Raw genomic sequence first — 144,179 nt, forward strand, 5'->3', positions numbered from 1 at the left:
ACAAAACAATCACTGAGAACACATTTTGTTAATGATAATAAGCATTATATTGGTTAAATGAATCTTCACAATAACCTATTATAGTAGGTACAACTATTATTAATAGACTAGGAAATTGCAGCATAGGTCAAGTAAAAAAACTTCATGGTTGCACAGAAAGTAAAGGAAGGGATCTGGAAAATTAAGTGAGATTTGGAGACTGGTTGATAGGGTTACTACTCTCATAGTTGCTCCTTTATCCACTTTGGCTTTTTCCTAGCCCTGCACAAACACAGTTCATTGTTTATGGTGTCACAAAGTAGGGCTTCGTAATGTTCCTTTGGTCCACCTTTTTACCCCCTTTGGTCTGCCTTTTTATTTTATTGCCAGCAATGCATTAATTCAGCAGCTGAATTCTTAGCTGCCTATTGTTGCTGTTCTAAAAGTGAATGTAAATGGTAACAAAGCTGCTGGTTGCACACTTGAGTTTGAGCTAGTGTTTTATAACTGAAACCTGTATGATAGTAGAATTAAATACCTAGGCACCTGGGAGGCTTAGTCAGTTGAGCACCTGACTGTGGCTCAGATCATGATCTCACAGTTTGTGAGTTTGAACCCCACATGGGACTCGCTACTGTCCGAACGGAGCCCACTTTGGATACTTTACCCCTTCTTTCTCTGCCCCTGTCCTGCTCACACACTCTCTCTCTCTCAAAAATGAACAAACATTGGGGTGCCTGGGTGGCTCAGTCGGTTAAGCGGCCGACTTCGGCTCAGGTCATGATCTCGCGGTCCGTGAGTTCGAGCCCCGCGTCGGGCTCTGTGCTGACAGCTCAGAGCCTGGAGCCTGTTTCAGATTCTGTGTCTCCCTCTCTCTCTGACACTCCCCCATTCATGCTCTGTCTCTCCCTGTCTCAAAAATAAATAAAATGTTAAAAAAAAAAAATAAACAAACATAAAAAATAAAAAGAATTAAGGGGCACCTGGGTGGCTCAGTCAGGTAATGTCCTACTCTTGGTTTTGGCTCAGGTCATGATCTCGCGGTTTGTGAGTTCGAGCCCCACATCCAGCTCTGTGCTGGCAGTGTAGAGCCTGCTTGGGATTCTCTCTCCCTCTCTCCCTGCCCTTTCCCCATTCATGCTTTCTCTTACTCAAAAATAAATAAGCATTAAAAAAAAAAAAAGAATTAAACACCACAAACAACACATTAAAAAAATCAATGTAGTGGCGTCTGAGTGGCTCAGTCGGTTGAGTGTCCAACTCTTGATGTCAGCGCAGGTCATGATCCCAGGGTTGGGACTGAGCCCTGCATTGGGCTCCTTGCTGAGCATGGAACTTGCTTGAGATTCTCTCTCTCTCTCTCTCTCTCTCTCTCTCTCTCTCTCTCTCTCTCTCTCTTCTTTCTGCCCTCCCTCCCCTCCTCACATGTCCTCCCCTCTCTAAAATAAAAAAAAGGGGCGCCTGGGTGGCTCAGCCGGTTAAGCGTCTGACTTTGGCTCAGGTCATGATCTCACAGTCCGTGAGTTTGAGCCCCACGTCGGGCTCTGTGCCGACAGCTCAGAGCCTGGAGCCTGTTTCGGATTCTGTGTCTCCCTCTCTCTCTGACCCTCCCCCTGTTCACGCTCTGTCTCTCTCTGTCTCAAAAATAAACATTAAAAAAAATTTTTTAAATTAAAAAACATCGGGGCACCTGGGTGGCTTAGTCGGTTGAGCGGCCGACTTCGGCTTAGGTCATGAGCTCGCGGTCCGTGAGTTCGAGCCCCGCGTCGGGCTCTGTGCTGACAGCTCAGAGCCTGGAGCCTGTTTCAGATTCTGTGTCTCCCTCTCTCTGACCCTCCCCCGTTCATGCTCTGTCTCTCTCTCTGTCTCAAACATAAATAAACGTTAAAAAAAAAAATTAAAAAAAAAAACAAAACAAAAAACATCAATGTAGGAGTTCCTGGCTGGCTCAGTCAGTGGAGCATGCAACTCTTGATTTCAGAGTTGTGAGTTTGAGCGCCACGTTGGGTGTGGAGGAGACTACTTAAATAATCTTTAAAAAATATGAATTGCTTCTCGGCCTTTTGGCTAAGATCGAATGTAGTATCTGTTTTCATCAGTTTAATATCTGGCATGTCCTATATCGGAGGACCATATATTAAATGGGGTTTTGGAGTGGGAGATGGAATAAGAGCTTGCTCCGTCCACTCCACCCATCGACTTGCTACTGCAGTACTTCCAGGAATGGTGCACCCCCTCAGGGACAACAGTAGGGGAAAAAAAAGAAAATCAATGTGAAATTCTTGGCTTGCTCTGCTTCTGGCCTCCCTTGTGATTCATCCTTCCCTACCTGGAGGTGTTTTTCATGGTTCCTTCCTCAGCTACCTTTTCCATCCATTCATTCTCTGAGCAAACTCATTTTCTTCCACACACACACACAGGTGTGCCACAGACTTCTATACTCAACACTATAATGGACATTTCCATTTGGACATCTCCCCTGGCAATTCAAATTCAACATGCTTAAAATAGAACTTATCTATGACCAAAAACCTGCTTGTACTCTTGCATTCTGGTTATACTCCTTATATTCTTTTTACTTCAGGAAGCCATGCATTGTACCACCAAATGTTAAAGTTAAGAAAGTCCTTCTTGGGGCGCCTGGGTGGCTCAGTCGGTTAAGCGGCCGACTTCGGCTCAGGTCATGATCTAGCAGTCCGTGAGTTCGAGCCCCGCGTTGGGCTCTGTGCTGACTGCTCAGAGCCTGGAGCCTGTTTCAGATTCTGTGTTTCCCTCTTCCTCTGACCCTCCCCCGTTCATGCTCTGTCTCCCTCTGTCTCAAAAATAAATAAACGTTTAAAAAAAAAAAAGTCATTCTTTAACTTCCTCTTTCACGTGTTTTTGCCTCAATACTGGAGTCCTTGCATCAAATTCTGCTTTCCTCTCTTGGCAGAATGTTTTTAAAAAAAAAAACCACCTTTTAAATTAACACAGATCTGGGGCACCTGCATGGCTCAGTTAAGTGTTCAGCTTCAGCTCAGGTCATGATCTCTCTTTGTGAGTTCGAGCCCCGCATCGGGCTCTGTGCTGACAGCTCAGAGCCTGGAGCCTGCTTCACATTCTGTGTGTCCCTCTATCTCTGCCCCTCCCCCTCTCATGCTCTATCTCTCAAAAATCAACATTAAAAATAAATAAACACAGATCTGATTACATGTTCCTTAGAAAAGCACTTATCGAGGTATGATTGAGATACAAGAGCTGTACATATTTAATGTACACAACTTGGATGAGTTTGGAATTAAGTACACACTCACAACTGATGTCACAAACATCTGTCGCCTCCAACAGGTTCCTCCTGGCATCTTTATTTTTTGTATGTGTGTGATAACACACAATGATTATATATTCCTAAAATCTTTAATAAATAATTTTTTAAGTTTATTTATTTATTTTAAGAGAGAGAGAGAGAGAGAGAGAGAGCATGAGCAGGGGAGCAGCAGAGACAGAGGGAAAGAGAGAAAATTCCAAGCAGGCTCCACACTGACAGTGTGGAGCCCAACACGGGGCTCGAACTCACAAACCATGAGACCATGACCTGAGCCAAAACCCAGAGTCTTTAACCAAGAAAAAACCAACCGAGCCATCCAGGTGCCCCGTTAAAATCTTTTGATTAAATGTTCCCATTTGCTATTGGAAAAAATCGACACATGTATGACTGCATGGTATTGCATGGGATGCCTCCTGCTACTTCTTGAGCCTTTTTTTTTTCAGGGCACTCTTCCCCTCGTGTGCTACATTTTGTTGTTTTTTCTAGCTTTTTGTGGGTTTTGTCTGAAATACCTTTTTCCCCCCTCTGTTATTCCTCTTTTCACTAACTGCTACTCAGAAATATTTTTCTCAGGGAGGTCTTTTCTGATTCACTGAGATCAACTGCCTAAATTGTAACTTGCATTGAGGCAGTGTGTATCTTCCCAGTGTATTGTTAGTGACTAGCCAGTTTTGAAATATGTACACAATAACTGTTGAATGAAAAAGTTTATGTTCATTCCTAAAGAGGAAAACTAATGTGATTCTTTTTAAAAAAAAAGTAATTCTATACAGTTTTAAGAATTTTTATAAATTGAAGTGTTGCTAAACAGCGGCACCTGGTGGCTCAGTCAGGTAAGCATCTGACTTCGGCTCAGGTCCCACAGTTTGTGGATTCGAGTACTGCGTCAGGCTCTCTGCTGTCGGCATGGAGCCTGCTTTGGATCCTCTGTCCCCCCTCTCTCTGCCCGTCCCCTGTTCACACACACACACACACACACACACTCTCTCTCTCTCTCTCTCTCTCTCTCTCTCAAAAATAAGTAAACATTAAAAAAAATAAAATGTTGCAAAACAGTAAAAATTGTTTTTCTTTAGCACCATTAAAAATGTTTAGATGTCAGTATTAATGCAGTTATTAATGGTTCGCTTTTTATTTTGAAGTACAAATTCAGAGAGTCACTTTGTACATTGTACACATCCAAAGTACACATTCAAAGTGAGTTTTGTTTAAAATTTACCTAAACATGACGTTTTCGGCTGCTTCTGCCATCTACTGGACATATAGTGCTACTGGATCTTCAGAGTCCTATTCTCAGCCAGAGTGTTTATTCAGGATTCCAATAGGATTTTAAAAATATATTTGTATTTAAATCATGTCATAATTGATTTCTTCACGGTACTTAAAAATATAGGGTCACCTCGGTGGCTCAGTTGGTTAAGCGTCCGACTTCGGCTCAGTTCATGATCTCACGGTTCTGGTGAGTTCAATGAGCCCCGCATCGCATCGGGCTCTGTGCTGACAGCTCAGAGCCTGGAGCCTACTTCGGATTCTATGTCTCCCTCTCTCTTTGCCCCTCCCCCACTCATGCTCTGTCTCTGTCTCTCTCACTCCAAAATAAGCAAACATTTAACAAATTAAAAAAATAAATAAATGTTTTGGCAATTTCTCTATTACACATGAATTGTTATGTTGCTAAGTCATAATTTTGTTGTTTTTTAAATTTTTTTTTTAAGTTTATTCATTTATTTTCAGAGAGACAGAGACAGTAAGAGTGGGGGAGGGGCAGAGAGAGAGGGAGAGAGAGAATCCCAAGCAGGCTCCGCACTGGTAGCGCAGAGCCCGATGCGGGGCTCGAACCCATGAATCCGGGAGACCATGACCCGAGCCGAAACCAAGAGTCGGCTGCTTAACTGACTGACCCACTCGGGTGCCCCAACTGAGTCATAATTTTGAAGAGAAACAGTTTCCCCCGCAAAATCATTGTGCTCTTTTCGATTTAAGATACGTATAATTTGGAAGTGTGATTAGTGCCCAGCAGAGCAGGTCTTGAGATGCCTGGTAAATCATCTGCACTGGCTGTTTGAGAAGTAGTTCAGTGGTAGCTCCAGGACTGGACTAGGCCCATCCAGGTCTGCCTGAGCCAGGATGGCAAAACAGCAGAGCAACTTTATGTGCTGGGACTTTAGAAATGACAGATTTTTTTTTTTTTTTTCTGAATTAGTTCAATTGAGGTACTCAGAGTCCACCTGCTATCTAACTGCCTTCCCTCTTTCTTATCCCTCTATCATAAGAAAGAATTTAATCTGTTAATTACACGTTCCCAGAGGCCTGAAAGCAGTCAATGCTAGATGGCTTCAAATGGGGCCGTCTCAATCCATGTAAATAGGGCTACTGGAATTAGTGGAAACAAACAAAACACCAAGTCAAACTGAATAAAAAAAAAATCAAATAATTAAATGGGAATTTCAAATAAATAGATAATTTTTATTAAATATGGCCCAAATAATACATGAGACATAGTTATACAAAGTGTTCTGAATTTTATCTGACGCCTTTAATATATAATTCAATTCAATTTCACAAATATTTAGAGAGCATACTATCTGAAAGAAAAGAGGAATGGATCTTGGTACAAAGTCAGCAAACTGTGTCTACTAAAACAGAAGTTTGCTGGGGAAATCTTCAGTAATAGACCACTAAATGCCAATAATGTTTTGCTTTATGAGTATTCTTTCATATGACCAATTTGGTTAAAAATCTCTTTCTAGAGGAGTTTTAACACTAGAAAAACCCTGAAGTTTAGAAAATGTCCTAAGATATCTAGTTAAAAAATATTTACTTACTTTGGAACACCTGGGAGGCTCAGTCAGTTAGGCAGCCAGCTGTTGGTTCCAGCTCAGGCCATGATCTCATGGTTTGTGAGTTTGAGCTCCACATAGGGTTCTGCACTGACAGTGCAATGCTTGCTTGGGATTCTCTCTCTCTCTGCCCCTCCCCTACTTATTCCCTCTCTCTCTCTCTCTCTCAAAATAAATAAAATTTTAAAAATATATATCTATTTATTTACTTATTTTATTTTCGGGAGAGCAAGAGTATGCACATGAGTGTGGGAGAGGGGCAGAGGGAAAGAGAGAATCCCAAGCAGGTTCTGTGGTCAGCACAGGGCCTGATGTAGGGCTCAACACAGGACTCGACACAGGGCTCAATCCCACAACCCTGAGATCATGAACTGTGCTGAAATTGAAAGTCGGATGCTGAACCTGAACCACCCAGGTGCCACAAAAAATATTTAAATGTAATATAGATTGTTTAATGAATCTCCCTTGGGAGGACTATAGCATTCACAGTTTGACTCTGTTGGTTTGCATGATTGTAGCCCTCCTGATCAGTGGAAGAGGAAGACAGCAAATCCTTACAATGAGTGACAAAAGAGAAAATGTATTCAGGAGGCATGGAAGCACAGCTTCAAACAATGAGGAATAAGTGAGGCCTCTGTGAGAAACAACTGAGGAGCAACTGAGAGTGTAACCCTGATTCCCTTTCCTTTTAAAAAAACTTTTTTTAATGTTTATTTTTGAGAGACAGAGAGAGAGAGAGAGAGAGAGAGAGAGAGAGAGAGAGAGAGAGAGAGAGAGACAGGGCACAAACAAGGGAGCAGCACAGAAAGAGGAAGACACAGAATCCGAAGCAGGCTCCAGGCTCTGAGCTGTCAGCACAGAGCCCGATGCGGGGCTGGAACTCATGAACTGCGAGATCATGACCTGAACCGAAGTCAGATGCTTAACCAACTGAGCCACACAGGCACCTCAACCCTGACTCCCTTTTAATGAAGAGGTACAGGGGGTAAAATTTCACACTAATCCAAAATCACAATCAGAACTAGTGAACAAAACAGCTTCAAATCAAGAGATAGTTCTCATGGATAGTGTAGAATACACAATTTATGTTGGTCTTCTAAGTCACACCCACAGCTAATACTTGCTATTATCAACAACTTTTAAGTCAATTCCCAAAATATTTGTCTACAAAGTGTTTTCAAAGAGTTGAAAGTATGGGGATCAAACATGACCAAAATACAAGCCAGAATATAACTGTGGTCAGGGTGCTACCTGTTTCAAAAATGAATTGATCCCATTTGGTTAAGAGGTCACAAAGGAGGTGGTGTTTGAGAATAATATAAACATGTTGTTAACCAATGTGCAGTTGAGACTTTATTATATAATAAAAACAAAATTCCATATCTTTAGGAGAGGAAAAGCTGAACTTACACAAGGATTTTCTATTTCTGTTCTGTTCCTAATAATAAGATGAACCATTTGACAGAAGAATGTTGATGAAATAGACTTTGCCTGTATCTGATTTCAAGTAGCTAAGTTCTTGGGGGCTTTTTTTTTTTTAAGTTCATTTATTTTGAAGAAGAGGGAGAGAGTGTGCTCATGAGCAGGGGAGGGGCAGAGAGACAGAGGAGGTGGCGGGGGTGGGGGGGAGACAGAGAGAGAGAGAGAGAGAGGGAGAGAGAATCCTAAGCAGGCTGATGCGGGGCTTGAACTTGAAGTGATCTTTGGACCATGCATCCATACCCATGCCCATTGCCATCTGGAAGCAGCTGGTATTAGAGAATAATGGATTGGCCTTCTGAAAACTCAGATATAATGCCTACTGCAAGGCAATATCTTGAGCAGTTTGGGTTCTGTCTTTTCAGATTATGTATATATTTTGAATACAAAATGGCCCATTTCTCTCAAAGCAAAATGAGAGATGGAGGGGAAATAGAATGCTCCATTCTCATTATCCTTATGTGGAGGTTTTAGGGTTCAAGGGAAGAACAATGTTTCTACTAGGAAACAAACACAATCATGATTCCGCTGGTTATCTATCTAAAGATTGAATAATGATCTTTGTTCTTTCATATTTTCATTTCATTTTAAGAAGCTGTTTTTCCTTTCTATCCACTACTGTTTAGAGCAGGCACATTTGTAATTAAGCCCATCAGTCACTTTGAGGTGATTATGAAGGAACTATAGGAAGAATGGTTATCATCACCTCAAGACTCTCAGAAAAACTGTTTTTCCATGAGATGGAACTCTTGCAATGAAGCTCATCTAATAAGGAGAGCGCTCTGGCATCTGCTGTCCATGGCATGGGCCCTGCCATAGCTTCAGGTTTTCAAGGACCATACATTTTGTTCTCTGTCCTTTGATCTGGGTCTTTTCTGGTCCACTGGCAACCTCCACCGCGTTTCTAACTCCTGGTCCAGTGTTGTTTAAGGGCAAGACTTATGTATAGGCAACCAAAGCCATAAAAAGAGTTCTTGGAACCGTTTTTGCACAGCACTGAAAAACGATAGCTTCTCTCCAAATATCCTAACTTGACAAAGGCGCTATTAGGCGAATCTTCATGCCTGCTATAAATGGGATGTTCATAATTACCCCATGACTTCAGTGAGTTCTTGTGCTTCTTTCTCTCGCTCTAAAATGAGCATTTTCTCATCTAAATCTACTTCTGGGTATTGTTGGGGGAAAGTTCCTGGCATTTGTTGGAGAATGCCAGCCGTAATACAAGCAAAGATATAAACAGCGTAACAAGTTAAAACTATGTTCGGCTGCTGTGGAATATCTGAATGTATCCGCTCCCCCCACTGACCATCGTATTACTGTTTCTTTAAATATTTTGAATTCTTAAATATCTTGAAACGCAAATGCATTTGTCCAACCAGTTTGGGGAGTTAAAAACCAAGTTCCAAGCACAAGCTTTCTTGTAATGAGCACGTGGCCTACTACACCGAAGCGCCATCCAGAGCGTTTTACCGCTGCCTGAAATCACCCGGCACGCAGGTACCGAGAGGAGTTCGGAGCCCTGGCTTCCAGATGGCCTCCAGTCCATCTCGGGGGCCTCAGCTTCCTCTCTGTAAAATGGGGCGCGGACGGGGTTCGGATCTGGAAGATGTGGCCGACGCTATTCTCCGACTGAGTCGGAAGACAAAAGCCTCGGCCAGCCCCCTGCGCTCCCACCTTTCGGAAGGGGCGGGCGAAGGGAGGGGCTTCGGCAAACGGCTGGAGCGGGCCCGGAGCGAGGGCTGTGGGCGGTGCCACCCGCGGCGACTCCCCTTCCTGCCCGCGCAGGCCCAGGCACGCCCGCAAAACGCTCCGGCTGCCCTTCGCTCCCGGCTCTCTGGTTCCCGGGCAGCCCGGGGGGACGCGGTTGGCGGCGACACCGGAGGGGGGCGGGTCAGGAAGTGGGGGCGCGGCGGCCGGGAGCTGTCCTGGGGCTGCCGAGGGGCTCGGCGACGCTGAGGACCGGCGACTCCGGGCCGCGCGGGAGCCTGAGAGGCGCCCGGACCTCCGCGGAGACGATGGCGGAGGAAGAAGGTGACGGCCCCGGGGTCCAGCGCGCCAACTGTCGCTCGTGGTCGCGGGAAAGAGGGGCGGGGGCGCGAGGGGCCCAGAGGCCTGGGCTGCGGGCGGTCAGTGGCCGCGGCCGCGCGGGGTGGGGGGCGGGAAGAAGCGGGGTGGCGGCGGCGCGGGGACATTTAGGAGCGAAGTGAGTGGCCTGAAGTTTTGTCCGCCTCAGTGGGAAGCAAAGGTGGAGCTTAAAGTTGGGAATCGGGCTGGTAGAGAAAAAGCTGGGGGTGGGAGGAGTGCTTGAGAGGGGAGGCCACTAGTAGATAATTAATGGGGTGGGGAGCATAGTTTGGTTTAGAAGATGGAGGCTTGGGCACTGAGTGCATATTTGAAAGTGAGAGTGTTTAACCAAATGCCCCTCATTCTGAGTGCCCTCTTCAGAGGTCTGTGGACGCTGATAAATATGAAGTCACAGGGCGAGAGGAGCCGCACGCCTAGGGTGTAGAAAGAGGCGGGGGTTGGGGGGGAGGGGAAACTGAAGAAGGCCTGGTCACTTACAGGTTAGGGGGAGGTGGTAAAGGCTGAAGGGTGTAAGTATTTTGGGAGGATTAGGAAGCCACGAGTGCTTTGAGGGTGAAAGTGGGTGGGCCGGAGAAAGCTTTCCATGCCCCCACAGGGCCAATGTTAAGAAAATTAAGCTCTTCAGTGATATTTTAAATGATAAGTATGAGAGATAATTGGGGAGTTGGAGGAATTGATCAGCTAGTGATAGATACCACAGGAAGCATTCATGGCATAACAACTTCATAATACCCGTGCTAGTGTCAGGAACAGATCTATTTGATGGTGTCGCTTGACTGAGCAGTTAGATTTTGCATCCTGGTGGGAAACATGACTTTTTACTTCCTTGAGTGCGGTTGTGAATGTGATCTCATTTAGATTTAAACCTTTATTGAACCAAGAGTGCAAGGAGGGAATTTCAAGAATTCGGTGGAAAGTGATATTTAAAAAATTGTTTATTGCTCTTTGGCTTTCTGCCTTGTCTCTGTCTATGCTCACACTGACTTCATTATCTGCCTCCTCTTTTTTGAGTTTTCAGAGTGTTAAAGCTGATCTAAATTTAAGACACTCTTCCTAATATACAACTTCAAAACCAGTGCTGTTTGTAGTTGATAAGGGATAAGTAATTCCATTTGTTACCTTGGTTTTATTTTTGGTTGCAGTAGTTTAAAACATTTCTTGATTTTTTTTTTCCTTTTCTGACTACTTGCAAATCTGTGGAGTAGGTTGATAAGCTAGCTTGTATGTTTCCATGAGCCTTTTCATGCTTAATCTAAAGCAGGAAAAAAGTACTGCAATACTAAAAGTCTTTAATTAGTTTGCATCATACAAAATGAGAAATTGCTTTAGGATATTATAGTTACACTTAATTAAATCAATACCACACTATTCTGTAAAATTTACTCATGGGATAAAAAAGGAAAAATGATTTTTCATTGTAGAATTACAGATAAGCAAATACATGTTAAATGGAACAATTAATGGATTGAAGTTTTCTTAAAATATAGTTTCATTCAACAAATTTTTCAATTCTGTAAACATTTGGGTGCCTACTATGTTAGGTGCTGGGATATAATAGTCAGCAATGAATAATTCTTATTTATTAAAATAATGCTAGTAATGATAATATTTATAGCAAACATGTCTGTGTGCTAGGCATTATTTTGTGTGCCTTACATTTATTTGGCCCTCTAAATTTTTTCAAAATACATATTATCTTAAAATTAGTCTACATGGTGTATTTTACTTGTATCCATATCTTCCCTAGATCCCTTTTTTGTTATCATTCACATTCACTTGGATCCTTTTCATTGTCCCACTGTTACTCCAAGTACATGATTTTGAGAATCTCATCTTATGAAAAATGTCTTTCTTGATGCAGTAGAGCCTCAGGTTGTTCATACTTAAGGCTTCCTGAAAGAAATGTTAGAACAAACAAGTGACAACTTTGAATACAGCAGTTCATGTGGAATAGTTTGGATGGACATTTGCTGGCCTATTTGTAGCTCTGCTCACTATCTCATGTGAAGGTCGCTGGACCAGAGACTGAAATACTGGGTTATTTTTGTGGCTATGTTGTCATTTTCGTTTTATTTTTTAAGTTTATTTATTTATTTTGAGAGAGAGAGTGTGTGCACGAACCATGGGGGAGGGGCCGAGAGAGAGGGAGCAAGAGAGAACCCCAGGCAGGCTCTGCATTGCACTGTCAGCACAACACTGGATGCAGGGCTCAAACTCCCTAACTGTGAGATTGTAATCTGAGCCTGAGTTGGGTACTTAACCAACTTAAGTGCCCCTTTATGTTATCATTTTCATTTAGTTTGACTTAAAAAAAATATGTATTTGTTTATTTTGAGAGAGAGTGCATGTAAGGGCAGAGAGAGAGAGGGAAAGAAAGAATCTTAAGCAGGCTCTGTGCCGTGACCGCAGAGCTCATGGTTCATGAGATCATGGCCTGAGCTGAGATCAAGAGTTCTATGCTTGGGGCACCTGGGTGGCTCACTCGGTTAAGCGCCTGACTTCGGCTCAGGTCATGATCTCACGATTTGTGGGTTTGAGCCCCACGTCGGGCTGTGTGCTGACAGCTCAGAGCCTGGAGCCTGCTTCGGATTCTGTGTCTCCCTCTGTCTCTGCCCCTCCCCTGCTCACACTGTGTCTCTGTCTCTCAAAAGTGAATAAATGTTTTAAGAATTTAAAAAGAAAAAAGTTTTATGCTTGACTGAGCCACCCAGGTGTTCCTAATGTTTTTGAGACAGAGACAGCACAAGTGGGGGAGAGCTTAACCGACTGAGCCACCCAGGTGCCCTTTGTTGGGTGCTTTTAACTTTTCTTTTATCACAGAGCAGGGGAAAACAAATTATTTTTTTAGTTTATTTAATTTATTTTGAGAGAGAGGGAGAGAGGGAGAATCCCAAGCAGGCTCCGTGCTGTCAGCATGAACCATGAACATCATGATCTGAGCAGAAACCAATAGGGGCACCTGGCTGACTCAGTTGGAAGAGCATGCAGCTCTGTTTCTCAGGGGCATGAGTTCAAGCACCATTTGGGTATAGACATTTAGAAAAAAAATAAATTAAGAAAATGTGTATTTGTTTTTTCATTTTCCACAGTAAAGCTAGAGGATTTTTTTAAAGGAATTTTTAAAAGTTTTATTTATTTATTTATTTTTTATTTAAGTAATATCTGCACCCCACATGGTGTTCAAACTCATGACCCCAAGATCAGGAGTCACGTGCTCCTCCGACTGAGCCAACCTGGTGCCCCTCCACTGTAAAGGTAGAACCCTTCATCTGATCAACAGTAGCTGATTCGTTTTCCTTTTGTGACTTGTCTTTTTAGGCTCACATTTCATAGCCTAAAGTCATTCCTAAGAGAAAAGAAAACTCTCCTCTGCTCCGTTAAGAAGGAAATAAATTCTTGAACCATCTTATAAGGTTGGGAGGACAGTCTGCACCTACACGACAGTCATAGTCGACTCTATAAGATAATTAATTCTAGGAAGGAAACGTAGTTAGGTTGAATATAGTAAATTCTTGTTTCATTCGGAATTTAGTTTACTAGTTTGGAGGTACTTTCTGCTTTACATTTTTTGTCAGACATAGAAGGGGTAGTCTAATGTTGGGAAATTTTCTGACAGCTTCCCACATACAGGGATATTTATAGGTTCAGCCTATTTCTAATACCTAAATCTATAAAACAATCTATTACAATGACAATACCACAGCACTGTGAAATTCTGCAGAGCTTGCAGGATTATTTTAAAAATGAAGTATAATTTTATGATCAATGTATTTTATTATACTCAAATTTTAAAAAATGGTTAATCCTTGAATGATGAATGTGATATTCTCAGGTAACTAGAATATTATGCTAATGTATTAAATAACACCTTGTTCCCCAGTCATTCTAGAAAGGAGTTTACTTATTTTGGGATATTTTGAAAATAACATTATCTCAGGAGAAGAGCTTGTTGATTTATCACTAGGACTCTGAAAGCACAGATGGCAGACAGAACCTAAATTTTTTTTTTTTTTTCGTATGAAAGATTGTTTTTCAAGAAGTGCTAAAATAATTGTGGAAAAAAGTTATCTTTGATACTAAAAGATCTCTATGTGACTCATTGCCCTATTATAATAAAAGTGAATTCGTTTGGATTACAGATTAGAACAGCTTGATACACATGTTGCAATAACTTCTTAAATATTTTAAGGACCAACTGTAGAACTGCGCCAGAGAAGAAAGCTGAAGTCTTCAGAAAATAAGGAATCTGCCAAAGAAGAGAAAATTCGTGATACTCCAATGCCTGAAAGAGCTCCAAAACGTAAGTTAGATAAATTTGTTTTCATGCTACTATAAAAATTTTTTTTATACATTAGGTAGTATATTTTATATTAATGTTTTAAATGTTTATGCCTATTTTGAGATTAATTGTATGGTGTTGGCAGTCAGCTTTCATAGGTTTTGTTGTAGAACAAGCCCTAAATCTCACTGGCTTACAAAAGACACTTATTTCTGACTAATGTTATGTGTTGTGGCTGCAGGTTGGCTGGTTTAGCTTCATGTATCTTGAAGGAACAGCCCCTATTTGGGATATGGTTTTCTTATGGCAGAGGAAAAGAACGGGAGAACAGGCAGAATCATTCGGTGTCTCTTAAAGTTTCTGTTGAACTGGCACACCGTTACTTGTAGTCACATTCTGTTGACGCAAGCAAGTCACATAAGTCACATAATTAATCCAGACAATGAGATGGAGGAGTATACTCTGACTACAGAGATGCATTGCAAGTCACATGGTAGTGGGCAGAGATGAATAATCTTTCTATAAGAAAGGACAAAATAAGTGGGAATGATAATAACAGTCTACCACATTCTGTCCTTTTAGTCATAAATATTTGCTTTTCTCCATCAGACAAAATACTCTCACTACCTCTCTGACCCAGGAAGACACTCAGTCTTGCCTGGTCATGGCATCAGTCTTGAGGCCCAAGGTCTTGTTCAGGGCCAGCTATGATTCATTCTAGTCCAGAGACCCATGAATTAAAAAGATAAATTTTGTGCTCTGTGTCAGGGGTCTCCAAGACCACCCCCGTTTGGTGATGAGCTAGAAGGACTTACAGCCTCAGAATATTTACAGCTGTGATTTATTACAGTGAACAGTACAAAACAAAATCAGCAAAGGGAAAAGGTCTGTGGGCTAAAATCTGTAAGATCTAGGCATAAGCTTCCCTGATTCCTTTCCTAAAGGAGTTACACAAGATGTGCTTAACTCCTTCAAGCATCAAATTGTGACATTTGTAAAGTTTTGTCTACCAGGGAAGCTCATTAATGGCTCTGCACAGAATTTGTGTGTGTGTGTGTGTGTGTGTGTGTGTGTTTTAATTTATTTTGAGATAGAGTGCGAGTAGGGGATGGGCATAGAGAGAGCGAGAGAGAGAATCCCAAGCAGGCTCTGCACTGTCAGAGCAGAGCCTGATGCAGGGCCTGAACTCACGGACTGTGAGATTGTGACCTGGGCTGAAGTTGGACACTTAACCGACTGAGCCACCCAGGCTCACCTGCACAGTTTTTACTGTTAGCTGGTCGCCATACCTTTTCCTACCACATACCCAAACTAGATTCCCAGAAGGAAAGCAATGAGCATGAACCACATTGTTTGTACAAACAGGTCAGGTACAGTAAACTAACATGAGAGAATGGTGATAACCCTCCTGAAATCCAAGTTCCCAGGTTCCAACAGAGTTTACCTTGCAAGCAGACCTTTCTTGGCAAAGTAATTGTAGAGCTGCTATGCTATGTTAACTTTTCTTTCCTCAGAAAGAGGAAGAGTGAGAGACGTACATCAGCCACTGGTTCATAGCAGTTTTGAAATCCTACAAGATAAATATGAGGTCTTCTTACTCTGGTGTAGAGATGTTTCTTGATTAGGCCCTAGTTGTTTACCTTGGGAGTAGCTTCATTATTCTGTGTGGTCCTTGAGTCCACCCTCTAGAGGTCCTTCCTTTTCTGTTATCCTGCTGAACCATATATGAAGATGGCTTTGGAGAACATGCCATCCTTAGGGACTGAAATGCCTTCTCAAATTGCTTCTTGCCCATAAAGAGTCGAAGGCACATTTATATATTTTTTCTCAAATAAGGTAAAGGCAGTGGGTCATCTACAGAACTAGTTTAGGGGCTAGCAGCAAGAAAATTTTTTGGAAGCTGGAAAAATAATAATCCATGTTATGCAGTGACAAAACATTTGTATCTGTTTTCCTGTGAAGAGTTACAATTTTAATACTAAATTTTTTTATTATTTTAGGTAACAAGATTATAAAACAGAATGTTACTAGAGTGCCTTGGTTATCAGCTGCATTTGATTACAAGAAAGATGAATTTAAAACAGATTTGGCCTATTTGCAAGCGGGAAGGAAGAGAAAAATAGAGAATCCAAAATTTCTGGGACTTGTAGTGTTGAGTTAGAACTGTCTATTTCAGCTAGTAAAATCGAGAAAATTGAGAAATACTTTGAGTAACAAAGGCTGATTAAGATGAATCCTCAGGGCAATGACTAAATCAGGGGCATGGCTGTCAGCACATAGTTTGTTAAAATATATGAATGCATTAAAGTATTTCCTAGTAAATCCTTTCAGTTGGATAAAGTAAGATAGAGTGTGGTTCTACAAAAGCTCAAATACATGTAGTTAAACCTTCCCAAGACTCATCTAGAAATAAAATTGTGTTTACAGTAGTCCCCCACCTTATCCAGTAGTTTCAGTTTCCATGGATTCAGTTATCTGGTCAATCAGAGTTTGGAAGCAGATGATCTGCTTTCTGACGTATTGTCAAAGTATGTACTGTTAGCAGTGTAATGCTATGTCACACTCACAATGCCTTGTCATTCTTCTCACTTCATCTCATCACATGGGAATTTTATCATCTCCTATCATCACAAGAAGTAAAGTGAGTACAGTACAGTAAGATATTTTGAGAGACCATGTTCACATAACTTTTATTACAGCATATTGTTATAGTTGTATTTTATTATTAGCTATTATTGTTAATCTCTTACTGTGTCTAATTAATAAATTGAACTTTATTCTAGGTGTGTATGTATAGGAAAAAACACAGCATATCTAGGGTTCACTACTAGAATTCAGTTTGAGGCATCTGCTAAGGATCTTGGAATATATCCCCCACAGACAGTGGGGAGGGGGACTACTGTGTAGTTGTTGGAACATGGAACTGAATAGAATCAAGTAGGTAAAAAGCTAACAAAATTGTTTTTTTCTTTGCAAAAATAAGTGATTTAACTGTTAAAAATTAAGGTACAGGCATACCGCCTTTAATTGTGCTTCATGTTGTACTTTGCAGATATCTTTTTTTTCTGTTTTGTTTTTTTGTTTTTAAATGTTTATTTATTTTTGAGAGACAGAGCGTGAGAGGAGCAGAGAGAGAGGGAGACACAGAATCTAAAGCAGGGTCCAGGCTCTGAGCTGTCAGCACAGAGCCCGATGCGGGGCTCGAACCCACAAACCTGAGATCATGACCTGAGCCGAAGTAGGAGGCTTAACCGACCGAACCACCCAGGCGCCCCTGTTTTTTTGTTTTTTTAATGAATTGAAGGTTAGTGGCAAGCAAGTCGATTGGCTCCATTTTTCCAACACCATTTGCTAACTTTATGTCTCTGTGTCACATTTTGGTAATTCTTGCAGTGTATTATCATTGTATTTCTTGTGGTGATCTGTGATCAGTGATTGTGACTCATTGACAGCGCAGGCGATGGTTAGCTTATTTTAGGGTTAATTAAGATAGGTATGTTGTTTTTATAGATGTAATGTTATCGCACACTTAATAGGCTACAGTATAGTGTAAACATAACTTTTATATATACTGGGAAACCAAAAAAATTAATTTGATTCACTTTATGACAGTATTCACTTTATTGTAGTGGTCTGGAACTGCACTGAGGTATAGCTGTATAGTTAACATATTAAAAAATGCCCAGAGGGGCGCCTGGGTGGCTCAGTCGGTTGGGCATCCGACTTCGGCTCAGGTCATGATCTCACTGTCCGTGAGTTCGAGCCCTGCATCGGGCTCTGTGCTGACAGCTTGGAGCCTGGAGCCTGTTTCAGATTCTGTGTCTCCCTCTCTCTCTGACCCTCCCCCATTCATGCTGTCTCTCCCTGTTTCAAAAATAAATAAACGTTAAAAAAAAAAAAAAAATGCCCAGAATCTTAGGTATTTTATTAAATGAGTTTTGACATCTTAGTCCAATTAACAAGATACAGAACATTTCCGTTATCCCAGAAAGCTTCTTTGTATCCCTTCCAGTAAATTTTTCCTGTACCCCCCCCCCCAAGACAACCACACTTCGGATACTTATCAATATTGATTAATTAGTTTTGTATGTTGTAGAATTTCATGTAAGTGGAATCATACAACATGTGTGCTTTTGTGTCTGGATTCTTTCACTTAGCATTTTATCTTTTAAAAATATAATAATTTTGGGGCGCCTGGGTGGCTCAGTCAGTTAAGCGTCCGACTTCGGCTCAGGTCATGATCTCGCGGTCCGTGGGTTCGAGCCCTGTGTCGGGCTCTGTGCTGACAGCTCAGAACCTGGAGCCTGTTTCAGATTCTGTGTCTCCCTCTTTCTCTGACCCTCCCCTGTTCATGCTCTCTCTCTGTCTCAAAAATAAATAAATGTTAAAAAAAATTAAAAAAATACATATATAATCATTTTGAGATTCATTCATGTTGCTGTAATTTTCTAACTATTTTTTTCTTGTTGGACATTTGAGTAGTTTTCAGTATTTAGCTATTATGAATAAGGCTTCTGTGAACATAGTTCTACAGATATTTTTGTGGACATTTCTTTTTTTTCTGTTAGGTAAATATCTAGGAGAATTGCTTGCTAAGCTTTTGAGAGATGTACTGTTTTGTTTTTTTGTTTGCTTTTTTTTTTTAACGTTTATCTGTTTTTTGAGAGAGAAAGAGAGAGACAGAATGTGAGTGGGGGAGGGGCAGAGAGAGAGAGAGGGAGACGGAATCCAAAGCAGGCTCCTCACTCTGAGCTGTCAGCACAGAGCCTGATGTGGGACTTGTACTCACAGACCATGAGACCATGACCTGAGCCAAAGTTGGACATTTAACTGAGCCACCCAGGCACCCCAAGAGAGATGTACTGTGAAAAGAACTGTCAGCCTAAATTTAAGAGGATGCAACTATTCAGATCCTAAAATGATGTATACATGCAGGAAACAAGCTGAATAAGCTGCTCTTAGGATGTTTTTCTTGAAAAGCAGTGAGAGTGTTTTGCCTTTGGGCAGGAAATGAGTGTTTGTGATGAGTGGGGCAGACCCTGGTGGACTCTTTTACTGTTCCCACATATTTCCTCCCTTCACTAAAGTGAATTATCCATTCCTTCCCATTGCCATGTGATTTGGAGCGCAGTCTCTGAAGCAGTGTTTACTTCACTACCTCATTGTCAGGCTTATCCACGTGACTCACGTGGACCAATGGGATGTGAGTGGAAGCAACACTGTACTAGTTTTGACCAGAAACTGTAAGAGGCATTGTATGCTCTGCCTGTTCTGCTCTTTTCCTCATGAGAATAGCGTGTCTCAAATAGGGATTGACCCCAATCTGGAACTCTGAAGAAGATCCAAGAAGAACCACAGCTAATCTGAAGTCTGGAATTGGGTGGAGAGTCACTGCAGACCCAATACCAACAAGTAGCCTAAGTGAGAACTAAACCTTTATTTTGTAAGCCACTAATAATTTGGGGTACCTTTTTTTTTTAATCACAGCAAAGCTTACTAATAGAGTGGTTATTTAAACCATTTTGGAAAATACAATATAAGAAAGATTAAATTAAACAATCTAGAGATAACTAGAGATAACTATAAAATAGTATTTCCCCTGACTACAAAAATATATTTTTAGGGCAGAAAATGTGGAAAATGGAGAAAAGTATAATAAAAATAAAATATATGAATAATGCCAGTAGATAGAACTACTCTTAAAAGTTTTGGCAAGTATTGCTTATATTTTTTTCAATGCAGTTATACTTTTCCTTTTCTTTCCTTTTTTTTTTTAACTTTTCGTGAAATTGAATCTTACATTTCTTTTCCTAACGTCATTAGATTTTTCGTTAGCTTTAAATATTACTTAACTATGACCTGTGTTACTGATACAGACATTTATGTAGTGCTCTTTTTTTTTTATTCCATCTTTGACTCTTCACAAAAAACTTTGAAAACAGCATATTTAGTATTAAGGTAAGACATTTATATGTAGGATTTGGTTTACATACTTTTTATAATAGCCCCAGATAATTAGGGTTAATTTGCCATTATCTAAGACTTAATGAAAAAAACAGGAAGAGATACATGTTCAGAAACTTGGAAGAACTTTTGTTAAACTGCCACCATTGATAAGTTTCCTTACCAGTTTTTTATAGTTCATATTATGTCAACATTGCTTTAAATGACTATCTTATATATTTTTGCACATATATTTCAACAATAATAGCTAGTATTTACTGAGCTCTTACTATGTGCCAGGCCAAATGCTTTACACATGCTGTTGAAAACAGTAATTTTATTTATTATTTTGAAATGTTTATTTATTTTGAGGGCCAGAGAGCAAGCAGGGGAGGGGCAGAGACAGAGGGAGAGAGAGAATCCCAAACAGCCTCCACACTGTCAGCATAGAGTCTGATATAGGGCTTGAACTCATGAATTGTGAGATCGTGACCTGAGCCAAAATCCAGAGTTGGACGCTTCACTGACTGATCCAGCCAGGTGCCTCTGAAAACAGTAATTTTAAAATGATTTTGTTATACTAATATTTGATTTATTGAGTAGTGTTTCTAAAGCATTTTGAATATAATTCTCATAGACTTACTGATTATCTTTTTTAAAAGTAATCTCTACACCTAACATGGGGCTTGAACTCACAGCCCTGAGATCTACAGTCCCATGCTCTACTGATTGAGCCAGCCAGGTGCCTTGACTTAGTGATATCTAACTATTTAGTTTGCTTAATGTCTTTAGTATTATATGAAAACTAGTATTTATTAAATAATATTTTGGGGGCGCCTGGGTGGCTCAGTCGGTTAAGCGGCCGACTTCGGCTCAGGTCATGATCTCACTGTCCATGAGTTCGAGCCCCGCATCGGGCTCTGTGCTGACAGCTCAGAGCCTGAAGCCTGTTTCAGATTCTGTATCTCCCTCTCTCTCTGACCCTCCCCTGTTCATGCTCTCTCTCTGTCTCAAAAATAAATAAATGTTAAAAAAAAAAAATTTTTTTTTAATAAATAAATAATATTTTGAAAATGGTTAAGATTTTAGTTTAGCTAAACGAACAAATCAACAAGTTGAGTTTTTTACAGACCTGTCAGTCATTCAGTAACAGAACACTGGACTTTGGGCCCTTATGCCTTATTATACCTAATAGCTATAGCAGGACCAAATCATCCTGTGTGTAGAAAATCCAAATGTGTTTTATGTTGTTTCATCAAGAAGTATATATATATATGTAATAGTTGTATATGATGTTTTAAATACATAATCATCAAAGATCATTGAATTATATATTTTAAATGGCTATAAAATATGTAAATTATTCCTCAATAAAAAAACTCCTTGATAAGGAAAAGCTATTAATAGTAATTCTGAATGAACCCCTATCTTTCCTTTAGATATTTCGTAGTACATTACTTTTATTCTTTCTTTTGATTAATAGATTTTAATTTTTGAAACCTTTTTTGATTTATAGAAGAATTGAACAGATAGTGTAGAGTTCCCTTGTTATACCCTCCCTCTGCCCACACAATTTTCCCTCTTATTAACATTTTATATTAGTATGGTATACTTGTTATAATTAACAAACCAATGTTGATACACTTATTTTTATTTTATTTTTATTTTTAAGTTTATTTATTTTGAGAGAGAGAAAGCAAGCTGGGGAGGGGCGGGGGGGTGGGGGGAAGAGAGAGAGAGAGAGAGAGAGAGAGAGAGAGAGAGAGAATATGAATGAGAATCCCAAACAGGCTCCACACTGTGGCACAGAGCCCAACGCAGGTCTCAAACTCATGACCCATGAGATCATGATGTGAGCCAAAGTCAGAGGTTTAACCAACTGAGCCACCCAGGTGCTCCGATACAGTATTTTTAACTAAAGTCCACACTTTATTCAGATTTGTTTAGTTATTACCTAATGTCCTTTTTCTGTTCCAGGATCCTACATTACGTTTAGTTGACATTACATTTAGACTCCTCTTGGCCGTGGCAATTTTTTTAGGCTTTCCTTGTTTTTAGTGACCTTGACAGTTTTGAAGAGTACTGGTCAGGTATATTTAGGATGCCCCTCTATTGGAATTTGCTGTTTTTCTCATTAGATTAAGGTTCTAGGTTTGGGGGAGGAAGAACAGAGTTAGAGTTGGTTACTTTTTAAAGATAGAAGTGCATAAATATAAATATCATCTACATCTGATTACTTTTAATATGCTTTTTCAGATGTATTATTTCAGCGCTTTGCAAAGATTTTCATTGGCTGTCTTGCAGCAGTTACTAGTGGTATGATGTATGCTCTGTATTTATCAGCATACCATGAACGGAAATTCTGGTTTTCCAACAGGCAGGTAAGAAGAAAGAATTTTGAGCATATGGAAGTTGTTTTAGTATTTAATTTTAACTTAAGTAATGTGTTTTACAGGGAGCCAAAATATATGTATGATAAGTATGAAAAGTGCTTTCTTATTTACAGCCATTAGAAACAAAATGGTGTAGAAGCTGTTTTAACATAGTCACAGGGTCAACCTTGAAAAATGTAATACAATATATTTCAAGGCCATAGAATAGAGACTATGGGTTTCTAAACTAAGGGTACTTTCCTTCATGTAACTAGCTTATCAGGAGTTTTTTGAAGACCGTGAAATGTTACAGTTTAGTCAGTCTTTTAGTTTATGGAGTTTACATTTCAGAAACAGTCTATAGAAGTTTCAGCAGTAAAATATTTTAATTTTTAGATGACATGATTAGAATGTTTTTGGGGGATTGGAAATGATTAACATGCATGACAGTATTTATTAAGATGTCTCTTACATATTAGTATGATTAATGTTTGGTTTTAAGTCATGTGCATTTCACAGACTCTTTAGGCCCTGTAGTTACTTAATTCATAATTTAGCCTTTGAATAAGTTTGTTCTCAGACTTAACTTCACAATTAGATACATCTTTAATATGCGTTGACAAAGTTCACAGTGTTATCACTTGACTCTGGAGACTTTTCTTTTTTGGTCCAAGCTGTTTTGTAGTAGTAGTAGTCGTCGCCTTCGTCAAACTGACTAAATGTTTTTAAGCCATTGATTGACCTAATCCCACCAAAACATTTAGCTGAATAATTATTTGTATCGTCTTGACAAAAGCTATTACTGTAGTATATCCTCTGTTTCCTTGAAAATGTTATGCAGATTAACCATTAGTAGTTCTCAATACTGGATGTACAATAAAGTCATCTGATGAGCTTTCAAAACATAACTTCCCTCACAGACTCTTAGGTGGGGTACTGGGGAGTGTCTGGGATCAGTATTTCAAAATATTTCCAAGCACTTGTGTTATTACAGGCAGAATTGAGAAAAACCAAAGGTTTGAAAATATAGAAGGCATACATCAGGAACCTTGTTTTTTAAAACATTGTATATAAGCCAGGAACATTGACAATACCTGGGAGCTTTTTCAGAATCACAGATTCTCAGGCCCTACTTTAGAATCAGAATCTAATCAGAGATCTTTTTAATAAGATCTCTAGGAGTTTCATATGCACATTAAATCTGAGAAGCATTGATCAAAAGTTTACATCTTTGAAATCTTAGAAACAAATTGTTTCCATTCATAAAGAATCATTTTAAGGAAATATATTTAATGAACTCCAAATGAGGGGGAAAAATTCACTGGTCAAATAGATATGGGAAAGGTTTTCTCTTTTGAGATTCACCATGCATAACATATACTGAAACTCTTAAAAGTCTTGCAGTAAAGAAACCCACTAATTTTCTTTCATGCGACCTTTTCACAACTCATTTAACCATAGAACTATTTTATTTATTTATTTTTTTAACTATAGAACTCTTACGTAACACTCATTTATATCTTAGCAAGTTCTGTTGATCAGATCTTGGGGAAGCTGGTCTGATATCTTTTGTATTAATTGATAAATATTCATGAAAATAAAGAAGTTGCATTTTCAAAGACTATAGATTTATGAAACCTTGATTTATCTTGAAATGCACAATTTTTCAGAGTTTTTGAATTACCTATATTCTTGGCTCTGTATAGCCCAATTTTAGGAAATTTAAGATTTACTTACATTTCCGGAAGTTCATTTGAAAAGCGCTGATTAGGTGTCTGCTGCTCTTGAAAATACTAGTTAAGAGTTTGCAATTCTGGATACATAAGGAAGTGGAATAGCAATAGAAAATACTGATTTCTTCTTAAACTTATCTTTTTCTTATGCACTTTAACACCTCAACCATCATTTTTTATTACCTGCCTTACTATTCTTGCTGTCCTTAGGGCATTTTTCTGCTTTTCCTTGTATGTAATAGGTAAATGACTTATGACCTACGATCCATTTTAAACCTTAGGTGTTTCATTAAAATGATTGCCAGATTATTGAAAAGTTTAACCTCCTTAATGTGACCACTAATGATTAAAGGACAATTCAAACATGTCTTTGAATAAAATGATAAATACATAGCATTAATTTAGAAGACAAGGAGAGAAGAAGAAGATTACATTTGAAATTTAGGATACTGGTATTTAAATAATCATTTCATTTTCTTTTAGGAACTCGAACGAGAAATCACATTTCAAGGTGACAGTGCCATTTATTATTCTTATTATAAAGATATGTTAAAAGCGCCCTCATTTGAAAGAGGTATGATAACCACATTTGTATCTTTTTAAATTACACTCTGCCTCCAACGTGGGGCTCAAACCCAGGAACCTGAGATCAAGAGTCATACGTTCTACCAACTGAGCCAGCCAGGCACCCCTCACATTTGTATTTTTAATAACAATGTTTTCTAGGGGCGCCCGGGTGGCTCAGCTGGTTAAGCGCCCGGCTTCGGCTCAGGTCGTGATCTCGCGGTCCATGAGTTCGAGCCCCACATCAGGCTCTGTGCTGACAGCTCAAAGCCTGGAGCCTGCCTCAGGTTCTGTGTCTCCCTCTCTCTCTGCCCCTCTCCTGCTCATGCTCTGTCTCCTTCTCTCAAAAATAAATAAACATTAAAAACAAATTTTTTTAATAACATTTTTCTAAAATAAAACATTGCTCTATGTGTGAGCACTTGAATGTGGAAAATTGTCTCAGAATAGAAGTATTACTCTTTAGGGGTGCCTGGGTGGCTCAGTCAGTTAAGTGTCCAACTTCAAGCTCAGGTCATGATCTCACAGTTTGTGAGTTCGAGCCCCACATCAGGCTCTGTGCTGACAGCTCAGAGCCTGGAGCCTGCTTTGGATTCTGTGTCTCCCTCTCTCTCTGCCCCTACCCTGCTTGCTCTCTGTTTGTCTCTCTTTCTCTCTCAAAACTAGATAAATATTAAAAAAAGTATTACTCTTTTTTATACTTAAGACATTGGAAAAATGAGGCACAGTGTATTGTATTTTGAGATTTTTCTTAATAACTTAAAATATTTAATGACCTCTGACATGTTTAATTATTTTAAAGCAGAATAAATAATCTGGAGAAAAATTTTTCTGTCTCTAGGTGTTTATGAATTGACACACAATAACAAAACTGTATCTCTGAAGACTATAAATGCAGTGCAGCAAATGTCTCTATATCCAGAACTTATCGCCAGTGTTTTGTATCAAGCAACTGGTAGCAATGTATGTTTTCTTTTGACTTTAATATTTATTTTCTTACATGTTTATGAATCATTAAAATTATTTAATGTTGCTCTATTATCTTTTCTTTTTTTTTGCCAATTAGGAGATTATTGAGCCAGTATACTTCTATATTGGCATTGTTTTTGGATTGCAAGGAATATACGTTACTGCTTTATTTGTTACAAGCTGGCTTATGAGTGGAACATGGCTAGCAGGAATGCTTACTGTTGCATGGTTCATTATTAACAGGTAAAAGATGTTTTCTTAATTAAGTTTTACAGTTTTTTATGGCTGTGGTATTTGGTTCTAAAAATGCCATCCCCCAAATATTCTACACCCTAATCCCAACCTGGGATGAGATATCATTCCTGGTTATGTTATGTTACATGGCACAGTTGACCTTAAGATACGAAGATTATGTGGTGGACCTGATACAATCATATGAGCCCTTAAAAGTGGAGATCTTTCTCCACTTGGTGCAGAAGGGGAGGTCAGAGATATTTGAAGCATGAGACAGGTTGCCGTGCTGTTGCTGGATTGAAGTGAGGAGGAAATGAATTTTGCCAGCAACCAGCGAACCTGTGAAAAGACCACAAGCCCTGCATGAGTATGGCAGCCCTGGCAGGTGCTTTGATTTTAGCTTAGGGAGTCCCTGAGCAAAGTATCCAGAGGAACTGGGGTAGGTTTTTTAGCTAATTTGTGTTGTTTTAAGCCTATACATTTGTGGTCATTTGTTATGCAACAATTGAAGACAGATAAACTCACCTTGTATCTCTGTATTTTCAGACTTAGTAACATTGGCATATATGGATGTGCCTTTTCTTTCCCTACTTATTTATTTATTTTAAGTTTTTATTTATTTTGAGAGAGAGAGAATGCAAGTAGTGGAGGGGCAGAGAGAGAGAGAGAGAGAGAGAGAGAGAGAGAGAGAGAGAATTCTAAGCAGGCTCCACACTGGCAGAGCTGAGCCCAGTGTGGGGCTCAAAGTCATGAGCCTTGAGTTCATGACCTTAGCGGAAGTCAGATGCTTAACTGACTGAGCTACCCAGGTGCCCCTTTCCTCTTTTATTTAAAATTGATGACACGATTTCATGAAAAGAAAGAAGAGGCATCAGATAGATCACTATTTTTTTTTTCAACATTTATTTATTTTGAGAGAGGGAGAGAGAGTGAGAGAGAGAGAGAATCCCAAGCAGGTTCCACACTGTCCTCGTGGGGCCCAACACGGAGCTTGATCTCACAAACTTCAAGATTGTGACCTGAGCCAAAATCAAGAGTCAGAGGCTTAACCGACTAAACCCCCTGGGTACCCAAGATATATCACTATTAAGTTAACCACCACAGATAAGGATTCTGTGTTAATCTGTCACAGAGTGCTTTGAATTAGTAAATCCATCCCTTTTGGTGATCAAAGCAGTCTCAGTTCTTTAATAGTAAGTAAAAAGAGAATAAGCAATGGGGTTTCTTTGAAATGGAGAGCTGATTTGAGACATAAAAATTCTCTTGGCATTGGTCAGTGTCAAAAATTTAATTCTGAATTATGGGTATTTTTTCTCTCCATAGCACTTTTCTCCCCTAACATTTATCATGACTAAATTTTTATTTTTTTATTATTAAAATTTTTTTTAACATTTATTTATTTTTGAGAGAGCACGAGCGGGGAAGGAGCAGAGAGAGATGGAGACACAGATTCTGAGGCAGGCTGTAGGCTCTGGGCTGTTAGCACAGAGCCTGACGTGGGGCTTGAACTCACAAACCATGAGATCATAACCTGAGCCAAAGTTGGATGCTTAACTGATAGAGCCACCCAGGCGCCCCATCATGACTAAATTTCTAAAAAATGAAATGTTTCTTCTGCTACAACATTTTCTTTTGGCAATTCCCAAATAAAAAATATGATACGTTTCAAGTTATTGAGACTCGGCATTAAGGGCTATATCTCTTACTGGGCTTTGTTTATATTTAGGGTCATATGCTGCCAATAATTTGATATAAAGCATATTTTAAAAATCTTCCTTAGAAGTTTTAAAGTATAGCTGTTCAGCTTTATGGCTTAAACCTATTTCTTCTTCTTTTTTTTATTTTTATTTTTTATTTTTTTAAAGTAAGTTCTATACCCGACATGGGGTTTCAATTCACAGCCCCAGGATTGAGTCATATGCTGTACTGACTGAGCCAGCCAGGTGCCCCTAAACATATTTCTTCTTAAAAACAGGAATGAGCCAAACTTTATTATTACAAAAACAGTATATGTATGTTATGGAAAATTAAAACCAGCAAAAACAAAATAACTTTACATTCCCACCACCTGGAGATCACTCGCCATTGTTTATACCTCGGTGTTTATACTTTTGGATCTTTTTCTATGTGAGTATGTATGTGTACGTGTATATAGTGTATGTATTTGTGTGTGTATTCTTTTTGTCAGAATGAAATATATTACACATACTGTTTTATATGCTGCTTTCTTTTTTTTTTTTTTTTTTTTTTTTTAATTTATTTTTGGGACAGAGAGAGACAGAGCATGAACGGGGAAGGGGCAGAGAGAGAGGGAGACACACAGAATTGGAAACAGGCTCCAGGCTCCGAGCCATCGGCCCAGAGCCTGACGCGGGGCTCGAACTCACGGACCGCGAGATCGTGACCTGGCTGAAGTCGGACGCTTAACCGACTGCGCCACCCAGGCGCCCCAATATATGCTGCTTTCTTTATTCAGCAGTCTACCTTTCCAAGAACTTTTTTTTTTTTTTTAAAGTAAACTCTATGCCCAACATGGGGCTTGAACTCACAACCCAGAGATCAAGAGTCACGTGCTCTACCGAATGAACCCCTCCACTTCAATAACTTTTTTTTTCAGTACGCTCCACACCCAATGTGGGGCTTGAACTCAGGACCTTGAGATCAAGAGTCAGATGCTGTACTGACTAACCCATCCAGGCAGGCACCCCTCAATAACTTTTTATCTTACCTCTTACCCGTGTTGACCTCAGAATACCCCAAAAAGCTGGTTTGTCCAAACCAGCATTTAATCCAGGACCATATATTGCATCTGGTTGTTATGTTCTTTAATTCTTTTTTTCAAGATTTAAGAAAAAAATGTTGATTTATTTTTGAGAAAAGAGAGAGCGGAGTGAGGGGGTGGCAGAGAGAGAGGGAGACAGAGGATCCCAAGTGGGCTCTGCACTGAGAGTGGAGAGACTGATGCAGGGCTCAAACTCACAAACCTGTTGAGATCATGACTTGAACCAGGGTCAGATGCTTAACCAACTGAGCCAGCCAGGTGCCCCTCCTTATTTCTCTTTAAATCTAACATAATCCCTTTTTTCTGTTGAAGAGACCAAGTCAGTTATCCTACAGAATATCCCACCTTATGGATTTCTCTTGTTGCTTCCTGTGGTGTCATCTAGCTTTTCCCTCTATTCCTTGTGTTTCTATAACCTGGAAGTTATATCCAAAGGTTTGATGAGTTCAAGGTAAACAGTTCTAGTTAGAATATATCATAGGTGGTATGTTTTTCGTGTTCCATGATATTAAAAATTACAAGGTATTTACTTGGCCTGCCCCTAGTGAGTCTGAGATTGCTGCTTTGGGGAATGACAGTCAGATTTCTTCATTGAATAGTGTGACTAGAAAATAATCTGTGCCCTTTTCAATGTTAACCATTTACCTAAGGGTTGTAACTCTAGTTGATAATCTGCTGAAATTAGTAATTGCATTAGGGTTTATTAAATTATATGTTTCTATTTTCATTAGCTAGATTCTTAATTCTTCAAAAGGTGAAATTTTTCTTTATTAATGAAGGTTCTTTGGTTACCTTTAAATACAGTTACTATTAGAAAGTCAGGGGGCACCTGGGTGGCTCAGTCAGTTAAGTGTCAGACTCTTGATTTCAGCTCAGATCATGATCTCAGCGGCCATAAGCCCTGGTTGGGCTCCACGCTGAGTGGCTCCATGCTTAAGATTCTCTTTCTCTTGGGGCGCCTGGGTGGCGCAGTCGGTTAAGCGTCCGACTTCAGCCAGGTCACGATCTCGCGGTCCGTGAGTTCGAGCCCCGCATCAGGCTCTGGGCCGATGGCTCGGAGCCTGGAGCCTGTTTCCGATTCTGTGTCTCCCTCTCTCTCTGCCCCTCCCCCGTTCATGCTCTGTCTCTCTCTGTCCCAAAAATAAATAAAAAATGTTGAAAAAAAAAAAATTTTAAAGATTCTCTTTCTCTTGGAGCGCCTGGACGGTTGGGCAGCCGACTTTGGCTCAGGTCATGATCTCATGGTTTGTGAGTTCAAGCCCCATGTCGGGCTCTGTGTTGACAGCTCAGAGCCTGGAGCCTGCTTCAGATTCTGTGTTTCCATCTCTCTCTGCCCCTCCCCTGCTTACACTCTGTGTCTGTCTCTCTCTCTCTCTCAAAAATAAAAATAAAATAAAATAAACCTATATAAAAAAAGATTCTCTCTATTAGAGTTCATTCTATTAGAATTCATTGTTAGAAATTTAATAGCCCAAAGTACTTCAGAACTCATAGACTAGGTCTAGAAAGTCTTGCTTTTTAGAATGAAATGTATTTAGTATAAAACTAGCATTATTTAAAATAATAAAAGGATTGTTTTCTTCAGTATGTGATGTATTAGTTATTGCTGCGTAAAAATCACCCTAAAACTTAACAGCTTAAAACAAACATTATGTCACAGTTTCTGGTGGTCAGGAATCCACAGTGGCTTAACTGGGTGGTTCTGGTTCAGAGCCTGTTATGAGGGTGCAGTCAAGAGTTGTTTAAGGGTATAAACATTTGAAGGTTTGATTGGCCTGGACCATCTACTTCCAAGCTCATTCATGTGACTTTTTACAAGAAACCTCGGTTCTTTAGCTGGTTGTTGGCCCGGGAGACTTTAATTTTTCAACACACAAGCCTCACCATAGGGCTGCTCACAGCTTGGCTGCTGGCTTTCTTTATAGTGAGTGATCCAAAAGAGTGTGGAGTGAATGTGCCGTAGTGGAAGCCAGATCTCTCTCTTTTTTTTTTAATGTTTATTTATTTTTGAGACAGAGAGAGATAGAACATTAACGGAGGAGGGTCAGAGAGAGAGGGAGACACAGAATGTGAAGCAGGCTCCAGGCTCTGAGCTGTCAGCGCAGAGCCCGACGTGGGGCTCAAACTCACAGACCATGAGATCATGACCTGAGCCGAAGTCAGAGGCTCAACCGACTGAGCCACCCAGGCGCCTCTCCAGATCTCTTTTAAAACTTAATTATCAGAAATGATAGGTCGTTACTCTGCCATATTCTGTTGATCATGCAGACTAACTCCGGTGCATTATGGGAAGTAACTACACAGGGTGTTAATACTAGGAGGCAGGGACCATTGCAGACCATCTTGGAGACTGGCTACTATAGGCAGGGAACTTTTTGTTTTTTAAGTAGGCTCCACGCCCAGCACAGGGCTCAAACTCATGACCCTGAGATCAAGAGTTGTACACTCTACGGACTGAGACAGCCAGGCACCCACCAGTGAACTTTTAATATTCATTTTGTTTAATTTCTAGATCTATCTTTATCTTCATCAGAAATTTGAAGAGGGGAAGCCCAGGCAATTTTTCCTTGTAAAAATAATGGCATTAAAGACTCCTTGCCACATGTTTAAAGTTCATTTGTTTATTTTGAGAGAGAGAGCGAGCAGGGGAGGGGCAGAGAGAGAGAATCCCAAGCAGGCTCTGTGCTCTCAGCGTGGACTGAACCACCCTGGTGCCCCCCAAATAAGAGTGTTTTAGAGCTCTTAGTGAGAATTGTAAGGAAATTGCCTTATTTAATGATACATTGTATCCTGGGTACCTAGAGCAGGAGTTAGGTAGAAAATTTGTGATATATTCTGCTAAAATGTATCTTTTGGCAATTAAAATATTCTTAACAAGTAGCTTTTATTTGTTTTGCATTTCGTTCATTTTTTATTGATATATATTTTATACTGGAAAATATATTTTAATGCTGTGAAAGATAACTTGCTTTTTTTTTATTCAGCAGCTTTAGAGTTTATATATGAATACCTAGAAAAGTATAAAAAGGTATTAGTCATTCCATTATATTATGATTATTCGTAGTGTTCTTAGTTGTATTTTGTGTTACTTGTTTCTTAACACCAGAAGGGAAAAGCAGTATTATAAAACTAAAAAATGTAGGCATACTAGAAAATTTGAGGAAATTTTAGGAAACAGCACTGTATAGACAGTAGTGAGGGAAAACTCAGTGGCAAATGACTCCCTCTTAACAGACGTGATCACCAAAATAGGGTAACCAAAACCAGGCTTTACACATAAACAATATGGAAGAGTCCTACTGATCTTCTCATCTACAAATATATACCTGGGTATCACTTTCAGTGAAAACATATTTGTATTTGAAGAACAAAGAAGAAATGTGTAGGATTAAGTGTACTACTGGGTGGTTCAGTCGGTTGAGTGTCCGACTTCGGCTCGGGTTATGATCTCGTGGTTTGTGGATTTGAGCCCCGCATTTGGCTCTGCACTGACAGTTTAGAGCTTGGAGCCTGCTTTGGATTCTGTCTCCTCCTCTCTCTACCCCTCCCAACTCACGTTCTGTCGCTCTCAAAAATAAATAAACCTTAAAAAAAAAATGTATGTTAAAGTTAGTCTTTGGCCCCCAAAAAAGTAATTGTACATTGGTAATAATAAAGAGGTTAGGTGCAAGGAAATATCCATGACATAGAGGTACAGCTAACGGAAAATAATGGTAACACATGATGCTGGTTCTGTTGTGATGGTATTGGTATACTCAGAATGCTCATGGAGGTACAAGCTTTTTAAATTTTAGGTGGTAGTCTTCCCCAAGAATTCCATTTCATCACAAGACAGTAATCCAGAAAAGGAGGGAAATAACATGAAAAATTAGAAAACCATCTAAATATAGGAGAATGGTTAGGTAAATTGTAATACATCAGTGCAAGGCAATATGCTGCCATTGGAAGTTATACTGATACTGTGTAAATGTTTTTCATCTTTCACACATTATACATTGACATACCAAACTGTTTTATATGTTATCCGACTCAGCATTTCTTGGACTTCAGTTCTGTATATTTAAAACTTAATTCTCATGGATTCCATGTACTGACATAAATAATTTGAATTCTGTAATGCTACTTACATATAAAACAAAACTAGGTAATGTTCCATATACTTAAAAGCACTTATGCTACTATAAAACTGAAATCAATCGTGGTACCTGGGTGGCTCAGTCAGTTGAGCATCTGACTTCAGCTCAGGTCATGATCTCACAGTTTGTGGGTTTGAGCCCCACATCAGGCTCTGTGCTGACCGCTTGCTCACAGCTTGGAGCCTGCTTCAGATTCTGTGTCTCCTTGTCTCTCTGCCCCTCCCCCACTCACGCTTTGTCTCATTCTGTTTCTCAAAAATAAATAAATGTAAAAAAATTTTTTTTTAAATAAATAAAACTGAAACTAATCTATTAATGAAACCAGCAAAATATTAACTGAAAAGATAAATTTAACATAAAAAATGATATTTTGCTAAAACCAGATTTCTACTATCTGTGTAAATATGGTACCATTCCAGCAGGTTCTTTTGAATATGGTAAACCTACACAGCTGGGTACTGTGAGATGACTCACTTCTCATCATGTTGCTCTCTTGTCTACTATGGAATCTTTTTTTTTTTTACCATAGTGATCATGACATCGTTTTGTTTTTATTTGACAGTACATCATTTAGTATTACAGTCATCTCTCCCCCCACCCCCCATTAACTCAAGCCAATTGAAGTAATGCTATATTGCCAACTACATTGTTTTGTGTTTTTTTTTTAAATTTTTTTTTTAACATTTATTTATTTTTGAGACAGATAGAGACAGAGCATGAATGGGGGAGGGTCAGAGAGAGGGGGACACAGAATCTGAAACAGGCTCCAGGCTCTGAGCTGTCAGCACAGAGCCTGACGCGGGGCTCGAACCCACGGACCGCGAGATCATGACCTGAGGCGAAGTCGGCGGCTTAACCGACTGAGCCACCCAGGCGCCCCTATTGCCAACTACATTGTTAACACAAACATGGAAGCGAGTACTGAAATCCAGATTAGGCTTATACCATGACGTGTCTAAAATGAAAATTCAAAGGGTGCTTGGCTGGATCAGTTGGTGGAACATGTGACTCTTAATCTCAGGGTCATGAGTTCAAGACCTACATTGGGTGTAGCGATTACTTTAAAAAAAAGAAAGAAAATTGAAAATGAAACCAGGGCTTCCTGGTTTCTGTGAATGTATCAATAGGCCTATGCATCCTAGGTGATTTAACTAGTTATTATTTTAAACTACTGGTTTGTGCTGCTCTAGACTCTGCCACTGGGGGAGAAAAAGTGGGTCTCATCTGATTTAGTCACTTACTTCCTACTATTAGCCTTCTGTTCCTCACAAGGACCAAACATGGTAAAGGCAAGAGAGAGTAGCTCAGGTGTTCAGCAAGGTAGCAGTGGGGAGGCTTGTGTAGGTGAAGAGGGTAACTGGCAGAGATCCTACTCAGTCTGTGTTGCAACAACTCCCCTTTTCCAGTGCAGAGTTTTAAAGATTTTTCACTGTACTGATCTGTGATTTAGGCAGGGATAGTGAGTAAACCTTCAGAAAGGTGACTGCTGGGCCCAGCTTCCCAATTTTGGGCTGATGGAGTGGCTGATATCCTCTCCCTCCTCCCCACGTCCTGCCTTATGACATGTGAATCTCTTATTTGTCTTTAGAGAGTTAACTTTCATAATTTCTGAGAGATAATATTATATGAGAATAGATGGTCTTTAAAATACATGATATTCAGTAAATGGTATTGGAATAATCATCTGGAAAAGAAATCTTGTTGCATCAATACTAAAGTAAATTCCAAATGGATTAGAGTTAAAAGTAAATAGTGAAACCAATAATTACTATACAGAAACATTGGTTCATGTTTTAAAATTCTTTGTAAAAGATAAGATCTGAAACAATGTAAGTGTATGACAATAGAAATTGGTTATGTTAATGATAAATCTATACAATGATGTGTCCTGGCCATTAAATATTCTTGAACTGTATTTATTGATACATATGTTATGGAAAGATGCTCATTAGATATTAAGTGAAAAGTGGTTCATTACAGAATTATAAAAGAGCCAAGATCTAATACCATTTACTAAGCTGTAGATATACTGCTAAGTTAATATTTACAGCTTTTATTTTGTTTGATCTTCATGTATGATCCTGTTTTTTTCATATATATGTATTCAATCACATATATATTCATAGACAAGTTTTCTTATAATACTTTTTAACTGTTTTACTGAGGTATAACTGTCATAAAATGTACATATTTAAAGTATACAGTTTGATCAGTTCAGGCATTTAGACACACTCTTGAAACCATCAATAAAATCAATGTAATAAACATATCTATCACCTCCAAAAGTTTCTTTGTGCCTCCCAGTAATGCTTCCTTCTTTCTTCTTCTTACCTCACCTCTACTAACTTCCATTGTCCCTAGAAAACCAGGAATCTGCTTTCTGTCACTATAGTTTTCATTTTATAGAATTTTAAATTTATTTTTATTTTTTTATTTTAGAGAGCAAGAGTGGGGGAGAGGGGCATAGATAGAGAGGGAATCCCAAACAGGCTCCACACTCAGCATGGAGCCCAACATGGGGCTCAATCTCATGACCCTGGGATCAATCTTAGCTGAAATGAAGAGTCAGACACTCAACCTAACTGAGCCATCCAGGCACCCCTCATTTTCCAGAATTTTACTTAATAAAGTCATATAGCATATACTTTTTGGTCTTTTTTTTTTTTTAACTCAGCATAATTATTTTGAGACTCATGTATATTGGGCATATCAATAGTTCATTCCTTTTCATTGCTAAGAAGTATCCTGTATCACAGTTTGATGGAACTAACTTACATGCAAATACATTCACCTCTATTATTTAGGAGAATTAATACAACAATTTTCACAAAAATTTTAAAGCAGTAGCACCTTTGTTTCTGTGTAGAAAAAAAACATTGAGCGTGAGTCCTAAATTTGGTGATTGTTGGAAAGGTAATTCTCTTGAGGTGTGAGGATATGCCCAGGAGACAACATGCTGTAGCGCAGATTGAGAAGAAATCTAGGAAGAGCCTGGAAAGACATTCTGTATTCGGCATTTAAGGGTTTCTGGATATATCACGTGAAGGATTACTGTAATGGTAATTCCTGGGAACTGCTGATTGAAAAGATTATTAAACTAGATATCAGAAGATGCATTGTAATCCCAGTTGTGCCAGCTATATGACATTGATTAAGTCACATCACCTCTCTGAACTTCATGTTCTTTACATAAGGGAGGATAAGAACCTTGGGCCTGTCAGGCCTGCTAATTATGTAATGCAGATTGTATTCTAGAGAAGAGTAGCCATCTATCTTATTAAGGGAAGAAAGGGTAGGAACTGAAATCTAGTGTCCTCTACGACAAGTTGTGTGCCTTAACATGAGGCGTATCTGCTCAGAGCAGAAAGCCTTTTTCAAATTTTCACAGTTGCCCATCTATTCACCAAGCAGTGTACAACCACACTGAGTCTTCCTGGAAGGGAGGAAAGGGGGGTTGAATGAGATGCTTAATTTGCTCCAGGTGCTATATAGACCGTAGTGGCTCTATGTCTACCTCACAGGATTGTTACAGAGAACAATGAGATGTGTGTGAAAGTACTTTGAAAAGTACAGTGTTACATAAATATAATGTCTTGATATTTTGCTCTTCATCTGTGGTTTACTTTAGGGTAGATACAACAAGAATTGAATACTCCATTCCTTTAAGAGAAAACTGGGCACTGCCATACTTTGCATGCCAAATTGCTGCACTTACAGGCTATTTAAAAAGCAACCTAAATACTTACGGAGAGGTAAGATACAAACTTATTTGTCACAGTTAATTTTGATGTATTGCAAATGTATATAATTTTAAAGTTAGTCATATTAACAGGTCAGTGATATTCAGTGAAGCCTAATTACTATATAATAAAGGATATATTTACAGAGTCTTACTATAACACTATTAGTCTAGTCAGATTGATGGGTAAATCATTATTTTTTTAAAGTTTATTTATTTATTTTGAGAGAGGCAGAGACAGTGCCAAGTGAGGGAGGGGCAGAGAAATGGAGAGTGAGAATCCCAAGCAGGCTTCGTGCTGCCAGCGCAGAGGCCCACGTGGGGCTTGAACTCACGAAACCATGAGGTCATGACCTGAGCCAAAACCAACAGTCAGATGCTTAACCAACTGAGCCACCTAGGTGCCCCTGACGGGTAAATTATTTTTAAGAGAAAGGAGATGTTGTATCGTTTTAGTGCAGTTACTTGACAAATAAATGAAGAGTTTATTATTTTGAAAATTAATCTCTCATTATTTTACCATTTTTTTTCTGTAATATTGATAGCTTTTAGTCATTGCAAGTTAAGAAAATATTAATGAAGATGTATAGAGTGACTACAAATGGCAGCAGTGTTATCTTTTATGGTAGCACCGCATATTTTCTGTTTTTCTGGCAACCACAGCTCTAATTTTTTATCACAATGATTTTGTCATTTTGAAAGGTTATACAAGTGGAATTATATAGTATGTTATCCTTCAAGATTGGCTTTTTTTCTTTTTTTTTTTAAATGTTTATTTTTTTTTATTTTTATTTTTTTTTGCAGAAGCTACAACCTTTCTATTTATTTTATTTTTATTTTTGGGACAGAGAGAGACAGAGCATGAACGGGGGAGGGGCAGAGCGAGAGGGAGACAGAACCGGAAGCAGGCTCCAGGCTCTGAGCCATCAGCCCAGAGCCTGACGCGGGGCTCGCGAGATCGTGACCTGGCTGAAGTCGGACGCTCAACCGACTGCGCCACCCAGGCGCCCCTTAAATGTTTATTTTTGAGAGAGAGAGAGGGAGAAAGAGAATGAGCAGGGGAAGGGCAGAGACGGAGGAAGAGAGAGAATCCCAAGCGGTCTCTGTACTGTCAGCACAAAGCCTGACATGGGGATCCATCTCACCAGCTGGGAGATCATGACCTGAGCCGAAATGAAGAGTCGGAAGCTTAACTTACTGAGCCACTCACGTGCCCCAAGATCAGCTTTTTTCATTTAGCCTAATGCCTTTGACATCCACCTAAGTTATTGCATTGTGTCAATAGTTTGCTTATTTTCATTGCTGAGTAGTATTGGAATAGGATGTGTATTTTAATCACATATTTGGTAGTTTGCTTCCCATTCTTGAGGCTAGATCTTGTGATCCCTGTTGCATCAGTCTGTCCAAGCTCAGATCTTTGTGCAGTTATTTGGAGCTATGTAGACATATCTGTGGTTGATTACTGAAATACATTTAATGTGTTAAGTAATATGTGTAAAATAGTTAACAATAAAGGCATAGTTGAAAATGAAGTGAGCAGGGTAAAGGATAGACAAAAGTGCACAGAATTTTGAAAATGTTCAGAGAAAGGAAAAACAGCTAATTGTGCAGATTGTGTTTGACATATATTTTTAAAAAATCTTTAAGTGTTTGTTTATTTTTAAGAGAGAGAGCATGCATGAGCAGGGAGAGGCAGAGAGAGGGAGACAGAAGATCTGAAGCAGGCTCCACACTGACAGTGGAGAGCCCGATGTGGGGCTCTGAACTCATGAACTGTGAGATCATGACCTGAGCTGAAGTTGGAGGCTTAACTGACTGAGCCACTCAGGCAACCCCCCCCCCCCCCCACACACACACACCCATATATTTCTATCTTATTTCACACTGTATATCCTTTAAAATAGTTTGAGGGTAAACCCGTGGCATGAGTAATTTGCTTTATTGTACTGTAGCTTTTTCCTAACATCCTTGAAGTAATCTCCACATGTCCAGTAGGTTAGTTAGGCCGGATCTAGACCTGATTTCTGGTACTGTTTTCTCAGGGGATGATGGTTTCAGGTCTGGTTATTAGAGTTCTGGTTGTTCCACATTAGAAGTTTCCAGAACACTTTCTCTTAAAGCTATGGTGCTATGAAGAGCAGAAGCTTATGTGTTCTATCAGTGCTAAGCTCTTCTAGGCCTTGCAGTTGGTATTCTTTGACCAACTGAGAATTTTTCCATCTCTTACACTTTGTTTTCTGGTCTTAATCTTATTCAGGGTGCTGGAAAATCTTTATATCTGCTGACGGCCTGAAGTATTTCTCATTTTGGAATCTATTATTTTTTAATTTTTAAAAAGTGTGGTTTTTTTTTTTTTTTTTTTTTTTTGAGAGAGAGAGAGCGTGAGCAGGGGAGGGGCAGAGAGAGACACAGCATCTGAAGCAAGCACTAGGCTCCAAGCTGTCAGCACAGAGCCTGATGCGGGGCTTGAACTCATGAACTGTGAGATCATGACCTGAGCCAAAGTTGAATGCTGAACCAACTGAGCCACCCAGGCGCCCTGAAAGACTTAGTTTTAGAAGAGAACATGGCTATTATCTTAGGTTTCTTGACTAGACTAGACCCTTATTGCCTTTCTCCTTTGCTATTCTTATCAGAACAAAGTCATGTGATACCATGGCTGATGGAGGAATTGGCAATAAAAATGCAGATCCCTGGAGGAAGTAGAGGTTGTTAGAAATATGCTAAGGAACAATGGATTTGTCAGACTTGGGTTTCTCACTAAGGGATCACTTGGGAGATAACATTTGGAAAGACAGAATTGATTTTAGCCAGGCAAGGACAAGAAGTCCTTGTGTTTAGTATGTTAGCAGAGGAAAAAAGAGTTTTATATGATTGACAGTACAAGCATTGGGGAAAGGCAAGGGCACACATTTGCTGAGAAGTAATGAAAAAAGAGCAGTGGGCTTTTTTCCTTTTTTCCTTTCCTTGGAATAGGCTGAGACATAAACAGACTGTTTAAATGGAAACTCTTAGGGAAATTTGGAAGTGAACATGTTTTTTAGAGTGAATGGAGTTACTTTCACAATACAAAAGCCCATCGACACGTCTGGCAAAAGCCACCGTTGTCTTATATTTTTTACTTTACCTCTTGTGATAAAAGAAAAATGTACTGAATTTTTTCCCTTTGTCTTCCTGAAATTCTCAATATGGTTTTGAACTTTGAGGATTTATTTATCTCTGTGTTTTATTTAAGATCTTATTGTTTATGTAAGGATTTAATAATAATTATGTGACTTAAAAACAAAATTTCTAGAATTATATAGCTTAAAGTTGAACCAGTAACAGGGCTGCAACTGTGAGGTAACAACCTCATGGATTTTTATAGTAATAAAGCTACTGATAATTAGTTTCTTTCTTTTGTTTTCCCTAGAGGTTTTGCTACTTGTTGATGAGTGCTTCAACTTACACGTTTATGATGATGTGGGAGTACAGCCACTATCTCTTATTTCTTCAAGCAATATCTCTGTTCTTGCTAGATAGTTTTTCACTGGAGCAAAGTGAGAAGGTATTTTGAATTTTAAAATTGTGGTTTTAAATCAGGAGAATAAGTATTTTTATAGTGTTGTATCTTTAGGTAATTTGGCTTTTAAGCTTTATTTTGAAATTTTTGTTGTTTGGGTTTTGTTTGTTTTGTTTTGGGGGGCAGCGGTGGGATTATTTTGAAATGTTTTAATAGGCTCTGACTTACACTTGTACTCAAAAGATTGTTAAACTCATTCTCCCAGCCGTTTAAGGACTTCGAAATTCCCTTCAAGACAGCCTGCTTACCCAAAGTCACCATGTGCTTCTGCTCTTTTGAGCCATTTCTCCTTCCCTTTCTATTTCTTTAAAAAAAAAAAAAAAAAAAAGTGAAATATAGAATATACACAAAAGAGTGTATATACGCTGTGTAAATATACTATATAGAATAAAACATGACTGTTTGACCATCCAGGCCAAGAAATAGAGCATTTGAATACCCAGAAGTCCTGCTTTTAACTGCTTCCAGTCACATCTTGCTCCCTCCCCAACAGAGGTTCACTGTCCTGAGTTTTGTTAATCCTTTCCTCCTGTTTCCTTGTGGTTTTTACCACCTATCTATATATTCCTTAAAACATGCTGAAAATAATGTATTGTTTACTTTTGTCTGATTTGCTTTTGAGATTCATCCTTGATGATGTAAAGACCTGTATTTCTTTCATGTTTATGTATTTACACATTCTATTGATGGACATTTCAGTTTTTTTCCAGTTTATTGTCCATATGACCAGTGCTGCTATAAGCATTCTTACCTGGTACATAAGTGTATAGAGTCTAGTGTATACTAGAGTATACACTTCATAGTGGAATTACAAGTCAAAGGATATATGCATATTCAACCTAACCACATACCAAGTCTTTGTCCAGAATGGTTCTATCAGTTTATATAACTGCCTACAGTGGTTAAAGGTTCCCATCAATATTTGGTTCCTTTTTTTATCTTTATCTTTTTCACTCTTTTCTTATCTTTTATTTGTAAACATTTATTAAGTATTTAATATGTTGTCCAAGCCAGAAACTCTTGGGTCTTCTTGCTCTTTCTTGTCTTCATCCTATATATTTAGATGATCCAGAATCCTGATGAATACCAACATTTAGGTTAATTGAATTGAGGGTGTTTAACATAAAGAGTCATTAATCAAATACAATGCCATTATCTTATTAATTGAAAGGGTAGTAAGAACCCAAAAGCATCATACAGGAAGCAACTGCAGGAAGCAGTTACCACCACTAGAGTTGAGGGAGCAAAGGGGAGAAATTGGAGTTTTTAAAACTTCAAAACTTAGAAGAGGAACCCCTGTGGAGCTGAAACTTAAGCTTCTAAGGAGGGGCTGCCTCCCAGCTTTGCTGGAGTCTCTGAACTGGAGAAATGGAACCCAGACTTCTGAGAATGGGGGCTCTGTCCAGCTGGCCCTGGGGTCTCCGGGGCAAGAGAATGTGTTACAGCTGGTCTGTCGAGTGTTGGAGAAGCTGCACATGCATTTAGCTGCTTTAGCTGGAAGGAATTGCTCTAGTGGAGTGAAGAAGTATTGCTGATATGATACTCACAGGAGCTGCAAAGCAGACAGGAAGCCACAAGCTCCTCCCTTCTTCTTCAGCCTTATTATCTCTCTCTAGCATTTCATATTGGCAGAGTTTAATAGGGAGCCAACTGGAAAAGCAGAGACATAGAAAGCAGAGTCCTCAACCCCAGCATTACAAGACAGTGGGTAGAGGGATAGGTTTGGAGCTAAGAGACAGTCACTCAATAACTAGCACACATCTCCAGAACCAGCATCCCAAATCAGGAAGTAGAATATTTTTAACACCTGGAAGATCCCATTGTGCCTTCTCCCTGTCAATGTTTCAGCCTTCCTACAGTGAGGTATTTCTTTTTCTTAATGGCTCTGGCCTTCTAAGAGGCCAGATATTTTTTGTTCTGTTTTTCTTTTTCTTTCTCTTTCTCTTTTTCTTTTTCATTTTCTTTTCTTTTCCCTTTAATACTCTGTCTTTTGATTTCCTCCCCTAACTAATGTCTATATTTTGTCTTAGTTTTCCCTTTCCAAAAGGAATTAATCTTATGGTAGAGAAAATTACTATATTATTGAATTTTAGAAAAGAAATCTTTTTTTTTTTTTTTTTTTTTTTTAATTTATTTTTGGACAGAGAGAGACAGAGCATGAACGGGGGAGGGGCAGAGAGAGAGAGAGGCACAGAATCGGAAACAGGCTCCAGGCTCCGAGCCATCAGCCCAGAGCCCGACGCGGGGCTCGAACTCACGGACCGCGAGATCGTGACCTGGCTGAAGTCGGACGCTTAACCGACTGCGCCACCCAGGCGCCCCCTTTTTTTTTTTTTTTTTAGAAAAGAAATCTTCTAAGACAAACAACTTTCTCGGGAGATCTTCTATTAGGATATTGAATTTGACTTTCTTATGCTCACTGTTAAATGGACCAAATCTAAAAATACTGGTCTCTGGTGCTACATTTCATGGCAATGTTTTTACTAGGTGGTGTTTGGGAACTGCTGCTAAAGATTATAATTTTTGATGTATGCAGTTTGATGATGTATAGATGGATTTTAATAACAGGGCAAGCCAAGTAAAATTAAATCAGAGCCTGGGACTAAGATTTTTTCAGTCTGATTTAGATGTTCTTGGTTTTAAAGCTTTTTACTTTGCTTATAAGAGTTATTTCTAAGAAAATAAGAAATTCATTTCATACCATAACATTAAAAATACAGATTAAACATTTGTATAATATATCCTAAATTATAGTAGAGCATTTATTTTATAATTGGATTATAATAATATAATTGGATACTAATAATTATTTATAATCTACTCTAAACAAAACCAATGAAAAGATGTACAGTAAGATTCATTTTATTCTCATTCATCTTATTTTGTTTCAACAGGTTCATGAAGTTTATAAAATCTATATATTTTCTCTCTTTCTGGGATATTTACTGCAGTTTGAGAATTCAGCTTTATTGGTGTCTCCTCTATTAAGTTTAGTAGTAGCCTTAATGCTTGCCAAGTGCCTTCAGGTAATAAGAATTGTCTTTTTATCTTTCTTGTGGTAAATTTTTTAATTGTTCATTTTTCATGCCTCACTTCTTTGTTCATGGTTGTTTTCCCCACAGCTGAATGTGAAAAAAGGAACTTTTATAGCCAAAATAATGAAAGTGATTAATTTTTACTTGGTGTGTACTCTGACAGTGACACTGAATATTATAATGAAGGTAAATAACTCTGGGTCTGAAATTCACGTAGAAGAGCAAGTTGAATAATGAAAGTACGGGGCTAAATTTTAATGAGCATAATAACATAGCATGGTAATAAAGTTTTTACAGTAAAATTACAAGTTGAACAATGATCATTCTTTCATGAGAATATAGGATTCTGATTCTTTTCTAGATACGCTTAAAAGATACGCCTTATTTTCCATTTCATTTAAAATATTAAGTAGTGGGGCGCCTGGGTGGCGCAGTCGGTTAAGCGTCCGACTTCAGCCAGGTCACGATCTCGCGGTCTGTGAGTTCGAGCCCCGCATCAGGCTCTGGGCTGATGGCTCGGAGCCTGGAGCCTGTTTCCGATTCTGTGTCTCCCTCTCTCTCTGCCCCTCCCCCGTTCATGCTCTGTCTCTCTCTGTCCCAAAAATAAATTTAAAAAAACGTTGAAAAAAAAATTAAAAAAAAAATAAAATAAAATATTAAGTAGTATATGGAGTAAATTGAGATGAGTAAAAGTGTTCAAAAGAGTATGTCAAGTCTCCTTGTTTCATAGTTATAGCATGTATTATTTAGTTCCTTTTTAATTCATATTTTTTGTTTTATAGTCTTGTGTGTTTTCAGTTTCTAGACAGAAACATATTGCTGTGAGCATAGCTAACAGTTCTTTATTGTAACTAGTGTTTTTTACTTCCAGATGTTTGTCCCACACAAAGAAAATGGGCACATGCTGAAATTCCTTGAAGTAAAATTTGGATTAAATATGACTAAGTAAGTTTTATTTATTAATTTTTTTAAGTTTATTTATTTTGAGAGAGAGAGAGTGCATGCACAAGTCAGGAAGGGGCAGAGAGGAAGAGAGTGAGAATCCCAGGCAGGCTTGGTGCCATTAGCACAGACACTGACACAGGGCTCAAACCCACAAATTGTGAGTACATGACCTGAGCCGAAACTAGGAATTTCGGCTGAAATTGACAGAACCACTCAGGCACCCCAATAAGTTTTAGATTATATAAAAATTTATCTAGGGGCTCCTGGGTGGCTCAGTTGGTTAAGCATGTGACTTTGGCTCAGGTCATGATCTCCTGACTCGTGAGTACAAGCCCTGTATCAGGCTCTGTGCTGACAGCTCAGAGCCTGAGCCTGCTTCAGATTCTGTGTCTCCCTGTGTCTTTCTTCACCCCCCCCCCACCCCCCCCATGCACGTGTGCTCTCTCTCCCTCTCTCTCTCTTTCTCAAAAATAAACATTAAAAAAAATTTTTTAAAAAGTTTGTCTAACTCTATACCACTTAGAAAATACAGGGGCGCCTGGGTGGCTCAGTCGGTTAAGCGTCCGACTTTGGCTCAGGTCATGATCTCGCGGTCCGTGAGTTCAAGCCCTGCGTCAGGCTCTGTGCTGACAGCTCAGAGCCTGGAGCCTGCTTCGGATTCTGTGTCTCCCTCTCTGTCTCTGCCCCTCCCCTGCTCATGCTCTGTCTCTCTCTGTGTCAAAAATAAATAAAAACATTTAAAAAAAATCTCATTTAGGTGTTTTATAAATTAGATGTACTTAAACCCTAATAGTGTGACAGCATTTGAGAGTATTTTTTCTCTTAATGCAGAACAATGATACAGTCTAAAGTCAGAATAAATTAAAGATTTAAAATAAATAAAGAACCAATGTAATTAAAAAAATTTTTTTAAATGTTTATTTTTGAGAGAGAGCGAGCGAAAGAGAGAGAGAGAGAAAGAGAGAGAGAGAGAGCATGAGTGGGGGAGGGGCAGAGAGAGAGAGGGAGACACAGAATCTGAAACAGGCTCCAGGCTCTGAGCTGTGGGGCTTGAACTCAGGAACAGCGAGATCATGACCTAGACTGAAGTCGGACACTTAACCGACTGAGCCATCCAGGCGCCCAAGAACCAATGTAATTGTAACCACTAAAAATGTTTGCATCAAAAAGAGGTGGGCAGTAAGATACTTATTTCATTGCAAAGAATCTCATTCTGGGGTCATAATAGTGGATTAGATCAGAAGCTGACTTTTAAATTCAAGAATAATGTACCTTTTGTTTGTTAAATGCATTTTTTAAATCTAAAGTGAAATAAATGACTTATGCACTGATGGAGTCCACTTGCATAACAGAAAAAAAATTTACACATTTTTCTAGTTCTTCTAATATACCTTAGAACCTTATAATTCACTGTGATTACATGGGATTTTAGATGCTGTGCATGGAATTTCATGTGTGTTATATCACAGTTAATAAAGCTTTTGACATGGTTTAAACACTTGAGAAATCTTCTGAAGTTTGTTAAGTCGGGTGTGGATATCTACTGAGGTAAAATGATCCTATAAGAGGCCATATACTCCGTAAGGGCAGGGATCATGTCTTTTTCAGGGATATTTATAGGCCTGACACTTAGCAGGCAATTAGGAAAAATTGGTTATAGATCTCCATAATTGACTAGCCTTTCCCCTGACTTTTTCTTTAACCTTGGAAAACTCTAGAATTCACAAATAGGATTAAGGGCTGCTTTTGTCTAGCATTTCTTAGTTGATGTTATGTAGTGCCCCTTTGTTCAGCATGTCAGGTACTAGATTTGTTTCACTGGGTAATATAATAGGTGTTTTAAGAATAAGGTAAGGTCTCTTAAGAATATTGACATCTCACTTGGTAGTTTTTGTATAGTTAATAACATGGGTGGTATAAATAGTAAATGCCTTACACTCACATGTGCCAACTGGGTATTAGGATTTGTAGTTCACCAGAATGTCAGAAAACATTTCTTTTTTTCTTTTTTTTTTTTAATATATATTTTTTTAATTTTTTTTTTTAAATTTATGTCCAAATTAGTTAGCATATAGTGCAACAATGGTTTCGCGAGTAGATTCCTTAATGCCCCTTACCCATTTAGCCCATCCCCCTTCCAACAACCCCTCCAGTAACCCTCTGTTTGTTCTCTATGAGTCTCATCTGTTTTATCCCCCTCCCTGTTTTTATATTATTTTTGTTTCCCTTCCCTTATGTTCATCTTTTTTGTCTCGAAAAGTCCTCGTATGAGTAAAGTCATATGATACTTGCCTTTCTCTGACTAATTTTGCTTCGCATAATACCTTTTAGTTCCATCCATGTAGTTGCAAATGGCAAGATTTCATTCTTTTTAACTGCCAAGTAATACTTCCTTGTGTGTATAAACCACATCTTCTTTATCCATTCATCCATCGATGGACATTGGGGCTCTTTCCATACTTTGACTATCGTTGATAGTGCTGCTATAAACATGGGGGTGCATGTATCCCTTCAAAACAGCATACCTGTATGCCTTGGTTAAATACCTAGTAGTGCAACTCCTGGGTCGTAGGGTAGTTCTATTTATAATTTTTTGAGGAACCTAGATACTGTTTTCCAGAGTGGCTGTACCAGTTTGCATTCCCACCAGCAGTGCAAGAGATGCTCTTTCTCCACATCCAACATCTGTTGTTGCCTGAGTTGTTAACATTAGCCATTCTGACAGGTGTAAGGTGGTATCTCATTGTGGTTTTAATTTGTATTTCCCTGATGATGAGCGATGTTGAGGATTTTTTCATGTGTTGGTTGGCCATCTGGATATCTTCTTTGAGGAAGTGTCTGTTCATGTCTTTTGCCCATTTCTTCACTGGCTTATTTGTTTTTTGGGTGTTGAGTTTGATAACTTCTTTATAGATTTTGGATACTAACCCTTTATCTGATATGTCATTTGTAAATATCTTCTCCCATTCCATCAGTTGCCTTTTAGTTTTGTTGATTGTTTCCTTCGCTGTGCAGAAGCTTTTTATTTTGATGAGGTTCCAATAGTTCATTTTTGCCTTTGTTTCCCTTGCCTCTGGAGACATGCCGAGTAAGATGTTGCTGCGGCCAAGATCAAAGAGGTTTTGAGGAAACATTTCTGTTGAGACAGACTTTCAAGAACCAGTAAAGAAATGTTAATAAATATTGGATGTGCACGATACTAGGCCAGGTATTCTGAGCTATTAAAAAATGACTATAATCTTAAACTAGCAAGTTGTATTAAGTGCTATAATAGAAGGATAAGTAAAGTGCCATGGGAATATGGGGAAGGAAAGATTGAGACTGGGTGATATGGAAGAATATTTATGAAATTGAAATTTGAATTGGATCTTACAGAATTAGTACCTTTAATAGGCAGATAAAAAAGACATGAATTCATCATACAATCATATATACAAGACAGTTGGATAGCAGCCTCTTTGATACAGTTGTATTGCTGCTTGACACATTGTGAAACTTTGACCTTTAATTCTAAACCCAGTGATTTGTGAAGCAGGCATTCTCAGGCCACCCATGAGCTCTCCCGAAGATCACTCCATCTCTTAGCTCCTTTCCCAGGGTTAGGATTAAGGATAAAATGGTGGTTGGAGATGGGTCAGATGTGAGAATGCAGATAAAACTATATATAAGCAGGAGTCTTGTTAATCATATTTAGCTTAGAGTCAAAAGAAGTTTATCTTGATTCTTATAGCTTGAAATGTTTATGTGTTAAATCTTATGACTTCTGTCTTAAAATGAGTCCTGTGGGGCACCTGGGTGACTCAGTGGGTTAAGCATCCAGCTCCTGATTTCAGCTCAGGTCATGATCTCATGGTTCATGAGTTTGAGCTCCATGTCCAATTCTGAGCTGACAGCATGGAGCCTGCTTGGGATTCTCTGTCTCCCTGTCTCTCCCTCCCCGACGCACTCGTGTGCATGCTCTCTCTCTCAAAAATAAATAAACTTAAAAGAAATATTTTTCAAAATGGGTCCTAGTTGAATTACATTTATCCATATAAAACAGGACTGTCCAATAATATAATGTGAGTCACATATGTAATTTTCTAGGAGCCACATTACAAAAAGTAAAAAGAGGGGCGCCTGGGTGGCTCAGTCGGTTGGGCGTCCGACTTCGGCTCAGGTCGTGATCTCACGGTCCGTGCGTTTGAGCCCCGCGTCGGGCTCTGTGCTGAAGGCTCAGAGCCTGGAGCCTGTTTCAGATTCTGTGTCTCTGTCTCTCTCTGACCTTCCCCCGTTCATGCTCTGTCTCTCTCTGTCTCAAAAATGAATAAACGTTAAAAAAAAAAAAATTAAAAAAAGTAAAAAGAGGGGTACTGGATGGCCCAGTTGGTTAAGCATCCAACTTCAGCTCAGGTCATGATCTCACAGTTTGTGAGTTCGAGTCCCACATCGGACTCTGTGCTGACAGCTCAGAGCCTGGAGCCTGCTTCTGATTCTGTGTCTCCCTCTCTCTGCCCCTCCCTGGCTCACGCTCTTGCTCTCTCTCAAAAATAAATAAACGTTAAAAATTTAAATGAAGTAAAATAAATTTTAAAAAAGGTAAAACGAAACAAGGGAATTTTATTTTAATTATAAATTTATTTAATCTGATTTATTAAAATATTTTAATGTGCAAACAGTATAAAAATTACTAATGAGCTATTTTGTATTCTTTTGTCCTTTTTCATTTTTTTTTTTATGTTTGAAATCCGGGATACTTAAAGTAGATCTCCATTTGCATTGGCCGCATTTCAAGTGCTAATAGCCCCATTGTATCTAGTAGCTACCATGTTGAGCGCTGCAGATGGGAGGGTTGGACAGCTGAATTTTTTGTTGTTTCCAGATAAAAATAGAAAGTGAAACTCTATTGAAACTATACTGAATTCTAGAGATGGTCACATTACTGGATAATACAAAGCAGCAGTTTTACATTTATTAGGGCAATTTGTTGAGAAGAGTTACTAATGCTATTATCTTCATTTATAAAGGGTACTGTTACAAGTGAATTTAGGAAATGTGTTTTGTGTTTTATGTTTTTATTGAGATAATACTTTTATGTTCAGTAGTTTATAACATCTGTGATTTTAACATCATGCTTTTTGTTTTCTCAAGGAATTTTACAATGAATTGGCTCCTGTGTCAAGAATCCCTGCAGGCACCATCTCAAGATTTTTTTTTGCGATTGACACAGTCTTCTTTATTACCTTTCTATGTTTTAGTGTTAATTATTTGTTTTCTTTCTATGATGCAAGTTATTTTTAGGAGAATTAAGTAAGTACCTATGAGAATCATCACATTGCTAACTAATACCTTATGGAAATATGTAAACTATCAATTTTTAGTATCCTTCCAATATTTGTGTATTTGTTTTAGAGTTTCTAGGTCCATTTTCTTGTTATGAACATGTACAATATCGTTATAACTTAACCAGATAATATTCAAATTTGTTTATACATCTAAATACATGATGTACAAATTTAATGTAGGAATAATATTCATTTAAACTGTTAGACTCCTTCACTGATTTAGTCATATTTTTACTGAACGTAAGAATAATTTTTTTAACCTAAATGAAGCTAGTAATGTAAGTGATTTTAAATTATCAAGACTATTTTAAAATATTTTTGTCATGGCTGAAAGCAATAACTAGTTAAGTGATAATCTTGGAAAAGGAACCTAAAAATCTTTTTTGTCATATTTCCTGAATTTTCATATTTAGTCTTCACTGAGTCAGTTTCTTCAGGTTCTTAAAAGCCCTTTCAAGGACTTGGAGATGTATATAAGTTAGGCATTTCACTATCAGAATATACTTTCAGATTTCAAGAACCACCTGTATTTCTTTTTTTTTTTTTTTTGAAAAAATTTAAGATCTTTGATTATTTAAAAATGTTTTTTCGATAGTAAAAAACATTTCCTTTGTGTAGTGGCAAGTCCTTGAAAGAAACTATTACGCTTGAAGATGGACGAATTGGAGGAAGGCCAGAAATAATTTATCATGTGATTCACACTATTTTATTGGGCTCTCTTGCAATGGTTATAGAAGGGTAAGTGTACTTTATTGGAGCTATTTGTTTTTACAAACAGGTGTCCTTTCTAATGGTAATAAATGGATACTTTCAAGAATATATTTATGAGGGACGCCTGGGTAGCTCAGTTGGTTTATGTGTCTGACTCTAGATTTTGGCTCGGGTCATGATCTCATGGTTCCTGAGTTTGAGCCTGGCATTGGGCTCTGCCCTGACATTGTGGAGTCTGCTTGGGATTCTGTCTGTCTGTCTGTGTGTCTCTCTCTTTCTCTCTCTCTCTCTCTCTGTCCCTACCCTGTTTGCACTCTCTCTCAAAACAAAACAAAACAAAAACAAAAACACTTAAAAAAAAAAAAAAAGAATATATTTATGAAACTATAAAAACTCAAAATCTACAAACTTTCTTATCTGGAGTTTACAGAGGTGCTTATAGTACAGTGAACTGACATTTACTTATTCACTCATTTGTTCAAAAACTATTGAATGTTTTCCAAGGACCAGGCATTGTACTAGGTGCTGAAGTTACATGGGTAAGCAAAAGTGGACAGTTTGTAACCTTATGTGACTGTGGCCTAATGGAGGTGACATATATTAATCACACAAAAATAAAATTACAACTTTGTTAAATGAAATAGAGGTAAATCGTGCTGTGAGGTTAAGAGTTCAGTAAGTGATACCCTTTAAAGTTTGGATTCAGGTGAAAAATAAGACACATGGGTATAAAATGATTTTGAATACTCAATTTCAATTTGAGGAGGGGCTTTTCCCACAGTAACAACAAGCAATTGTCCAGGTACCAACTGAATGTCCTACACTTTGACTTAATTCTGGCACTGTCCACCTAGAGGTTGCATCAGATTCCACAGTTCAAGATTGCCCCCAACCCACTTCATGTGCCAGTTGCAAATCCAGGTTATTACCTGTGCTTCTGACCAACTGGCTGTAAATCAGAAGTTCTTAGATCCCCCTCCTCAGGTTCAATTAAGTTGCTAGAACAGCTCACAGAACTCAGGGAAACATTTTACTTACTAGATCACTAGTTTATTATAAAAGGATATAACTCAGGAACACCCAGATGGAAGCTCGGCAGAGGGCAAGGTTTGTAGGAAGGGGTCCGGAGCTCCCGTTATCTCTAGGTGTACCACTCTCTCCAGGTCTACATGTGGTCACCAACCCAGAAGCTCTCCAAACCCTGTCCTTTGGGGTTTTTATAAAAGCCTCACATAGGCATGATTGATTAAATTATTGGCCATTAGTGATTGAACTCAACCTCTAGGCCCTTTTCCCTCCCCAGAGGTTTGGAGTGGGACTGAGTTCCAACTCCCTAATCACATGGTTGGCTCCACTGGCAACCAGCCCCATCCTTGAGTGTCTTCCAAAAAGTTACCATTAACATAAAAAAAGACACCTTTCCAGTTTCATCACTTAGGAGATTCTAAGAATTTTGGGAGCTGTGAGCCAGGGACCGTACAAAGACCAAATATATGAGAAATACATTTCAATCATCTGAATGATTCTGATTCTATAAAGGTTGCATTGGAGACCACTTCTTCATGTGTGAACAAAGGGCTTCTACTATTTGCCACCCCAAATTGACCTTAGTCCTCAAACTTTGGGCTTTCCCTCTTTAATGGGTAGAGCCTTGGTAAGTTTATGCCCCTGTCTACACCTACCTTGCAAAAGGAAGATACAAAATATGGATGCCTAGAATGTTTAAGCTGGATATGCTCAATTCTCCCTCTTAATACACAAATCAGATAAATCACTGCCATGAAGAGGAGCCATTAAGATTCTGAGGTAGAGGGCGCCTGGGTGGCGCAGTCGGTTGAGCGTCCGACTTCAGCCAGGTCACGATCTCGCGGTCCGTGAGTTCGAGCCCCGCGTCGGGCTCTGGGCTGATGGCTCGGAGCCTGGAGCCTGTTTCCGATTCTGTGTCTCCCTCTCTCTCTGCCCCTCCCCCGTTCATGCTCTGTCTCTCTCTGTCCCAAAAATAAATTAAAAAAAAAAAAACGTTGAAAAAAAAAAAAAAAAAAAGATTCTGAGGTAGAGGGATAAGAGGGGAAGTAGGGAGAGATGAAAAGTATTGATCCTAGTATGAGATTTCTCAAGTTAAATTTTCTTTAATTATGAATATAGATACTGAATCACAGTCCCATGGTGCTTTTCCAAAAAGAAAGCTTAGCTGTTTTCAAGTATTATATTAATTTTTTATCTTGAAATACTATACACATCACAACCTCAAAGTTACAGTTATTATTGGGCCTGCATTTAACATCTTAATTAATAAGTACAAATGTGCTATATTATAAATCTTTTTATTATTTGATATCAATATTTCAGTATAATTGGTTTCCTTTGTAGACCTATGTACTTTATGCATTTAAAAACATTTTCTTGGGGCGCCTGGGTGGCTCAGTCGGTTAAGCGTCCGACTTTGGCTCAGGTCATGATCTCGCGGTCCGTGAGTTCGAACCCTGCGTCAGGCTCTGTGCTGACAGCTCAGAGCCTGGAGTCTGTTTCGGATTCTGTGTCTCCCTCTCTCTCTGACCCTCCCCCATTCATGCTGTCTCTCCCTGTCTCAAAAATAAATAAACGTTAAAAAAAAAAAAAATTAAAAAAATAAATAAAAACATTTTCTTGGGGCATCTGGAAGACTCGGTTAACCGACTGACTCTTGATTTTGGCTCAGGTCATGATTTCACGGTTTGCGGGTTCGAGACCTGCATTAGGCTCCATGCTGATGGCAAGGAACCTGCTTGGGATTCTCTCTCCCTCTCTCTCTGCCTCTTCCCCGCTCGCACACATGCATGCTCTCTCTTAAATAAATAAACTTAAAAAAAATAAAACCATTTTCTTATAAGTCATCCGTACACTTTATCAGACTGCCAAACCCTTGACCAATGGGAATCTTTTACTGAAACATTGAGAATGGTGGTTCACACTAATAGTTAGCATTCCATAATGCCTAGTAAGTAGGATGAAGAAATGTGTTAAACCATGAATATTCTAAGTGATTCATGTTTTGATTCTCATCTCATTGCCTTATAGTACTAGAATTTTGGTGCATGGGTTACCTTTTTCCCCCTTTGTACTCTCTCAGTTTTATTTCTCTTTGCAGAAGAACATTTTATTATTCTCACCGTTCTTCATTGTTGGATCTACCATTTTAAGTTCAAGATCCTGTTTTTGAACATGTAATATGCATTATTCTTTCACTCATCTTTACTTCTTTAATTTATTCACTAGGCCTATAATACTGTGACCACCTGTTCATGCAAATAATAAGCATAGTCACCCAGAATGTGCCAAGCACTCTATTAAGTAGGCAGTAGGGATTAAAGAAATACAAAATCTACTCTTTTGTTTCAAAGAGTAAGTAAACCAAGAGTTAGAATAAAGTAAGTACTATGAGAAAGGTATACAAAGGGTGCTTTAATCACTCAAGAGGAGAGGTACTAACTCAGTTGTAGAGGGTGGACAGAGGAAGTCAATTTAAGGAAGATTTCCTAAATGGGGCAACAGCCTTCAGAGATAAATAGAGGTTGGCCAGGCTGTTCATTTTCTTGTGTGTTTGTGTGTGTGTAATAATCTGGACAGAATAAATGTCAGGGGTGCTTAGGTGGCTCAGTTGGTTAAGCATCCGATGCCTAGTTTCAACTCAGGTCATGATCTCACAGTTCGTGGGTTCAAGCCCCACATTGCACTCTGCAGTGACAGTGCAGAGCCTGCTTGGGATTCTCTCTCTCTCTCTCTCTCTCTCTCTCTCTGTCTTTCAGAAATAAACAAAAATGTTATATCAGATTTGTTTTTAGTAAGATCTCTCTGGCAGCAATAATTGAGGAAAACAAGATTAAAGGAAGACAAGCTGGTTAAGAAGGTGTTATAATAGAATATAGAAAAGAGTAGCCATAAAGATGGAGGAAAGGGACCAAAACTAAAATATTTGGGAATTGGAAACTGAGTAAGTAGCAGTAGGGACTGTGACAGAGGGACTTTAGGAGGAATTGCAACTCAGAAGTCAAAGGAGTTTTTAAAGGAGTACATAATCAGAAAGTAGAAGGCAGGAAGAAGTGGTAAGCATGGACCTCAAGGGGTCTGGCTATAAAGGGAATCAGAGCCTAAGGCAGCACTAGATGAGGATGGATGGGCTTGTATCAAGAAGGAGAAACTTATGTGCATTATGGAATGGAACACTTGAGATTGTTATGCAAACTCTGGCTAGAACACTAATCATATTTAGGGACGTCCTAGGAGAAAAACTGAAAAGGTGCATCAACACCATATTTTTGAGGGCCCTGAAATTTAGATGAGTTTTCATTTATTTCAGTAGATTCTGGGGAACCACTAGAGACTATAACAAAAAGTGTCTTGTAATTATGTTTGAAGAAGGTTCATCTGGCATTTGGCTGAAAGAGAGTCTAAAGGTAGAGATGTTAGGGCACCTGGCTGACTCAGTGGGAAGAGTATTCAACTCTTGTTCTTGGGGCTATAAGTTCAAGCCCCACATACGATATAGAGATTACTAAAAAACAAACAAAAGGTAGAGATGTTAATTATCAGGCTGTTGCAATAAAATGGTAAGGAAGAGATAGATGCAGAGAAATCATTGGACTGGACATAGTGGTCTAATCTCTAGAGCAGGAAGTTGGTGTTCCAGGGAATGTTATGTACATATAATTCAATGTGAATGGTGTCTCCTGGAGTTCTAAACCAGACTCTAGTTTTGGTTCTGGGGGACTTGAAGAATAGCAGGAATGGGGGTAATTAGGAGGAAATATTGGTTGACCAGAGGAAACTAATACAGTTCCTTTGTCTTAGCAATATGTATTCTATATATACATACACTACTTCTGTCAAAGTCCAAGTCAGTTTTCATTTTTCTTAAGATTTTATTTTTAAGTAATCTCTATACCCAACATGGGGCTCAAACTTAAAACGCTGAGATTAAGAGCTGCATGCTCCACCAACTGAGCCAGCCGGGTTCCCCTACATTTTTTTAAATCACCAAAAAGCTAGGGTAGCAGTATATAGTAAAAATGTATATAGTAGTATATAGTAAAATGTAAAATGCAATTTTACATTTTGCTTTTATGTTTTTCATAACTATTTAATACCTACTGAAGGACAGGTTTCTAGTTTTTTTTCTACTAAAACAACATACTGCAGTTAAAACCTTTGTATCTTTATATACATATACTAATACATCTGTTGACTAACTTACTAGAAATGGGGTTGTCTTGGAGTACTTAAAATTTTTATAGGTTTTGGGGTGCCTGGGTGGCTCAGTCGGTTAAGCGTCCAACTCTTGATTTCAGCTCAAGTCATGTCTTGCGGGTTCAAGCCTGTTGTCGGGCTCTGCACTGGCAGTGCACAGCCTGCTTGGGATTCTCTCTCTCTTTTTCTTTCTGCCCCTCTCCTGCTTGCATGCTCGCTCTTTCCCTCTCAAAAATAAATAAACATGAAACAAACCGAAACTAAAAACTTAAAAAAAAATTTTTATAGATTTTGCCAAATTGCCTTCTGGAAAAGTATAACAGTTTATATTTTCTCCAAGAGTACAACCTTACTACACTCTCATCTATATTAATGCTCTTATTTCATCTTCATTTTGGTAACCTGCATGTTTTCTTGATTATTTAAGAAATGAATAACAATCTGTTGCTGAAAGTTAGAGGCTAAGCTTTTCATTTTCCCTTAACATGTGGTATTTTCATGGGTAGTAGGAAAGAACTGAGAAAAGAGAAATGGGAGTGCCTGGCTGGCTCAGTCAGTGGAGCATGTGACTCTTGATCTTGGGGTTATGAGTTTGAACCCCACATTGGGTGCAGAAATTACTTAAAAAAATGAAATCTTTAAAAAAAGAGAAATTAGATAGTAATGGTGTTCATGGGATATCTGATATGTGACTCCCATTCTTTTCTAGCTTGAAATACCTCTGGACTCCTTATGTATGCATGTTAGCAGCATTTGGTGTATGTTCTCCTGAACTTTGGATGACACTTTTCAAGTGGCTTCGATTACGAACAGTACACCCAGTATTATTGGTGAGTCATTGTTATTTTGTGTTAAGTACTTGTTTCTCTTTCAATTACACAAATGGAAACTACATTGGATACAATTGAAATGGTGTGAGTAAAGGATATTATGACTTACAAGTGAAAAAGAGATCCTGGGGAAAAAATTTTTTTTAGAATTTCTGATTTAAATGCAGATAAGTAAAATAGAAGGTAAAAATACGAGTGAATCAATAATGTTAGAGGCTATCAAGAATTAATTTTTAGGGGCACCTGGGTGGTTCAGTTGGTTGAGTGTGTGACTCTTGGTTTCATTCAGTTCAGGTCATGACCTCACGGTTTATGAGATCAAGCCCCACATTGGGCTTTGTGCCACCAGTGTGGAACCTGCTTGGTATTCTGTCTCTCTCCCTCTCTGCCCCTCCCCTGCTTGCATGCACTCTTTCTCTCTCTCAAAATAAATAAACTTTTAAAAAATTTATTAAAAAAGAACTAATTTTGAGCGGTTGGCCATCTGACTTCAGCTCAGGTCATGATCTCATCGTTTGTGAGTTTGGGCCCCCAGTCAGGCTCTGTGCTTGCACCTCAGAGCCTGGAGCCTGCTTCGGATTCTGTGTCTCCCTCTCTCTCTCTGCCCTTCCCCTGTTTGTGCTCTGTCTCTCAAAAATAAATAATGAAACATTAAAAAATAAAATAAAAAAAGAATTTTTATAATATCATTCTTGATTTGATGTGGAACTATTATATGTTTTCTTTTTTATTGTTTAAACAAATTTTTTTTTTGGTTTTGTTTTTTTAATTTAATTTTTGAGAGAGAGAGAACGAGCAGGAGAGGGGCAGAGAGAGGGAGAGAGAGAATCCCAAGCAGGCTTTGCACTGTCATCATAGAGCCCAATGTGGGGCTCAATTCCACAAATTGTGAGATCATGACCTGAACCAAAATCAGGAGTGGGACACTTAACTGCTTAACCACCTGAGCCACCCAGGCAAACTATTGTATGTTTTCAGTGTGAATACAACATTTTCACTGTGCCTGCTATGTGCAGTGAGCTTACAATGCAAATTAATTTCATCAGGTAGACTACAGTCTCCTATTCATAAAAATAATAAGAAGTATTGACAGGGTACTGTTAGAACACAGAGTAGGGCTACTTAATTCAGTCTTGTTAGGGATTCAAAGACTTTTCAATCTGAAATTTGAAAGATGATAAATTATTACTTGGATGGATGGGAAGGAAAGGGTGGGCATTCATGGGAGAAGGAATAAACATAGATAGGCAAAGAACATGTTGTAATCAAAGGGAATAAAAACAGTGGCAAAGAAAAAGCATGATATAATTACTTTTCTTGGCACATAAAATGTGAGATAAGAGTGGTCAAGAAATGAGATTGGGGAATTCAAGACGTGTAAGGTCATGGAGGCCTTTGAATATCATGCTGTAACACTTGGTCTTATCCTATAGGCAGTAGAAAAATCATTGAAATGTTTATGTGTGAGTGTGAGAGAGTCAGTCTTCTGTTTTCTCTCAGTTCACACTTATAATTCTTTGAAGGATAGACTTGAGGGTGACAAATTCAAGCCAAGAAGGTAAGGTACTGGCCATGGTGAATGGAAGTGATAAAAGCTTCAATATATTGAGTGTTCACCACGTGTCGGGTACTGTTATAAAATACTTTATGTGCTATTCAATGCTTACAAAGGCCCTAACAGCTAAGTTTTATTGTCTGTATTTTATAGACAAAGAAACTAAGGGTTAATCTGGTTAAATAACTTGCTTGAGATCACATAGCTTATAAATGTGGAAATCATGATTTACACCCAGGTTTTTCTGACTCTGGGGTCTATTCACTTAATACTATGCTATACTGGAATGAAAAAAATTAGAAAAGAAGGTTAGTGAGACTTGGTGCTTCATTAGTATGGAGAGAGAAATCATAGATATTTCCTAGTTCTCTAGTTTGTGTGACTGTGGATTTTAGGGTTACCAAAATAGGGTTACAGACATAGGACAATAGGAAGAACAGGTTTTGGCAAAGGGATGATGAATAATTATCTTTAGTAATAGTCATGTTGTGTTTTGCCGGTCTTTTTCCAGAGGAACTTATATGTTCTTGTTTTAGCATACTTGCATATTGATATGTATTGGTGTTTTTCTTGTGTTAATTCATTGCCTTTTTGTTGCTAGCTGTTTAGGTAGCACAGTGCAGTGTCCTTTTAAGCTCTTCATAACTTAAATTCCTGGCAGAATTGTCAAATATTGATTTATTATTTGAAATACTACCATAAGTGTTACCTTTTTTCTGTTCTGCCTTAAATTTATGTAGTAAATATGTATGTCTCACTTTATCTCCTGCTTAATATGTCTTAAATTCGTTAATCTTCACCCATTTCACTCTGTGAACCTAGGTTCCACATTGACTTCAGTTTCTCTGAAATTTTATAACTCTAAGAATCTGTGATTGATCATGGAGTCAATGTCTAGTACCTCCAGTACATTCTGAAATGTATCCACAATCATTTTTGTTTTAATATTTTAGGCTCTTATTCTGAGCATGGCTGTGCCCACTATAATAGGTCTCAGCTTATGGAAAGAGGTAAGAAAAACAGGTTTTTATATTATGAAAATGTACTTTACAAGGTAGTGATAAATTTACATGTGTGTAGCATATTTATATTGAGATACTATTCTAACAAATAAAGTGTGATATTCTTAGTATGCCTAATTTTTTATCATTAGGAACACAATACAAGAGTTAAAACATTTTTAGAATGCCGCATGATGCAATTTTCTGTGGTTTCCTTATTTATTTATTTTTTTATATTTAAATGTTTATTTATTTATTTTGAGAGAGAGCATGTGCATGTGTGTGCGAATAGGGGAGACAGAGAGAATCCCAAGCAAGCTCCACGCCTTTAGTGGGGAGCCCATCGCAGGGCTCAGTCCTATAAACCTAGGCGCCCCTCATTTTTCTACAGTCTAATTCTGTTACTAATTCAGTTTATAATTGGCAAAGGACATTACTGAATAAATAGGTGATAATATTAAAAAGCAATTTGGGGGGTGCTTGGGTAGCTCTGTCAGTTTGGGCGTTCGACTTCAGCTCAGGTAATGATCTCGCGGTTCATGAGTTTGAGCCCTGCATCAGGCTCTGTGCTGACAACTCAGAGCCTGGAACCTGCTTCAGATTCTGTGTCTCCCTCTCTCTCTCTGCCCCTCTCCCGCTCACACTCTGTCTCTGTCTCTCTCAAAAATAAATAAATGTTAAAAAAAAATTTTATTAAAAAGCATTTTGTAATGAAAAACCCACAACTAACATCATACTCAGTATTGAAAAACAGAGGTATTCTTCTAAGGTCAGGACCAAAAGAAGGATATCCACTCTCACCACTTTTATTCAACATAGTACTGGAAGTTAGAAGTCCATAGCAGTCAGACCAAAGAAAGGAATAAAAGGCATCCACATTGGTAAAGAAGTAAAACTTTTATTTGCAGATGACGTGATATTATATATAGGAAACTCTATTGGAGCACCTGGGTGGCTCAGTGGGTTTAGTGTCTGACTCTTGATTTTGGCTCAGGTCATGATTTCACATTCGTGAAAATGAAAAAAAAGGGACACCTGGGTGGCGTAGTTGGTTATGCGTCCCAACTCTTGATTTCAGCTCAGGTCATGATCTCATGGTTTGTGGGATTGAGCCCCACATTGGGCTCCTTGCTGTCAGCACGGAGCCTACTTGGGATTCTCTCTCTTCCTCTCTGTCTGAGCCTCCCTCATTCATCCTCTCTCTCTCTCTCAAAATAAATAAATATGAGAAAGAAAGAGAAGTTAAACAGCAGAAAGAAATTAAGAAAACAATCCCATTTACAATTGTACCAAAAATAATAAGATACCTAGGAATAAACCTAACCAAAGAGATGAAAATCTGTACTCTGAAAACGATAAAACCTGATGAAAGAAATTGAAGACAACACAAAGAAATGGAAAGATGTCACGTGCTCATGGATTAGACAAACAAATATTGGGGGCACCTGGGCGGCTCAGTGGGTTAAGCATCTGACTCTTGAGTTTGGCTCAGGTCATGGTCTCCCAGTTTGTGAGTTTGAGCACTGCATCAGGCTCTGCGCTGATGGCATAAAGCCTGTGTGAGATTCTCTCTCTGTCTCTGTCTCTCTCTCTCTCTCTCTCTCTCTCTCTCTCTCTCTCTTTCTCTTTCTCTTTCTCTTTCTCTTTCTCTTTCTCTTTCTGTGTCCCTCCTCTGCTTGGCTCTATCTCTCTCAAAATAAAAATAAACTTATTAAAAAAAAAAAACAAGAACAAATATTGTTAAAATGTCTATATTACCCAAAGCAATCTACACATTTAATGCAGTCTGTATCAAAATACCAGTAGAATTAGAACAGACATTCTTAAAATTTGTATGGAACCAAAAAAGACCCCAAATAGCCAAAGCAATCTTGGAAAGCAAAACTGAAAGTATCGTGACCCCAGACTTCAAGTTATATTACATAGCTATAGTAATCAAAACAGTATGGTACTGGCACAAAAATAAACGCATAGATCAATGGAACAGAATAGAAAGCCTAGAAATAAATCTACAATTTTATGGTCAATTAATCTTCAACAAAGGAGGCAAGCATATGCAATGGGAAAAGGACAGTCTTCAACAAATGCTGTTGGGAAGACTAGACAGCTACATACAATACAATGAAACTGGACCACTTTCTGACACCATACACAAAAATAAACTCAAAATGGACTGAGGACCTAAATGTGAGACCCGAAATCATAAAAATCCTAGAAGAGAACACAAGCATTAATTACTCTGACATTGGCCATAGCAACATTTTTCTAGGTATGTTTCCTGAGACAAAGGAAACAAAAGTAAAAATAAATTATTTGGGACTACACCAAAATAGCGAGCTTCTGAACAGCAAAAGAAACAATCAACAAAACAAAAGGACAATCTACTGAATGGGAGAAGACGTTTGCAAATGACATATCTGATAAGGGGTTTGTATCCAAAATATATAAAGAACTGATACAACTCAACACCTAAAAAACAAATAATCCAATTTAAAAATGGGCAGAAGACATAATTCTCCAAAGAAGATATACAGATGGCTAATAGACACATGAAAAGATGCTTAGCATCACTCATCATCAGAAAAATGCAAATCAAAACCATAATGAGATACCATCTCACACTGGTCAGAAGAGCTAAAATAAAAATTACAGAGACACCTGGTTGGCTCATTCGGTTGAGCGCATGCCTCTTCTGCTCAGGTCTGGATCTCACGGTTTGTGAGTTTGAGCTCCACATTGGGCTCCACACTGACAGTGCAGAGCCTGCTTAGGATTCTCTCTCTGCCTTTCTCTCTCTCTCTTTCTCTCTCTCTCTCTCTCAATGTAAATAAATAAACTTAAAAAAAAAACTAAAGGGGCGCCTGGGTGGCTCAGTCAGTTGAACGTCTGGCTTTGGCTCAGGTCATGATCTCACCGTTCGTGAGTTCGAGCTCCGCATCGGGCTCTGTGCTGCTTCAGATTGTGTGTCCCTCTCTCTCTGCCCCACCCCTGCTTGTGTTCTCTCTCTGTCTTTCAAAAATGAATAAACATAAAAAAAAAAAAAAACCAAAAAACCAAAAATAAAAAACCAAGTGTTAGTGAGGATATGGAGAAATAGAAACACTCATGCACTGTTTGTGGGAATGCAAATTGTACAGCCACTGTGAAAGACAGTATAGAGGTTCCTCAAATAATTAAAAATAGAACTACCTTATGATCCAGCAATTGCACTACCAGCTATTTACCCAAAGAATACAAAAACACTAATTCAGAGTGATACATGCACCCCTATGTTTATTGTAGCATTATTTACAATAGCTAAATTATGGAAACAGCCTAAGTGTCCATTGATAGATGAATGGCTAAAGAAGATATGGTATGTGTGTGTGTGTATTATATATAATAATATATATGTATAATATACACACTTATCTTGATGAGCACTGAGTAATATAGGGAATTGTCCATTGATATATGATTGGCTAAAGAAGATGTGTGTGTGTGTATATATAATACATATATAATATATATATTATATATATATATAATACACATGCACTTGATGAGCACTGAGTAATATAGGGAATTGTTTAATCAGTATATTGTACACCTGAAATGAATATAATACTGTATGTTAACTACACTAGAATTAAAAAAAAAGTGTTTTGGCAACTCCAAAATATGAATATTTATAAAATAATATAAATCCTTTATTGTAGTATAACACGAAACTAATTGCCAATAAACCTGTTAAATTAATTGTGTGTTCCTGAAAGATGAAACTGATGATTGTTTGGTAATGATAAAACTATTGAGTCTAGGCAGTAAATTAACCATAAAATAGATTATTTAGATTATTTGGACTGAGAAGAATGAGGAGCTCACTGAAAGAAAGTAAAAAGATCCATGATATTTTTTCCATGAGAATGATGTTATAATATTGTTTGTCTTACATTAGTCTCGTAGTAAATACTCTGGAGCAGTTTTGAACTTTTTGGATACTTACACATACTTTTTGGGAATTTTGTTTTGCATTTTAGTTTTTTCCAAGATTAATGACAGAACTAATGGAACTACAAGAATTTTATGACCCAGATACAGTGGAACTTATGACCTGGATAAAGTAAGAATTGAACTGCTTAACACTTTTGTTAAACAATTGTTGCATGCTATCTCATCAATTCAGGGGAAATAATAAATTAATCCTTTTCCAAATTGTTCTCATAAAACTTGGAATTTTGCCCCATGCTTTTAGAGATATTTAGTTTTTGATTGACTTATAATTCTGATTTTCTAATTGAACTTCTCTCCATTGGAAATACAGCATTAGGTCACCTGGGTAGCTTAGATGGTTAAGCATTTGACTCTTGATTTCAGCTCCGGTCATGGTCTCATGGTTTGTGGGTTCGAGCCCTGCTATTGGGCTCTGCGCTTACAGTTTGGAGCCTGCTTGGGATTCTCTGGCTCCCTCTCTCTTTCTGCCCCTCCCCTGTTCATGTGTGCACGTTCGCTCTCCGTCTCAAAAATAAACTTAAAAAAAAAGAAAGTAGCATTCAGGGGCACCTGGCTAGCTCAGTCAGAGCATGTGACTCAGGGCGCGTGGGTGGCTCAGTCAGTTAAGTGTCTGACTCTTGATTTCAGCTCAGTTCATGATCTCACAGTCATGAGATTGAGCCCAGTGTTGGGTTCTGCACTGACAGCACAGAGCCTGCTTGGGATTCTCTCTCTGCTGCTCCCCTGCTCACAAGCATGCGCACTCTCTCTCTCAAAAATAAATAAATAAACTTTAAAAAAAAAGAGCATGTGATTCTTGATCTCTGGATTGTGAGTTCAAGCCCCTTACTTAAAGAAATAAAAAGCTAATATATATAGCATTGATAAGTTTGAGATTTGAGACTCTTTCTATGCTACACCTAGAAATGTAGAATATAAAGAAACAAATATTCCTTTATTTAGATAGTCAAGAGGTTGTTTCTTTTACCCTGGGTTGGATAAGTGGTGGACTGCTAGTCTTGTTAACGAAGTTTACCAAAATTTAAGATTTTAATTTTAATAGCCATACATATTTTATTTTATTTATTTTTAAATTTTTTAATCTTTATTTATTTTTGAGAGAGAGAGAGAGACAGAATGTGAGCAGGGAAGGAACAGAGAGAGAGGGAGACACAGAATCCAAAGCAGGTTCCAGGCTCCAAGCTGCCAGCTCAGAGCCCAACCCGGGGCTCAAATCCATGGACTGTGAGATCATGAATCTGAACCGAAGCTGGCCACTCAACTGACTGAGCCATCCAGGCGCCCCTAATAGCCATGCGTATGTTAAAACCCACACAGGACAGAAGATATGGTCTTTGGCCTATGGATACAGGGAATTGCAATTGAGACCCTATTTTCCCTCTCTCAACACACACATATGACTAAGGGACACTCAGAGGACTACACTATCAGTGATAGAATAGACCCACAAAATAGCCATCCAGTAGTAGGGAAAGCATATCTTCCTTGGCCTCAGCTATTAGTCAAACAAAAGTCTCTCCTCTGAATTTGCGGCAGTGGATCTGAATTCACACAGGTTTGCAGTTTGAAATTATACTTGTCTAATCCAAGAAACCCCCAGTCAAAAAATTATCATAAAAAGTGGTCCTGTGTGGTTTAGAGTGTCTGATATATTCTCAACCCAGGCTACACAGGTTTCCACAAATAGGACTTCATGAAGATGAGCTCTAAAATTAAAAAACACATGACAAAACAGTCTAACACAGTGAGATCAGCTGTTGTTTGTGATAAACAGCAGAATTAGATCTCTAACAATTTTTTTTCTTTCTTTTTTTTTTTTTTAGTTTATTTACTTACTTACTGAAGTAAACTCTATACCCAATATGACCCTGACATCAAGAGTCACATGCTCTTCTGACTATGCCAGCCATGTGCCCCAGAGCTCTAGAAATTTCTGATAATAAAATTTATGTGAGTTGGTTTCTGCTGCATAATAGACTACCACAAAAGTTAGTGGCTGCAAATAATAAACATTTCTTATTTTTCACTATTTTGGCAGTCAGTGAGTGGGGGTTGGGGAAGAGTCTTCTGGTCTGGGCTAGCTACTCTGGGACTGAGTGGTCAGGCATGGCCTCTCTCACATGTCTAAAGGTTGGGTAGGTATCACCTGGGAGAATGGAATTGACTTGGCCACGGGCCTCTCATTATCCAGCTCAGGTAGCCTGGGCTCATTTAGAAGATAGTGGTTATAGAGTTCTTAAGAGTAGCAAGAGAGGACAAATCTCAATGTCAAAGATTTTAAAAGTTTCTGCTCACATTATGTTTCTGTTCTGTTGGCCAAAGCGAGTCACATGACCAGGACCACTGTTTGCTCTGAGAGCATAGGTATGAGGTAAGAATCATTGCAGCCATTTTACAACTAGTCTACCCTGTGGGTAGACACTATGAAATAACTACACTGAAAAATGTTTAAGACATAGAAGGAGAAAATAAAACATGAAAAAATGAAACACTATCAAAAAACAGGAAAATATGGGGGGGGGGGAGACAAAAATGTTTTTATAAATGAGGAATAGGTTTATAGAAATGAAAATTGGTGTTATTACAAGGTTTTGTTACTGTAAATACACATTTCATATGTATAAAAATTGTTTTCTTTAGATCACCTTTATTGCCTATTAATATTTTTTGTGAATTGTGATTACCATTGTAGGACACTGACTATATAGCTTTGCATTGTCATTAACAAAAGATGAAGTTAAATCTGGGTGTGTGATTTATCACATTATTTTTAAGCATAGGGGCTTGAACATTGGACATTGTACATCAGGCAGTTCTATATATTACTGTGGTATAATTATCCTGTTTCATGTTTCTTTCCCCATTACTGGGTGCTCCCTGAAGACAGTGGCTGTGTGCCATCTTTTATTTCCAGAGCTTGGCATTGACTCTAGCGTGTAGTAAGTGGATGCTGAATGTTGAATTGGTTGGATTGGTTAGTGAAGACATTGGAGCAACCCTTTGGGATCTGCTTTTAGGTTTCCTAGTCTTGTAAGTGGCATCTTTCTGGGGCTTTGGATCATCGTTCAAAGTGGAGAAGTCCTACATGTGTTATCTGCAGACAGGTACATGGTAAACGTAGGGAAGAAGCAGGAGATGGATGGATTGGGAAAGATTTGGGTTGTGGTGGTTAATATTTTCAGAAGGATAAATTTGAGAATTCACACTGTCACCATTGAATTGATTACACTATATAAAGTAGTAAATTCCTGTCATTATATATACCCTGCGTTATTTTTTAGTAGTAGTATTACCACCTGGCCTATATCCTTTCCATCTCTCTCAAAAGCCAGGAACCTTGGGGTGCCTGGGTGGCTCAGTCGGTTAAGTGTCTGACTTTGGCTCAGGTCATGATCTCATAGCTCATGCATTTGAGCCCCGCATCAGGTTTTGTGCTGACAGCTCAGAGCTTGGAACCTGCTTCAGATTCTGTGTCTCCCTCTCTCTGCCCCTCCCCGGCTCATTATCTATCCCTCTCTCAAAAATAAGTAAACGTTAAAAAAATTTTTTTTTTAATTAAAAAAAAAGAAATGCCAGGGACCTTGTCTCCACCCCACCTTTAAATTTTTTTTCTGTGTTAGGGCACCTGGGTGGCTCACTCATTTAAGCATCCCGACTCTTTATTTTGGCTCAGGTCATGATCTCATGGTTCATGGGATTGAGCCCATGTCTGGGCTCTGCACAGACAGCATGGAGTCTGCTTGGGATTCTCTCTCTTCCTGTCTCTCTGCCTCACCCCCACTTGCTCTCAAGTTCTTTCTCACTCTCTCAAAATAAATTTAAAAATGAAAATAAAACTTAAATTTTTTTTTCCATTTTTCAGCATTCAAAATAGTTCCTGGCACGTAGTAGGTGCTTATTTTTTTTGAATTCATAAATGAAACAAATGCTGATATAGAAATTCAAGTATACAATACATGATTGAGTTGCCTGCTGTTTCATAGTTGATATAAATCATTGATCTAAATAGTACACTTACCTTCTCAGTGTGTAAATCTTTATGTTTCTTTACAGAAGGCAAGCTCCAGTTGCAGCTGTGTTTGCAGGGAGTCCGCAGTTGATGGGTGCGATTAAATTATGCACGGGATGGATGGTGACCAGCTTACCTCTTTACAACGATGATGATCTTCTCAAGAGAAATGAAAATGTAAGACATTTTAGATTACACATTTAAATCTTTTAAACATCCCTCTTCTATTTTAGTATAGCTCTGTAATGATGCATGTGTTCCTGGTTAGCTAGGAAAATCCAAACAATTTTAGAAAGAGTTGATTATTAGCTTTAGTCTTTGAAAAGCTGTGTAATATATTTAACCAAGAGGAGAGCCAAAATTAAAATACTAAGTTCTTTATTTTATGAATGGTATTGATAAGTTTCTAGGAGAAACATTTAATTTTCCACAAAGTTTCAAGGGAACTCATATGTAATATTTCACAAAGAGAAACATTCTTTGGAAAATATGATTGTTCTCAATCAAATTACCGAAGGCAGGCAGACTGTCAGTTAATGTCTTGATACACTTTGTATTTCCAAGCTAAAGTTCTGTCTCACTGTGGTTTATTTTTCAGTATGGGCTGTTATTAATAACTTAGTATAACATTACAATATCTAATAATACAATAGAATGTATTATTTTGACTGGTCCAGATGTAAATGTTAACTTCATATCTGGAAGCAGTGACCAACTGAACCTAAATTCCAAATATTCTGTTTTTCAGTTTGAGAGAATTTTATGTAGTTTTTAAGTATGCTGTAAGCTAAGGAGGTAATACAGCAATATAGAATTTAAACTGTAAGAAGAAGACTCTGGAATTAGAATACCTGGATTCAAATGCTACTCTTGCCATGTGCTAGCTCTGTGACCTTGAACAAGTTTGTTTTCCTTTTTTTTTAAGATTATTTTTTAAGTTTTTATTTAAATTCCAGTTAGTTAACATACGGTGTAATGTTAGTTTAAAGTGTACAATGTAGTGATTCAACACTTCTGATGTCTACACCTATCTTGGGGCTCAAACTTAAAACCCTGAGATCAAGAGTCATATGCTTTACCAACTGAGCCAGCCAGGAACCACCCCCCCTCCCCCCGCTTTTTTTTGTATTTCCACAATTCCTGTTTTATTTAAAAAAAATTTTTTTTTAATGTTTATTCATTTCTGAGAACAGAGGGATACAGAGCATGAGTGGGGGAGGGGCAGAGAAAGAAGGAGACACAGAATCTGAAGCAGGCTCCAGGCTCTGAACTGTCAGCGCAGTCCCCCATGCAGGGCTCGAACTCACAAACCATGAGATCATGACCTAAGCTGATGTCGGATGTTGAACCGACTGAGTCACCCAGGCGCCCCACACAATGCCTTTTTAAAAAAATTGAGGTATAGGTGTGCCTGAGTGGTTGAGTCAGTTAAGTGTCTGACTCAGCTCAGGCCATGATTTCACAGTTTGTAAGTTCAGGCCCCACATTGGACTCTCTGCTGTCAGCACAGAGCTACTTCAGATCCCCTGTCCCCCTCTCTCTATGCCCCTCCCCTGCTCTCTCACTCTCTCTCAAAATAAAAAAACCTTAAAAAATATGGTTAAAAAATTTTTACAATAAATAAATAATAAATAATTGAGGTGTAATTGACATATAACATTATATTAATTTCATGTGTACGATGTAATGATTTGATATTTGTATATATTACAAAATGATTACCACATTAAGTCCAGTTAACATCCATCAACATACATAGCTATAAAAAATTTTTTCTCATGATGAGAACTTTTAAGATCTACTTTCTTAGCACCTTTTAAATGTGCAGTACGGTGTTACTAACTATGTCACTATGCTCTACATTAGGTCTCTATGACATACATTTTATAACTGGAAGTTTGTAGCTTTTGACTCCCTTCACCCATTTTACCCACCTCCCACCCCCACCTCTGGCAACCACCAGTCTGTTCTCTGTATCTGTGAGTTTGGTTGGTTTTGGTTTTGCTTTCAGATTCCACATATAAGTGAGATCCTACAGTATTTGCCCTTCTGTGTGACTTACTTCACTTAGTATAATATCCTCAAGGTCCATCCGTGTGTGTGTGTGTGTGTGTGTGTGTGTGTGTGTGTGTGTGTGTGTTTAAGCTTTATTCATTTAAGTACTAATCTCTACACCCAGTCTGGGGCCCGAATTCATACCCCCAAGATCAAGAGACACATGTTCTTCTGACTGAGCCAGCGAGGCATCCCAAGGTCATCCATATTGTTGCAAATGGCAAGATTTCATTCTTTCTTTTCTTTTTTTTTTTTTTTCAACGTTTTTTATTTTTTTATTTTTGGGACAGAGAGAGACAGAGCATGAACGGGGGAGGGGCAGAGAGAGAGGGAGACACAGAATCGGAAACAGGCTCCAGGCTCCGAGCCATCAGCCCAGAGCCCGACGCGGGGCTCGAACTCACAGACCGCGAGATCGTGACCTGGCTGAAGTCGGACGCTTAACCGACTGCGCCACCCAGGCACCCCTAGATTTCATTCTTTCTTATGGCTGAATAATTTCCTATTTATAAATACACACACACGCATATACTACATTTTATCTATTCATCCACTGATGGACATTCAGGTTGTTTCCATATGTTGGCTTTTATAAATAATGCCTCAGATCATGACCTGAGCTGAGATCAAGAGTTGGACACTTAACCGACTCAGCCACCCAGGTGCCCCATATGTCTGTTTTTATCCTGATACCATACTGTTTGGATTACTATAGCTTTGTCATATAGTTTGTAGTTAGGAAGCATGATTCTTCCAGCTTTGTTTTTTCTCAAGATTGCAGTAAACATGGATGTGCATATATCTCTTTGAATTAGTGTTTCCATTTCCTTTGGATAAATACCCAGAAGTGGAATTTTTGGATGATATGGTAGTTTCATTTTTAAGTTCTTGATGAACGCTTCATACTGTTTTCCATAGTGGCTGTATCACTTTACCTTCCCATCCCCAGTACAAGGGTTCCCTTTTCTCCACATTCTCGCCAGCATTTCTCATTTCTTGCCTTTTTGATAGTACCCATTCTAACAGCTGTGAGGTAATATCTCTTTACGGTTTTGATTTGCATCTCTGTGATGGTGAATGATGTTGAGCACCTTTCATGTACCTGTTTGCCATCTGTATGTCTATTTTGGAACAATGTCTATTTAGATAATTTGCCCACTTTTTAATCAGATTTTTATTTCCTCTTATTGAGCTGTATGAGCTCTTTATATATTTTGGGTGTTAACCTCTTATCAGATACGTGTTTTGCAAATATTTTCTCCCATTCAGTAGGTTGCCTCTTCATTTTGTTGATGGTTGTCTTTGCTGTGCAGAAGTTTTTTAGTTTGATGTAGTCCCACTTGTTTATTTTTGCTTTTGTTGCCTCCACTTTTGCTGTCAAATCCAAAAAAATAATCACCAAGACCATTATCAAATAGCTTATCACCTGTGTTTCCTTCTAGAAGTTTTATGGTTTCAGGTCTTACATTCAAGTCTTTAATCCATTTGAGTTAAGTTTTGTGTGTGCTATACGATAGTAGTGCAGTTTCATTCTTTTGCGTGTGGCTGTGCAGTTTTCTGACATCATTTATTGAAGAGATTGTCCTTTTCCCATTGTATTGTTTTGACTCCTCTGTTGTAAATTAATTGACCGTGTATGTGTGGGTTTATTTCTGGGCTGTTTCCTTCCACTGATCTATGTATCTGTTTTTGTTTTTAACGTTTATTTATTTATTTTGAGAGAGGGTGGGGGAGGGGTAGAGGGAGAGAGAACCCTAAGCAGCCTCCGCACTGTCAGCACAGTCAATTTCATGAATTGTGAGATCATGACCTGAGCTGAGATCAAGAGTTGGACACTTAACCGACTCAGCCACCCAGGTGCCCCATATGTCTGTTTTTATCCTGATACCATACTGTTTGGATTACTATAGCTTTGTCATATAGTTTGTAGTTAGGAAGCATGATTCTTCCAGCTTTGTTTTTTCTCAAGATTGCTCTGACTATTCAGGGTCTGTTGTGGTTCTATACAGATTTTAGGATTGTTTGTTCTATTTCTATGAAAAATGCCATTGGAATTTTGATAGGAATTGCACTGAATCTGTAGGTGGCTTTAAGTGGTATGGACGTTTTAGCATTCTTCCAGTTCATGAGCACAGAATATCTTTCCTTTTATTTGTGTTTTCTTTAATTTCTTCAATTTTGAGCAAATTTCTGAATCTGGTTATTATAATAAGTTCTTATCTTCTGGTTGTGAGTCGGGATGCTTAAATGAGTGAGCCACCCAGGTGCCCTAATACAGAAAAAAAATTTTAAAGGTCGGGTGAGACAAGGTCCCTGGCATTTCTTTTTTTTTAATTAAAAAAAAATTTTTTTAATGTTTACTTATTTTTGAGAGAGGGATAGATAATGAGCCGGGGAGGGGCAGAGAGAGGGAGACACAGAATCTGAAGCAGGTTCCAAACTCTGAGCTGTCAGTACAAAACCTGATGTGGGGCTCGAACCCACTAGCTGTGAGATCATGACCTGAGCCAAAGTCAGATGCTTAACTTACTGAGCCACCCAGCCTCCCCTAGAAGTATTTTTTTTTTAATGCCCCATGAGTGTGTTACAGCTTCTTAAAATTTTAAAGTAAGTAAAAAATGTATGTGAAAAACAATAAATAGATACAGGCTGGATAGAAATATTTCCATTGAAACCTAGTTAGCAATTAAATGAGATAATGCACTATGCCTGAAACATAGTAAGACTTAAATATTAGTTATTATGTTCTGATTTACTATTAAATTGTATATGCACACACATAGAAACATAGAAAGTACAAAGAGGAGCGCAAAAGCAGGAATAATTGGGGCACCTGTCTGGCTCAGTCTGTAGAACATGTGACTCTTGAGCTCAGGGTCGTGAGGTCAAGCTCCACATTGGGCATGGAGCCTTCTTTAAAAAAAAAAAAAAAAAAAAAAAAAGGCAGGAACAATCCATTCTGCCTCTACAAATCCAAGTCTTCATAAAAGACATTGGCTTGATCTGGGCTTTGAAGGACTAGTAGAAACATGGTTGGAAAAAGAATGCATTGATTCCAGGATGAAAAATGACATGAGCCATGAAATTTGTATAGCCATGAAACTAAAAAAATAAACTAGGGCCAAATTCTAAAGGACCTGGAATGTCGTGCTGAAGGATTTAGACTTACCCTTGAGGCATTTGGGAGTTATCAGAGACCTTTAATAAGCCTGGGAATGGAATGCTTAGATCTATTTTAGAAAGTTAATTATGGTCACAGCAGAAAGAACAGATTGAAGCAGGGGAGAGTTCAGAGATGAGGAGATCTATCTGGGTGTGATTTACCTGAGAGACAACAGCTGCCTTTGTCTAGTATTTGCTGCATTTTGAAAAGGTACAGTCGCCTAAAATGTAGATGTATATAGCATATTCCTGAACTTTTTTTTTTTTTTTTTCGTTTTTTTGTTGTCTTATGATTGGCCTTTTCCTAATACAGAATTTCAGAACCACTTATAATTAGGTCAGACTTTTAATTAGGTTCTAGTTAAATTTAAACACTTTAGAGTTTTATGTTTTATGTGACTTTATGAGAATAGGAACCATGTTTCTTTTCAAAACTTTGTCTTTCTCTTTGCTGTCTAGTGCACAGCAAGTACTGACTGAATAAATTTGTTGTTAAACTGAAATTCAAATCAGACTCCATAAATGAGACCATATCATTTGAATTGCATTCTATCTATAATTCATGACCTGTGACTAATCTTTGTATAATTCCTAGGCCAGTAATTCTCAAACCTGAGACTATTATGCTCCTAAGGGACATTTGGCAATGTCTGGAGACATATTGATTGTCACAACTGTAGGAGGAATTCTTCAGGCATCTAGTGGGTAGGGACCAGGAATACTGCTGAACATCCAGCACTACACAGAACAGTCATCCTCTGTCCCAACAAAGAATTCTCTAGCCCAAAATGTCAATAGTACTTAGATCTTGTATTGTTGCCATTGCATAGAAGTGGTTTTCTTGTGTGTATGTTTAAAAAAATGTTTATTTATTTATTTTGAGGGGGGGGAGAGAGAGAGAGATTATGGGGGGGGGCGAGGGGCAGAGAGAGGGAGAAAGAGAATCCCAAGCAGGCTCCATGCTGTCTGCACAGAACCCAATGTGGGGCTCTACCTCACAAACCAAGAGATCATGACCTAAGCTGAAATCAAGCAGACGCTTAACCAACTGAACCACCCAGGCGCCCCTAGAAGTATTTTTTTTTTAATGCCCCATGAGTGTGTTACAGCTTCTTAAAATTTAAAAGTAAGTAAAAAATGTATGTGGAAAACAATAAATAGATATAGGCTGGATAGAAATATTTCCATTGAAACCTATTTAGCAAAGAGAAGCATTTATTAACATTCTGTGTACCACGGAATATCAGTAAGTACCTCTATCATATTGGTGGACATTGGACCTGAAGGTGCTGGAATGACAGCAATCATAACATGTAGGAGGTGGCTGCTGAGTATCAAATAGGTTGGGATCTTGTCCAATCTAGATATCAAATCTCAGTATGTCCAGGACAATACATGTGATACTTTTGGCCTAACATTTGTGATTCTGTTATTTTGTATTTTGTAACAAGAGCTAGTCCAATGTTAGCATCTCAGAAAAACTGAACAAGCTTATTATTTAATAAGATCCAGAACTTATTATCTTATAAGTTCAGCAAAATTGTAATGGAAAATACCATGGAATCAAGACAGGAGTTTTAAGCATTCTTGTTTATTTAGTATTTTGTAACAGTGGTCAAACTATGTTTAACCTTGCTAACTTTATTTCATGTATAAGTGAGTATAAAATACACTGTGTGTGGTATAAGATTAAAGGAACTATTATAATTCAATAATAAAAAGACAAGTCAGTTAAGAAATGGGCAAAGCCCATTGCTAAGTGAAATAAGTCAGATAAAGACAAATACTCTGATTATCATTTACATATGGAATCTAAACAAGCCAAACTCATAGAGAGTAGAGTGGTGGTTACCAGGGGCTAGAGGGTAGGGGAAGGAGGAGTTGTTGGTCAAAGTGTACAAACTTCCAGTCATGAGATGAATAAGTTCTGGGGATCTGATGTTACAGTATGGTGATTATAGTTAATAATACTATATTACATACTTGAAAGTTGCTGAGAGAGTAAATCTTAAATGTTCTCACCAGAAAAAAGAAATGGTAATTATGTGACACAGTGGAGGTGGCAGCTAATGTTGTAATGGTAATCATTTTGCAATATTTAAGTGTGTCAAATCCACAGGTTATACACCTTCAACTTGCACAACATTGTATGTCACTTATATTTCAATAAAGCTGGGGGGAAATGGCCAAAGGACTTGAATGGACATTTCTCCAGAGAAGATATTCAGTGGCAAGTGAATGAATTATGAATATAAGCTTCCTAAGGGCAGGAATCAAGGCTTAGTGAATATCTTTATTTTCCATAGATAGTGCTTTATACCAAATAATAGTAGATGTTCAATGTGTAGTTTCAAATAATACATTTTAAATGTTTTGACATCACCGTTTTAATTATATTCTTCCAGATCTATCAAATCTATTCAAAGCGATCTGCTGAAGATATTTATAAAATACTGACATCCTACAAGGCTAATTACCTAATTGTAGAGGATGCTATCTGCAATGAGGTGGGAACCATGAGAGGCTGTAGGGTTAAAGATTTATTAGACATTGCAAATGGCCATGTAAGTAATCATTTGAAAAGTTAAATATTTTTGACAAAAATGACTTTTTAGTTTAGTTTAATCTTACTCTTTTTAAAGTTTATTTTTTTATTTTGAAAGAGAGAGCAAGCACGCCCAAGCAGGGGAGGGGCAGAGAGGAGAGACAAAATCCCAAGCAGGTTTCACGCCATCAGCGCAGAGCCCAATGCAGGGCTCAAACTCACAAACTGTGAGATCGTGACCTGACACTTTTTAATATGGTGTTTCATACCTTTTGACAGGTGGTTTGCGAAGAAGGTGACAAGTTGACCTATTCAAAATATGGGCGATTTTGTCATGAAGTCAAAATTAACTATTCTCCATATGTGAATTACTTCACTAGAGTATACTGGAACAGATCCTACTTTGTATATAAAATCAACACTGTGATATCCTTTCAGTCTTGAAAATAGCAGAGTCTTCATTTCAAAGGCATATCACTTGAAGTAAAATGTGATTTTCTTCTACTTACATGGTGTCTTTTGGAAATCAGAGGATGGACATTTGAAATGTTGCTGCTGCTTTTCCCCTCCTGCTGTTAACTGGATCCAGAGTTCTGCGAGAATAGAGCATCAAGCATTACTGTCCTTTGGTAAAATGTCAAATCTGCCACAATATTCCAGTCAGGTGTTTTCCTTATCATTACATGGTCTTTGAATACTTTATCTTTTCAATTATTATAAAATTGCCCTCATAAATCTTCATTCTGTCATAACATAGGTCTTGAATTTGAATATGTTCAAGGTCAGAGTATATTTCTCAGACATAACATTTAATAAATATACCATTTAATGTCATAATTATAGACTAGAAGGAAAGAACTCTTCTTACCCTTGAGGCAGTTTCTGAAGGTATTTCATGGTTTATAATAGAATTGAAATATTACAATAAAAATTAATTTAAATGTTAGCTGAAAATATGTGACATTTAAATTAAAATGTGTAAATTGTGTAAAGGAACATGATTTTGAAGGATATATATAAAGATATATCCAGATTTTCCATGATACTGCTCTCCTCACCTGCTGCCTATATAAATGTGCACTTTCTTAGTAATATAGAGGACACAATATTGCATTTTATTATTTTATGACTATTAAGTGGTTAGCTTTTTTCACTTATACCCATAAATTTAATACCAATTTAATCATGATAAAACAGTGTAACTCTTGTTACCTAAATATTTTTTGAAACATTTAAAAGAATGTTCAGGTTTTTAAAGGGGTACAATGGGGTATACAGTCTATTCACATATTTTCTACTGACGTATTAAATAAAAAATTAAGTTTTTATCAGAATGAGAATATTCTGATATTAATGACTAAAATGACAACACTAAAACGAACAATTTCCTGAGATGGGGCAGAGGCTATTAAACATACTTCTGCATGCAGATATGTTTACCATAAAACACAAATGCTGTTATTTATGCAGATATGCATATGCAGATATGTTTACCATAAAACACAAATGCTGTTATTTATGAAACTATAGTACAGTCTTCAACATTAAGAACAAAATGACAATTCTAATAAAATTCACAACACAGTTTCACAGTCTAAATGCTACGTTCCTTTAGGTTAAATGTTTTTGTATTTTTAATCATTTATTAAAAGAAATTCTTAAATGATTCATTGGGGCATATAAAGAGATTCAGGATAGATGTATCATTTTAATAAGATGGGATGCATGTTTAGTTTTACCTTATGCATATGTTTAGTGAATAGATTTTTAAAATTTTCACTTGTTAGAGTGTTGTAAAAATTGCAGTTTCAATACTCTGAATTACTACTTTAGAAGGGAGCATCTTTTCATTATCCTTATTTTCGGGTATATATATGTGGGGCTTTTTTTTTTTTTTAAGTGCAAAAGCACATGCACTCTTAGACTAGCTTGAGGATGCTTTGCTTTTTTAGAGCTTCAGAATTAATTGTTTGATGGCAGTGTCATATATCTGGTGTACTAGTTTTATTTGGTTCTCATTTCATGCTTTTATATAATTTTTAACAATTAACATATTTCAAGGCAGGGCATTTCAGGTTCTCTGCACGTCTTAATAGTGAGTCATTAGTACTGAACTTCAAGCCTTATGAAAATATTACTCTGGTTACCTAAGTACATAGCAAAGGGTCACCTGGTAGTCCTTGTGATTAGAGCATGTAAAACAATGTAACTTCAGGGTTAGCTTGCATATGTTGAAAGGGAAATAGAATAACCTATGTAGCGTGAAATATTCAATTGAATTTGTATTGATTTATATTATCAAATATGCTGAATTCATTTTGATGTGTGTTTTTTTACTTTGTTTTGGCTTTTGACATAAACATATTAGTGAGTTGCTTTTGCTTCTGCCAAAGCAAATTTATTTATTTCTTAAATAAAATTGATTTGGAGAAGCTTTTAATTTAATTTTTTAAATGATAAGTTGTTCATTCAGCATCAGTTGAAAAGGAAAATGTGAGCTTTATTATAGAAGTAATAATATTGGATACAAGAGATTAGCTTCTATTTTAATTATAGTTAAAACTAGTAGTAGGAAACTTTGAGGAACACTTTATTAATTTCCTTGCTTATTTGTAGGGTAAAAACTGATTAAAAGTTCTGTAAGTAATTCCATTTGGGTAACTTACAGTTGTTAGATTTTCATAAGTTATAAAAACCTATGAAAGGAGCAAAGTTTACGGTTTTAGGATGAAAGGAATTTCTCAAAGAAATACAAAACATACTTTGCCCTTGATGTTGCAAAACCATGGAAATAAGTGCCTTAACTTCTTTATTTCTCTTTACTTTTTATTTTCAAAAAATATTATCTACTTTTTTCTATAATTTCGTATCTGTTTCCTCATCATTAAGCACAGAGAAAAATTCCTCACTAGGCTATTTTTAGTATTGACTTTAATTCGTTAATAAGCAAATCTTTGGTAAGGGTAGTGATGGGATTTTTAGCCTGCTAAATTAATTTATTTAGCTTCCCAAATGCCAAACAGTCTAACAAATAAAACTTAATTGATATGGTTTATGATATTGACTCTGTGCTGGTTTATATTTTTTCCCACTTTGGCATCTTGGTGCTTTTTGTTAGACTGGTGGGGTTTTACAGCCTAGGAAGTATGCATTATACTTTAGAACTAACTGTTTTCTTCATTACTTTTTGTGTATATGGACAGCATATTTTTTCAGAACATTAACCCAAACTGCGCATAGCCTCAATGTTGTGGCACTCTTCCATACACTCCAGATTGGTTTAAGGAAAAGCAGAAATGGAGGTCAAAGTGTGTTACAAGTTGGGGCTGGAAAATAGGCTTTAAAAAAATAGGTTCTTAATTTCTTGAAGGGCACAGTGATAGCCATCTTACTAAAACTGTTTTGTTTTTGAGAAATCAACTGTTTTTTCACCCTGTTTTTGAACTGTTAAAACATTTTATTGCCTTTAGTGGATAGATAAAAAGTAGTGCCTCTCTTTATAAAATTGGTGGGGTTTCTAAAAGTTGTATGTAGGTCAATCTTTTTGGTAGATTTATTTTAAATGCATGAATATTTAAACATCACGTGTTATGAATTATTCTGTATATTTAAGAACTTTTTGTAAAGCAAATAACTACTTCCTGTACATCTCAATATATTCTCACTTCAATTGTCTACTTTTTAAATATATAGTCTCTATTGTTGCCATTTGCTAATAGTTTTAGATCCCAATATGTATTAAAATTACAACTTTGAAAAGTTGCAAGTAAAGTTAAACAATTCTTATTGAAATAATGGCTCGTTATTAGCTTTTTGAATGTTTAGAGTTAACACTTTAAGTAAAATTAGATGTGAAAATTGCAAAGAATATATTTAACTCAACTATTTTCCATCTATTAGGGTTTCTAAAATTATACTTGTTTTCTGTTAAAAAAAAAAAGGGGAGGCAATGAAGAATCAGATTTGCTGAATTTAGCATAAAGTCACCTTTGAATTACTTGTTTATGTCTCTTAGAATTTGCAAAATTTTAATCTTGGCTTCTGTAATCCTATGTGCAGTTCTATAAGAGATACACTAAACTTCTGACCACTGTATTTAGTGGAATAATGGTATCAGATAGAAACATGCATTCCAAACTTATCCAAACTTGAAATATCTCATAAACAACTTTTGATTATTTTAAGTGAATAGCTTTGTACAGCTATTTAGCAAAGATGAATACAGCTGCTTTTATGTATGTTGACTTCTGAGTCATAGTACCTATAACAATGTATACCAGATTAAATGTGTTCCTCTTGTAACTGTTACATCTTTCCAAAAGAATAAAAGTTAATTTCAATAAATAGAAATCCTTTAAAAGAGTTGGGTTATAAACTAGTTTACTTCAGATTTTGTAACATTAAATATACTTTTATCAAAAATGAAATTATTTATTTCATGCTTAATTACACTCCTTGTTTTGTTTCTATAATAAAACTCTTTTTAGAATTTTAAGTTGTCTCTTATTTCTATCTTTTTTGTTGTAGCTTTATTGGGATATAATTTATGTACCACACAGTTCACCCATTTAAAGTGTATAATTGATCAGTTTTTAGTATTGTGCACTTATCGCCACAGTTTTAGAATATTTTTATTACCTCAGAAAGAAACCCCCAACCTTTTGGCTATCACCCCTAACCACTCTATTCTTAGGCAATCCTTAGTAATATACTTTCTGTCTCTATATTTGTACATTCTGGACATTTCACATAGATGGATGGATATACCACATTTTGTTCATACGTTCATCGGTTGTTGGACATTTGGGTTTCCACTTTTTGGCTATTATGAACAATACTGTGAACACTCGTGTAAAAATTTGGGGGTGGATATATGTTTTCATTTTTCTTGAGTATATGTCTAGGAGAATTTCTGGGTTCTATTAGAACTATAGTGAGGAACTGTCAGAGTGATTTTCAAAATGGCGGTACCAGTTTAACCATCCATCCAATAATGTGTGAGGTTTCCAATTTCTTCCTATCCTTTTCAGCACTTGCTTATTACCTTGCTTCTTGATTGTAGCCATCCTACTTGATGTGAAGTGGTATATTATTGTGGTTTTAACCCACATTTCCATCATGGCTAATGAAGTTGAGCAAATTTTCATGTGCTTACTGGCTATATGTATATTTTCTTTGGAGTAATGTTCATTCAGATTCTTTGCCCATTTTTAAATTGGGTTGTCTTTATTATTGAATTGTAAAGGTCTTTATATATTCTAGATATAAATTCCTCATAAGATAGATGATTTGGAAATATTTCCTTACATTCAGTGGGTTTGCCTCACTTCCTTGATAGTGTCCTTTGAAGCACAAATGCTTTTAATTTTGATTGCATTGTTAATCACATTTGATACTGATAAAGCATTTTTACTATGATGTGTTTGAAGTAGCTCTTGCATGTATCCTACTTGGAGTTTGTTGAGCTTCTTGGTTGTATACATTAAGAATTTCCTTGGGGCGCCTGGGTGGCTCAGTCGGTTGAGCGTCCGACTTCGGCTCAGGTCATGATCTCACAGTCCGTGGGTTTGAGCCCCGCGTCGGGCTCTGTGCTGACCGCTCAGAGCCTGGAGCCTGTTTCAGATTCTGTGTCTCCCTCTCTCTCTGCCCCTCCCCCACTTGCACTCTGTCTCAAAAATAAACATTTTTTAAAAATTAAAAAAAAAAAAAGGATTTCCTTTAAATCAAGTTTGGAACTTCTTATATTCCTATTATACCTGTGTTGGTGTGTTTAATAATGACCCACATTTCTTTGAGGTTCTGTTCAGTTGTGTGTTTTTTTTTGTTTTTTGTTTTGTTTTTTTTTCATTGTTTTCTCTTTGCTCTTTGAATTGCGTAATCTCTATCAAGGTACCTACAAGTCTGCTAATTCTGTCAATTCAGATCTACTTTTGAACCTTTCTGAATTTCCATTTGTGTGTATAATTTCCATCTCTATTGATATTCTCTGTTTATAGTAACAGTGGATGTTGGTTTCCCTACCCCCTAATCCCCCATCCCCTGGAGCCAGTTCTTATAGTTGGTTTGGTGTTTTCCTTGGTGTTGGATGGACTATTTTAGTGATGTCTGTTTTCTACACATTATGGGGCCTCTGATGTTGGTCCTCGGACAACACTGCCTTGATTATACGTAGTCACCCTGACGGTGGTTTTAGCAGGGATCCATACTGTCTCTTTCCTTGATGTTTATTCAGTTGTGAAACTTCACTAATTCTCCTCTGAGTGTTCTATTGTTGAAAACAATACCCTGGGGCATAAATTATGCCACAACCTGATCTAATTAAATCCTGTCTACTTTGAAGGGGTAATGGGGAGGGTGGTCAATGATTGTGGTTTGTTCTAATGCCAGGAAGGCTGTTTGCTGTCTCTCTCTCTCCTTGCCTCTGGTAAACTTTGTGATCTGATTTAGCTTGTATCTTTTATGAAGCTACCGGCTTCTTAACTGCTTTCCACCAAAATCTGTTGTTTGGAGTACCCTTAGGCTTGAACTTCCCTACACATAAAGTTTCACATAAAGTGTATTCACATAAAGTGTTCACATTCACTGTTTCACATAAAGTGTATTCCTTTGGGGATAGCGGTGGAGTTCTCTGTTTTACATCCTGGTTTTCTCCGTGGGCAAAAACCCCTAAGCCACAGCTCTGTAGCTGGTAGTGTAGGCAGAATTGTGGGTCTGTGTGGTACTCCTACTTTAGGAGCAGGCTTCTGGGTGGGGATGATAGGCTCTCTGGTCTTGACTCCCAATTTGGAAACCACTCTACACGTTAGCTGGGATGAGAATGGCCAGTGTGTCATGCCTGAGTTAAGAGTCCCTACTCTTAAGAGTGGGGATCAGGTGTGACATGAGAAAAACTCTCTAAAGGCCCGATATACAAGGGAAGCCATTTTAGATTTCCTTTTAAGTCAACATGACTGTATATAAACTTTCTTCAAACCAAAAGCCTGATTTGTGGCCCTCCGTGCACGCATTGTACATCTGCTTTGTGAATGAGTAGCCTAAAGGAAAGCCATCTCGTCCTTGAGGTATCTATTAATCAGTGTTTCTACTTCCTGCATTCCTTTACACTGCAACTTATGATTCCTGCCTATATGCAAATCTATATAGTCTTTTGCACTTTTACAGGTTGTGAAAAAGTATATAACCCTGTGAACTTCATTCTCCCGAACACCTTCCCTGTAAAGAGTGTGTTTCCTGGACGGCTGTCCTAACTTGGGCTCAGATAAAATTCTTTCTTGCTTTTAGAGATTCTACAAGGTTTGTTCAAGTTGTGTCAACAGGTGAAAGAAGGTAGCCCACCTTTTGGCCTCACTTGCTTGGAATTCAGCCTTTACAACACATGGCTTGGAGAAGTGGGAAATTCCGGTGGCCTGCCTCTCCCAGGGTGATGGGGCACTGAGTGGGAGAGGTAGCCCTGGTTCTTGGCTGTACCCACCTGGAGTAGATTTGCCATCATTCTGAGCTGGGAGGGGACAGTGGGGGGATGGTAGTTCAAATGCCCCATGGGTTCAAATGCTACAGACTGTGGCTGTTCTTACCATGTTTTAGTAGGTTTTTTTCAATAAATATTTCTTCATTTGCCATATGTCTTTAGGTCAATTTCCAGAGATTTTTTTTTTAATTTTTTTTTTTTAACGTTTTATTTATTTTTGAGACAGAGAGAGACAGAGCATGAACGGGGGAGGGGCAGAGAGAGAGGGAGACACAGAATCGGAAGCAGGCTCCAGGCTCCGAGCCATCAGCCCAGAGCCTGACGCGGGGCTCGAACTCACGGACCGCGAGATCGTGACCTGAGCTGAAGTCGGACGCTTACCTGACTGAGCCCCCCAGGTGCCCCCAATTTCCAGAGATTTTAAATGGTTGTTTTTTTAAAAAAATAATTGTCCCTACTGGCAGTGCAGAGCCTGCTTGTGAGTCTCTCTCTCCCTTGTTCTCTGCTCCTCTCAGCTCAGAATGATGGCAAATCTACTCCAGGTGGGTGCAGCCAAGAATACAGAGCTACTCCGCCTCTCAAAATAAATAAATAAACTTTTAAAAATGTTTAGGCACCTGGGTGGCTCAGTTGTTAAGCATTTGACTTCGGCTCAGGTCATGATTTCACAGTTTGTGAATTCAAGTCCCACTTCGGTGAGCTCAAGCCCTGCATCAGGTGAGCCCTGCTTTTCTCTCTCTGTCTCTCCCTCTCCCTCTCCCTCTCCCTCTCCCTCCCTCCCCCCATCGTGGGATTCTCCCTCTTTCTTTCTCTGCCCCTCCATCACTGGTGCCCTCTCTCTCTCAAAAAAAAAAAAAAAAGTGTGCGTGTGTGTATATATATATATATATATATATATATATATATATATTAAAAGTAAAAAAGGTATATTAAAAAAAGTATATATATATATATATATACATATATATATATAAAAGTAAAAGTTTCAATTCCTGCCACATAGCAAGTGTTTTATAAATTTAAGCTATTATTTTCTGAATATCAATGCAATATCAGCACTTTCACAGCTCCTATTCAGTATTATCCTTTAAAATCATTAAATATTGGGGTGCCTGGATGATGCAGTCAGTTAAGCGACTGACCCTTGATCTTAGCTCAGGTCTTGCAGTTCATAAATTCGAGCCCCGCATCGGGCTTTGCACTGATGGTGCAGAGCCTGCTTGGGATTCTGTCTCTCTTTCTCTCTGCCCCTCCCTACTTGTGCACACACACTCTCTCTCAAAAATAAATAAACTTAAAAAAATTTTTAAATAAAACCATTAAATATTGCATTTGAAATTAATTCTGCAAAAATTAACGCTATAAATCGGCTTATTAAATAAAATCTAAGTGTATTGGACCAAGTAATGACCTATAAGTCCATCAAAGACATTCTCCAGTTTTGTTACAGTATTTTTTAAATGTTTATTTATTGTGAGAGCGTGCACACACATGCAAGGGTGGGGAGGAGCAGAGAAAGGGAGAGAATTCCACATTGTCAGCACAGTGCCCAACTTGGAACTCCATTTCATGAACTGAGAGATCATGACCTGAGCCAAAATCAAGAGTCCGACGCTTAACTGAGCCACCTAGGGGCCCCTGTTACAGTATTTTTGATCTCTAGCATTTCTTTTGTTTTTATCTTAGGGTTTTCGTCTCTCTGCTTACATTGCTTATCTGTTCTTGCATGCTGTCTACCCACTAGAGCCCTTAGCATATTAATCATAGTTGTTTTAAATTCCTTTAAGTTATAGATAATTCCAACATCCCTCCTATGTCTGGTTCTAATGCTTGCTCTGTCTCTCCAAACTGTGCTATTTGCCTTTGAGTATGTCTTGTAATTTGTTCTTGATAAGCAGGCATACTCTGGGTAAAAGGAATTGCTGTAAATAGGCTTTTGGTATAGTAGTACGGTGGGGGAAGGGGAGGCATTCTGTAGTCCTATGATCAGGTCCTGGTTTTTTAGTGAGCCTGTGGCTCTAGACTGTGAACTTCACAAGTGCTTCTCATTTTACTCCCAGTTAGGTGGGACAGGATTGCTAGAGTGGGCTGGGGTTGGATAGTTCCCTTCTCCCTGATCAGTCAGGCTCTGATTAAATCATTTCTCCTGAGGGCAGAATTCCATGTATAAATTAGCAGTCCTTTATCAAATACATCTTTTGCAAATATTTCCTCCCAGTCTGTGGCTTGTCTTCTCATTTACTTGACATTGCCTTTCACGGGGCAGAAGTTTTTAATTTTAATGAAGTTCAGCTTATCAACTATTACTTGCATGGATTGTGCCTTTGGTATTTTATCTAAAAAGTCATCACTATACCCAAGGTCATCTAGTATTCTCCTATGTCATCTTCTAGATGTTTTATAATTCTGTGTTTTACACTTAGGCCTGTGATCCATTTCAAGTTAATCTTTGTGAAGTACGTAAGGTCTGTTACTATATTTGTTTTTTGTTTGTTTCTTTGCATGTGGATATTCCAGCACCATTTATTGAAAAACCTATCTTTGCTCTATTGAGTTGTCTTTGCTTCTTTGTCAAAGAGCAGTTGACTATATTATATGTGCGTCTCTATTCTGTCCCATTGATCTATTCGTCTATTCTTTCACCAATACCACACTGTATTAACTACTGTAGTGTTACGGCCTAAGGAGGCTTTCAGGAACACTGAGAAAAAGATAGGCAGGAAAAACAAAATCACACCAGGGAACTATTCTAGAACAAAATTTACAGCCTCTACTTGGACCTTAGGTCACATGCAGAGCTCTAGATGGGAATCTGAGAAATGTAGACTTTAGATTTCCTACGAAGCCAGTAGTAGGTCATTAGGATGAGTGATGTTGAGCCAATTTATTATATATGCCACAAAGATGATCCAATTTTTAAAAAGTATGCATACAGTTGAATAGAAAAGACTGGAACGATATGTAGGCTTTCCTTGCTTTGCATCATTCTGATAAGCAGTGATGTCAACTACCATGGTTTAGTTAGCACCAGTCCTTCAACAATACGGTTCAAATTTCACATGATGGTATAGTAACTGATTGCATAAAGTACCACAAGGCGGTATGTGAATAAGAGATACCTGTCACAGTCACTTCTTTCGAAATCTGTGACTGGTAACTGCACATCTGTTTTTCAGTTTACACACAACAAAGCATGTGATGATGTTGCCTCTTTGTCTCCCAGTGACAAACCTAGGTGACATTTTACAGAAATGGGTAATTGAAAGAAGGAACTGGCCGAAGATAAAGGTACACCAAAGAGGGTTGCTTGGGTGGCTTGGTCAGTTAAGCAACCGACTCTTGATTTCAGCATAGGCCACGATCCTACGGTTTGTGAGGTCCAGCCCTGCATCGGACTCTGCACTGGCAGTATGGAGCCCACTTGGAATTCTCTATCTCCCCACCCCCGTCTCTTTTTCTGTCTCAAAAATAAGTAAATAAATATATTTTTTAAAAGTACACCAAAGAAACCAAATGATAATGTTTGAATGAAATTTGAACCAAATGTAGATAAAGTTATAGAATAAATATCTAACCGTGGCTATGTCAACACTGCCACTGTTCAGAGACTCCAGATATGCTGCCAAAGGAGCTTCGTGAATATATTGATATAAATGAGAAAGGTGATGATGTCCCAGAGGAAGTCACAGTAGCCAAAAAAACCCAAAACAACAACAACAAAAAAAAACACAAACCCTTAATGTTAAAGGAGTTCTCGGAGATAGTTCATGACATTGAAAACACAAAAGATAAAATTACAAAAGCTGATCCTAACTTAGAAAGGGATATGAGAATTAGTGAAAATAGAATACATGCTTGCTCCATATGGTGAGTTATATGATGAGAAGAAGACAAGCACTGCTGAAACTACTTTTGATAAGTTTTTTTATTTTTTTTAATGTTTCTTTATTTTTGAGAAAGAGAGAGAGCATGAGCAGGAACAGGAGAGAGGCAGAGAGAGAGGGAGACACAGAATCTGAAGCAGGCTCCAGGCTCTGAGCTGTCAGCACAGAGCTCGACATGGGGCTCAAACTCAGGAACTGTGAGATCATGACCTGAGCTGAAGTCAGACGCTTAACTGACTGAGCCACCCAGGCAACCCTACTTTTGATAAGTTTTTTAATGGAGAAATAAAATGCTTTAATTCCCAATGTTTTTAATGTTTATAGTTTAAATGTTTAAATAAATGTTACTTTTTCCATTCTTTTACTTCCCTGTTCATTTATAACCACCAGTTAGAGAGTTTTTAATGTTCTGGCAAGATTTTTCAAAGTTTTAAAAATTAAAGATCATGGAACAATAGTAACTATTTCCATTGATTGTTGAGATCACTTTTGCATCATTTCAGCTTGCATGTTTATACCTATGGTTCTGCACTAGTGTGCAAAGCAAAGACTACTTGCACATCAAAATGTTGATAATGGCAAAGTGGTAGAATTATTGGCAATAGGTAATTCCTTCTTTTCACTTCTCTGCGTTTGCTAAGTTTGATGCCATAAACATGTATTGATTTTGTAATTTAAAAAGCAACAGAGGTGCCTGGGTGGCTCAGTTGGTTAAGCGTCCAACTCTGGCTCAGGTCATGATCTCACGGTTCATGAGTTCGAGCCCTGCATTCGGCTCTGTGCTAACAGCTCAGAGCCTGGAGCCTGCTTTGGATTCTGTGTCTCCCTATCTGGGTCCCTCCCCGGCTCAAGCTCTGTCTCTCTCTCAAAAATAAAAAATAAGATGTTAAAAAAAGCAACAAAACTTTATAAAAATTTTAGAAAAATAAAACTGTACAATATTGCTCTAGATATCAATACTTGAAAATGCCCATTAAAATTTTTTTTCAGGTGGGGAGGAGGCTCTGAAGAACTAACACTGATCTTTTCTGGCTAAATACAATTGAGATAATGGAAATGTATCATGATTGATTAAACCTCGTTGTCTAAAAAAAAGTAGAATCAACAGTCCAATATTTAAAAAAAAAAATTTTTTTTAATGCTTACTTATTTATTCAGCACAGAGCCCGATGTGGGGCTTGATCGCTGAGATCATGAACCATGACCGGAGTTGAAATCAAGAATCAGACGTTCAACCGACTGAGCCACCCAGGTGTCCCTTGAGATTTTATTTTTAAGTAATCTCTAACACCCAATGTGAAGCTTGAACTTACAGCCCCAAAGTCAAGAGTTGCACGTTCCACCAATTGAATCAGCCAGGCACTCCTCATTCCAATTTGGTTTTTAAAATGTTTTCTGCAGGGGCACCTGGGTGGCTCAGTCGGTTAAGCGTCCGACTTCAGCTCAGGTCACGTTCTCGCGGTCCGTGAGTTCGAGCCCCGCGTCAGGCTCTGGGCTGATGGCTCGGAGCCTGGAGCCTGTTTCCGATTCTGTGTCTCCCTCTCTCTCTGCCCCTCCCCCGTTCATGCTCTGTCTCTCTCTGTCTCAAAAATAAATAAACGTTAAAAAAAAAAATTTTTTTTTTTAAATGTTTTCTGCAACAAAGGAATAAGGACTCCTGGTAATTAATTTCACACCCGAGGGAGGGGGAAAAATCAAGATGGAGCTAGATTAGCATCGCCTAATAGAAATGTAATTCAGCACAAATTACTGAACATCAGTAAGAAAATAGTAAATTTAGTAAGCTGAAAAACTTCTATAATAGGTCAAAGTTCATCATGATCCTCAAACGGGAAAGTCAATACAAAGTGTACAATTTGGCAGTTGTGATATGAAAGAAAAATGGATGTGACAGGATGTGATTGTAGTAGGATAACCTGTGTTGTTTAAATAAATAAGGGACTGTTAATATACAGGTATTCCATTTCTTCTATTAAGTTGATGACTGTCATATATAGCTATATACTCTTTCTGTTAAGAAGAATGAATATGAGGAACTAGAAAAATTCAAGATCATAATTTAATGATTCTAAAATGCACATTGTTCCACATTTTAACTTCTCTAAAAGTCGGATGCATCTTATAATAAACGATGTCATAGATTTGATATATAGATTAATCCCAGAAAATAGCAGAACCTACATCAAGAAAAGGAAGCACTGATTACTGGCGGTCACAAAAAGAAGGCAGCGTTGGAAGATGATGGGTCAACTAATGTCCGCAAGAGGGCGTTAATTGTGCCAAATTCACATCTCCCAGGAGGGGAAGTCTCTAAATAACCCTACAGACCATGAGATATTATTGAAGCATAAATAAATTTGCATTGATGCAAACAGCGTACCCAGAATGGTGGATAGTGCAAAGTTTGTTGGAAACTTCTCATTTCAAGGAAGATATCAGTTTGTGTAAATAAATAAATGGTTGTATACGTACATATCTACACATATCCTGTGAGAAAGGTATTAAGCTTAAAAGTCTTATGAGCAAGCAAAGGCCAATATAAAAATGGACCCAGATGATTGTAGCTTGCATTTCAGTCATCTAAGAAAAGGCAACTCAATCTGGGTCCCATCCTCAAACCTGTGACCTCCCTTTTCCTTCTGTGTATTTCGATTCCTATAACCCCAGGAGGAAAGTGAAGTAAGTGTTACTATAACTCATCAAGGTAGCAAAACAAGTATTGTCACCCTAGGAAGGCATATAGGGGGAAAATGAAGAAATTAATTAGAAGAATGATGTTAATATTTCAGAATAGATTTAAGTGTAAGGAGTAATACATTTTGTAATTCTTGTGTGTTTGACTGCTTTTTAATATATTTGAACCAGTCACGCTAAATTTGTTAATAGTAGTTTACATTCTTTTTTTCCCTATTTTGTAGTTCACATTTTGATGAGATGAACTTGTAACCAATATTTAAGTATTTAAGAAAAATTAATTTTCAAATGTGTTTATTACATATGTAGATTCAACCGTGTGAGCAACAAAGCACAAATAGTAGTGAATGCTTCTTTTTTAAGCACAGGAAGTCCTTGGATGATATAGAATTGTATCCACAGGTACATGGAAGGGGTTAGTACTCTCAGTAGCCTTAAGGGGCTTGTGAACAGACCATATGTGACATGGTGGAGAATGAGGCCACTTTTAAATCCTTTTAGGACAAGGTGGATGAATGAATGAATGAATGAATGAACTTTGTAAATTGTATCATTGGTAATTAAACAAGAACTTCTGTAAAATTGTAAAATTCTGCTCAGAATAGTTTTTCCAAAAATCTCAAATGCCCAAAGGAACGTAGCCTATAATAGTAAATTAGCTCATTTTATAGTTGAAACTGACTAATTCCTGCCCTTACTGCAAAACTCATGATGGTATTCAAACATACTTCTTTCCTTGCTGGTCCTAATACCTTAGTAGTTACTGTCCATACTATGGATCCTGAGGGCAATGGCATGTCAGAAAGGTAGAGGAAAGGGCTTAAGAATGAGGGCAAAGCACAGTGATATCCATAATTTTATTTGATCCAGATGACAACTCTATAAAAGTCATTGCTTTTTAAAAATTTTTTTAAATGTTTATTTATATTTGAGAGAGAGCAGAGAGAGATAGAGACAGAATCGGAAGCAGGCTCCAGGCTCTGGGCTGTCAGCACAGAGCCTGATACAGGCTCAAATTCATGAACTGTGAGATCATGACCTGAGCCAAAGTCGGACACTTAATTGACTGAGCCACTCAGGAGCCCCTGTAAAAGTCATTGTTATCCTCATTTTAGAAATGATGTTCAGAAACAGAGGTTCAAAATAGAGGTTCAGAGAGATTGATTTGCTCAACTTTCCACATCTGTGCCAGAACTGAATCCAGAATTGAAATTTCAGCTTCAATCTCGTTTAATGTTCTCTACTCCATCCCATTCCATGTGGAAAACTCAGGATTTAGCTTGAGTCTAAACAAATGTTTCTCAACTTCTTGTTCTTTTTATGGCCCTCTAGGAAGCCTTTTTAGGTATCTTTTTTGGAATGGCCTGCCCCATTCCAAAAAAACTGCATTCCAACTCCTACATTCCAAAAAAACAGACATAAACTGCAGGTCTGTTTATGTGCTAAATGTATATTGTAGTTTTCACATAAAAAGAGAACTTGATACCCCTCCAAAGACCGGTTGTCACCCCTTTGGGTCTGATATCACCCCTTTGAGAATGCAGTCTAGAAAGCCAGTCTCTTTCACTGTGTTCATTTAAAGGAGAAGGTGAACACAGCTGGTCAGTGAGATTTGAGTATTCCCAGGCAGATCCTGCTGGATCATACTTCAAACCCTAGGAAACACAATTTAAAACCTCCTACTTTTTATTTATTTATTTATTTATTTATTTAGAGAGAAAGAGAGAGCTCGAGTGAGCAGGGGAGGGGCAGAGAGAGAGGGGGAGAGAGAATGCCAAGCAGGCTCTGTGCTGACAGCAGAAAGCCCGACGTGGGGCTCAAACTCAGGAACCATGAGATCATGACCTGAGCCCGTGTGGGATGCTTAACTGACTGAGCCACCCAGGCACCCCATTGTTCTAGGAATTTCTATGCAAATTTTGTTGTTGTAATATTAATACTATCTAATTAAGTTTATTATATCGGCATTTAGGAACTGGTATGTTGTGGCAATAAGACGAGTCTTATATTCAGTTAGGAATTGGACTCTTGAAAACAAGGAATACGTCACAGTCCTCAGAGGCAACACCATCCATCCTATTGGTTGAGACACGTACACAGGTGTGCTGTGACAGGCAGCATTGTCCAATGAATGCCTTGTGGAGATGGATGACAGATATGACAGGATTCTCATGATGGAATTTCCCACACTGGGAGTTGGCAACGGTGAGGTATGCCAGAGTTTTAGGGATTACAAAGAACAGAAACTGTCGTGGTCATGGAAAGAAACAAATCTCCAGGAATCTAAGGACAGGAAACTCAGGGTAGGAACAAAACTGCTCAGAATCTCTAATTCTATACCCAGCAATAGGCCTGAAATGTATACTAAAAAAATCTTCAAGGTGCACCTGGCTGGCTCAGTCAGAAGAGCAGGTGACTCTTGGGACAACTGGGGGGCTCAGTCCGTTGAGGGTCCAACTTTGTTTCAGGTTATGATCTCGTGGTTCCTGAGGTTGAGCCCCGCATCAGGCTCTGTCTGCCAGCTGGGAGCCTGGAGCCTGCTTCGGATTCTGTGTCTCCCTCTTTCTCTGCCCCTCCCCTGCTCTGCTCTGTCTCTGTCTGTCTGTCTCTCTCAAGAAATAAACATTAAAAGCAAAAAAACAACAAAAAAAGAGCAGACAACTCTTGATCTTAGGGCCATGAGTTTGAGCATCACGGGTGTAGAGATTACTTAAATAAATAAACTTTTTATTTTTTTTTTTAAATTTTTTTTTCAACGTTTTTTATTTATTTTTGGGACAGAGAGAGACAGAGCATGAACGGGGGAGGGGCAGAGAGAGAGAGGGAGACACAGAATCGGAAACAGGCTCCAGGCTCCGAGCCATCAGCCCAGAGCCTGACGCGGGGCTTGAACTCACGGACCGCGAGATCGTGACCTGGCTGAAGTCGGACGCTTAACCGACTGCGCCACCCAGGCGCCCCTTAAATAAATAAACTTTTTAAAAAATCTTCAAGCAGTTACCTACTCTTTCTCATTGGAGTTAAACTTGGTGTCTTATCTCTGCTTCTCTTTGTATGTCTGCTGCATTCAATTTTCTCTGTAGACCTGCTTCCTCTGATCAGAGATGACTGCTTCCAACCCCTCATCCTTATGATCTTCCAGGTTCAGTGCCCACCACAAGCTAGTGTTAGTCTCTGAGCCTCTTAGTGCATGCATTGAAGGCATGTGGCAGCCAGCTGACCAGCCAATGGACGGCCTGCTTTTGGAGACTTGACTGTCCCTGGTTCTCCCAGGCGTTCTTGGGAGGGAACACCACTGGGACTGTCAGGGTCCCAGAAGTGACCTGCTTCTATTATCAGCACAGAAGTCACCAAAAGAACACGTGCCCTGCTCCTAGTTAGGGCCAAGATTTGCAAAAGGGACATGGCTCTTGGTGATAGCGCTGCTGGGTTGGAGTTATTCCAGCATGGAGGTTTCTAGTTCCCCATGACAGTCTGGTGGTTCCTCGTCCCCAGCCCTTTGTTTTTCTCTTGTAATGTAAGTTGCACACATGGTGTGCAGCTCACTGAAAGAGCTTGCCTCTGGACAGCAAGAATTGGGAGTTCACCGAGCGCATGGGCAGGTACACATCACAACTGGTTGCTACTCCTCTGTCTGCCACATGAAATCCTTTTCACTGTGTGAGCTTGGAGAAAGCATGAGTACTCTTCTTTCCTGCCTCACTGCTGACCTTGCCTCCAGACCGAGGTCACGAGGTCACGTGGCTCCCAAAGAAGCATATGAAGGAGTAGAGATTACTTAGAAAACACAAGAAAAGCCATACACAGAGAAGTATCTGAAGGAATTCTGGCAGTTCTGGTTTTGCTGGAATGACAAAGTGAATTATTTTTTTTGTAGAAGGTTCATTGTGGATTTTGTTGTTTATTGGGCACAGTGAACTTCAAGCTTGTTGAATGTGGCTGAGAATATTTTTCTTTTTTCTCTTTTTTATTATTTTTTAATATTTTTATTTATTTTTTAAATTTTTTAATGTTTATTTTACTTTTTGAGAGAGAGATAGAGTGTGAGCAGGGGAGGGGCAGAGACAGAGTGAGACACAGAATCTGAAGCAGGCTCCAGGTTCTGAGCTGTCAGCACAGAGCCCAATGCAGGGCTTGAACCCACAAACTGTGAGATCATGACCTAGGCCGAAGTTGGATGCTTAAATGACTGAGCCACCCAGGTGCCCCAAACCCATTCCTTTTCTTAAGTGAATAGGGTCTACATTCAGTTATCCATTCGGCTAGAAATTTTGTAAGAGTATTACAAAGACAGAAGTTTATGACATGAACACTGCCTTCTAAGAGCTTTAAGTTCACTGCTGTTTGTAAAACATAGGCCACAGCAGTGAATCATATCTTAGGAGCAATTAGTAAAGGTGTAGGTCAGATAAAGGAGAGATTAAGTAAAGGTTTATAGTTCTGGTTTATTGTTTGCATGCATGTGAAATGTAGGTGCTACATGTTCAATCAAACTATTTATTTAGTAAGTATTTATTGGGTGCCTGTTATGTGCCAAGGACTGACCTAGGTAAACACTGCAACCACTCTCCTGCTCCTCCCTGCCCCACCTCCCAGGAGCTTAGAGTCTAACAGGGAAGTTAGGCTGCTAATTAATTGCAAGAAGATGAGTTGAGGGCCCGAATGAGGACATGCAGTGTTACGGCAGCGTCTAATAGGGTGTCTACTTGGTCCAAAGTCCCTAGAGGAAATAAATAGAAGCGTAAGGAAGTAATTTTTGATAGGTAAAGGACTCATTATCTTTCTTTGAAGATGTGATTCAGTTAGATGTAGCCAGATAGCTTATGTAAGGAATAGATAACTTCCAAGCATAAGCCTCCTGTCATATTTCTTTCTTTCACGCTGGGAAGTATCAGGAAAAGGTGATCTAGTACAACCGGTAGATATGGACACTACCCCCAAAGGCCACAAGATGGCAGTGTAACCATTAACATAGTTCTTTACACCAACAAAACACTGTTTTAAAGTAACTTCTATGCCCAACGTGGGGCTTGAACTCTTGATGAGAGTTGTGTATTCTACGACTGAGCCATCCAGATGGCCCCCCCGCCAAGATACTTATTGAATAAAGTTTTAAATTAACTGTTCATATTGAATTGTAGTGCATTTGCTTTTTAAAAAATATTAAGTATGTGGGCGCCTGGGTGGCTCAGTCAGTAAAGCATCCGACTTCGGCTCAGGCTATGATCTCCCGGTCCACGAGTTCAAGCCCCGTGTCAGGCTCTGTACTGACAGCTCAGAGCCTGGAGCCTGCTTCGGATTCTATGTCTCCCTCTCTGTCTGCCCTTCCCCTGCTGATGATCTGTCTCTCTCTGTCTTTCAAAAATAAACAAACGTTAAAATAAAATTTAAAAAAATGTTAAACATCTGAACTGAATTCAAATTGATTTTTACTGATGTGATTCTCAGATGATGTAAAAAACATCTTCATCTTTAGGTTGCATAATAGTAATAATATCTCTATGCATTTTTTTTTTTCATTGCAGCTCTAGTTTCCTATGCTGTGTTGTCAGTGGCCCAAATTTCAGAAGGGAAGAGTTTGTGACCTACCTGAAGAATCAGAATGCTGGGAGGATGTAAGGGAAAATACTTTAAACTCTCCTAAAGAAGGAAGAGGAGACTATGACCAGGTACTGCAGTTTATTACCAGCATAAAACAGAGACTCCTACTTGAATAATTGTTGAACACAGACAGCATATGAACCTTGCAAGGTGTTCTGTAATTACATAATGATCATTGTAAAAATGTTTGCTAGAATTTCACTCATGCTTATGATATTCCTAAGTCTGGAACCATTGAATTTGTGATTTTCCCTTATTCTAGCTAGAGTTAAGCACTCTGGCACCTTTCAGGCCCTTTGCTTAATTAATAATTAACTACAGGCTTCTCTTCCCATCCTCCTTTTACTTCCCATCTTCCTTCTCCAAGTAGAGATGGCAGCCCCCAGCACCCAAGCAACCGGAAGCAAAGTGAGGGGGTGCTGTTGCACAGGCAACATGCCTAATGCTAGGGTTTGTCCGGAAGGAGGGGAAGGAGGTGCTGGGATGTAGGATTTTCACTGTTAAAACTGGGGCAGGCCTGGCCAAATGAAGATAAGTTGGTATCTAAGGAAGCAGGGTGATACACAGAGGGGTTGTAGAGAGAGGGTGATGGAGAAAATGTGGTAAGATATTAACAACTGAGACATCTGGGCAAAGGGGGTGTAAGAGTTCTTTATATTATTCTTGCAACTTTTTCGTAGGCTTATGACTATTTAAAAAACAAAAAAGTCAACAGCAAGATATCTTTTTGATGGAATGGTAAGTTTGGACTCTGCTATCAGATAAAACAGGGACTCAAATCCCTATTTTACCACTAAATAGGTGTATGATACTGGGCAAGTCACTTAACTCCTCTGAGACACTGTTTTCTCATTTATAAGGTGGGCATAGTACTATTAATAGTACCTTTTTATTGTGTGGTTGTTATGAGGCTTAGATGAGATGGTGTGTGTGAAATACTTGGCACAGTGCCTGTTTCATAACTGATAAAGAGCCTTTATTTATGAGCTATGTCTATTGATATTTACCATATTAAAAACTAAAATTGAGAAATTAAAACAAAATTTAATTCTTGGGGCTCCTGGGTGGCTCAGTCAGTTAAGTGTCTGACTTTGGCTCAGGTCATGATCTCACAGTTTGTGAGTTCAAGCCTTGCATTGGCCCTTGCGCTGACAACATGGAGCCTGCTTTGGATCCTCTGTCTTCCTCTGTCTCTGCCCCTCCCCCACTCTCACCCTCTCTCCCTCTCTCTCTCTCTCTCAAAAATAAAAATAAATATTTAAAAAATATATTTAGGGGCGCCTGGGTGGCGCAGTCGGTTAAGCGTCCGACTTCAGCCAGGTCACGATCTCGCGGTCCGTGAGTTCGAGCCCCGCGTCAGGCTCTGGGCTGATGGCTCGGAGCCTGGAGCCTGTTTCCAATTCTGTTCTCCCTCTCTCTCTGCCCCTCTCCCGTTCATGCTCTGTCTCTCTCTGTCCCAAAATAAATTAAAAAAAAATGTTAAAAAAAAAAAAATATATATTTAATTCCTTTAAAAACCTCAGGGATCTAGGGATGAGGTTTTAGCCAGGTTTAGGACATCCTGGAAACCCACACAATCCAAAATGGTGGCATGGCCCAATGGAGCTGGGGATCCTGAATTCATTAAAAATAAAAATCTGTTGGGGCACCTGAGTGGCTCAGTCAGTTAAGCGTCCAACTTCGGCTCAGGTCTGATCTCACCATTTTTGAGTTCCAGCCCACGTCAGGCTATGTGCTGACAGCTCACAGCCTGGAACCTGCTTCAAATTCTGTCTCCCTCTCTCTGGCACTCTGTGTCTCTTCTCTCTCAAAAATAAATAAACATTTTTTAAAAATTTAGATAAAAAAGTCTGTTGAATCATAATTTTGTACACCTGAAATTAACATAACAATGTGTGTTAACTACACTGGAATTAAAATAAATAAATAATGATAATATAATAAATATATAATAAATAATAAATAATAAAAAATGGAATTAAAATAAATAATGGATAATAAATAAAAATAATGAAAAAAATAAGCCTATTATATGTTGACATAAGTTTATACAAAATAACTTTATTTTCATTAAAAAATCTGGTAAGAAGATGGCTTTGTTTTACACTTTTGCTAATCTCTTTCTCATGTATAGAAATCAGTGGGTTCTTATATCTGCTTTTGTACCAAACTAGTACTATGTGTCCTTTTGGTAGAAATATATGAAGAAAATCCAGCTTCACATAGATAGGTAGTTGAAAAAGGAATTTTTTTTTTTTTTTAATTTTTTTTTCAACGTTTTTTATTTATTTTTGGACAGAGAGAGACAGAGCATGAACGGGGGAGGGGCAGAGAGAGAGGGAGACACAGAATCGGAAACAGGCTCCAGGCTCCGAGCCATCAGCCCAGAGTCTGACGCGGGGCTCGAACTCACGGACCGCGAGATCGTGACCTGGCTGAAGTCGGACGTTTAACCGACTGCGCCACCCAGGCGCCCCGAAAAAGGAATATTTTTGGGTGCCTGCCTGGTTTAGTTGGTAGAGCGTGCAACTCTTGACGTTGGGATCATGAGTTCGAGCCCCATGTTGAACACAGAACTTACTTAAAACTTTTTTTTTGAAAATGGACTCTCATTAAGAGTCTTTTCAGGGGCGCCTGGGTGGCTCGGTCGGCTAAGCGTCCCACTTCAGCTCAGGTCACAATCTCACAGTTCGTGGGTTCGAGCCCCGCGTCGGGCTCTGTGCTGACAGCTCAGAGCCTGGAGCCTGTTTCGGATTCTGTGTCTCCCTCTCTCTCTAACCCTCCCCCGTTCATGCTCTGTCTCTGTCTCAAAAATAAATAAACGTTAAACAAATAAAAATAAATAAATAAAAAAGAGTCTTTTCAGATAATTATGGATTTTCTTCTTTGACACTACACCAAAACTCAAGAAAAGTGGTTTCTTGGCTTAGTCAGTTAAGCATCCAACTCTTGATTTTGGCTCAGGTCATGATCTCATGGTTTGTGGGTTTGAGCTGTCAGCCCAGAGCCTGCCTGGGAGTCTCTCTCTTCCTCTCTCCGCCCCTCCTTGTATGTGTGTCTCTCTCAAATAAATAAACATTAAAAAAAAAAAAAAAAAAAAAAAAAAAGAAGGTTAGTTGCAGTTTGGAATCTGCAATCATGTCAATTAACTTTTCAAACTCTGCTTATTGATTGTTGATGAGCCTGAATATTTCATTCAGTGTTTATCTGGGATTCATATATCTTCTTTTATAGATTGCATTTTCCTGACCTCAGCCCAGTTTTCTATTGGACTGGGTTTTTGTTTTTGGTGTGGTTTTTTTTTTTTTGTTTTTTTTTGTTTTTTTGTCTTTTCTTAGACAGGTATATATTTGGTGCATGGGGTAAGATTTCAGTCTCTGAGGTCATGCTGCTTAAATTCATGCTTAGCATCTGGCACTTAATAGCTATGCGACCTTGGGAACTGTTTTAAAAAATATCTCTGGGGGCGCCTGGGTGGCGCAGTCGGTTAAGCGTCCGACTTCAGCCAGGTCACGATCTCGCGGTCCGTGAGTTCGAGCCCCGCGTCAGGCTCTGGGCTGATGGCTCGGAGCCTGGAGCCTGTTTCCGATTCTGTGTCTCCCTCTCTCTCTGCCCCTCCCCCGTTCATGCTCTGTCTCTCTCTGTCCCAAAAATAAATAAAAAACGTTGAAAAAAAAAATTAAAAAAAAAAAAATCTCTGTGCCTGTTTTATCACCTGAAAAAGATGATGATAATGAAACCCACCTCACAGGGCTTGAATAAGAGAATATGCATATTAGGGACTGAATGTTTGTGCTCCCGCCATTCATATGTTGAAATGTTGAAACTCTACCACCTAACTGATGGTATTAGTAGGCAGGACCTTTATTTGGGAAATAATTAGGATTAGATGAGTTCATCTGATTGAGATGAGTGAGTGAGATTAGTGCCCTTCTGAAAGAACTTGCTCCCTTTCTGATTTGTCAATTGAGGATACCATGAGAAATTGGTAGTCTACACTCCAGAAGAGGGTTGTTACTAGAACTTAACCATATTGGCATCCTGATCTTGGACTCTGAGTCTCTAGAACTGTGAGAAATACATTTCTGTTGTTTACAAGCCATTCAGTTTATGGTATTTTGTTATAGCAGCCTGGATAGACTAAGACAATGCATAAATCAGTGTCCACATATAGTGAGTTCACAAATGAGCAGGTGATACTCTTAGATTTTTTTTTCCTATATACTAGTTATCTAAAATTCAGTACCCTCTGGACATTTCCATTCTGACACCCCGCAAGTGATGCATATTCAAACATTTCCAACATGAATTTCAAACCTGTCCCTTAGCTATTCACTATACTGATAAAGGATCGAGACATAGGTAATCTACCCTTTTCACTGGAGTGGGGAACATGGGATCCATCCTTTCTCCCCTCATCTTTTTATGCCTGAGTAAAACACACCAAATCTTCCATGAAAATAACTTTTTAATCTCCCTATTGGTATCTTCTTAGTCTTCAGGCTTTTATTAGTCTAATACATGATTTCTTTAGAGGCTAGGACAGAATTGCAGGAGTTGGGGGGGAGTGACCCAGGGATGGCTTCTATAGTGAGAAGAGGGCAAGGCACAGGACCCAGGGAACACTAAAATGAAAGAGAAGACGCAGCACACAGCCCAGAAAGAAGACTGAGCAGGAAGAGAATAAGGCAATGATTGCCACTGAAGCATTTGGATTTACTTTCACTTAGGGAGGAGTTACTTCCATTTATTTTTCTTAAAACTTGTGAATGCCTTCCTTCTTCATTCTGGAAAAGACCATAAGTGATTGATCTTATCCTTGCTATCTATCCTATGGTGGAAGCAGCCTGGGTACAACTGAAAGTTCATCAAAGCTGTGGTTTAGCCCCTTCTTTGTTGGGAAATCTTGGGCAAATGATAACTCTGAAACCTCAGTTTCTTCATTGGTTAAAAGGTGTGTAATGAGTTTGTTTATGGGAGAAAATTAGACTCTTGTATGAAAATAATTTGCAAAAACAGCACTATATGAGATCAGGTAATATTTATCAATGCTTCTAGATGCCAGGCCTTGTCTAAAAAGCTGAACTATATTAATTCATTTACCTGTATTATCTCAAGCTCCGCCTTGAATTTTCTTATCAATCCTAAGATAAAGCACAAATATGGAAACAAAGGTCCAGCGAGGTTAAATAGCTTAACCTAGAGTCCACACTCTTAGGGCGTGTGCACCATCTTTGAATACACTTTTTCCTCTTTTAATTGGTAATTAAAAAACACAAGAACATCACAAAATGGAGGTAAAAGTAAAATGGGGTTAACAATATCCCTAGCTGGTATATCAAAAGGATTAATTAGGCGCTAAATATTGAGAGGTGGTCCTGTAAAATAACAGAAAAGCTGGGCCATCATTCTCATCCTTCGAGGAAGGGGATTGGCGCGCAGGTGCCCAAGACAGCAGGGCGCCTCCGCCGAGAGGACCTAAGTGCAAATAAATCTAGAAAATGGAAATAGGGAAATTAAAGCACCGAAGAAGACAAGCTTTGTCTGGATCACGTTTAAACATGTAGTGTTCGCTGTCTTTTATGAGGACATCGAGGTCCACTGTAATCCTAGATGAGACTGTCCCATTTTCTCGCTGAGAATCCCCCAGGAAAAGGGGAAACTCCACTGGCGATCCAGCTTCTTTGCTAGATGTCTCCTATGGCAACCAGGACGAGGCGTTATTTACGGATTGGCCCCGCCCTCTTTCTCTACAAATCGAACAACGATTGGTCCGGAGGCGCGGCGCTGGCGCAAGGAGGCGGACTTAGTCCCCTCAGCTCAGGCTGGGCCCCGCCGCCATTTTGGGTTGTGTGGGTTTCCGAGACCCTCTGAGCTGGGCCTCGCCCGCGGAGGTTCCGCAAATCGCCGGCCAGTGGTACGCGTCCGAGTGTCAGGTTGGAGCCGGGAAGCGTCCCTGGGGGTACCGGCGGCGGGGGCAGGATGAGCGCGGAGGCGGCGGACCGGGAGGCAGCCACCTCCAGCCGGCCCTGCACCCCGCCGCAGACCTGCTGGTTCGAGTTCCTGCTAGAGGAATCGCTGCTGGAGAAACATCTGCGCAAGACCTGCCCGGGTAAGCGCGGCGCCTACACCCGGAGGGAAGCGGGACCCGTCCACCGGCACCTGGCTCGCCGGGCTCTCAGGACCCGCGCCTCCTCGGCCACATAGCTGGGGGGCGCAGGAGGCGCGAATTCGAGCCAAGCTCTGGCGGGGTTCCCCCGCTAAACATTAAGCCTCCCAGTGCGGGGGCACCGCCGGGAAGGGTTTAAAAAACGCAAAACAAAGGCCCTCCCGCTTCCCTCCCCTTTGGTCCTTTTACCGTTTGCGGTTTTAGCTCCTTTGAGGTGGTCTTGTGAGATTGAGTGCGTCCGGGAGGCTGGATCTGACACACCCCTACAGAACTCCGGGCTGTGATCAATTTAGAGACGGAGAGTAATTGCTGTTCTAGTGCTGATCTTGATGCTAATTCTTTATATTTTAGGTTCTTATTTAAACGTTTTGTTTCTCAACGAGGGGATTTTACCGACTCCTAATTATTTTTTTCCCCCAAGTTGGTCTATAAATTAAAAGGAGAAAACCTCCGAGAGCAGGGAATGTTATACATTTGTAACATGGTTGTTTAATGATGATCATGATTAATATCCCAATTAGTGGGTGCTGTTAGAGAAGGAGAGAAACGGCAGGCATTTCTGGAAAGAGGTACTGGTATGACCAGGTAAGTTTCTTGAATAGTATTTTGCTGATACAGTTCAAATCCAGATGTAGCTTGTTGAATCTATGTTAGCCTTAACTGATGGAGACAACTGTGGGAGAAGTTAGTGGTTTCATTCAAGCAGTTTTACCACCTGTATGATGTTATGTTCCTTTAATTCTTTGCTTTTCATATTTATTGAATGTTCTGGGTGCCATGCTTAATACTTCACATCTGTTATCTCATTTAATTCGGTGTTCATAATCACAGGTAGGTGGTGGTATTCTCTATTTGCATTGATGGAAACAGGTGCAGAGAGGTAATTTGATGCAGGTTGATATTGGTTATTTGCTAAACTGGAAATCTATAGTCATCATGTTCTTACTTCTAAAGTGTTTTCTTCTTCATGATTCTGTTAACCCTTTCTCCTTACGTACCACCCTTCCTCCTTACTTACCACCCTTCCTGATCTTTCATGTAATCCCTAAGCACTCTTATAAATCATATTCCTTAGTCATCATAACTACACAGCTGTTGGGATTTTTTTTTGTGGCCCAAAGCCAGTATAGTGAAACCTTTCGCATCTTTGTAATTGAAAGTTAAAATTAAATTTATTTTCTTTTAAACCCTAGATCCTGCACCAGTTCAACTTATTGTTCAGTTTTTGGAACAGGCTTCCAAACCTTCAGTAAATGAACAAAACCAGGTGCAGCCTCCACCTGATAACAAGAGAAATCGTATTTTAAAACTACTTGCTCTTAAAGTTGCTGCACATCTGAAGTGGGACTTAGACGTATTAGAGAAAAGGTATTCAAGATTTAAAAGAAATTTATTTTGAAATACTATTTAGATTTTTTGTTTTATTTTTATATATGCTTTTCTGATACCAGCCCTAAAATGCAACTTATATTCTGTATGTTCCTGGTAATATATGCACCTGTTTTTCAAAAGGTATAAAAAAGTATTTGAATGTTATGTGAATTTAAATCACCTTTTCATTTTTTTTTTTTTTTAATTTATTTTTGAGAGAGAGCGCACAAGCAGGGGAGGCTCAGAGAGAGACGGAGTCAGAATCTGAAGCAGGCTCCAGGCTCCGAGCTGTCAGCACAGAGCCTGATGTGGGGCTCGATCCCATGACGCTGGGATCGTGACCTGAGCCAAAATCGAGTTGGATGCTCAACACACTGAGCCATCCAAGCACCCCCTCACAATTTTAAAAGAACTCCTTGTAAGGGCATCTGGGTGGCTCAGATGGTTAAGCATCTGACTCTTGATCTCAGCTCAGGTCTTGGTTTTAGGGTCATGAGTTCAAGCCCCACAGTGGGCTCCACACTGGGCATGGAGCCTACTTAAAAAAACAAAAAAAAAAAGTACCTTGTAAAATTCAGAAATCAGAAATAATAGAGGAGGGAGACAAGTACTTTTAATGTTTTTGTGTAGTTTTTGTTGTTTTTCTCTCTATTTTTTAGAAGTACTCTTTATACCCACTGTGGGGTCCAAACTCCTAACCCTGAGATCGCTAGTTGGATGCTCTACTGACAGCCAGCCAGGCACCCTTCTTCCTATATTTTTAAACAAAGTTGTGATCATACCCTAACCTATATACACTGTTGTGATTTCTTTGTTTCTTTTTTTCCCATATAACAGTAACATGAACATTTCCCCATTTTGTTTTTTGGAGATAATTCCGTCATGTGGATAATTGATTAACTGTCTTCCATTGATGTTTAGTTTGTTTCTACTTTTCAATTTTAATAAATCACAGAGCCTTAAATACCTTTGTCATTAAATTTCATCTGAGTTTTTGGTTACATCCTTAGTACAGATTATTAAGTTGCTGACTCAGGTGGTATAAACATTTTTAAATCCCATGATGTATACTGCCAGATTGCATTCCAAGAGAGTTGTACTAGTTCACGTTCTCACTGGTAGTGTTTAAACACTTTGTTTTCACCACCCTTCTCCAGATTAAAGAATTCTTTAATCTAAGGTGAGGCTATACATTAATAGACTTGAGGCCTGTCAAGAGGTAGTAATGTGGACCCAAAAAGTATGATGTATATGATGCAGTTGGAAATTGAACACTGGGATATTTGATAAGCAACTGAAAACTTTTTGTAAGTTATTTCAAAATTTTTTAATGTTTATTTTTGAGAAAGAATGTGTGTGTGGGGGGAGGGGCAGATAGAGAGGAGGACAGGATCTGAAGCTGGCTCTGTGCTGACAGCAGACAACCCGATGCAGGGCTTGAACGCATAAACCTTGAGATCATGACCTGAGCTGAAGTTGGACGCTTAACCAACTGAGCCACCCAGATGCCCCATAAGACTTTCTAAGTTTATTTTTACTTATTTTTTTGAGAGAGAACAAGCAGAGGAGAGAGAGAGAAAGGGACAGAGGATCTGAAGCAGGCTCTGAGCTGACAGCAGAGAGCCCTGTGTGGGGCTCGAACTCATAAACTGTGATAACATGATCTGTGCTGAAGTCAGAAGCTTAACTGAGCTACCCAGGCACCCCCAACTGAAATATGTTTAGATGTGAAATTAATACAGTGACTATATCGAGTTAATGTTTTAAAAGTTTTATTTAAGTAAACTCTACACCCAACGTGGGGCTCAAACTCACAACCCCAAGGTCAAGTTGCATGCCCTTCTGACTGAGCCAGCCACGTGCCACTGTTGAATTAATTTTTTGAGATCAATTCTGAAACACGGAAGAAATGATTTAATGTTAAAAATTTGCTTTATGATAGTATGGGAAGGGGAAGAAGTGAGCAAGAGTAGAGATGAAAGCATATTAGCCATCAGTCCATAATTGTTGAAACTAGATGATGGGCACATGGGGGTTCATTATATTCTGACTGCTTTTGTGTATGTTTAAGTTGTTTTCATAAAGAAAATTTTAAAAATCTTTAAAAACGTAGTATTTTTTTAAAGGTTCATTTGGAGGCAGAGAGGGAGCGAGAATCCCAAGCAGGCAATGCAGGGCTTGATCTCATGAACCATGCTTGAGATCATGACCTGAGCTGAAATCAGGAGTTGGATGCTTAACCAACTGAGCCACCCAGGCACCCCTGAAATTTAATATTTTCATACAAGTTGTTGAGACAGATTAATAAAATAGCCTCAGATTTAGTCCTTTAACAATGTAATTATTTTCAGTGAAAATACTGAATTGTGTATTTTATGCTTCTTATGCAGATGTGTACCTTTTGTTTCTTTAAGTTTGTCTGTTCCAGTATTGAATATGCTGCTAAATGAACTGCTGTGCATCAGTAAAGTTCCTCCTGGGACAAAGCATGTGGATATGGATCTGGCCACTTTACCTCCGACCACTGCCATGGCTATCCTTCTCTACAACAGATGGTAAATTTTTTCATAGACCTCAAATGTGTTGGGCAGCCTGTGTGTAATTGCCCTCTGGCTTTCAGGGATGTGCTTTTAAGGGTCCCCTATACCCTGGAGAGCTCTTGGAGGATCTTGGAAACTGGGAGTCTGATGGTAGAGAAAATTATGACTGCATATATGAGAAAAGCATTCTGATAAAAATGTGGATGATTTATGAAGGTCTTATTCATATCGATTGAAAGTTCAGCTAATTTATAATAACAAATGTTCTAAGTAGTACTTAAAAAATAATTTAAGTGACATTTGCAATGTGTTAAATTTTCTTTTTCTTATCTGTCCTTCAGGGCAATTAGGACAATTGTTCAAAGCAGTTTTCCTGTCAAGCAGGCCAAACCTGGACCTCCTCAGTTAAGTGTGTAAGTCAGCAGATGGGACCGTTGGTTGACACTTTTTGTCATCAGAATTAAAAAAATTTTATTTGCATGTTTTTAATAACCTCTGGTACCGAAGGAGTAGAGTTAGAGGAGGGCACAAGGCCTACGTGCAGGTAGGTTTGGGGAGTTAGAAGGGTGACAGAATCAGGCAGTGCTCTGGATATCTATAGTAGAGAGCTCTGGAAAAAGGAATGCATTGTGACTTGTGCCTTTCATCTTAGTGTTAATTCCCCTGCTCCAAAGTATTACGATTTTTTTCATTTAATTTACATGAAGATATATTTGTTCTGTATGTAGGGAAATTGTTTTAATATGTAAAATTAGTTTAGAATACGAAAAATTACCAGAGTTATCTGTGGAGTTTTAAACCTAATTCTTATAATTTTTTTTAATGTTTATTTTTGAGAGCGCACGGGCAGGGGAGGAGCAGAGACAGAAAAGGAGACACAGAATTTGAAGTAGGCTCCAGGCTCTGAGCTTCAGCACAGTCTGACATGGGGCTCAAATCCGTGGACCACAAGGACGTGACCTGAGCCAAAGTTGGATGCTTAACCAACTGAGCCACTCAGGCACCCCTAAACCTAATTCTTAAATTCTAGGTTAGCAGCTTACCCAAATTTGGAGCTAGAGACATAGTTTCTAACTTGATAGAAATGAGCTTTTGCTGCCAATAAGGTTTAGTCTTAAATTGAGGGTTTTGTTTTTGTTTTTCAACACAAAGCAAATGAAAAAATAATGGTAAATGAACATCATAATTGAGTTTTTGTTTTTTCAAGAGTGAAAAGAAGTAGTATTAACATTTTTATTTAAATTCTGCCTCATTTTGAAGAATGATGCTCTGAAGTTAAGAATTTTTAGTCTTGAAAAATGTTAAATACTTCTCAATCTTTTCTCTTTTAGCATGAACCAGATGCAACAGGAGAAAGAACTAACAGAAAATATTTTGAAAGTAGTGAGTATCAGCATCAGTTACACATTTCTGGGGTGCATTCAGAGCATGTTCACATGCTTCCTCTAACCTTAGATATGCAAGAGTTGGCAGGGTCTGGAAGCAGTGATGTATAGGTTTTTATTGTTAGAACATAGTTTGGTAACAATTGTAAATCATACAGCTTTTCAGTGTAGTGCTTTACCACCAATTCTGTTGTCCAATTTTTATACTTTAGCAGATAAGAGAAATCACAGTTACAGATGATATCTTCATATTTTTCCCCAAAATTTTACAATTAACATAGATTTTATTTTATTTTTCTTTACGACAAAACTTTATTTTATGTTATTTTATTTTATGTTATTTTATGTTGTTATTTTATGTTCTGTTGTTTTATGTTATGTGATTTTATGTTATTTTACTTTATGTTATTTTATGTTATGTTTTATTTTACTTTATGTTATGTTTTATTTTATTTTACGTTATGTTATGTTATTTTATGTTATGTTATTTTATGTTATGTTATTTTATGTTATGTTATTTTATGTTATGTTATTTTATGTTATGTTATTTTATCTTATTTTGTTATGTTATTTTATGTTATGTTATTTTATCTTATTTTATGTTATGTTATTTTATGTTATGTTTTATTTTATTTTATGTTATTTTATGTTATGTTATTTTATTTTGTTATTTTATGTTATTCTATTTTATGTTATTCTATTTTATGTTATTTTATTTTTTTATTTTATGAAATTTATTGTCAAATTGGTTTCCATACAACACCCAGTGCTCATCCCAACAGGTGCCCTCCTCCATGCCCATCAGCCACTTTCCCCTCCCCACCCCCCCACATGTATTATATTTTAAAATTATTTTTGCAGGGGCGCCTGGGTGGCTCAGTCGGTTGAGTGTCCAACTTCGGCTCAGGTCATGATCTCCTGGTCTGTGAGTTCGAGCCCCGCATCAGGCTCTGTGCCGACAGCTCAGAACCTGGAGCCTGCTTCCTATTCTGTGTCTCCCCGTCTCTCTCCCTCTCCACCACGCGTCCTCTCTGTCTCTCAAAAACTAAATAAACATAAAAAAAATTTTAAAAAATTACTTTGCAGTCACAAAAATACAGTAGTTATTGTTTAAAAGAATTTTTTTAAGTTAACTTGTTTTGAGAGAGAAAGTGTGAGCAACGGAGGGGCAGAGAGAGGGAGATAGAGAATCCCATGCAGGCTCCATGCTGTCAGCGCAGAGCCTCACACAGGGCTTGATCTCATAAACCCGGAAGATTATGACCTGAGCCAAAACCGGGAGTTGGACGCCCAACCGACTGAGACACCCAGGCACCCCTATAGCAGTTATTTTTTTAATGTAGTTAATACAAAAGTGGAAATGTGGGAGTTTCCATAATTTAAAAATGATCTCTGTAATTCCATGACCCCTACAGTGCACCAGAAACAAGAAACACTGTGTAAAGTCTAGGGGCTGGGAGAGGAGAGAAACATTCTATATTTATATAAAGTTAACGTGCTGTAGTAGTTTGAATGCTTATTTATATTTTTTGTGAGACATAGAGCAAGCGGAGGGGCAGAGAGAGAGGGAGAGAGCCTCTGTCAGCACAGAGCATGATGCAGGGCTTGACTCACAACCACGAGATCATGGCCTGAGCTATAATCAAGAGTCCAGGACCCTTAACTGACTGAGCCACCGAGGCGCCCCATTATGCTGTAGTATTTTGAATGTGGAGAAAAAAAACCCTGCATCATTTTATTTTTGTTACTAGTGCCTACTTAAACGGTGGCTGACACATTGATGCATATAAACATTTCTTGAAGAAATCAGTGGAAGCAAATCTTTAGAGCACTTTTATCTTGTTTTGTAAAAAAAATAAAAAGGTACCTTTTCTACTTTGTATTTTCTAATTTCTAAATAGGAACTTTTACTGTATTTTTAAAAATTTAACTATTTCAACAGATTTAATTGCACTCTTGCTGTGTTAAATTTTTTTAATAGCTTAGTACACCAAGTTATTGAGTGTCCTGTGTATATATTTTGGTTAGTTTTCTGTGATGTTTGTATTTTAATAATTTGTTTATTGAATTTTTGTAGCTAAAAGAGCAAGCTTCTGATTCTATTTTGGTACTAGAGGCAGCCCTTAAATTAGACAAGGATCTTTATGTCCACACAATGAGAACACTAGATTTGTTGGCAATGGAGCCAGGCACGGTAAATGGAGAAACTGAGAGTTCTACTGCTGGATTGAAAATCAGAACTGAGGAGATGCAGTGCCAGGTACTTATTTCAATATTCAATCAATGCATGGCAAAGTTTTGGAAAATCTTACATGAGGTCATTCTAGTATTTTTAATTAGAATTCCTCCCTTTGTCTTTTTGATTTTTGACTTAAGATGCTATTAAAATTTTGACTCATAATTAATTTGTAAATTTTATGACTTCACTTGAAATTTTCCTGAAAGAAATGGAAGGGAAATTTCATTTGATTTATGGCCTCTGAGATAGTTTCCCAATTGTGTTTAAGAGACAGACTCTGAATACTGAGAATGCAGTGAGTATGTAAACAATTCTACAGTTCATTCATATTGTTAGATAATTAAACCAAAAAAAACCCCGAACCCCAGAACAAATACTATGCTAGACTTTGAAAAATGTTGGCCCCTAGAGAAAATAACTAGTTTTTCAAGGGTCTTCATTGAAGGTGGTTCTGTAACTCTGGGCTCTAGTTCCTTTGAAAGCTTTCAGTTGATATTGTTGTGAGATACTGCGTATTTGTGTTGTCTTTTTCTCCGCTGGATTGTAAACTCTCTGAAATCTCTATTTTAACGTGTATTTTGCATCTTCCTCACTTTCTAGCAGAGAACCTTAGGTATAACAAATTTTAAAATATTCAAAAACTGCGTAAAAAGGGCCACGAAGATAGTGTGTTTTATATTCTGCATTCTCTTCTTTGTGGGAGTTGGCGCGTCATCTTCTGTTTTTAAACAGGCAGTTCTTTTTTTAAGTAAATTAATAGTTACAGTAAATTCTGCCCCCAAAGTGGGGCTTGAGCTCACAACCCTGAGATCAAGAGTCACGTGTTCTACCGACTAAGCCAGCCAAGCACCCCTTGCGTGATTGCTTTTTTTTAAGTGTATTTATTTCTTTTGAGAGTGCACGTGTAGGAGAGGGGCAGGTGAGAGAAAGAGAATTCCAATCAGCTCTGCGCTGATAGCACAGATCCTGTTGTGGGGCTCGATTCCACGGACCGTGAGTTCATGACTTGAGCCAGAATCAAGAGTAGGACGCTTAACTGACTGAGCCGTCCAGGCACCTGCTGATTTCTTCAGTCACTGTTTCCCATTCCTGAAATGGGCAGAAGTAGCTATGACAACGTGTTGGGAGGTGCCTTTTCAGATTAGCTGGTTGTAGAGTTGAAGATAATCATTTTTTCAGTACCTGATGAGATGGCAGTCACAGTTGGAATAGGAGTAATGAGAATTGACATTTGGGAACATCTTTAAATAGTAGTGAAACTTACATATAAGAGGGTTTATGGTACTATATTGTAGTCACAGAGTCTATTTAAAAATAATTGGTAATGTTTCTGATTTTCACGATCTAGTGGGTGATACAATCTGAAAAACAAAACAGCTGTTAATAAAACATCTCAGTGTGCTAGGTAAACTATCAAATACTTTTTTTATTTAAAAAAAATTTTTTTTTAACGTTTATTTATTTTTGAGACAGAGAGAGACAGAGCATGAATGGGGGAGGGTCAGAGAGAGGGAGACACAGAATCTGAAACAGGCTTCAGGCTCTGAGCTGTCAGCACAGAGCCCGACGTGGGGCTCGAACTCACGGACCGCTAGATCGTGACCTGGCTGAAGTCGGACGCTTAACCGACTGAGCCACCCAGGCGCCCCTCAAATACTTTCTTAATTATATAGCTGAGTCCTAATTCTGTGCCTTGAATGGCAAATTAGCAGCAATACTTATTTCCCAGCACATTAATATTTAAAGCACATTCTTTACATTACTAAAATTTACCTGATTCTAAAGGAAAATCTTTAAATTCTTTTCCCAGTAAGAGCAAAAATATTTGCTGTCAGGGCAACTTTGTTATCAGGCTTTTTGTTTGTTTTAACTTATTAACTACCTCTTAATTATAGAATTTAAACTTGTTTTATGTATTTATGTGGGGCTTAAATTCATACCCTGAGATCGGGAGTTACATGCTGTATGGAGCCAGCCGGGCATGCCTAGAATTTAAACTTGTTTTAATGGGGGTGCTTGGCTGGCTCAGTTGGTAAAGCATTTGACTCTTGATCTCAGAGTTGTAAGTTGGAGGCCCACTTTGGGTATAGAGATTTCCTAAAAAAGAAATCTGAAAAAAAAAAAAAAACCCACAAAAAAACCCCTTGTTTTAATGTTAGTATAGTGATACTTGAAAATACCTTTTTGGTATCTTGTACTGTGTGCCTGGAAAGGGGAATTACATGTAACTGTAATGTCTGTGTGTGTATAAATACCTGTATATCCTGTTTGTTTGTTTGTTTGTTTGTTTGTTTCTTTCTTTCTCTCTTTGTCTTCCTTTTCTTTCTTCCTTCCTTCCTTTCTTTCTTTCCTTTCTTTTCTTTCTTTCTTTTCTTTCTTTTCTTTCTCACCCTTTGATCCAGATGGGAGGAAGCACTCTAGAATGAAAATCAGCCACACATTTAATGTGGACTAAATAGTAAGAAGCAGTATCCTACAGGCTGAGAATTCATCTTGATTAGCTCAAGAGGACAGAATGTGTACATATGATACATATCAGTAAAGAGGAGTTCTGTGATGTGTATCAGACTGTTAGAGGTTAGAAGTTTGGAAGAGGAATAAGTATCTGTTTGCTAAGATTGGTTTGATGTAGATGGAAATAAGAGATAGGGAGTGAAGTTTATTTCCAGGATCTGATAAGAATTGGGAATTGAGAAGACTGGTGTGGTTGAAATAGAGGAGAATAGAGAGGTTTTTTTTTTTTTTTTTTTTTTTTTTTTTTTTTTTTCAACGTTTTTTATTTATTTTTGGGACAGAGAGAGACAGAGCATGAACGGGGGAGGGGCAGAGAGAGAGGGAGACACAGAATCGGAAACAGACTCCAGGCTCCGAGCCATCAGCCCAGAGCCTGACACGGGGCTCGAACTCACAGACCGCGAGATGGTGACCTGGCTGAAGTCAGACGCTTAACCGACTGCGCCACCCAGGCGCCCCGAGAATAGAGAGTTTTGAAGAGAGAAGTTAGTCCAGATTCTGAGATCGTTAAAGATCGGGCCCAAGGGGTTTGAACTTTATCCTACTTGGGATAATTTGAAGACTTTTTAAGAAAGTCAGATCTGTCAGCACTGTGTAGAATAAACTTTTGAGGCAGGATATTAGGAGCCTTAGGGATCTGGGTTCGAGCCTGGGCTCTGCCAGTACTTGGTTATATGCCTTTTAGCAGACATTGTCACTTCTGAGCTTTATTCCTGTCCATAAAATGTTCAAGTTGAATTAAACAATCTGAGTCCTTGAATTCTGCATTTAGTGAGTCTAGGCATCGATTGAAGAAGGTTCTTGAAGAAATACACAATTTTTTTTAAGTAGGCTCCACACCCATCATGGGGCTCAGAGTCATGACCCTGAGATCAAGAGTCACATGCCCTATCAACTGAGCCATCCAGGTGTCCCAGAAATTCACAAATTCTATTGGTACTTTTTTAGTTGTCTTTTTCTATCCTTTCATTGTCATTAATTCAGATTTTTCTCAGTGTTCACTCTGGCCAGGCAGTTACACAAAGTGGGGAGACCCCACTTTGAAAGAAGCATAGATGATAGAGAATCCATCATGATGTTGAGTAGCAGCAACGGTGACAGTAAAATCTAGTTGACAGGGGCAGCCCGAGCAAGAGTATAGCTAGCTGCTGCTCTTGGCATGTAGTGCTGGTGGCTGCAGGTGATAAGAGTCCAGTGTTGAGATGACCACAGCACTCACTAGGTCAGTTTTGGCTCTTATCTTGGCTCTTTGCCTCCCTTGCCCTTTTGTTTCCAAAGGTCGATCCTTGGGCCAAGTAATTCTGTAGACCACCCTAAATCTTACCATTTAAATCTGTTTTCTCCTTAAATCAGTCCACTGGATTCTGTTGCTTGTGACTAAGAACATTGACTATTCCATTGCTTGCTGAAATACAGTTTTTTTTCCTGTATATGTACTAGTGTTTTGCTGAGATAAACATAATTTCGAGTTTTGTTAGCTCTTCAGTTCATGAAAATTTACTAAGCAAATTGGTATTCATTACCATTTTAGGTGTGTTATGATTTGGGTGCAGCATACTTCCAGCAAGGCTCTACAAATGCAGCTGTTTATGAAAATGCCAGAGAAAAATTTTTTAGAACCAAAGAACTAATTACAGAGGTAAATACAGTGATAACAGGCACATAATATTTAGTTCTTAAAGAGTCTATATATGTTTTTGGGTTTAATTTTTCTGATGATTAAAAAAACAAATGTTCATTGTGGTACATTTGGCAAGTTTTAGAAAGTACTAAAAGCATTTTGAAAATCTGTATTACTACTGCCTAGTAATTACCCCTTTTGCCATTTTAGCTTATTTTCTTCCAGGTTTCAGTCTTTGTTTTTATACAGTTAAGGTTGTATTAACTATATATACTATATTGTTATCATGCTTAAATCTTTGAATAGACATTTAAAGATCTTCATGTAGATGTGCTGTGATTTACTTCATTTCTCTAATGTTTGGGCATTTATGTTTACTGTTTTTATTTATCATAAAGCTATAATATCTCTGTCTCCAAGCGTAAGACTTTTTTTGGTTTTAAGATGCTCTCAAGTTAAATTCCTACAAGTAGAATCATCATGTCAGTAAATTGTAATGTCAGTAATCATCATGTCAGTAATTTTGTAAAGGCTGTGAAACATAAAACCAAATTGCTTTCCAGGTACATTTCTCTCGGTACTCCGATCAGCAGTGAGGGTTTTTTTGTTTTTGTTTTTTTCCTCCAATTGCTAATTTGGTGGGTGAAATACACGAACTTTAACACATTTACATTTCCTTAATTCCTGGTAAAGGTGAGCTTTTCATATGTTTATCACTTGCATTTTTCTTCTTATGATTCTGACAACTGAATTTTAAAATATGTAGCTAGGTTTTTGTTTGGTGCCTAGAAAAACTCCCATTTCAGTCTCTCCTTTTCAGAAAAATTGATTAAATGCTCAAGAGATTTGCTTTAAATCTATTCTAGATCTTTTGGGAATCCACATTTTACTTTGCCCAGGCAGCTCATCAGATTTGCTCTGTTCTTACATATTTTTAAATGTTTTAAGCTTGTTTTAAACAGTGTTCACTCTTTTTTAATGTCTAAATTGTTATACATACTTTGATGATGATGTTTACCTTTTGTATGTTGGCCTGAAGTCTGCAGACTTTTTGGTAAAGGACCAAATAGTAGATATTTTAGGCTTTGTGGGCTATATGCAGTTTATGTTGCATATTCTCATTTGTTACTATGTTTTTTCCCCTTTACAACCTTAAGTATGATTCTCAGCTCAAAGGCTGTATAAAAATAGGCCACAGGCCAAATGCCTGTGAACAATAGTTTGCTGACCCTTGCTCTAAACTTTCAACTTTTTCATTTTTTATGGTACTTCCAGCCCTGAATTTTCCATTACATTTTATTGTACTGTTAAAATGCATTGAATGGGTACTATACTATTGTTTTCTGTTACATTGATGGATAATGATGTATACCTCTTACTTTACAGATAGGTTCATTATCTCTTCATTGTACCATAGATGAGAAGCGGTTAGCGGGCTATTGTCAAGCGTGTGATGTTCTTGTACCTTCTTCTGATAGTACATCTCAACAGTTGACACCATATAGTCAAGTCCATATTTGTTTGAGATCTGGCAACTATCAGGTAAGATATCTGATGGGGAAATAATAGGGTGGTTGGAAAGCTTTGGAAGCCAGACAGAACTCATTTTAAATTCTGGCATCGCCATTTACTAGTTGTGTGATTTGGGGCATGTAAAACTGTCAGATTGGCCTATAAAATGGTAATAATTACCCCATTTCATAGGTCTTAGGAGAATCAAGTGACAAGTTATAAAGTCTAAGCAGTGCACTGTAGAGATGTTGAGTCATTATTGATAATTTTTCTTGAAGGTATAGAATTTGCCTGTGTTAAGTAAATTCTTCAAGAAACTGTAAGCAGGACTTTTAACTTTTAAAATTACAGGTAAAGAATTGTTAGTTTTATGGAGCCTTAAGTCTGGTGTCTGACTTGAAAGTGTGGCTTTTGTAGCCCAGCCTTATTAGCCACTGTAAGACTGGGGGTAAAAATGAGCAAAGCGGTATTTGTAGGTTTGGATGGTCTATTCTAGAGACTGCTTTACCAGTGAGCCTGGTTATTGTCTCGATTTTTACCCATGGAAAACACAGATTAAATTAATCTGTTTATGTTCATTGCCTTCTGTGGATATATATTTTTAGGTTTGTAATGAAAATTACTGGGAATTAGAAATTGTACTTTTGAGGGGCACCTGGGTGGCTCAGTGAGTTAAGTGTTTGACTTCAGCTCAGGTCATGATCTCATGGTTCGTGAGTTTGAGCCTCATGTCGGGCTCTGTGCTGATAGCTCAGAGCCTGGAGCCTGCTTCAGATTCTATGTCTGTGTCTCTCTCTCTCTCTCTCTCTCTCTCTCTCTCTCTCTCTCTCTCTGCCCTTCCCCTGCTCACACTCTGTCTCTCTGTCTCTCTCTCAAAAATATATAAATATTAAAAAAATGTTTTTAATTTTTTTAAATGTTAAAAAAAAAATTGTACTTTTGAAATCTTTATCAGAAAGCCTTCATGCTAGAAAATGAATAGTGCCTTCATGTTACTTCACTCAAAGTAGGAGTCATGAAATGACAAAGCTACAGCCTATCTTTCTTTATTTCTAAGAAAAAAAAATTTTTTTTTTAATTTTTAAATATTTATTTATTTTTGAGAGAGAGAATGAGTGGGGTAGGGGCAGAGAGAGAGGAAGACCCAGAGTCCAAAGCAGGCTCCAGGCCCTGAGCTGTCAGCACAGAGCCTGATGAGGGTCTTGAACTCCCGAACCATGAGATGATGACCTGAGCTGAAGTTGGATGCTTAACCGACTGAGCCACCCAGGCGCCCCTTGAATTTCCTCTTATCGATTGATTCTTCACCTCTCATTTTTGGTCTGTGGTCTTCAATTTAAAAAGGCAGGGTTGGGGGGCAGGTGAGATTTTTACCCTCAATCTTCATTTTAATATTTTAGAAAAGAGTTTTGTAGTAAGTTATTTTCATGATTTTCTTCAATATATATTTTCCGTTGTAGAAAGACTTTTTTTTCTTTTTGGGAAGACTTTTAAAGTAAACAAGCTTCGCCATGATTTTTGAATTGAATACAATTTTATGTCTTGTGTTCTAGGATGTAGTAAAGATTTTTATCGAAGATAACTTAACCTTCAGTTTACCTGTCCAGTTCCGGCAGTCAGTACTAAGGGAACTCTTTCAGAAAGCTCAACAGGGGTAAGTAAGTAAATTGAAGAACTACTTTCTTATTTTTGAATAAAAGAGCAAATGCATTTTGGGTGTATAACAATAGACCTCCAAATCACCTGTAAATCTGTGACAGTACTTTCATCTTTGTTAGTATATGGGAAATTAACATAGTCAGAAGAGCCACTTTAATGTTCATCTGATCCTTAGTAAAAGCATTTGGGGGACAGAAATCAGTGGAATTTGATTCTGTTACCTAATCTGGAGTTTAATTGTCCCTTGACAGATTAAAAACTTTCCTTTTCTGCGCTACCCCCCCACCCCGTGTGTGCCTGAATAACCTAAACTCTTACTTCTCAAGAATAAATAACTCATTCTAGTGAGTGATTTTGGTTTTGTGAAATGTACCTTACTTTTTTTTTTTTTTATTAAAGAGAATGTATTAGTAGATCTACTTTTGTATTCTACAGAAATGAAGCTCTAGATGAAATCTGTTTTAAAGTCTGTGCCTGTAACACAGTCCGTGATATATTGGAAGGTAGAACGATTAGTGTTCAATTTAACCAGCTATTTCTTAGACCTAATAAAGAGAAAATAGACTTTCTTCTTGAGGTAAGACATTTTTTCCCTTTTTGATTTGTAATTTTGCTGTAAGCTTACCAGTGACCTCTTAGTTGCCAAATCTAGTGCCCTCTTTTCTGTCTTCATCTGACTTGCTAATAGTTGCTACTGCTTACAGACTCTCCAACCTTCTCTTCTGCCAGAGCTCTTTGCTCGTTCTCTGTTACTGCGTTTTCCTTCATCCTTCATCAAGACCTCTTTTGCTCTCCCTTTAGTGTTTCTGTTTACAGTAGTTCTGTTTTTGGTGCGCTCATCTTCTCATATCATTTTTTATTCTCATTTAAAGCTTCAGTCATCAGGGGCGCCTGGGTGGCTCAGTCGGTTGGGCACCCGACTTCGGCTCAGGTCATGATCTCACAGCTCATGAGTTCGAGCCTCACATCGGGCTCTGTGCTGACAGCTGGGAGCTCGGAGCCTGGAGCCTGCTTCGGATTCTGTCTCCCTCTTTCTCTGCCCCTCCCCTACTCGCATTCTGTCTCAGTCTCTCTCAGAAATAAATAAACATTAAAGCTTCCGTTATCTGTTTTTTGAACATTCCCAAATTATAATTCTGACCTCTCCTGTGAGGTCCAGAATCTGTGTTTCTGTTGGGTTTTTTGATGTCTGTCTTTAACTGTTTTAATATAAAAGATACTGAGAGAAATACATAAGCATAGTTAATATCACTTAGTTTCAAAAATACTATATTGTCAACATTCTAGAAGTCCTTTTTTTTTTTTTTTTTTTTAAGGATTTTATTTTTAAATTTTTTTTTTTTTTCAACGTTTTTTATTTATTTTTGGGACAGAGAGAGACAGAGCATGAACGGGGGAGGAGCAGAGAGAGAGGGAGACACAGAATCGGAAACAGGCTCCAGGCTCCGAGCCGTCAGCCCAGAGCCGGACGCGGGGCTCGAACTCACGGACCGCGAGATCGTGACCTGGCTGAAGTCGGACGCTTAACCGACTGCGCCACCCAGGCGCCCCAGGATTTTATTTTTAAATAATCACTATACCCAATGTGGGGGCTTGAACTTACATCCCTGAGACTAAGAGTCACATGTTCCACTGACTGAGCCAGCCAGGAAACCCTCTAGAAGTCCTTTTTTTTTAATGCTCTTTACTAAACCCTCTCCATCTCTGCTTCAGAAAATCACTGTCCTGCCTTTTGTGATCATTTCCTTGTTTTTCTTTGTACTTGTATCACCTTTGCATCCTTAAGGAATATTCTTTGTTTTGAACTTGATATAAAAGCATACAGAGTACTTTTTTAATTTTCCTTCACTAAACAGGTTTATGAGCTTTTTTTCCAAGTTGTGTGCATTTATAGTTTGATTTTTTTTCATTGTTGTGTTACAACATGACTATTGTGCAATTCATCCGTTCTTACGACATTTATGTTGTTTACATAATGTAAATGGCTATTTTGCTGCTTGGAACATTATGTATATCTTGGTGTACACATGTATCAGATGTCTACAGAAAATATATCTCTAACATTACTTCTTTTTTTTTTAATTTTTTTTTTTTTTTCAGCATTTTTTATTTATTTTTGGGACAGAGAGAGACAGAGCATGAACGGGGGAGGGGCAGAGAGAGAGGGAGACACAGAATCGGAAACAGGCTCCAGGCTCCGAGCCATCAGCCCAGAGCCTGACGCGGGGCTCAAACTCACGGACCGCGAGATCGTGACCTGGCTGAAGTCGGACGCTTAACCGACTGCGCCACCCAGGCGCCCCATCTAACATTACTTCTTAATATCAGTGTTTTTGTCACCAGCATGCATTGGTCACCATCCTTGTCAACACTTGGTATTGTCAAATTTACCTATGAGGTCATTAAGATTTCAAATTCCATTTCTCTTATTACTAAGGAACTTAGCAGTATTTCTTTTACTTTTTGCTCATAATGAATTTTGTCTTTTGAGGTACCTGTTCCAAGTGAAATGCCTCGTTTTTTCTTTTGGATTGTCTGTTTTTGTCTTTTTTTGGTACAAGTTCTTCGTGTATTTTGTCCCTTACTGATTTTGAATACTGCAGGTATCTTCTCTGAGTTTGACTTCTCTTTTAACTTTCTTTATATTGCTTTAAAAACTCTTAATTTTAGTATAATAAAATTTATCAGTCTTTCCCATAAAGGAAAAGATTAGTGAACTCTCTCTTGTTTAAGGAAGCTTCCTATCCTGTGGTCATGAAGATAGTGTTATATCTTCTAAAAGCTTTGTAGCTTAGCCTTCCTTTCACATTTAGGTCTTTAATCCACTTATAGTTGGTTTTTTGTGTATCATGTGAAGTAGATGGTCTGGTGTCATTTTTTTCTCCTATGACTATCCATTTCTTCCAGCGCCAGTTTTTTTTTTGTTTTGTTTTGTTTTGTTTTAAGTTTATTTTTAAGAGAGAGTATGCACGTACATGGGTGAGGGGCAGAGAGGGAGAGAATCCCAAGCAGGCTTCGCACAGTCATCACACAGCCCGATGCAGACTTGATCTTGTGAACCCGAGCCAAAATCAAGAGTCGGACGCGTAAGCAACTGAGCCACCCAGGGGCCCGTCCAGTACCACTATTTTGGAAGGCTTTTTTTTCCCTACTGATCTGCAGTGCTTTACCTCTATGGAATGCCAGGTGTCCATGCATGTGTGGGCCTGTTACTGGGATCTATTCTGTACCACTTTTCTGTTTGTTCACAGGTCAGCATCCCTGTCATGATAACATTTAAACATAAGCCTTGTTTTTCAAAGTTGTATTGGTTTATGCTTATCCTTTGCATTTTCTTTGCATAGACTCAAATTGTCAAGTTCCACAAATAAGCCTGTTGGATTTTTGTTTGAAGCTATGTAATGTTTAAAAACCAGTTTGAGAAAAGTTAATATCTTCATAGTATTGAGAATTTTGTGAACTGGTACAGTTCTTCATTTATTTAGACATTGTTTGATGTCCTTCAGAGCTTTAGAATTTTTTCCATAGAAGTCTTTTTTGGTTTATGAACTTGAAAATGAAAGTAATTTATGCATTGGCATAGAGGTAGAATTGAACTTTGTGTAATGATTTTGTTTCCAACTACTGTACTAAGCTTTTTTTTCTTTTTTAAGGTTATTTTTGAGAGAGCGAGTGAGAGAGAGCACAAGCAGGGGAGGGGCAGAGAGGTAGTATATTTTTCCTGATTAGTTTTAAGAGGTTTTATAAGAATTTGTCCACTTAAGGCAAACTATAAGAGACTCTTAAATACAGAGAACAAACTGAGGGTTGATGCGGGGGATAAGAGAGAGAGGAAAATGGGTGCTGGGCAGTCCTTGTTGGGATGAGCAAGTGCCAGTGGGTGTTGTAAGTGATGAACTACAGGAATCTACCCCAAAAACCAAGAGCACATGTTACACACTGTATGTTAGCCGTTTGACAATAAATTAAATTGAAAAGTAATAAAATCATAAATGAAAACAATAACTGATCAAAAAAAAGAATTTGCACACTTAATCTAAATATTTATTAAGTTTTTTTTAATGTTTACAGCATTCATAAAGATGTCCCCTATTTCATGTTCTAAGTAAAGAATTGAGCTTAATTAACATTTGTTCTATCACTTATTAAAAGTAACACCTATTCCCTTTGTTTCATGACATGTTTACAGTGTATCACTATGTATGAATAAGTTGTTACAAAAGCATATTTGGGTATTATTAATATTACTTATTAATATTACGATCATTAATATTAATTTATAGTGTGGAGCACAATTATTACAGTGTAAATATTTTATACATCAAGATGCTCAGATGTGATATATGCTATTAGGGTAACCTGTTCATTTGAACATAGTACTTTTACAATACTCTTTCTGAGTATGGTACTTTATTTAAAAATTACTATTTTTTTTTCCTTTTAGTAACAGTTTCATTGAGGTATAGTTCACATATCATACTGTTTACCCATTTAAAGTGTACAACCCAGGGTGCCTAGGTGGTTCAGTCAGTTGAATTTCCAATTTTGTCTCAGCTCATAATCTCGTGGTTCGTGAGTTTGAGCCTTGCATTGGGCTCTGTGCTGATGGCTCAGAACCTGGAGCCTGCTTCAGATTCTGTGTCTCCCTTGGTCTCTGCCTTTCCCCCGTGTTCGTTTGTTCTCTCTCTCTTTCTCTCTCTCACAAATAAACATTAAAAAAATTGTTTTTAATTAAAAAAAATAAAGTGTACAATCCAGTGATGTTTTAGTGTGTGCCTTGATTTGTACAGCCACCACCTCAGTCAGTTTTAGAACATTTTCATCCTCCCTCTTCTACCCCACAACAAAATCTCTTACCTGTTAGCAGTCGTCCCTCATTTTCTCCTAGTCCCTTAACCTCAGGCATCTACGGATCCCCTTTTGTGTCTCTAGATTTGCCTGTTGCCTATGCTGGGCATTTCATATAAACAAAAATATAGGTGGTGTTTTGTTTTTGTTTTTGCTGGCTCTTTACTAAATGTTTTCAAGGTTCATCCATGTTATAGCATGTATTAGTGCTTCATTTTTTATGACTGAATAATACTCCATTAAGTGGATATACTATTCATTGTTCATTTTGTGTATCCATCAGTTGATGGGCTTTAGGGTTATTTCCACTTCTTGACTATTACGAATGCGGCTGTGAACATTCTAGGATTTATTTTTTTATGTTAACATGTCAGAGAATATTTGACAATTTCCTTAGGTTAGGGACTTTGATACTTATTGCTTTATTTTGGCTTCTTGTAAGTAATCTATGGGAGAAATCCTAATCTGATGAATAAACTCAGAATATTACGAGACTGTTATTTGTAAATAACTAATATTTCCATGACTAGTTTTTGTTATTCTTTTCATTTCACTGGTTATTTTAAAACCTTGGTTACTCTTAATTGTTGGGTCTATGTACATTAGCCATTACGTATCCTTCAGTTCTCTAAGATGAATCTTCTCTCACTTTTCTGACTGGAGCTGCTGCAGAGTTCATCACCTCATATAATTGGTTAGTGTACTTTATACATTCTGGGAGAACTCTATACCAGGCTAGATAGCTGCTTCTTTATTTCATAGAAATGACAGCAGTTGTTGAAATGATCACATTCCACTCCCTTTCCCCATAATGATTCTTAATTCACAGTCTCATCTTTTAAATTACTGAACTAAATCTGTGATTGATAGGTGGCTGAAGAAGGAATATTTGGTTGTTTTTAAATCGAAGCTTTTCTGACTGTAGCGTGCATTTTTAAAAGTGCCAGTATTCAAATAAAAATTACTCAAATTCCTAGGTGTGTTCAAGATCAATAAATTTAGAAAAAGCTTCAGATTCTTTGAAAGGAAACATGGCTGCTTTTCTAAAGTAAGTGCCCTTTTCTCCTTAATTTGAATTTAGTCCTCTGAGAAAAATAACTTTTGTTACTTTTTGTGTTTGTCCTGCATGTCTTATAAATAGGCAGTCATTTGAGAGCCAGTTAAGTTCAGATTTGTATAGTGACACAAAATTTAGAATTCTGTTACTCTTTTTGTGTATCGTGACATGGACATCACAATTTTAGGACCAAAAAATTTTTAAATCTGTTTCAAATTTTGTTACATAGTTTATGAAATGGTAGCTTGTTAAATGGCTTATTAATAAAGATTCGTTAATATGATTGTTTTTCCCAAACTAAATTATAAACTTTTTTTGTTTTACACTATTTTTACTGATCTAGGAATGTGTGTCTGGGGTTGGAAGATCTGCAGTATGTTTTCATGATTTCTTCACATGAGCTTTTCATTACATTGTTGAAAGATGAAGAACGAAAGCTACTTGTTGATCAGATGAGGAAGAGATCCCCTAGAGTAAATCTGTGCATTAAACCTGTAACTTCATTTTATGATATCCCAGGTTAGCTCTCTAGTCTGCTAGCAAAAATGTTGGCACATTTTGCACTTCTGTTATATTCACCCCTCAGTGTATTTGAGGATGCCCTCTCATGTGTTTTAGTTTATGTTTATGTCCATAATTAATTCGAAATTTACCAGTCTTCTGTAGTCCTATTTCTGTCTAAGCAGTGAAGTGCTGGGATGCTGCTCAGTCTGTGTTTAATGGAGATTGAGCCCTAGATATACAAAAGTTTAGTTGGTGAAAATAGACCAAGGTTCTATTGCTGATACATTCTTGGAGGTAAAATGAGAGCTGGGAGGGGTGCCTGGGTGGCTCAGTTGGTTAAACATCTGATTTCGGCTCAGGTCATGATCTCGTGGTTTATGAGTTTGAGACCCTTGTCGGGCTCTGTGCTGACAGCTCAGCCTGGAGCCTCCTTCGGATTCTGTGTCTCCCTCTCTCTCTGCCCTCCCCCCCCTTCTCAAAAATAAATAAACATTAAATTTTTTTCAAAATAAGAGCTGGGAGGGGAGTCCTGAGACTCAGGGAAAGTACAGGCTTTCGTGGATTTGAGCCTGCATCACTGTGATCTGCTGGCTAAGCTTCCACTTGGGCAACATTGCCATTTGTTACCTTGTTTTTTTGATGATTTTTTTTTTCCTTTTTGCTTTTATTTTACAAATACAAGTAGAAAACGTAGTGCTATTTGTTAATAAGAAACACAAGCTTTAGAGCTTAATATAAATGAGACCGAATTCAGTCAGTTTTTTTTTTTTTTTTTAATTTTTATTTTTTTTTAAATTTTTTTTTTCAACGTTTTTTATTTATTTTTGGGACAGAGAGAGACATAGCATGAACGGGGGAGGGGCAGAGAGAGAGGGAGACACAGAATCGGAAACAGGCTCCAGGCTCTGAGCCATCAGCCCAGAGCCTGACGCGGGGCTCGAACTCACTGACCGCGAGATCGTGGCCTGGCTGAAGTCGGACGCTTAACCGACTGCGCCACCCAGGCGCCCCTCAGTCAGTTTAACAAAACAGAATTGTAGCTGCTGTGAACCTCGCTACATTTAAACTAGTTGACCAGTTGTAAAGGAAAATGACATTAGACCTAAAACGCTGGGGATGGATTAATGAAGACTATCTGAAAGTTGAGTTGTAATTAGGGATTTTAATGATCTTTTTGGTTTCTTTGGGAAGGCAGTCCCTCCTTCTCTTCCTCTCCCTTTAAAAAACATTTTTAGGGTTTGTTTTAAATTTTTTTTTAATGTTTATTTTTGAGGAGGGGAAGGGAGACAGAGCGCAAGTGGGGGAGAGCCAGAGAGAGGGAGGTACAGAATCCAAAGCAGGCTCTAGGCTCCGAGTTTTCAGCACCAATGTGGGGCTCGAACCCACAAACGATGAGATTATGACCTAAGCCGAAATCAGGCGCTTAACTGACTGAGCCCGCGAGGTTCCCTCCCCACCCTTTAAAAAAAAATTTTTTTTTTTTTTAACGTTTGGTTATTTTTGAGAGCAAGCATGAGTGGGGGGGGGGTGACTGAGAGAATATTTATTAAAATGAAAATATATTTATACATGCTTTTGTTAACACATTATATTTGAAAGTAGGAGACTATCTACATAAGTGAATTTTTCCATGTAGCCCACCTAGTTCTTTCTATAGCCAGTTACTGATTTTATTTTTTTAAGTTTATTTATTTATTTTGAGTGAGCAGGGGAGGGGCAGAGGGAGGGAGAGAGGGAATCCCAAGCAGGCCCGCACTGTCAACCTACAGCCCGATGCAAGGCTTGATTCCACAACCCTGGGATCATGGTCTGAGCTGAAATCAAGAATCAGACCCGTAACCAGCTGAGCCACCTAGGCGCCCCCTAGTTACTACTAATTTTTATCTTCGTTTATAGTGTCATCTTTATTAAATGCAGGCCTAATACATACTGTTACATTTTTCTATGTGAGGATAAAATTAATATAGAATTTATACTATATTAAATTCTCTATATTGAGTTCTCAAGATGAGAGTGGTATTTCACTTATAGATAAAATACTTCAACACAATTTCAACAAATTATTCTTATTTTTGTAGGATTCCTTTGAATTGTCATTATTGAAACAAATCTTTCTTTCTTAGCCTCAGCAAGTGTCAACATTGGTCAGTTGGAGCATCAGCTGATATTGTCAGTGGATCCCTGGAGGATTCGACAGATTTTAATTGAATTACATGGTATGACTTCAGAGCGCCAGTTCTGGACAGTGTCTAACAAGGTTAGAAACGCTTTGTCAACAGCAGATAAGAAAGTTACTCTTTTTTTCTGATGTAATTTAATAGAAGAGTTATTCCCTGAACTTCTTAAGAATAAAGACCCCTATTTGTCAACAATATTAGGACCTTTACATGACAATAATTACACTTTGAACATCCATTGTTGGAGAAAATACAAAATGTCAAAAAGGATACTTTTAAATCCGTAACGTCTAAAAATAAGTTTGTTATGTTGTCGTGGCATCTCCGTATATTTTAAATACAGCTGTAAGTGTATGTATAAGGTATATTTACGCAGTCTGTAGCTGCTACTTCCTATGTGTTTATAGAGTATTTTTGTTTTTATTAATGCCCTCTTGAAGTCTAAAGCCTAAAGGTTGGAACCGATTCATTAAACTTTTTTATAGGGCATTTCTGGCTTTACCTGTTCATTTAAAAATTCCCAGCTAATGTATTTACCTGATTCTGAAGTTATGTATTTAAAACCTTTCCTTGGGGCGCCTGGGTGGCGCAGTCGGTTAAGCGTCCGACTTCAGCCACGTCACGATCTCGCGGTCCGTGAGTTCGAGCCCCGCGTCAGGCTCTGGGCTGATGGCTCGGAGCCTGGAGCCTGTTTCCGATTCTGTGTGTCCCTCTCTCTCTGCCCCTCCCCCATTCATGCTCTGTCTCTCTCTGTCCCAAAAATAAATAAAAAGCGTTGAAAAAAAAATTAAAAAAAAAAAAATAAATAAAATAAAATAAAACCTTTGCTGCATGCAAAGTGTGGATGAAGATAGCTTTTCGAACACCATTTCAGTGGAACGGAGCTAAAGCTACAGGGAAAGAGTCCGTGTATGCAGGAGAGAAGTATGGCGGTACTTCTAACTCACTGCGTACCGCTCTGCTGAAAATGTAGGAGAAAAGCAGCCGGGCATTCATGTATATTTTATGGGATTTGAACACAAAAGTGCAGTGAAATGAAAAATTTCTCTGAACATTAGTGTTGGGCATCATTAGTGTTGACATTGTTAGTGCTCATTTTATAGATGAAGTAGAATAGCATAGAGGGAGTTCTGATCTGAATGCCTGAGTTTGAATCCCAGCCTCTATACTTATTAGCTGTATAATCAATCTTGCGCAAGTTAATTTGACATCTGTGTGCTTCACTTTTCTTATCTGTAAAATGAGGTTAATAGTACCTATTTCATAGTGTTGTGGTGAGGATCACATAAGTTAATATATAGTCCTCGTGCTTTTTTTCCTTCTTTTTTCCTGTGGACTATCCTTTAGAAAGTTCCAACCCATTTAATTTATTACTGGCTTATAGTGAATATGTCTGTTTTGATTAACATTTCATTAGAGCTGTCATTTTCCTTTTTCTATGAAAGTGATCTTTGCATGATTATTTTAAATGTGATTGAAGATGATTGAAAGATTCTTCTCTAGATTTGGCTTTCTGTGTGTGTATTGTGTGCATGTGTATTTATGTATTTTTATTTCTTCTAGTGGGAAGTACCTTCTGTTTATAGTGGGGTCATCCTGGGAATTAAAGACAATTTAACAAGAGATTTGGTTTACATTCTGTTGGCCAAAGGTTTACACTGCAGTACTGTTAAGGTGAGTAAAAGCATATGTCAACTACTGGTTAAAATATGCTTTATCAATTTTATCGTAAAACCCAGGTATCAGAATCTCCTATATTTTCCTTGATCTTAAAAATACAGCCCTAGGCCTAAAGGGTCTTTTCTCCCCGCTCTTAAAGGATATTTTAAAAGGTGTTTTGGTTCTTTTTCCTCTACCCTCACAACTGTACCAAAGTGGTCTTGGATATACAGATACTGCTCCATTCCTTGAGACCATGAAAATTATTTAGTGTATCTTTTAGGATTAACTTAGTAAAATTGTGTTCCAGGCTGTAAGAACAAAACAAAATCCCTTAAGATTACTTTTGTAGTTTATTTTACACAAGGAGTTTGTAACTGTTTGGGAAGTTGAGACCTAAGTGAAATGTTAAATGATACAAGATGGTAAAATTGCATGAGTAATAGTATAGTAAATTCTATAGCCAGGTTAATAGCATTTCCAAATTTAGTTCCAGCAGAAATCCTGCACTAAAGCCCGAAGCATGAATAAGTTAGCGAGGTAAAGGGGGGAATGGCACCATGTGGAAAAGCTCAAAGATAAGAAATAGGATGGTATACGAGGGGACCGGAAGCAGTAAGCTGATGTTAACAGTATCATTTGGTATGTGAGGCTAGAAGGGGAAATAAGATGTAGCCTGTACAGACCCCGTGAGCATTGCTAAGGTGGTTGGTTTTTCTAGATGAGCACTCTTCTAGCTAGAAGTCAAGTGTGTAGACATCACAATTTGTTTGGTTTTGTTAGATATAATTTATTGTCAAACTGGGATACATACAACACAAAGTGCTCATCCCAACAAGTGCTCTCCTCAGTGCCCATTAGACATTACAGTTTTAAGGGAAGCGGTATCCAGCCTTTTTTCTTGTCTTTCCTAAAATTGATCTGCCTGAAAAACTCTTTATGGTTCATGTGTCCTGTTGTTTTTCCTTTTCACATTCCATTCTTTTTTCACAATTGCCCTTTTCTAGCTTACTTTAAAAAGGTGGAGGGAGGGGTGCTTGGGTGTCTCAGTCGGTTAAGCGTCTAACTCTTGATTTCAGCTCAGGTCATGACCTTGTCCTGAGATGGAGCCCTATGTTGGCCCCGAATGGAGTGTGGAGCCTGCTTGGGATTCTATCTCTCTGCCCCTCCCTGCTCACTCTTGCTCTCTCTCACATTCTCTCTCTTTCTCATTCTCTCTCATTCTCTTTTTCATTCTCTCTCTCTCTAAATATTTAAAAAAAAAAAGGGGGGGCCATATTTTAGCTTTATAGTAAGTTTTGAAACCAAGTGCTGTCAAGGCTTCCTTTGCAAATGATTTTGGCTAGTCTAGGTCTTTTGCTTTCTTATTTATTTTTAAGATTTTATTTAAGTAAACTCTACACCAAATGTGGGGCTTAAATTTATAACCTTGAGATGAAGATTGGCATGTTCTACCAACTGAGCCAGCCAAGTGCCCCTCCCCTTGGCTTTTTTAATATAAATTTTAGAATCAGCTTTTCAGTATTTACTGGAAAAAAAAAGCCTGCTGGGATTTTGATTCAGATCGCAATGAATCTATAAATCAATTTGGAGACAATTGATAACAATATTATGTCTTTCAGTCCATGAACTTGGTATAGGTCTTCATTTATTTAGGCCTCTATTTATTTATGTCCTTATCTTGTTAAGTTCGGTAATTTTCAGCATACAAATCTTGCATGTATTTTGTTAGATCTATCCCTAAAGGCATGTATATTTTAAAATAAAAATAATGTAGTTCATTATTCAAAAAGTATTTGCACTACACTTTAGCATCTCCTTAAACTCTTCCTAAAACAATGCTTTTTATTTATTGTTATTATTTTCTAAAGTTTATTTTGTGAGACAGCAGGAGAGTGCATGTGTACGGGGTTGGGGCAGAGAGAGAGAATTCCAAGCAAGTTCTGAGCTGCTGGCGAGGAGCCCGATATGGGGCTTGATCCCATGAACCGTGAGATCATGAGCCAAAATCAAGAGATGGATGCTTAAATGACTGAACCACCCGGGCATCCCTCCAAAATTACTTCTAAGCTTAAAAATTTATATCAGGAAGTGAATATTATATAAAACTTTTTGAGAGGGCGTTGAACAAAGAACCTTTTGTAGATAGTGCTGTAAACCAGAGGTTCTCAAAGTCTGACCCCCACACCAGCAGCATTGGCTATATTTGGGAACTTGTTAGAAACGCAAAATGTTGGACCCCACTTAGACCTACTGAATCAGAAACTGCAGATGGGGCACAGCAGTTTGTTTTAATAAGCCCTCCAGGTAATTTCTGATGCATGCTAAAGTTTGAGTACTATTTCTAGACCAGTACTGTCCAGTGGAAGTGCCATGCAAGCCACATATGTAATTTATGATTTTCTTGTAGCCACATTTTTAGAAGTACAAAAGTGATTTTAATACATTTGAACTCACTATATCTAAACTATTGTTTCAACAAATAAGCAATATAAAAATTTTTGAGTTTTTTTTTTTTTTTTTTTTTTTAAATGGGTGTGCTAGGTTTTCACTCAAAATCCAATGTTTTATGCTCAGAGCACCTCCCAGTTTGGACTGGTCACAATTCACATGCTCAGTAGGCACATGTAGCTCATGGCTACCATATTGGAACGTACAGCTCTAGACAGTAGTGAGCTGTTGAAAAGTTTATAATGGGGCATGCCATTAGCCCCTTTTCTCCTTCCACCCCTAAAATAACTAACATTTATTGAGCATGGAGACTGTTCTGCAGTTTTCTTATATATTTATTCTTTGACTTATTGGTCACACACACAACTGTGTAGAAGGTGTTAGCTCAGTTTTATAGGTGAAAAATCAGAGACTCAAAGGTAATAAATTGAGGTCACACAGCTAGTAAGTGGCACAAGTGTTAGGGTAGAAGCGAACAGACAGATGTTAAGAAGGTAAAATCTAGGGGCGCCTGGGTGGCGCAGTCGGTTAAGCGTCCGACTTCAGCCAGGTCACGATCTCGCGGTCCGTGAGTTCGAGCCCCGCGTCAGGCTCTGGGCTGATGGCTCAGAGCCTGGAGCCTGTTTCCGATTCTGTGTCTCCCTCTCTCTCTGCCCCTCCCCCGTTCATGCTATGTCTCTCTCTGTCCCAAAAATAAATAAAAAACGTTGAAAAAAAAAATTTAAAAAAAAAAAGAAGGTAAAATCTAGAATTGATTGTTTCCTCATGTGCTGTGGAAGGCAAGAGGGAGAAAAGAATGGAGAGAGATGTTCAGATTTCTGCTTAGGTTTCTGCCAGCTTGTGAATATGTAGAAAAACATTTTTGAAGGACTGATTATCCATTTTAAAATGTTTAGTTTGGGCCTGCAGTTGGAAACAGCCTGAAGCTTGGGAAATGGTCTGGGCTAGATATAGAGATTTGGGAGACGTCAGAGATCACCCAGGGAGAATATACAGAGCCTAGGGGATACGACATTGTGTCCCAGAAACAGTGGCAGGATGGGTATGAGGACCAGACACAGGTGGAGTCGTGATAGCCAGGGGAATAGAGAGAATGTCAGGCACAAGGGAGTGGGCAGCACGGGGATGCAGCCCCTGGGTTCTGTAAGATAACTAAAGAGTGTTTAGTCAGTTGAACAGTTAGAAGGTCTTTGTTTAGTGGGAGCTATTTCTTCATCGTGATGGGGGTAGGAGTAAAGGAGAAAACTGTGGGGAGGGAGAGAGAACGAACAAAGACTGCTCTTCGGAAAAATTAGAAGCGGACGTGTAAGAAAGGGATTGGATTGTAGTGAGTTTGATTTTTTAGTCAATTATGTGGACTAAGGTTGTGTACAGAGATTTTAGAATGTAAAACCTTGTTGGGGTGCCCGGGTGGCTCAGTCAGCGAAACGTCTGACTTTGGCTCAGGTCATCATCTCCCGGTTTGTGGGTTCGAGCATTGGGCTCTGTGCTGACAGCTCAGAGCCTGAAGCCTACTTTAGATTCTGTGTCTCCCTCTGTCTCTGCCCCTCCCCATTCATGCTCTCTCTTTCAAAAATAAACATTAAAAAATTTTTCTAGAATGTAAAACCTTGTTGAAGAGTATAAGATCCAATTCTTGATAGGTTAGGTATAGAAGGGTACTTGTCATGGAATCTATATGGGTTTTGTGTATACGTATGTATAGAAGATGTATAATTTATGTGTATTCTATATATGTATAGAACATGGATGGCTCATATGTATAAGATAGGCATATAGGTATATAATATACATTATGTATATGTAATATGTGTAGCTTATATAAAATGTATGTATGTGATGTGTATATAATTATGTGAAAGTTTTTTTGGTTTTACCATTTATATAAAACTAGTTTGATAATACAGCATATTTTTATGCTGTTTATTGGATATTTTTAAAAAATTATTTAAATTCAAATTAGTTAACATACCACTTATATCAGGAAGTGAATATTATATAAAACTTTTTAAGAGGGCATTGAGCAATGTTGTATCCCCTAGGCTCACGTATAGTATTGGTTTCAGGAGTAGAACCCAGTGATTCATCACTTCCATATAACCCCAGATGTTCATCCCAGCAAGTGCCTTCCTTAATCCCCATCACCCATTTAACCCATCCCCTGCCTACCTCCCTTCCAGCAACCTTCAGTTTGTTCTCTGTATTTAAGAGTCTCATATGGTTTGCCTCCCTCTCTGTTTTTATCTTATTTTTCCTTCGCTTCCCCTGTGTTCATCTCTTTTGTTTCTTAAATTCCACGGATTTTTTTTTAGACTACAAAAGAATTAAGTATTGGAATAAATCAGTGACACAGATGATAAAGATAATCTGGCCTCTTTCCAAGATCCGGTGTTAACCATTTAAATTAATCCTCCTTCTCTTTGCTCTGTTCTCACAAAGATGCACATTTTTCGATTCCAGAGGAAAAGCAATCCAGTGATTTCTTTCTTTCTCTAGGACTTTTCCCACGCCAAACAGTTGTTTGCTGCTTGTTTGGAGTTGGTAACAGAGTTCTCACCAAAACTCCGTCAGGTCATGCTGAATGAGATGCTGCTTTTGGATATTCATACGCATGAAGCTGGAACAGGGCAATCAGGAGAGAGACCTCCTTCTGATCTTATTAGTAGGGTGCGAGGATATCTGGAAATGAGGCTTCCTGGTAAGACTTTCACAAAGCCAAAGTTCAGAAATACAGTACTCAGGTAATTGTGGGGAAGAATCTAAAAAAAACATTTGCTTGACTTTTTGCCATCTATAAAAAAGTTACCTCTCTTCTAAAACAGAAATCTGACATGGAGTTCACTTGAGAACATTGAGGATAATGTAGGAAACTATTCATTTCCAAGAATTTCCATAACAAAGTACCACAAGCTAGATGATGAAAACAGCAGAAATTTATTCTCTTATACTTTTGAAGGCCAGAGATCTGAAATCAAGGTGTTAGCATGGCCATGCTCCCTCTGAAGGCTCTGGGGAAGAAGCCTTCTAGCTTCAGGTGGCTCCCAGCAATCTTTTATTCACTCCCATCTCTGCCTCCTTTGTTACGTGGCCTTCTCAGGGAGTGAGAGTGTGAGTGTGTGTGTGTCTTACAAAGGCACCAGTTATTGGATTTAGGGTGTGTGCTAATTCAGTATGATTTCATCTTAACTAAGTAGATATGTGAAGGTCCTGTTAAGTGAGGAAACTCTGAGGTCTTAGGTGGAAATGAATTTTGAGGGGACACTGTTCAACACATTACAAAATTATATTGCAGTTTTAAGATACTTTGTTAAAGAATCAAAATGTCATTGAAAGTACAGATTGAAAGTTTAATTCCTCATTACTATCATAGAAATAATCAGAATGGTTGCCACTGGGTCAGGAACTCAATTGTCACTTCAGGAACAAACCTTGTGTGTCCAGTTCTAAGTATAAATATGCCATTATGAAAAGGGCTTATCATAAAAATTATCTCTGTTGTATGTAAATCTTACTTAAAGTAGTTTCTTAATTTTACATGTTTTAGAGTAATTAAATCATACTATACACATTTAAAGCTGTAAGCAGTAAAATTGAAGTGTAACGGAAGGTGCTAGTAATGTGTCAAAGCAGAAATGGCCACTGGCCCTCTTGGGTCTTTTGGAGTAAGTTAATTGTTAATACATTCTGATTTCTAGCAGAAATTACAACCATGGATCAGGATAAGGGAGGGGTGCAAAAAGGTGTTATCTGCCATCACCTCCTCCCTCTCTTTTTAGGGAAAAAAATTGTTCCCTGGTGATACTGGGCTGATTTTGATCAAATTAAATGCATACGCTCTGTAAAAGACAGAGGGTGTTAACGTGGCTTGGTCTGGCTCTACTATCAGGAACAGGAAGTGATCTTTTTGTGTGTGTGTGTGTTTATTTTTGAGAGAGCATGAGGGAGGGGGTGGACACAGAGAGAGAGGGGGACAGAGGATCCAAAGCAGGCTCCATGTTTACAGCGACAAGCAGTCCTTTATGTGGGGCTTGAACTCATGAACAATGAGATCATGACCTGAGCTGAAGTTGGACACTTAACACTGAGCCACCCAGGCATCCAAAGGAAGAGGAAGTGGTCTTCATTGACAACAAATCCAACCTTCATTTATAAATAAGGGCTACTTCTTCTAAATTAATTATTTAGATTAATTATTCTAAAACCACTGATGTCTTTTGGGAGAAATTCCCTAACTTTTAATACTTTGTACTAAAAGGTAACTTTGTGTTGAGACACGTGTCTTAGTTATGTTCCTTGGATTTCAGCAAATTTGAATTCTAGGCCTAGTAGAGATGATGAATTGTATATTGCAGATGCTTAAAGGGAAGTTTAATCTCCAAATCATTGCTTCTCAGGCTGTATCAGAATTCTCCCTAGATTCTGATTTATCTTTAAGAATTGTTGCTGTACCCTCCCCCACTCATGCTCCCTCAAAAAATAAAAATAAAAAAGGGCACCTGGGGGGCTCAGTTCGTTAAGTGTCTGATTTCAGCTCAAGTCATGATCTCATGGTTCATGGGATTGAACCCCCTGTCAGGCTCCATGCTGGGTGTGGAGCCTGCTAACATTCTCTCTCTCCTTCTGCCCTTCCCCTGCACACGGGTGCAGTCGTTCTCTCTCTCTCTCTTAAAAAAAAAAAAAAAAAAAAAAAAAAAAAAAAAAAAAGGGCGTCTAGGTGACTCAGTTGGTTAAGCTTCCAACACTTGGTTTCGGGTCAAGTCTGATCTCACGGTCATTGAGATCAAGCCCTGCATGGGACTCTGCGCTGGTAGCATGGAACCTACTTGGGATTCTGTCTCCCCTCTCTGCCCCTCCCCTGCTGATGCTCTCTCTCTCAAAATACACTTTATGGAAGAAAAAAAAAAAAGGAAAAAAATTAAAATTAACAAAAAATCCAAACCATTGCTGTATTATTAATGGGGAATGTGGGTGAATAAATGAAGCCTTGGAGTCAAATGCTGTGTGGTATACCTTTGGCAAAATGTAAAGAACTCAATGACCTGCATGTGTTAGAGATACCAGTTTCACTTCTGTCTTTGTTCTTCAAGGTGATGCAAATAGTATATTTTGTTTTGCTGTGTTCCTATGCCTGTCTTTGTCATTGCAAATCCTCTTTTGGGTAAGGTGAGATGTAAACAAATAGCCATAGGCAGTTTTTTTTTTTTCTTTTTTAGAAAGACTAAACAAAATATATTTACCTAAGAAGTTTAATAGCTCTCCCTATTTCAAGTGAACGTTGTTATTTAGCATTCTTTGGGATTTTTCTTTTTGCTGAAGTATGTTTAAACCTGAATATTATATACTTTGAGCTACAAAAATTTGCAACATATTTAATACTAAGGTATATTTATTTCAAAGGAAACGATGTGTGAAACTTTTTTTTTTTATTTTTTGGTCCAAAAGTTCTGAGTGATTTTTTTTCTCATTACTTTTTGCTTAAAATTGTTTCTGGGGTGCCTGGGTGGCTTAGTCGGTTAAGCAGCTGATTCTTGATTTCGGCTCAGGTCATGATCTCAAGGTTCGTGACTTTAAGCCCCACATCTGGCTCTTTGCTCACAGTGCTGGGTTGGCTTCGGATCCTCTGTCTCCCTCTCTCTGCTACTCCCCCATGCGTGCACGCGTGTGCCGTTTCTTTCACAAAAATAAATGTTAAAAAAATTGAAAACTAAAAATGTTTTTGGTACAGTAAATATTTTTTGAAAGTAAATGATTTCATAGAATGCTTATTATTACATTTTAATCAGAAGAAGTATTTAAAATGATACATTCACTCAGATTTGTTAGTTTTATTATATGGTATAGCTATTTCTGTGCTCTAAATGTGCTAAAAGTTTATACTGTACCATCATACTTGTTTTGTGTGTTTATTCTCTGCTCATTTGGGTTACAAATTTTATAGAGGACAGGTAATGCGGACTTCCACAAGAGAGTGTAAAGTATTCTTAGTAGGTGAGTTTGTTAATTAGTAAATAGTAGGGACCATGCAGTCTGTTGTTGGGAAAACTTAACTTTTTTAAAAAAATTTTTAACATTTTATTTATTTTTGAGAGAGAAAGAGTGGGGGAGGGCCACAGAGAGGGGAGACACAGAATCTGAAGCGGGCTCCAGGCTCTGAGCTGTCAGCACAGAATCCCAAACGGGCCTCAAACTCTGACCTGAGGCAAAGTCAGATGCTTAACTGACTGAACCACGCAGGCACCCTGAGAAACCTTAACTTTCTAAAGAAAAGTATAAAACATTAGAATTTTTCTGTTGTTTCATCTGTAACTGTTGTTTTTAATTTGTTCAACTGAAATCTGAGTACAGATTTTTGCTTTGTTTGCTTTGTTCTGTTTTAATGTTATGGTAATTCCAACTATTTTCTTTGTCTTTTTAGATATTCCTCTTCGTCAAGTTATAGCTGAGGAATGTGTTGCTTTTATGTTAAACTGGAGGGAAAATGAATACCTTACATTGCAAGTTCCCGCATTTCTGCTTCAGAGTAATCCATATGTAAAGGTAATTTGTGTTTAATCTAAAAGGATTATTAGGATGAGATCATTGTACCTGTTTCTTTAGATCTATACTAAGGCAACTTGTCCAATTTCTATGATACAATGGAAGATGGGACAAATGTTTGTTGGTGTGTGGTTAATAGTATAGTTTGAGGTAATTTGGGTGCTTGGGTTTGCCCTCTGATATTTTTTTCAATATCCAGTAGTTCATGAGAATGCAAACAAAAATTAGTTAACGGACATTTTGGTATAACCGTAAGCTAGTGAGAGGTTAGTTCTCTTCTTGTTTTGATCAGTATAATCAAACTCTAGTGTTAACCTCTGGAATACATGGGTGTACCTGCATGTGAGGGGTGCACTTCCAGCTTTTTTCCATCTGAGCACCTGACCCTTCCTTAGAGTTTATTTCCTCCTCTCGATTTGTGCATGGTCCTTGGTCATGTAAATGTTTGTTAGTAATTACACCCAAATGAAAGAATCCATTCAGTGAATTGGTGGTGAGTTGTTTATTCACCTTTCTTAATTATATCTCTCTTGTGCAACTGAAAATGTTTCTGGATGGAGAAAATAAAAACAGAAACTTGAATTTTCCCCTAAGACTATGTTATGTGTTAATATTATGTGTACCTGAACAAGCAGTGGACTTTTCTCCCTTTCTGGTCTTCAGTTAAAACAAAACAAAACAAACAAAAAACAAAAAAAACCCATGTAGTGATTTAACATTTCTTTGTGTGTACGTTTGGTTTTTCAGATTTCCTTATTGCTTGTCTGCTTTATGTTTATCTCCTCTTACCTTTAGTACATAGTCTCTTCAGTCAATGGTTATCTGAGAACTCTTGCAAGACTCCCTGTTTTACATTTGTCTTGGTTATTTGTTTTTTCCTCCTAATTTCCTATATGTCCTTTAAAAAACTGAGATCATTTCATTTCAGCCCTTTGAAGATTTGCTGATTTCTTTTGTGTTTTTACTCCTTTTTGTCTTCTCTATAATTGTTCACAAAATTTATCTCATAACTTGAATCATCCTTCTCTTTGGAATTTTAGACATTGGATTAGATCTGTTTTTTCACTGAATTTTCTGAAATATGAGTTCCTCCTATCTGGGATACTTGTCTGATTATGCCCAGTAGTCTTGGTCTTTGCTAAACCCTCAGATGAAAGAACCATTTCGTTCCAAGACAGTAATTTCCACTTAGGATCATAGCTTGTTGTTCAGCATTAGGACCGTACAGTAGCTTTTCTTTGCTTTTCTCAGCAATGAATTCTGTGGAGCTGTGCACCAGCAGGGCTGGGTGCGTGTTTCAGGGCCTGCAGTGTGGAAGGGTACGAGATACTGTGCTGGAAGTTGCCTGAACTTGGGCTAGGTTATGTCACTGCTTCCTGTAGCCCCCTGATCTCGCCCAAAAGGAGGAAGGATATGTGGTGACCTTGCTGAAGAGTCATTGAAGTATTTCATCATCTTATCTGGTTAGGGTTTATGTGTCCCCTTTCCTAGTTTGGCCCTGTGCTCCCTTGTTTATGTCAGGGAAAAAGGAATCAGAGAAAGAGGTCTAGAGTAAGGGATAGTGTTTTGGAAATGCTATAATTTGGAGCAATTTCCAAACTTGGAATTTGGCGTGGAATGCATATACATATGCATAGGGAAAAGTTTAGAAGGATGTTAACAGTTACCATCTCTGGATAGTGGAATAGTAGGTGGTTTTAATCAGTTTATTTTCCATTTTATTTTCTGACTTATTTGAATATTCTGTAATCACAAAAGGAAAGGGAAAAATCTTAAACATGTAGCTAAAATATGACCTTTTGAAATAACACAGAACTGTATAGTCTCCCCTTTGGATCAGGATAGGAGGCAGTGTAGCTAGCATATCGGAAAAAGCACAGGATTTACGGAGCTCGGTGGTAATAGTAGTAATATCAGATAAAGACCAAAGTTTGTAATGTAGCCTCCAAGGCCTTTTAAGGTGCAGGTGCTTCTTCCTCTGTTTGCTCTCTCTTCCTCCTTGTCCTGCTGTTCTGTGCTGGTGGTTCCACATTACTCACAGCTCTCTATGCAGGATGCTTTCTCTGCTTCTGCACTTGAGCATGTGCTGTGAATCACTTAGCCGGGATGCCCTTCCCACTTTTGCCTGTTGGTGTGGTTTCTTGGAAGCTTAGCCTTATTTCTTTCTCTGCAAAGGAGTAAATCACTTTCTCCTTTGTTACCTTTGAACTGTGCTACTAAGTAGTCCTGCTACTTTTGGGGAGGCATATATTTTTGTTGCACTTACACTATGTAATAAGTTATTTTTTACTTGTCTTCTTATAGAACAGTGAGCTTCTTGAGGACAGTTACTTTTTATATTCTCAGTGCTTTATTTGATGTCCACACATAGTAGATGCTTAAGAATGTTTGTGGAATTCAGTTGACTTCGAGGGGCCTAAGACTTTTTTCTTTCCTTTTCTTTTCTTTTTTTTAAAGTAATCTCTATACCCGGTATGGGGCTCAAACTCAAGGACCCTGAGATCAAGTCATAGGTTTTTTTCTGAGCTGGCCAGATGCCCCTGGGGCCTAAAACTTCTGAAAATTCTTACTTTTAAGTAAATTAGTGCAGTGACCTCAACCAAGCATGTGATTCTTAACAACAGAAAATGAATGGAGACAAGGAGCTACTCTAGCCCTGTATTGCACTACAGTAAATAGCTGCATATATGGTGGTCTTAGTTGATGGAGCAGACTTGTATTCAGTAGGCATGCAAGATGAAATTTTTTTTTTTAATTTTCTTGTGTGTGTTTTTTTTTTTTTTTTTAATGTTTATTTATTTTAGAGACAGAGCACCAATGGGGGAGGAGCAGAGAGAGCCGGAGACAGAATCTGAAGCAGGCTGCAGCTCTGAGCTGTCAGCACAGAAAACACATTCACATAGCACAGCTAGGGTTTTCACATTGTTTTTACTACCTTTAGGAAGCACGAGTGTTATAAATTTTCTTAGGTGTGATCATGGAGTTACGGTTATGCAGGAGAATCTTCTAGCCCTTAGAAGATACATAGTAAAGTCTTTAGGGATGAGGTGTGGTGTCTGCGGCTTATTAGTTAACAAAGAGCATATGTAGGTATATAAAGTAAATACAGTAGAATATTCACAGTAAGTCCAATATACAGATATTACTGAATTCTTCAAGTTTTCCATGTTTGTAATTTTTTATTATAAAAAATAGGGAAAAGTATCAGTTTTCATCTTTGTCATAATACTGCTGCCTCCTTAAAGAAGTTACCTGAGGTGATGGGGACCTCCTTATGAATGTTTTCTAGGTCCAGTTAGGGATCTGGGCTTTCCTGATGGACTTGAAATGATCTTTGCCGCTTCACTGTTGAAAAGAGCAATGATGTATAAGAGTTAATATGAACAAAGGATAGAGGGGCCCTCTTTTGTTTTGAAATTACAGAGAGAAACACTGAATTTGACATAAGCCTGTTTTTTTCCCCTGCATTTTGGGCCTGTCTTTTCTCTGCCTTTTGCTTTTAGCCCTTCCACTCTTTTATTTGTGTGTTCTTCCAGCATTTTTGGTCCTTTTAAAGTCGCCTTTATTCAGATCATTCACTTTCAGTAAGCTGTCCTTCCTTCCTTCTTCCTCACATCAGTAACTCCATCCCCAGTTGCTCCCATTTTTCTTAGAGAAAGATGGTTCCACATCTTATTCCCTTATTCTGCCAACTTCAGTTTCCAGATTTCTCCCCTTATTTTTTCATTAAAAAAGAATTTTTTACATTTATTTTTATTAAAAAAAATTTTTTTTTACATTTATTTATTTTTGAGAGAGAGCACAAGTGGGAAAAGGGCAGAGAGAGAATAAGACACAGAATCGGAAGTAGGCTCCAGACTCGGAGCTGTCAGCACAGAGCCTGACGTGGGGCTTGAACTCACAAACTGAGATCATGACCCGAGCCCAAGTCAGATGCTTAACTGACTGAGCCACCCAGCTGCACCACCTCCCCCACCACAACTTTTTTTTAAATGATTACAGTGTGTGTAAAGTTAAAGCACTATTTTAATTGCACCTCTGGGCTTTTACCACAGTTAACATTGTGTGTGTATATATACTTCCCATTACATACACCACATACCCTGCCCCCTTCTTAAGTGGGATCATGCTATATACTAGCTAGGTGCCCCTCCCACACACACTCTTAATAAATCACATACCTCTTTGCATTGTCTCAGTTTTGTTCTTATTAGACTATACTTGTTTTTGCCCTGATTAGACTTTTATTGAAGGAAACAGTGAGCTTTATAATGTGGCAGAACCAGAGCATCCTCTTCCCCAGTCAGATTCCAGTCTGTTAGACAGTGAACTTTAAATTCCTCCATGGTTGGATGGAAGGTATAGCATAACATACGTGTTGGTATGTTTGGGCCACTATCCTTTCTTCAAGTGCACCTTAAAATAGAACTTACACGTATATTACAGATTATCTTTTGTGTATTTTCTGTTTTTCGTGTTACAGCTTGGACAGCTTTTAGCAGCTACATGCAAAGAACTTCCAGGCCCTAAAGAAAGTAGACGGACTGCTAAAGACCTTTGGGAAGTTGTTGTTCAGATCTGTAGTGTATCCAGTCAACACAAACGAGGAAATGATGGCAGAGTTAGTTTAATAAAGCAGAGGGAATCTACATTAGGTATAATGTACCGGTACGTTTCTATCAGTTTATTTTTTGTACTCACTTTGTACTGTTTCAAGAACATCTACCATTATCCTTGTATATCCTAAAGATGGACAGTGTAAGAGTTCTCTGGTGCTGATCTCTGATGGACTAACATGGCCACCTTTGGAAATACCTCTTATTTATATGTTATTTTAAGAGATTGTTAACCATTTAATATCTACTGGAGTTCAAAGTCGTTGATGTCTATGATTGCATAGTACTGAAGAAGTCATATGTGATTAAGACAGAAGAAATTGTATTAGGTTATTATGACAATAGAATGTTATACTCTTTCATACATGCAGAATTGGAGAGTTAGGTATAAACCTTCACCTATAATTTACTTTCTTTTTAATTTCTGATAGTAAATATGTACAAAATTTGTTTTTTGTAGGAGTGAACTACTTTCTTTTATCAAAAAATTACGGGTAAGTTTCATTAAAAGTTATCTAATTCTCATTTTTGTAAAATATGACTGAGTGCTTAAATGCTGGTTGTTTAAGTGCTCTCTCTGTATGATGTGCTCATTATCTTCAGTGATCATTTCTGAAGATGGGATGGTCTAAATGGAGAGGTTTATTTTGCATTTATCTTAACATGTGTTAGTGAATAATTAGGTTTTTTTTTTTTTTTTTTAAGTTTGTTTTGAGAGAGACAGACTGCACGAGTGGGGGAGGGGCAGAGAGAGAGGGAGACAGAATCCCAAGCATGCTCTGCACTGTGAGAGCAGAGCCTGACACGGGGCTCAAACTCATGAAACACTGAGGGGCGCCTGGGTGGCGCAGTCGGTTAAGCGTCCGACTTCAGCCAGGTCACGATCTCGCGGTCCGTGAGTTCGAGCCCCGCGTCAGGCTCTGGGCTGATGGCTCGGAGCCTGGAGCCTGTTTCCGATTCTGTGTCTCCCTCTCTCTCTGCCCCTCCCCCGTTCATGCTCTGTCTCTCTCTGTCCCAAAAATAAAAAAAATTTAAAAAAAAAAAAAAAAAAAAAACTCATGAAACACTGAGATCATGACCTGAGCTGAAACCAAGAGTCAGACGCTTGACTGAGGCACCCAGGTGCCCCAAAGGAGGTATTTTTTTAATTTTAAGGAAGTTTTCATAATAGGGCAGGATGTGTGAAGCCTAGCCTTAATTTTTGATGATAGGATTAATGTTACACTTATTTACTGACGTAACCTAGATTCCATCCTTTAAGTATTATTTTAAGGAATAAAAATTTGATTTTTTTAGAGCTAGCTGGAAGTACTAATTGGAAAGAGATGTATTTACTCAATTTCAAAAGTCATTTGAGGAGTTGAGCACCATAAGCCAGTCACCTAAATATGCTAATTTTTGTGTAATTGTGTGCTGTGACTTCTTTCATGAGATTAAAAATAAAGTTGACCTGTAGTGTGCGCTTTAAACTAAAGCAGATGGTAGATTTCAAAAGTGAAAGAATCTTTTTTTAAATGTCTTTTTGAGAGAGTGAGTGCGTGTGCATGCTGGCTAAGTGGGGGAGAGGCAGAGAGGGAGACAGAATCTGAAACAGGCTCTGTGCTGTCAGCACAGAGCCTGATACAGGGCTCGAACTTCTGAACCGTGAGATCAAGACCTGAGCTGAAGTTGGACTTTTAACTGACTGAGCCACCCAGGCTCCCTAGAGTCTTTTGACAGAAAGTCTTTTGATTTTGTGTGTGGGGGGGCACCTGGAGGGGCTCAGTTGGTTAAGCATTTAACTTTGGCTCAGGTTCTGGAGCCTACTTCCAGATTCTGTGTCTCTCCCTCTCTCTGCCCCACTGCCACTCACACTGTCTCTCTCAAAAATAAACATTAAAAAAAAAAAAAAAAAATCCTTGGTATCCCTGAGGTTGACAGGAGGAATGTTAAACATATATAGTATTTAATGATTCTGTATTTTCTTTCTCATAGGAACCTTTGGTTTTGACTATTATTTTATCACTCTTTGTGAAACTTCACAATGTTCGGGTCAGTATTTCATAATTTCATTAAAAAAATCTTCAAAAGAAATTTCCTTTAAAAAAAAATCAACTTAAAAATCACTTTTTTTTTTTTTTTTTCTAGGAGGACATCGTGAACGATATTACAGCTGAACACATTTCTATTTGGCCATCCTCCATCCCAAAGTAAGAAGTATTATAGCTTGAATTTATTTTTTATGTATTTAGAGATCATCCTGATACAGATAATCTTGAATAATTTCACTAAAAGGCTGCAATCTATAAGGATTCTACAGCCAACTTCATTTCTCTGTTGCAGTAATTATTTCTTAAAAATGAATAAGGCATAACTCTAAGAGCTAAGGTACACCAGCCTTAAGTTGAACAAAAGATCCCTAAGTGGTCCTGATGACTTGTCAGTGGGTAGAGTTAGAGCATCGAGGCAAAAACGATCTTCTGTTAGGGTTCCTTCATCTTACCTCTTTTATAAATATCTATATGAAAAGGGCATCAATAAAAAAAGTTTATTTTGAGAGATAGTGTGCATGTGGGGGAGGGACAGAGAGCAGGGAGAATCCCAAGCAGGCTCTGTGCTGTCAGCACAGGTCAATGTGGAGCCTGATGCAGGATTGGTGAATTGTGAGGTCATGACTTGAGCCAAAACCAGGAGTCGGCTGTTTAACCCAGGCGTCCCGAAAATGACTTCTTTATAATTATTCTTTGTAGGTCTCTTCTAACACTGTGACTGTCAGAGGGTCCCAACCCCTTTTAGTTACTAAGAAGTTCTTGGATACTTTAAGAAATATTCCCTCTTTCTTTCATCTCCTGAAAAGCACAGTAATATGGGGAGAAGAAAACGTTCTTTTTCTGGAAGAAGAAACCATTTACATATTTCTTTTCCTACACATAGCAACTTCTCATTCAAGAGTCCCATTTCTTCCCTCCTAAAAGTTACTTTTCCTATCCTCCCTACCCCCAATTTTTTTTTTTTTTTTTTTTTACTTTGTGCCTGAAGGGCAGGACTAGGCCTTATTTTATTGCCCTTAGTGGCATCTTTGAAGAAGAAAAGATTTTAGTAGGTAGATAAGCAGGCAATAGAATGAGAGTAATTTGCTTTCATCTTAATCCTAGAGATTGAAAGCAGTTGTGCATCTCCTATAGAGGCTTGGAAGGTCAAAAGTGAGTGAGTGACCTCATATTGAGGCTTGTTTCCCAAAGGATCACCATGCTTCAGAAGCAAATGTGCATCCTAAATGACATTGTAACTGCAGATTTCTTTTTAAGATTTTATTTTTAAGTAATCTCTACATCCATGATGGGGCTCAAATTTGCAAATGAGAAGAGTCATGTGCTCTACTGACAGGGCCAGCCAGGTTCTCTGACTGCAGGTTTTTCTGTAATATTTAGTATGTTACATAGCAGTCCAAAAATCAGATAGAGATCCTTCTGCCTAACTGATGGTTGGTAGCATCTCTGGGGTGTTGCTTCTTTATCCCAATGGTTGATTTTCAGTGTGTGTTTATAAATGAGGCAAAAGAATAGTTTACCATAGAGGCTCTGAGCTAGATTGGTGGAGTTTGAGTCCCAGCCTCTTCTTCACTTACCTGGTATCAAACCCTGTATAAGTTGCTTTCTTTGCTAGTTTCCTCATTTATTAAATGGATATACGAAGAGTATCTACCTCAGATTTGTGAGGATTAAATAAAATAATACGTTTCCAAGGTAGGTGTTTATAAGGACTGGCTTGTAATAGGCTTAACTGTTACCTTCGTGATAAAGTTACTTTAATGTAAGTTGACAACAGAGAAAATGTGACTAAATGTTTGAAAAGAAAAAGTATTTCTCTTGAGCACGAGTTTTTATTAACTCTAAGAATAGTGTGAGAATGGTATGGATTGAGCATTACTATGTTAAGATCAGTTGTTTGATATGTAGATCCAATTCTTGTTAACATTTTATAAATTTCTGTAAAATCACAAACCAATTTAACTCATTTAGCTGTAAATGAATAATTGAGTATTTGCTAATAATACCACAGTTCTGTTCCCACTACACTGGGAACATTGGTGAATTATGGTTAGATCTAACTCTGGGGCAACAGGAGGACTTTGTCCAAGTTCACCTTGTAAGCGACAGAGCTAGGACTTGAACCTTTTATGTGTCTGAATCCAGAGCCTACGTTCTCTACCTCTGTGCCTTACTGCTTCCGGGAGATAGGCACTGTGAGCTTTGTTTCTTGTGTGCTGGGCTGGCTTTTATCCTTACAGCTCCATCCTCTACTTCTGTATCACAGGACTTCCAGGTTTGACGAGGCTCACAGCGGCTGGCCCCGTTCCCTCCCCTCCTCTGCTTCTTTACAGGCACTTGAATATACTCAAGTAGTACACTTGCCACAGGTAGCCCCCGACCCTGTGAGGGCCGAGTGAAGCCTCTAATCCAGGGGACTTTGTTATTCTCACTAGAAGTCATAAGGTGGACTCGAGGCTGCATAGTATTGTTAGTATTCAGGCCCTTTAAGAGTGACATTTGGGGGGAAAAAAGGAACAAAAATCAGATTTGTTTTCAACTTCTTATAAAAAGTGAAGCTTATCACACTTCATACTTACTGGACTCAGCTGTTACAGTTTTAATAAACTACTTTTACTAATAATTGGCATTATATTTATGGTCACTTAAATTTTGGCTAACTCTTTTTGTTTTTAATAAATGTGCATGGAATTTGAAGTTGCAAAATAGAGATTAATGTTCGTTGTCTTTTTTTTTTTTTTTTTTTTAAAGCCTCCAGTCAGTGGACTTTGAAGCTGTGGCAATCACAGTGAAAGAGCTAGTTCGGTATGCCCTCAGTATAAGTCCAAACAACCATTCCTGGTTAATTATTCAGGCAGACATTTATTTTGGTAAGTGAGATGTATGGTTGTTTTGCATTTTGTTTTTGTAGCACTTTTAGAAGTGAAAATAAATACATATTTTTCCTAATAGTTATTAAACTGGTCTTGTTTTTGATGTCTATTCTTCCTAGATACATTGCTATATATTCATTTTCTGTATTGTGCCTTTGGTTCAGATACTTCGAATTTTTATGTTGACTACGTTTTTTTTTTTAAGTTTATTTATTTTGAGAGAGTGTGTGTGTGTGTGAGTGGGGAAGGGGCAGGGCAGAGAGAGAGAGGGCAAGAGAGAATTCACGCAGGCTCCACACTCAGTGCAGAGCCCAACACGGGGCTTGTTTCCACGAACCATGAGATGATGACCTGAGCCAAAATAGTCAAATGCTCCACC

The 144,179-nt window shown here is 38.3% G+C and overlaps 2 protein-coding genes and 1 non-coding gene across 10 annotated transcripts in view; all 3 read left to right on the top strand.

The window, feature by feature from the left end:
- The first annotated feature begins 2,026 nt into the window (after positions 1-2,026).
- Positions 2,027-2,216, top strand: LOC131495175 (U2 spliceosomal RNA). Its single transcript, XR_009253813.1, has one exon. It is a non-coding gene; the product is annotated as a U2 spliceosomal RNA (small nuclear RNA).
- Positions 2,217-9,510: 7,294 nt separating this feature from the next.
- Positions 9,511-75,859, top strand: DPY19L4 (dpy-19 like 4). Of its 5 annotated transcripts, none has more exons than XM_058698599.1 (19): positions 9,511-9,636; positions 13,880-13,990; positions 22,169-22,293; positions 24,501-24,591; positions 25,423-25,544; positions 25,648-25,793; positions 36,331-36,454; positions 39,854-39,988; positions 42,898-43,029; positions 43,126-43,224; positions 43,910-43,983; positions 49,114-49,272; positions 49,926-50,045; positions 55,951-56,071; positions 58,580-58,636; positions 62,647-62,729; positions 66,674-66,806; positions 74,252-74,410; positions 74,671-75,859. In XM_058698599.1, exons 1-19 carry the CDS (start codon positions 9,621-9,623, stop codon positions 74,833-74,835), a joined length of 2,172 nt encoding a protein of 723 aa, XP_058554582.1. In that variant the 5' UTR covers positions 9,511-9,620; the 3' UTR covers positions 74,836-75,859. The 5 variants fall into 5 exon arrangements, with proteins under 5 accessions (XP_058554582.1, XP_058554584.1, XP_058554583.1 ...); XM_058698601.1 differs by having other exon boundaries at positions 24,501-24,528; XM_058698600.1 differs by lacking the exon at positions 58,580-58,636.
- A 23,999-nt stretch (positions 75,860-99,858) lies between these two features.
- INTS8 (integrator complex subunit 8) overlaps positions 99,859-144,179 on the top strand; it is a 53,514-nt gene continuing 9,193 nt past the window's right edge. Inside the window, exons 1-21 of one of the 4 annotated variants that reach the window (XM_058698604.1) lie at positions 99,859-100,150; positions 101,401-101,575; positions 103,969-104,133; positions 104,460-104,531; positions 105,450-105,501; positions 107,581-107,763; positions 111,788-111,895; positions 113,264-113,419; positions 114,943-115,043; positions 115,484-115,625; positions 120,874-120,944; positions 121,297-121,472; positions 123,581-123,714; positions 125,198-125,308; positions 130,241-130,442; positions 134,160-134,281; positions 138,765-138,949; positions 139,358-139,391; positions 140,872-140,928; positions 141,025-141,086; positions 143,679-143,797. In XM_058698604.1, the coding sequence (XP_058554587.1) occupies positions 100,021-100,150; positions 101,401-101,575; positions 103,969-104,133; positions 104,460-104,531; positions 105,450-105,501; positions 107,581-107,763; positions 111,788-111,895; positions 113,264-113,419; positions 114,943-115,043; positions 115,484-115,625; positions 120,874-120,944; positions 121,297-121,472; positions 123,581-123,714; positions 125,198-125,308; positions 130,241-130,442; positions 134,160-134,281; positions 138,765-138,949; positions 139,358-139,391; positions 140,872-140,928; positions 141,025-141,086; positions 143,679-143,797 (2,557 nt within the window). In that variant the 5' untranslated portion in view covers positions 99,859-100,020. The remainder of the gene's footprint in view (positions 100,151-101,400; positions 101,576-103,968; positions 104,134-104,459; positions 104,532-105,449; positions 105,502-107,580; positions 107,764-111,787; positions 111,896-113,263; positions 113,420-114,942; positions 115,044-115,483; positions 115,626-120,873; positions 120,945-121,296; positions 121,473-123,580; positions 123,715-125,197; positions 125,309-130,240; positions 130,443-134,159; positions 134,282-138,764; positions 138,950-139,357; positions 139,392-140,871; positions 140,929-141,024; positions 141,087-143,678; positions 143,798-144,179) is intronic. The other 3 variants (XM_058698605.1, XM_058698606.1, XM_058698607.1) reach the window with 3 other exon arrangements.

This window comes from Neofelis nebulosa, chromosome 14 (assembly GCF_028018385.1).
Source record: "Neofelis nebulosa isolate mNeoNeb1 chromosome 14, mNeoNeb1.pri, whole genome shotgun sequence".
NCBI classification, from domain to species: Eukaryota; Metazoa; Chordata; class Mammalia; order Carnivora; family Felidae; genus Neofelis; species Neofelis nebulosa.

What these genes read in the sequence shown, in the direction of transcription:
- DPY19L4 (XM_058698599.1), top strand. An exon ending in GCATGGTTCATTATTAACAG is followed by an intron (nt 25,794 to 36,330) that starts GTAAAAGATGTT and finishes GGTTTACTTTAG; the next exon opens with GGTAGATACAACAAGAATTG. An exon ending in CTTGCAATGGTTATAGAAGG is followed by an intron (nt 50,046 to 55,950) that starts GTAAGTGTACTT and finishes ATTCTTTTCTAG; the next exon opens with CTTGAAATACCTCTGGACTC.